We start from the raw sequence: 144,179 nt of genomic DNA on the forward strand, positions 1-144,179 counted from the left end.
ATTAAATCAAAAACATTTGATTTAATGTCCAGTAAGTATGACTTCAACATACACATTATTTCTAACCAGAGGTATAATGTGGAACTCTCCAATATGGTATAGCGAATTTCAAAAATGGGGGAAGAAATTCCATATCCTGTTGTCCTAAATGTTAACTTACAAGGTTTTTTTTTCTTTTACCAATTTTAACTATTGGGAAAATGAAAAAAAAAATATTGCAAGATTCTGCAGCTTGATACGATGGGGAAAATGTCAGATATTTTCCTCAACAATTCCCAAAACATTTATAGATGGAAAAAGTTACATTGACTGACAATGAGCTCAGTCTAACCTATCTTTCAAGAAATCTGCATAGAACATAATGGAGGAGAGCAATTATTTTACATTCAAATATCTTAATGCAACAAAGCCTCTGGCTGATTATATGTATTTAGAGTTTTGTAGAATACTATCAAATTTCCCGAGAGATTTGGTTTCCTCGGTTCATAAATGCATGGTATTCATCTTAAATCATTCCCTGAGGCAAGTAATATTTTCCTTTCTTTTTCCTAAAACATAAATTAGCTGCAAATTAATCAGGCTAACAAAAGAATATGAAAAGTTAGGCTAGCATGGGGATAATATATATGTAATCAAATCACAGTCCAATATCTGTATGCAAGTTTAGAAACGTTCCCTCATTGACCAAAACTACAGTGGGATAAAGGGAAAATGAAGAGTCTTTTTCAACTACCTGAAAGCGTTTCTCAGAGAAGCTCACTTTTACATTCTCTAAATCTAATATTTATTTAATGAGTTATTGATCGTGTTTGAGAGAAAATATAATCTAGCATGACACTGGACCCTCTCTCAAATTGTAAAATATTCTCCTGTGAAATTCATATAATTCTGAGCTAGATACATTTAAAATTAGATTCAAAAATACCGGAGCTCTATGCAGTAGTTTCTTTTACAACTTTCTGTCACTTTCCAGAGATCCAGTATCTAATTCCATCTGACTATTTAAAGGGTATATATGGCTGTCCAAACCAAACAACACAACTCTTGGCGGCTTATAAGAAAAAGAATATACTATATAATTTATAGAGCAATACTTTTAAAAGACATGTACTTGCATGAAGGCTTGAAAGAATGACATAAACAGACACTACCTTCCCTTGAAATAGCCTTATAGAGCAGGGGTCTCCAAACTTGAAGTCTGGGAGTTGAAGTTCACAAGTCTTGAAGTTGCCAACTTTGGAGAGCCCTGTGATAGTGCAACACGGGCTTTCCTATTCATAATTAAACTTTAGAATCTGCTTGTATAAGAACTGGGCCTGGCTACCAGCAGGGCTGGCTTCAAGAAAAGAGTTGGACAATTCATGGAAGACATGCGGATGAAGGGCCGTTAGTTTTGATAGCAGTGTGACAGCTTCTGAAGGCCATCTCCTGGGAGACTTGTGGGCTTCCTTGTGCAGTTTGGTTGGCCATTGTGAGAAGAGATTTCTGAACAAATTGATCAGGGGGCTCAATCCAGCAAGATACAGTTTATGTTCTTAATCACTAAATGTTTTCAGCTGGTTACTCTTGATTTGCAAAACAAAGAAAAGCAAGTTACAATAAGACATTCATAATTGTGACAACAGCTGATCTTTTGAGTTATTTGTCACTCTTGGTATTGTTTGCCTGAATGAATACATTCTTGCCTTCTTGTCAAAAGCGAAGTAGATTTCTCATTAAGATTTTGATTTAGTAATTCAGCACAAAATGGTGACTCACACTACTTCCTGTTCAAAATAACAATCTCAACAGTTTCAGGCGTAAAGTATAATTTTGAGCTTCATTTTTCCACAATGATAGCCCAACTGTGTTGCAACTAAAGTAAAGGTAGTTTTTGAGGAGAATAAAATATGGAAAGGTGTAAGTGTCTTTCAGTCAAGTTATCATGATCTAGACAGGGTAGATTTCGTCCCTGGTTTGCCATCTATAATATATGCCCTGAGACACTTGGAGTTGGTGGCATATGCATTTTAATATATAATTATTATTGATGATGGTTCAGACTAAATTATTATTAACTGTACTTTTAATATCAGTTTTCTTAATCTCCATAATATTTCTATGTATCATTTACTTGGGACTTCAAATAGCCCACAGAAAAGAATAGCAAAGTTAGCAAATAACTAACTTCATAAGTTTGTGCTTAAAAAATAAATATGGTAATACGTGAATTTAATTTGTATGTCTCTGCTGATATGGAACAGATCTAAGCACAAACTTTGTTGTTTCACTTTACACAGTATAATACTGTTTCTTCTTTTCTTAAAGATGTTGTGTTCTTCTAATCACATAAGGATATCAATGAGTACAAAAATTATTTGCAAACAAGCAGAACACTTTCAGTAACGCTAATAGAAAAAACCCTTGAAATGGAAAAAAATATTCAAAGCGAAGAAATAAGATAGCAAAATAACATGAAATATCTACAGAGCCTGGTCAATAATTGTTTTGCATCTATTCAGGCATAATAATTAATACCCCAGAAAAGGAATAATGTACCAGACAGAAAACCAAGTTTGGAAAAAAATTAATATTATTCAACATGTTTGACTTAAATATTTCCACATAACAAAAGTGTTATTTTCAAGTCACCAGCTATATATACTTATATACATATGTCCAGAGTTAACAAAAGAATTATGAGATGTCCTATCAAAAGCAGTGATTTTTCCTTTTTTTGGAAATAGAAAGTACTAGTCTTATAATACACAAAATATAAATTATATGTACAGATAGTTTTTTTTCTGGAACCGAGAAACAAATTAAAAGCAATAATATTTTCATAAAGATATAACATGTCTACATTACATTAAAATGAATCAATACTGGTTTTGAAATGTTTATCTAAAGTTGAAAACTTTATAAACACTTCTTGAAACTGGAATTATTATTTACAAAATATACTCATCAGCCACACAGAGGCTTAAATATCTGTATATATACACACATACATATATATAACATATAAAGAAATTTTAAAATCTCAACGTAAAATTAAGCAAGATCTTTCTGTCTTTGGAATGTCTAAAACAGAACATATGCTTTATTTCCAATGTGGGTGTTATATATAATTATACCTCTTTTCAATTAATGGGACCTTTCAGAGTAATACTGAAAAAGCCTAGGTAGTCTTTAAAAATTTCATAACTGCCAAGATAAATTGATGACAATAGTAACAAGGACTTCCAATCTGCAGCTATCTTTCAGAATGACTGTGCTGTAACTTAACCTGCAGCTAATTTGATCTTCAGGGAATATATATATAGTCTTGTAAGTCCTACCATCTTGAATATATGGCTTATATTTTTATGGTTATTCAGCAAAAGTTTCTCTGCTGAAAGATCCACATGAAAGTATATGTGTTTGTCATTTACTTCAGGGAATCGCAGTTGTTAAATGTGTTCCTTTGAATTATTGCTGAGTTTAAAGCTGAGAAATAATAGCACTCATCAAACGAAATGAATACGAGCTATCATCCTGATGTATCTGCCAACACCAATTAATGGTCTAAAACAGCCTTAGATCATGTATTATCTGCACTGGAGCAGGCATCATCTATGGCAGGGGTCTCCAACCTTGGTAACTTTAAGCCTGGTGAACTTCAACTCCCAGAATTCCTCAGCCAACTTTGTTGGCTGGGGAATTCTGGGAATTGAAGCCCCCAGGCTTAAAGTTGCCAAGGTTGGAGACCTCTGATCTACGGCACCCATACATTTTTGTTTTAAATACTCAAGACATTCCTCATGATTGACAGAACATCCAAGAAAGCCTATTTCAGATTCACTCTTCACTGATTTCAAGGTCTGGGTGTATTTCTGTTTTAGAAAATACACTTGTGGTGGAATGAAAAGATAAACAAGTTCCATCTACCTGAGATCACTGATTGTAGATAATGCAGCAAAGTTTGTCTGATGTTCCTCAAATATTCTATATGTTTACAAAAGACAGGTCATTCATTCGGTGTTTTATAATATTTAAAAAGCTATATCATCCTTATTATTTGCAATACGCTTTAATAGTAAAAATCCACAGATGACTATTTTTAGAAAAAGAAAAAAAAATTCTAGTCCTGAAAGCATTTGGAGCTTTCATCTTATAGTCATCAAAAAATATTGGTTATACTCTGCCATTCGTTTGAAGATTCTTGAACAACTTCTTCCAAATTCAGGGCACGATTAATGTCTTCGCCTTCCTGTCCTGGATGACTGGTTGATTCTTGCATTGCACCTATCATAATAAAAAGATAAAGAACAGTAAGAGATACAGCATAAAGTCTTCAGGCAAACAGCGGAAAATTAAATCCAAAAGATTATTTTATTGACTACACAGCAGTGATTTGCAAGGGGGAGGGTCCGAAAAAAGAGGAAATAAGAGCTTGGGAGTAGGGGAACTTACTGAGGCTTGTTTTGAGTAAATACCTATCACAACTTTAATTTAAAGAATATTCATTTTCCAAGGGGTACTCCTCACTTTTCTTTATTGCTATCATTTGGACACAGAGCCCTACATGCAATTCTAGTCTGTGGTATGTCCAATTCTTTTAACAGAGTAGCTTGTTCAAAAAAATCAATATTTAATTTATGTCTATTAAAATTTATGTGCCAGTTCTCAAAAGTAATGGAGCTCTATATGCATAAATACTCTTTATGATTAAGAAAGTAACATACAGAAGTAAATTCTACTTTCCAACCTAATCATTTAATGCAGTTTCCACAGCTGTATTTATTCAGGACATAGCCCTCAAAATTGCATGATGAAGAAAAATCAAAAGAAATTTTGCAAATATAAAGAAAAAGGACCAAATGTATTTTTTGTTTCTTATGTCTCTTGGAGGTACACCAGAAAAGATTGACTGCTTTTCTTCTAGCAAGAAAGATTTATTGCAAATCATAGGTCTTCTTACAATATAATCAAGTTTCTACAATATATCCACTGGGTTTTTACATTATGGTGACATCAATTAAATGTACAGTGTTTTATTTCATGTCAACATACTCTCTAGAAAAGAAAACAGCCTTTTTGTTCATTAAAGATAGTGCTCATTTATTGACAGAAATTGGAGTTGGATTTCCCATTGTTAATGAAATGGTCACAAAGTGCAATATCACACAACCATATCATTTAGCATTGGCAATCCCATAAATGCTTATAGATATTAAATGAGTATCATGTGTATTAGCAACAACCTCTTATAATTTTATCTTGCAACTTCCTGCAGACTTCCCACAGTCAATGGAAAGCCAGTGAGAAATCTCAAGTCCCCTATGGCTCACAAGCAGGCAGGCAGGCAGTAGGGCAAGTTCTATGGAAGATGGGTGGGGTTACTCCAATGAGTACTCCCCAATGGGGAGAGGGCGCAGTGGTGAGGCACGAGTCTGTGTGGGTTGGGGAGGGAGTGCTGAGATGAGACATAAGTACATGCAAGTTAGGAAGGAGATGCTGTGGTGAGGCTCAGATGTGGATAGCAGGCTGGCAGGGGAAGGGTGCTAACATGAAATCCCTGCAATCGGCAGGGTATAGATGTTCAGGAGAAAATTGGTGGGAGCAAGTAGCAACCTTCCCAGCTGGCTTTGCTTGAAAGCTGACAAGGAAGGTTCCAAATGGTAACCATATGACTACAGGATGCCATACCTATTAAAAGTATGAACCAATTTCCAAGGACCCAGATTCTGATCAATTGACAGCAGGGGTGCTGGGACAACTTGGAGGATCAGTTGTAAATACCACTCATTTAGTCCCATCATAATTTCAATAAACGGTTGTTAACCAAGGACACCAATAATAGGACTTGTAAAACAGGAAAAGCAGGCTTATTCCCCTTTGAAGATGAATATGCATGGATCATATTTATATAAACCTTATAGAAAGATGATGCATTCAGGTTGGGAGTTTGTGACTTCATTTTATTGACTCAGTGATGCTTTTCTGATAATTAACTGTTGACTTGCCTAGAGGTCCCTGTATAAACCGCCAAGCAAGCCTTTACTTGCTCCAGAATCTATCATACATAAGCAAAGCAAATAGATTGTCTCACATCTTCACCCGTAATAGCCAATACATATATTGATCAGAAAGCCACTATTGTCAATTCCATTTTAAACTCTTGTTGAAATCATTTTGTTTATTTTAATAAATACAATGTGGTCTGGTAAATCTGAGTTGGATTGGGTGGTGATTGCAAAGCTAAAGGCAGTTGTTATATATATAGCCTGAAGAGCAAAAGAGGATAAAAGCATTGAGCGATAATAACTAACTAGTCCAGAAGGCGAATAGGTTCCCACGAGATAATAGAAGATGAGAAGATCAAAGCCTTCCACGGCCATTTGCAGAGCATCTGAGAGTGACAGGGAGAAATTTTGTCATTAGTCTCTATAAATCCTTGCTTAACTCTTGAATGGAGACATAGGTAGGCTTGAAAATCGAATTACACATACAATATGGGTTTAAAGTTGTTGTATATTCTCTATTCTTTAGAATAAAATCTTGAGTTTAATGATGTACCTTCCTGCCTTGGTATATCTACTTGGTTTGGATTTGTTTCACCTATCTCCATGAGGATGCCATAACCTGGTATCCATTCCCATTTCTCCCAGTCTCTCTCAGAAGTTCTGCATGTGGCTTTTATCTAGATGGCTTTGATCTTCTCATCTTCTATTATCTCCTGGAGCCATATTCTGCCTTATGGGCTAGTCAGTTATAGTCCCTCAATGCTCTTCATCCTCCTCTGGTCTTCAGACTATGCCTAACAACTGTCTTTAGCATTGTTCAATACAACTCAGATTTACCAGACCGCACTTATTAAAATAAACAAAATGTCTACATTTATCTGCCTGTTTTCTGCAAAGCTATCAGAAATTATCACCTAAATATTTATTTGCATAACAACGCAGAAGTCTGAAGAGGTGATAAGGCGGCTGGGAGACTTGGCTATGCAGGTGCATCACATCCCATTTTCATGGCTCACATTTCTGCCATAAATTTTATTTTTCAGTCACAAAAATGGGAAAATTTAAGCAAGTTCCAAAATGCTTCTTCAAAGTCAAATACAGAACTGAAATAATTAATTTTTGTATTAGTTAGATGCATATTCAGAAGCTGAAAGTAGAATACATGGTGGTACCTCCTTCCAGTTTTCCCTTAAAAAACCACCCTGTGAGGTAAGATTTCTCCATACTTCTCAACAACTATGCCACCTATAAAATTAGACTGGAATATAACTGTACAGCACAACTGAAAACATTTCTGTTCAATAAGCAACTGAATTACATTAATACCCCTACTATTATCTTAAAGATTAAGAGCCAGCGCAAAAAGCCCAATTCTTATAGTGCTTGGTACAATCCAAAAAACTTAGAAATGTTGAGACTCTTCAGCATAATGCTATAAATAAAAAGGTATGCCAAACTTTCTCATAGTAAATATCACATTACCGGAATAGCCATGAGCCCGTTTCATATGAAGCTTCATGTTGCTTTTCTGGGTGAAGCCCATTGTACAGTAATCACATTTGTACGGCCTTTCCCCTGTATGTTTTTTCATATGAACTTGCAGTGCACTCTTCTGGTTAAAAGCTTTCTCACACAAGGTACACTGAAAGGGACGCTCACCTTTGGTAAAAAAGCAAAGAAACAAGAACAGATGAATTGACCCAATGGCAAATTTCCCATTTCTTCTAATGTGACCCGAAAAGTATATTTCTCATTTCAACCGAGCTAAGCAATCATCTAGCCCATTGCAAAACACATGGGCTGATAGAGCTATAGTCACAAATGTTCAGCAGCCATAAGGCAGAATGCTGGGAATTGCTATGGAAGAATAAAATGGGAAGCTGATTTTCTTAGCCTGTCTTCTTCCAAAATAACCATCATATTATCCAAACAAAAGTCATTTTATTACATTCCTTAAGGGTCACCTCTATTAACACGTTTTGGAGATGCGACAATTCTACTTGAACGTTTGATCCTCCCCAAAGATCACAAAGTGGTCATAGACTTATTTCTCTTCCACCATACGTATTCCCCAGGTAACCTGGCATTTCCTCCATTGGTTTTCAAATAATTGACCTGAGCATGCTGCAGCTAATTTCAGACAGACAAATATCCATACAGGCAATGAGAATGGGAGGCTATCAAAGCAGGATACATAGAATATGGAGGAAATCCAATTAATAAGAGAGGTTCTGCAGTTGTTCAGAATTGGTTCCACCCCTCTGGATCCTTCTGTCCTGAAGTGCAGCACCTACAGATGAGAACTGTCTTGCATGAAGAGGACAGCAGACCAAGTAGATACCTTAGACACTTTCTCTAATATGCCATGTCTATAATCCATGAATTGTAATAAGGGTGAGCTTTCTCAATATTAATAGCCTAAAAAATGCATGGTGGTTAAAAACAAACGAGGCTTCTTTGCCCTTGGTGATTCAGACATAATTAGCAAAATGATTAAAATCTAACCTCAAATACTGCAATGGGTATCACTCAGTACTATTTAGTTACCTGTATGGATGCGACTATGTCTTTCCAATTGACTTGGTTTAGCAAAGGCTTTTTCACAGGTGTCACATTTAAATACTCTTGGCTTTTGGGAACTCGGTGATGGTCCAGCCTGATGCGTTTGCATATGCTCCTTAATCAAAGACAAAATACATTTTATTTGTCACATTTTTTTTTATAATAGAAATATATTTGGAGGCTTGTTAATTTAGTTCCAGTTTCTGCAACCCTATATTCATTTTGCAGATCTGGCCCAGGGGTGTTACATAACTCAGAGCAAAAGGACAAGAAATGTGCAATGGAATGTGAAATGCAACACTTCAAAGACAGACACTATTGCTACGTATGTCTAGTTTAATGAAAGGAAGGACTGGGGATGACATAATGACAGTGTTCCAATATCTAAGGGGCTGCCACAAAGAAGAAGGGGTCAACCTACTCTCTAAAGCACCTGAAGGCAGAACAAGAAGCAAAGGATGGAGAGAATAAGGAGAAATTTCCTTCCAGAACAATTAATCAGTAGAATGACTTGCCTTCAGAAGTTGTGGGGATTCTAAGACTGGAGGTTTTTAAGAAGAGATTTGACCAGCTATCTGAAATGGTATAACTTCTCCTGCTTGAGCAACTTCCAACTCTGTTATTCTGCTATTTATAATTTCTACATATAATATTAGAAAGGTAAGCCTTACATGTGTCTAGATTCCAGATGTGTAAAGAACCGCTTGTTCATTAATATTCAAACATAACAATTTCTAATTTTTAGAAATTAGAGCAAACTATGATTCAGAATGAAATATTTCTTTTTCTCTTCAAACTAAGATTTAGTCGTCTGGATAACAAGTGGAATTCCTACTGCTACCTACTTGAAACAATGTTCAAGGTGACATAATAAAATATAATGGTATTTATGATTGCAACATTAAATAAAGCAGCAAAGCAAGAAAACACAAGCAACTGGGCTAATACTTTCGAACACTTTGTCTTCGTAAATTCTTTTTCCAGGTTTTAATGAAATACTGAAACACAGAGGTGGAAGTAGTAAGCTCAGGTTTCCTTAGGGACAGTCAATAAAGTGCCACGGAATTACATTGCCTATCCTGCTAAGGAGAAGCAAAATTGTTTCTGTAAAAAATGTGTACCTGGAAAGAAGTTTGCTCATTTGCTAGAAAAAGTGCTTTGTTTCAATTCAGTGTTACCATGGAAGAACAGAGCTGAAAGAATGATAGTACAGCCCTGCCTTTGAATAAACACGAAAAATGGAAGCATGGGTATTCCAGCAATAAAATCAAACAACCTGGAATCCTGAAGGCAGTGCAAAATCCAATTGAATATAAGGGTTGTGCAAAATTTTTGAAATGGGGTGGTGGGGTGATATGCAAAGAACTTATTTTTAAATTGTTAAAACAGACACAGGGGTGTTGCAAAATCATATAGCTACTTTGGAAGCTGCTCCCTGATATTGTTGAATTATTTTGCTCTGCTGGGCAGAAAATGTTGCAAAACCTCTCCTTAAAACGTTTTGCACAGGATTTGGTAATAGTAAAGTGTTGTGGCTCAGCAGGAGCCGTTGGAGCTGCCACCAGACTCCGACAGCGAGGGGCCCTATCAGTCAGCCCTGGAAGATGTGGAGGACCCTGGAGTCTGCGCCCTGACTCCGAGCAGGGCGCAGAGAGACTGGTTGGACACCAGGTAGCGCCTAAGCCTTGGAGGAGTGGGGAGGAGACAAGGGAGAGTGATCCAGAAACCAGCAGTGAGTTGTTCCTGGATGCACGCCATCGAAGAGCTACTCGGCTCAAGAACAATTACACAATTACAGGAGGTAATTGCGCTCAGGTAGAGGTCATTAGGCCCCTCTCCAGACTATAAAAAAGACTGCTTGTGACCCACCCCTCTCACAGAAGTCAACGCATTGACTAAAGAGAAACTAACTGGGCAGGCTGGATTGCTGCCAAGGTTTGTCTGAATTGCTGCCAAGGTCCTTATCTGTTTGTTTGCTTGGCTTTCAGCCACCGAGATTCTGGTCTTGTTATTAAAGGACATTCTAATTAAGCTTGTCTCGGCTTTCGTTACGGGACGGAGGAGGGGGTCAGACCAGTAAAGTCTCCAAGTTCTCTACAAATCCCGTTGACAAGCCCATGTTGTTTTCTTGACAGCAAATAAGGTCGCCCTTTATTCTTTCCTTCTTCTGAGGGATGTTTTCAAGTCCTTAAAGTCTGTAGAGATTCTTGTCATCCAGGTCATGGTTGTCCCAAATGTGCTTTTTCAGGAGGCAAAGTTACCAGTTTGCCTCCTGAAAAAGCACCTTTGGGACTTCAAGTCCTTAATTTATCTAAATACCCTGATGAAACCTGGAAATCTCCTATCCAACTAATAACCAGGCTCAACTGTTAAACCTTAGAGGCAAGGCAAGATTGATCATAGGTCCCTATTCTCTCCTCCCCCCCACTTCTTCCTAGCATCTTCCTACAAGTGCAGGGTCCATTTCCCCACCTCCTCTCCTGGATCAATCCAGCATTCGCCTATTGGTTGCAACAGGAACTGACCAACCAGCTCTTCACCAAAGCCTGGTATTGTGGGCTGAGACAGTGATTGTCCCAAAGTCCACCCACCTGGCTTTTAAAATTTTCATTAAAACAGATTAATTTCATCTCGTACCTTCAGATGTGTGGCTCGTTTGAAAGCTTTATTGCAAATATGACAGATGTGGATTCTTTCTTTTCCATGAACTTCCTTACTGTGCTGCATTAGCACGGTGACTGAAGAAAATGTTTGACTACACTCAAAACAATGGTGCACGCGGGCCTCTTTTTCAACTTGAATACTTTTTGACAGAGGTGGGGAAACCTCACTCACCTGTAACAGGGACACAAAATACACAGACAAATAATTATGGCAAACACAACCCTCAAAATGTTTGTGAAAATATTGAATTGCCTTTTCAGATGGGATACAATTACATCTCAAGAGCATAGTTTTATTATACAGCTTTGACACACATATTACCCCAATTCTTCCATGTAAGTGATTAATAATCTTGTTAGCAACTTCCTGCAAGATGCGTGGATACATATGTGGATACAGACCACACATCACACACACAGGTGATCTGGTAAAAGAATAAGGGGGTGTTCATCAACATTACTTCAACCCAACTTAGGGATACCAATTTCCCCATGAATTTGTTTCATTATGTAACAAGAGATTATTTTGCTGTCAAATTACCCCTCTCACATGGACTAGGAAAGTGGGATCAGTTTGTCAACCATAACAGGCAACTGCCTCTTCATCTGTATACACTTTTTCTAGGGTGCTTTTTCTAGTTTCCCAATCAAGCCTACACACCTGATATTATTATTATAAAGTTATATTATTATTATATTATATGGAGTGGAGCTTTGTGCGCGAACACAAGTGGCCTCCATTCACGCGAGTGGAGCTTTACCCATACATGCCTGCCCATCACTCGCACAGCCCGGTTTTGAAGAGACCTGGGTCCGGGGGTTGGAGACCCCTGCTCTCAGCAGTTTTCAATGTCAGAATTATTTGCATAACGCCCCCAACAATCTGGATCCTCATTTTATTGACTTTAGAAGGATGGAAGGCTGAGTCAACCGTGAGCCTCATCAGGATCAAATTCCAGGCTGTGGACAGAATTAGCCTGCAATACTACACTTTAACCACTGTGCCACCAAGGCTCCTCATAGTCCAGCATTCATGTATATGTCATTTAATTTCCTCTTTTCCTTTTGAGGAAAGGAGATGTCAGCCTTACAGGATAGACCAGACAGGAAACACAGCTGGATAAGCTAATTCTACTTTATGGTAAAGCTATATTAATCAAATCTTCTAAGTCTGAAAGTAAAATCTCCTGCCATCTCCTTTACAGCCCAAGAAACTAGGGACGATTCCTTCTGAGTCTTTTACTCCACTTACTATCTAGCTGTGGACTATGCCCTCTCTTATCTGACCATTCCCTAGGCGGCCTCTTTTCACTCATCTCCCAAAATCTTTCCCACATATCATTACAGGAGCTTAGAAACTTCTATTCCTGATACGCAATAAGTCTTATGATAATGTCTATTTAAATCCCGCAGACTTGGTTTTGTTTCAAACTATGCTTGCTGACTTGTGGTACAATAGTAAACCAAGGATGCAAGATTTCTACCTCAGCCAACTTATTGGATGGATCAAAAAGAATACGTAGACCCAAAGTTAAAATCATAGTTGTGCTTACAACTATAAAGAGGCACACAGGAACAATTCTACTTACATTAAGCTATTATTTCCAGGCAATGTGTTTCTATATGCAGAATTCTATTATCTGTTATATGGACTTGGATAGTTTGATTTGCTGCAGATGACTTAGCTGTGACCTAAGTTACCAAATAAATCCCATAGTCAGCACTGTAGTGATTATGACCACAATTTGGGTAAGTATCATGAAGATTGAAACCTGTAGTCCTTTTCTAATTCCTCAAAATAAGATTTCCTATAATTGACAACTTCAGGTGCCATTCTGTTAAATGGCTGGGGTGAGGGCAGGGAAAAGGGAAAACATGCCAGAGGTAAACTTGATGAGATTACTATGAAAATACATGATACAAAGCCATAGCTTAGTATCAATTTGCCTACATGTTCTGAAGGCATTGGGGATCTGAAAGCTAGGAGAAACTACCTACTCAAATAATTTAGAACTGAACCTGCCCTACTAGTCATTTGAGGAAACAAACAATATCCACCTGCTACTAGTCAGGAATCAGCCTGTCACCCTGTCCACAATTGATTAGAAAGACTAAAAGTTAAAAAGACAAATGCTTTCCAGATGTAAGTAAACCTTTGAATGCAGAAATATTCTTACCTGATTAATTTTCCTAAGATTTATGTCTCCATCAATCCATCTTTCTGAGTACTCCCACTCTGTGAGCAAAACCAGAGGCAATTCAAGCACTGTGGCTGAAAGCTCTAGGCTTAAGCCCTATCAGCAACAGATGTTTACTAGAGTAGCATTTCCATAGCCTTTGACATAGTTTACATAACATACATGTACTCTCTCTTTCTCTCGCTCGGTGTATGTGCCTGTCTGTATGTCTTAATACTACATAAATGTTTTACTGTGGTATTCTTCAAGTAGCACATAAAAAAAAACACATCTAGACATCAGTTGCTTGAGTTAAGATTGAAAGAGACATTACCCATGAACAAAAATAAATAAATCATCAGGTAAGACTTTCCATTCTTTGTCATAATTAGTTACTGTTGAAGCAGTAAAAAGCAATTCTATGGAAGGCAGCAAAGAGGAAGCTTTGTGGTGGACAATGAAAATGAAGAGGGAAAGCAGACAGGTGAGGCAATTTATCTGCAACTTAAGTTTACAGAAAGACATGTAAGGACATAAAAACTAGAGTGGTCAGAGAAATTAATCACAAACCAAATAGGATTAGTTGAGAATAAGAATGAAAGAAGGGGAGAAAAAATAAGAATGGTGTTTTCAGGAAAGAGAATAGATAGTTCAAGAGTATCTCCTTCAGAAACAGATTTCATGAATAGTAAGAAACAATCAACAAATATGTAGAGCATAGAGATACCAAAATTCTACATTCAAGCATATTAGCTGTAAGAAATCAGCTATAGTGGCAAAGGGGCTGATAGTGATATTGAAAGAAAAGCAGAACTTGCTGAAAAGTTACATGAATTGATAGTACCACTCTTTACTGCAGAGTTAGTCATATTTAAGCCATTTTTCCTGCACAGTACATCTGGAAAACGATGTCAAATAGCAATAATAAATTACATATTTAAATATAATATCAAAAGGATGTGAAGGCAATCAACAGAGATATGGGAATTTTTAGTACAGCAAAGTCATAAATATTAAATTGCAAAAATAAGAACTGACTTTTAATACTTTATTCTCTCCTTTAAAGCCTCAATGCAAAGATCATCCAAAGAAAGTACTGGTATTGTATTATGTTCAAAACATCAAAAGTAGTTATATCTCAAATCATGTACTACTGTGCGTCTTGTACACATTGCAAAATCTTACTTGCCAGGATTTTAGGTTAACTAGGTGGGCAAGCAGGCGTTCCTAAAGAATACTGCACTCATCAGACAGCCCATTTTAAAGGGATAATTTTAATTATTTCAAATGCAATGTTAGCACACTAATAGGGCATCTGTCAAGGGTAGCAATGCATATGCCAAAAGGGAAAAAACAGGGAGGTTGTACACTCTCTTGCTTTATAGACATCACATTTAAATTCACTTAATGAAAAAAAGCAAAATGTATGTAGGATCTATCAATCCAACAACTAAACAGATCCTCCTTGCTCAAAGATTCTTCAGAAGCTGGACACAAACAACATGGAAATGGTTATCATCACCATTGCTCATTCGGGGAATCTTACAGAATGCTGTTAGATCTATCTAATTCACAGCCAACAATCATTAACACTAATGATCATAATTAATTTGAAAAACTATCCTAAAAAAATCCAAAAGAGCAGAATAATAATAGTAGGTTTCAGATAAGTGATGTAAGAGAAAATCAGAAGAATTAAACAATGATGAGATGCTGATGAGATGCAACCAGAGCGTAGAAGAACAAGATAAAATAAATATTAAGAATAAAACAATCACATGAGAGAATCAAATTTCAACTTTAAAATTAAAAAAAGTTGCATCTGACACCAATAAAGTATATCTGTGCAAAAATATGCTGTATTAAATTCACTAGGATAGCTGTGAACAAAAATATCATCAGCCTAAGGCAATAGTTCCATATACGAGTTTCTTCAAACAAATTACTTAGATATACTGGACTTCCAAGTTTCAGAATCCATTAATTAGAGGCCACACTGACAGGGGGATTATGGCAATTGGCAATATCTAATATATTGGGAGAGAACCAGGCTAGAGAACATTGCAATAGACACTATCTGGAGTAATTCCTATGAATAGCAGGCTCCCGATATAAAGGCCTGCACTTCAGGTCTCATTTAGAAAAGTGACAAATACTACATTTAATATAGTGCCATCTCAAATTCTCCTTGGAAGAGCAAACTTGTCAAATTAAAGTTTTCATAGATACTATCCCTAATGAAATAAATGAGTAAGATAAATGACAACCTCAGATACAGGACACAAAACGACTGCATTAGCATTCAAGAAAGGTTAATGAAGACTACTTACCTGATAAGTTAATTCATCATGGTTTGCAGGTACTGAATGTGGAGCATGGCTGACTAGGATGACCTGCTGTGAGCTTGAATTGGTCTGGCCAGAAAGGGTAGAATCTGTGAGTAAAGCAGGGAACTGCTGACCCTGGCAAAGAAATTTCCAAATGTTTAAAAAATGTGCAACTAAGTCACATATCAAAATCTGAACCAATTAACATATTTATTACTTAAACTTTTCACGCATAGGTAACTAAAGTAGATAAGTTTATATGTTATATAATCTTATATCTTAGGCTAAATGAAAAGTTTAAGCTATTATTCTATTAATAACCCCAAAATATTTAATTTGTCTAATGTTAAGAGTTACCCTAAAAGCAGTAATATGTAATGTGAAATTAATTGACTGATAGCCTATATATCCTGTGATCACATTAATGAAAGTTTTGTGTAAAATCTGAAATCTGTCCAACAAATCACACTTATGACACCATCAATTTGTTAGCATGTAGTACTAACAAAATTCAAGATGATTTGTCACTCATTAATTGTTAAAAAATACTAAACATAGGGGAGAAAACTAAAGTTGAGAAGGCTATATAAAAGACTAACAAACATTTATTTCAGTATGACATACTTCAATTTGGGTACTAAGAGGAAAGCAATGAAGATGCAGCATTATATAACACATTCTGATAAAAGATAATATCTTTTATTCATAGTTCACAAGGCCATTGTATGAAAACCCCAAGGTTTACTCTATAATTAACCCCTTAATCCTTCAGGGATTAACTGTGACTTTTGCAGTTAATTGATTTGGGGTGAGATGTATATCCTTGGTGCATGTTTCTGTATTACTCACTTCATTTCTTTCTCTGATCTGTCTGTCACTTAAAAAGTATGCTCATCGCACAGTCAGCCAGATGTTCAGACTGGATTGGGCATTTTTATCAATTTATCAGGACCCTAAAGACTTGGGATAGGTAAATGTAGATGTGTTAAAGGCATTGTCCCAGATGTAAGCCGTTCAGACTAAAGCTGCCTTTTGCAACTAACTGATGGTGATTTTGTCAATGCCAGTGGTGTTCAAGTGATGCTCCAGTTGTTTTGGGACTGTACCCAAAGTTTCTATTAGTATTGGTACTACCTTTGCTTGCTTTTATTTCTATTTGCAGGTCTTTGTATATTGTTAACTTCTCTGGTTTTTTCTCTTCTATTCTGCTGTTTCCATGTACTACCATGTCCACTATCCAGATTTTTTTGTCATTTTTTTTAATAATTGCTCAGTCTGAGGTTTTACATGGCAGGTACCTGTCAATTTTAATTCTAAAGTCCCAGAGCACTTTAGATTCTTCTTATAATAATTATTAGACGTTTACTGCCCATCATCCCTATATACTACACTTTGTTTTAAAACCAAACAACCAAAAGAAGCACCAATTTGTATTATCCATATTCATTTTTAAATGTAGAGGTTAAATGTTAAGTTATACTCTATATCCGTCCTTAACAAACTTCTACATTTAAAATATCTCCCACAGATGTAACTTTCTTATGTATTTTCTTCTTACTGCAAGGGATGGTTTATATTTAATCTATGGATAGGTTCCACGTAGGTAAATTAATGGGAAAATTAAGAGAAAAGTCCTTTGTAATTGATGAGAGCTAACGGTCAGCTGGATTCAAACTATTGTTCTGCAAACAAGTCACAAAAGAATTTCTAGTCCCACTGATTCAATGCTTCCTAGGGAGAAAAGAAGGGAGCTATATTTGTTAATCTGTGCTTCCCCCTGCAGTTCTCATGTCATATTTAGAATTCCATATTATATGGAGCAAATTTTAGGAAGCAGAGGGAATAGCGAGAAGGGTGGGGGGCACTTTGCATTTAAGCTTTGCATCCAAACAACAGAAGTTTGGATGCAAAGCCTGAATATCCCATCTTACCTTTAGGAAATATAAGTGAAAATTCAATTACATAGTGACCCTGAAAAATGCAGCACCAGATATATCATAAAGTTGAAACCACACAAAGAGTGAAGTATACTGCACAATTTTGAAAATATGTTCAATATTCATTGCTATACAAGCAGGATGAACCTACGATTATCTTAATATTTTTTTTCCAAGTTTAATGAATTTAGCAAATGTTAAGAACAGGGGAGAGCAGATCAGAGAAATGACACAAACCTGTGAAGTGATATTAAGTGTCACTGCATCAAGACCAGCAGATAACATACTCTGAGTATCAGCCAGGGTCAATGTGACACTACCATCTCCTCCCACACCTGGGGATGACATTACTAGGTTCTGAGCTGGCTGAGACAAAGGTGGTGTCGTTGGAAGGTTTCCGCTTGAAGTGTTAAGTTCTACAAAAAGTATACCACAATAATTCAAAATCAGAATCACAATTCATAATTGGGGATGTACTGTACAACATTCCAAGAGTCTTCATTATTTAGCCATTTTGTAACCCATGCAAAATTTAAATTCCAGCTACAACTGTCAGTATCTTACTCCAAAATAGTTCTGTGCTATTCACCTCTTGGGGAGAAAAGTGCATTCCTAACCATTAAAATAAACACTCTTTAACGTCTACTTGCCCTTATGATTCTGCATGAACAAATTCAACAGAATAGGCCAGAATCACAGAGACATTAACAAGAGCTTAAATGGCATTAACTTCTAGATTGTATAATATCTTGGTACTACTTCTCCTGATCTAATATGCTTAACATGTGTTCAATTTAGAATGTCAGAATTAGAAAGTTTGCCCTAGTGTAATTTGCAATGAGAAAGTCAGCAAGTTTCGTGGAAGACCAAACTGAGCGACCTTAGGTAATTCATTCCCTCAGCAGAGGGTTTGAAAATGACCTTGAAGAAAATATATCGCAGCCATTACCAAAATATCAATTTTGTCTGAAAAGACAGGAGAGAGTGAGGAAAATATCAAGTCTGGTTCACCACGATTATCTTGGGTATAAGAGAGAGGGAAAAATAAACTGTCAGGTTTCCAAGATTCAGTTATTATAGCTTATACAGGTAGATCTTGACTTACAACAGTTCATTTAGTGACTGTTCAAAGTTACAACGGCACTGAAAAGTGACACAATCGTTTTCACACTTATAACCATTGCATCATCCCCAAGGTCACATAATCAAAATTTGGATGCTTGGCAATTGATTCATATTTATGACGATTGCAGTGTCTGGAGGTCATGTGATTAGCCTTTGTGACCTTCTGACAAGCAAAGCCAATGGGGAAGCCAGATTCACTTAACAACATTACTAACTTAACAACTGCAATGGGTCACTTAAACAACAAGATCGTAAAATGGGGAAAAACTCACTTAACAAATGTTTTGCTTATCAACATAAAAACTCTGTCCTCAACTGTGATCGTAAGCTGAGGACTACCTGTACCAAAACCTATTTTCTTGGATATTTGTCTCCTAAACTGGTCTACCTCAAAAAGGGACCATATTTTCAGGTCAACCTATCTCAAGAAGATTGCTGTGAGGAAAAACAAGTGTATTGCCTTGAATGCCTGAATTAAAGCTAGTAAGTAAACAAGCACAAAGTGCCCTGAAATTTAGGTTAAGGTGAACAGGAATTAAGATTACAAGGATGTTCAAATATTCAAATGTTTACTTTGGTGTGATGAGAATCTGTGCAAACTATCATTCTAAAGACACAATGCAAAACAACATACCCTCCCCACCATAGTGAAATGAGATGCTTTTCATGACTGCAAGCTTTTCCTTGGCAGTTCTAACATTGGAAATGACTTCTGCGGTTGCATATTTTTGGACTGAACTTAAGCCCCATGGGAAGGTAAATTGTGCCATCTTTGTACCTTGACAAGGTAAAGCACATTCTCTCCATGACCCTATTCCCCAAAGAAAACGTGGATATCCCAAGTGGCTCACGATCTTCAACCACTCCATTTCTCGATAACCGATGCCCAACAAGCCGCCCTAAATCGGAATCAATGGCGTGCTGTAATCCGTGACGTCCTGCCCCTGGCCTTCACAATGCAACGGTCACTGCCTTATGGACATTGACATTTACGAAGATTAAGTCCAAGTAAGTCCAAGTCCATGACCCTATTCCTCCAAACCATGGCTATCTCACATACCTTCTATTAAAGATAACCATGCTGTCAATGTGGAAAAAAATCAATGTGTTTTTTTTAAAAAAAACTGATTTTTTTAAAAATTTACATCAGATTTTTTAAAATTTACATCAGATTTTTTTATTTAAATCAGATTTTTTTTAATTTTTATCAAATTTATTTTAATAAAATGCTTTTGGAGTAAAAATCTATCTAAATATAGTTTTCTATTTAAGATACATAAATAATCAGCATGAATAATTTAAATTGTTTAAAATTTGGGTAACAGTAAGAAGCTGAGTTCAATGTAGAGATATTTTAGACTGTGATTGTTCAAAAATTATACCACGTATGGTCTTTGGGAAGTCGGGGGGAGGGAAGGGAGGGGGGGATTCAGGGGGAGGGGGGAGGGGGGAAATACAATATGTGTTAAATTCCATGATTGTATTTGTATACTGTGGCTTTTCAATGTTAGTGCGAAAATAGAACAAACCGAATATACTGGAAGGTAATAGATACCGAAGGAAAGAGTCGAGTGAAAGAAGAAGGAGGGTGGAGAGGGTGAGAGAGAGGAGGAGGAGAAGGGAGGGAGGGAATGGAGAGGGAGTGATAGGGTTAAGGTTAGAAAGAAGGGGAGGGGAAGTAGGCGTAGAGGGGTGTGTGAGAAGGAAGAATGAAAGTTGGAGGGGGTTGAAAGAGGGTGTATGGTAGGCCAAGGTGGTATACTGGGTTTGTATTGTAGAGGGCATTTTCTATATAAGTGAGGGCCGTGTTTATTATTCAATGTTATATGCCCTGATTAAGCACAGTGAATATGTGATTGTATAGAATGAAAACATAATAAAATATATATTAAAAAAATAATAATAATAATCAGCATGAAATGGAGATTAGTTAAGTAGCATGAGGCTATATATTCTGCAACATTGGGACCATCAGTGAGTCAACAGCGGGTCAGAGAAGTAGCAGAAATGACAGTTGTTCTTTAAAAATTGAGTTGATTTAAATTAAGTCTTTTTACCAGTGATTTAAATCATGATTTAAATTGACTTAATTTAAATCAAATCCACCCTGCATGTGGTTCAAATAATTTATAACATGTTTTCAAATGTAAATTCCATCGAGATCACTGTAAAATAGTTCTAAGTAACTATGTGCAAACTAGCAAATTTGAGGAAAATAAATGAAAATTTACCTGAAGAACTATTCAGTGTTGGGTTCTGTGACAATAACTGATCATTATTTATAGTTAGTGTTGTAGCAGGTGATTGATTAGTGATATTAGGTGTTGCCAATCGTAGGTTCCCATTCAGCTCATTGCTGCCAGAGGAAATGTGTTGAATAAGGTCTTGGCCTAAATGGAAAATGGAATTGTTTAGCCACTTCAGATCTAAGTTCCCCTTTCCTTTTTCAGTAACAAAGCCCTCAGCAATTAGTGCCATCATGAAACTTTATACATTTTAATATTCTTTAAAATGAACAATTTTTCATTTCTGAAATAGAACAGTTTATGGAAAAACTTCAGAATGAAAGTTCAGTATGGCTAAGCTCTACCTTTAAAGGGAACACTGCATCCTACAGTATTTTAATTCACACTGATAGGATCAGTATATACAGAGAATATACCTCTAATGAAAGAAAGCACAGAATTATTGTCACTTGTATAACAAATTGAGGAACAAGTATGGTAAATCTTGTCAAGTTCAAAGTATATAGTTATGAATTATTTCACAATATAAACTGAATATTACCAAATATATGGAATAAATATGTGAAGCAGAAGCTGCAGTAAAAACATTCTATAAGGTATACTCAATCGGTACTAATCAGTTAAAGATCAAGAACATTTGTACAAAACTTACTATAACATTAAATTTGTAACCCCACCAAATATAACCCCATCAAAAATACCCTAAATATTCCACCTAAGGTAAAATTGCAAATGAGTATGTTTCATTAAAAAGTTTCAATGGAGAAGAATCAGAATAATTTCACAATAATACTTGCCAGATATAGTAAGGGTGATCTCTTGAGGGGTGCCTGATGAGTTTGTAGTGGTTGAACTAGAAGCATGAGTTAAAACATGGCTCAGACCAGAACTATTTATTGTCAGTGTAATCTCATGTTGACCATTGGCAGTTGATACCATTCCCTGTGAAGTCATAACTTGAGAGAGATCCTGTGAACCTGAACATGAGTAAAATAAACTAAATAAAAGTACTCAGGTTTTATATTATTCATATTTAATGTTATAATGGTGTCGGACACATAACTGAAAAACATAAGGGAGCTGGCTTTGATACATATTACATAATAATGGTTCCGTATAGATAATCCTAATCACAATAGTAGAAAAACAGGTGCTCTATCTGTCTTAGATCTGAAGGAGTAAGAAGGTTATTTGTGACTCTTGGGATTAATCTGGAGAATTTTCTTCCAGACTTCTCCAGGTGACCATTTGTAGAACCATCCTCAATGCAGAATCAAATCTTTGGTTTTTCAAATGAACTAAGCAATCATATTTTAAATTATTTAAGCAAATAAAAGATAGAAAAATATCCCTCAGTTCAGAACTCAGAGATAGGCCAGCTTTTTATCAGGAGGATCACAAGTGATTTCAGGGTGATATCCCTGAGAGAAGTGAGTTGAATTTCTGGCTGTGAGCGTAAGATGGCCCTATCTCGATCTATTTTAGAAATTTTTATTCATAGAAATATATCTTTTACCAGATTATAGTGGTGTGATTATAAGATAGGAAAATAAAAGGAATTTAGATAATTTTAATCAAAGAGCTTTCAGATGAATCTGCTTTTCTATTATATTTACCTGAAGTAGTTGTAGTCAATACGGATTCTTGCTCAGCCATAGGCCCCATTGTCATATTTGCTGAAGAAGTAACATTGGGCTGTAAGGACAAGCTTGACAAAGGCTGTATTACCACATTTGCTGCTGACACTGTACTTTCTACTGTCTGTAGGGAGGAGTTCTGAGGCGCCAAACTGGGATCTCCTGTTAGCTGCTGGGTCAGTACATTACCCTGTTGAAGAGTCTGTTGCAAAAGACTGGGATCAATCTGAAAAGAAACAAGTCCGATAGAAATATATTCCATTTTTATTTTCCAAATCCGAGTATAGTAAAACTATAATACCCAAGCAACAAAAGTTGGCACATCTCACAGATAAATAACTTGTTCAATCTTACAAAAGTTGGATAGTTTTAATGCTTTATGGCAATGTTACATTGGTTTATTTCAAACATTAGCCAACAATTGGCAGGTAAATAAAATACAAATTCTGCCAGAAGTTGTATTTTGTGAATCTGAGTCACTTCATTTTCCTTTTTAGCATTAAAAGATCTAAAGATATGCACTCAGCAGACTTTTTATTCCACCTGAAGACCTTTTAGAATTATTTTTTTAAAGTTGTGTCAAAGTTTCAAGGGTTATTTATAAGAAAGCTTCTGAACTCTACATGAACGTGATTAACTTTCTTTGAAAATCAAAATGTTGGACAGCTGCAGGTCAAGGGATTTCTTTTCACAGTGCCTCATCACGTGATAAAAACTTTCAAATACAAAACAGGAGAGATACTAGGTCAGAAAGATAACAAGAAACATTCTCAGCAAAATGACATGATAAATATGATTGATTTTTCACATTTATCAATTCAGCTTTCTAAATCCTCTTTTAGATGGATGCCTATAACATTCTCCTAGCATTCAAAACTTTTGAGTAATTAGGTAGAATTAGGAATCCATATTCTAAATAAGTGAGCAATAGAATAAAGAAAATTACGCAAAGAAAATTATTTGTAGGAAGGAGAGAAAAACGGCACTTAAACACTATTGAAACATTATATATTATATGAAAGATCTGGAGATTAAAAGCAAGGGATTATAACCATATGCATAACTTATTTAACAGCTTATGAAGGATAATATAGAATAAACCCACCTGTAAAGTAATGTTGTTAATACTACTAGGATCTATTCCAGAAATTTGAACATTTTGTCCAACCAAGTTGGCAGCAAGTTGCAACTGTATTCCTTCAAGGGTGGCCAAACTACCATCTGTCAAGGATAGAGTTAAATCACCTCCAGCTACCAAAGAAAACAGCCATATTTTTAAGATTAAACATGAATTAATCCTTATTCTACATCAGTGAATTAAGCAAGCTATACTACAATAATTAAAATTGAAAACCTAAAGACGCTTACTGAGGAATGCCCCTTACTGAATAATGAAATCTTCCTTTTAAATAAATATGCAATCGCGCATAGTGGTAATACCAATAAAACCAAAAAATTGATACTGTGTATTTTAAAAAGTGCCAAATTGATTAATCCTGATTGACTGATAGCAATGAAATCAGAGTGTGCATTCTATATATACAAATGAATTTAAGTAAATGAATGTACATAGAGTGGGAATGACACAAACTAAATGCATACATACTAAATGGCTAAAACTATTTGTACCAAACTATTTGTATATAATACATCTATCAGAATTTATGGTTTTCAATAATTTTGCTACTGGTATTTTAGCACTGTGATTTGCTGCTAATTTTATGAAGCAACTGATTGGATTTTTAAAGTATTTTATCATTCTCTTCAATTTAGTAGTTATTATATTTTATTTCCAAGATATCAATAATCATATCTTAATGTAAGGAAAGATAGAAATCCTATAATCATAAAAATAAAATTGCATTTTTTTTCTTATATAACCCAAGCGTTTCCCTGCAAAAAACCACAATGTCCTCTATGAATGACTTTGAAACACACCTGTAAATCATAAATTATAAACTACACAAAGATGAAGAGACTCAATTAAAACATCTGTGGAAGCCTCTGTTCAGAGACCCCAAGCAGATGTGACTGTACCATCATCTGTCGTGAAAGTTTCTCCGTCAACATTAACAGGAGATGCAGAAGAGTTTGATTTCACCTTTCTCAAAACTGACACGCACACACACACACCGGAAAATAGAATGAAACACTTCCATGTTTACCTGACATAGAAGCAGGAAGGATAGCCTGACCAACGATACTTTGCTGGAGCAAATTTTGGTCAAACTGGCCTGTCAGCACAGAGTTATTCATGATGAAAACGTTAGAATCATTTGTGGTTGAATTCAGAAGATTGACTGGCTGTAGACTTTTGGCTGGAGCACGAGAGCCAGCTTTCCTGGCTTTCTTGGCCTCCGATTTAAAATGGCACTGTATATGAGTCTTCCTGCGTCCAGAAGTCCGAAACCTCAATTCACAATGAGGACACTTAAAAGGCTTTGCTCCAGTATGTAGACGCATATGAACTTTCAAACTCCCTTTTGTAGAAAATGAATTACTACATACATGGCAGCTGAAAAGTTTCTGACCTGGAGAATAATGAAATAGTGTACAGCGAAATATACATTATTTCTGATCATATATAAACTTATGCTAGATTTTGTTTGGACATTAAACAACCTGTATTAAGGTTTTATAGTATTTGATAAAAAAAAATGTTTAAAGACTTCCTCCTAAATCGTAATCTACTCCTAAATTTTCGAGCTTTGAAAAAAAAAAAAACCTTTTAGGTCATAACTAGACAAAGTCTGCTATATTGGCTTAACTACTTTCCAAACAAATAAGTGGAGGAAGAAGTGAATGTGGGGAAGGAAACCAAACAGTATACTTAAATATTAAAAGCTAAATTGTTAATTCATTAGAAAGTCAAGTATCTTTCCCAGATTAACAGCCTAATATACAAGGTATAATATATCTGATGTTCACTCATTATTATCTAATATTATTATCTAATTAAGTTGGGAGTGCTCATGATTTTACATACCTGTGTGTGTTTTTACATGACAGTCCAAAGTCGACTTTACAGTAAAACTTTTTCCACATTCATCACATTTGTAAGGTTTTTCTCCTGTATGGATACGTACATGCCTGCCAAAGATATTTATTCTAATCATTATAAGGTATTTTACGTTTATTAAAATAGCTAAGAAGTTTCAGTTAGGCTTCATCTTGAGTTAGGCCTCATATTCCTACAGAATTACTTTACATTCAATGTAGCTTAAGCACACAGTAAAAACCATTTTTTTCTTTAATTCGCCTACAATATAATGTACTTTCCAAACTTGATTCTGAATACAGATTAGGAGATACATATTACAAATAAATTCACAAGGGAGAAGAAATTGCTATATACAATCCACTTGTCTTTAATTCTGAGTCAATTGTTATATTACACCATGTTCTCCTATACAGCATTAAATGACTTTCACTTCCTCTATTGGGCTGGGGGGGGGGGGGATTTTCAGTGTTTTTATAAAATGCATATAATCCTGTATGGTATTATCAGTTGTACTGACCACCTGGATGTAATATATGTCTAGTTTCACCCTTATTAGGACTCATCAGACATACACCTGATGAGTCTCAATATGCATGAAGCCAATCACATACTGCCTCCCAGTGGTTAATATAACTTTTTAAAGTAAATAATTATTTGAGGAAAAATTATAATAGAAGAGGATGATAAAAATAGCATTTAGCCAAGAAGTCCATAGACTAGTTGTCATTGAAGTAGTCAAAACTAGTGTTTTGCTACAGATGATCACAACTTTTATGAGAAAACCATTAAAATGTCAACTATCTGTGTGCATTTAATTGTATCATTGAATATAAACTCTTCAAAAGTAACAAAATCTATGGCTTTTTACTATCACTGCTTAAATCCAAAGAACCTGAGATAATAAAGGTATATCTACACTTTACTGCAAAATGCTTTCAAAACTCGGTTTCAGTATGACCAGCTTCTAACTGGAAAATAATGTCATCAAAATATTGAGCATGCAGTTGGTACTGCACTGATAGACGAGTCCCTGCCAACATTGAGAAGTTAGACTGTCTTGTAAAGAGTTATTCAGAGATAGTACAAACTAGTTGGTGTGGCAGGTGGTACCCATTTGCTCATGCTTATACACAGATGATGACTGGAAGGTTGCCTGCCTCTTCCTTTAAATTAAGGATGAAAGAAAGTAAACTGCTAAGTAATATAATTCATATATCAAAACTAAAAAAAAATATCTACATATTCACTTACCTAACTAAGTCACTAGGTTTTTTAAAGCTTTTTGGGCAGTAAGTACAACAATTGGCATATTTTGGTTCAGCCTCCATTTCCGCTTGTTTGTCTTTGATTTCACTAATCCTGTCCTTTTCTGCTGCAGACTGGACGAGAACTTTTTCAGAGACAGTGGCACTTTCCTGAGGTCTAATTTTTGCAAGTTCAGCTGTTTCCTCCTCTGTGAATGTGATAACACCCGGCCTAGCTTTTCGAGAGCTTGCCTTTTCAGATGATGCCTCTTCCTCTTCTGCATAATTAAACAGAGAAGCAACACTTTTAAAGACCTAGTAATATCAAACAAACTTCTTGGATGTTAATGCAAACGCCAATTATTCATAGCAATTATACAAAAGTGCAGATACTCCAAGGTTAAAGGGCATCAGAGATGTGTCTGCAAGGTCACTACATGATCTACATCAATACTACAATACTGTGATGCATGTTCTCTTTCAGTTTACAAAATTTATACAATTCCCGGCAAAAAAAATCCTATAATTTTTATGCTAAAGAACATTTACAGCTAATTCTCAATTTACAACAATTGAGATCAGAATATTTTGAGCAAAGTTTCTGAGCAAAGTGGTTGCTAAGTGAGATGCCCACCACTGATTTGTTCAATGACTGCAATCCTGACACTCCCAATTGTGATTGTTAAGTGATCTCCCAGGTTGTTAAAAGAGACAGAACAAAAGATCTGCCTACTGAAAACCTCCTGATAGCCCACCAAGGGCTTTCCTTCCCCTCTGTGCACAAAGGATTTCAGTTCCGCTCTCCCCCCACCCCCTTGCAACCTTCTCTGCTGGCTTCCCCACTGACTTTCTGGGGAAGCCAGGAGAGAAAATTGCAAATGATGATCACATGATCACAGGGAGCTTGATAACTGATTATAAAGGTGAACCAACTACCAAGTACTGAAAATACAGTCATGTGACAGGGAGGAGGAGATCCAATATTTTACAACGGCCAAAAGTGCTTTAGGAGTTTTAGACCACTCTTTCCAAGGCTGTCATAACTTTGAACAACCAGTCATAAGTGGAGGCTAACTGTAATATGCTTTTCTGACACACAGAGACTGTTGCTTACCTCCTCCTGCTACCTCTCCACCAGTTGCTGCTGTTGAAGACACTGTTTGATGCTTTTTCATGTGTTTTTTGCAGTGAACTGTGGTTCTGAAACTTTCATCACAAAATGGGCACTTGTAGGGCTTCATACTCATATGAGTTGTCATATGTCTAGTAAGGCTTCCATTGGTGGTGAAGGAAGTATTACAAATACTGCAACTGAATGCTTTAACTCCTAGGCGGGAAAGGGAGGAAAGTTAATAGAGATAGTAAGTGGTGGATATATAATTTGTCTACACATCAAAAATGATACAAAACAAAGGCAAATGTGAAAACATATTCTGACTTTCACTTTGTTCCACAAATGTACTGTATTTTTCAGAGTATAAGATGCACCTTTTTTCCTCTAAAAAGAGGCTGAAAATCTGGGTGCATCTTATACACCGAATACAGCATTTTTTTTGCCTCCTGAAGCCCCGCCCCTTCACCAAAATGGGGTACATTGCCTTATGGAGGCTTTCAGAGAGCTCCTGGGGGTGGGGAGGGCAGAAATGAGCAAAAAATGGGCCGTTTTTTTGCTCCCCTCCCCCAGGAGCACTCTATAAGCCTCCATAAGGCTATGCATGCATTTTTTTTTACAAAAAGGCAAGTTTTTCAGTTTTTCTACCTACCTACCTATCTACACTCTCTCCCCCTACCTACTTATCTACTGTATCTCTCTCTCTCTCTCTCCCTCTCTCCTCTCTCTCTCTCCCTTTAGCTACCTATCTACCTACCTACCTACTCTCTCTCCCTACCTACCTACTGTATTTCTCTGTCTTTCTCTCCCTTTCCATCCCTCTATCTACCTACCTACTTTTTTAAAAAAAATGCCTCTTCAAAACCTGGGTGTGTCTTATACTCCGGTGTGTCTTATACTCCGAAAAATACAGTATTTATTTTTTATTTACTCACATAATTTGCACTCAGCTGCAATATAAGGTTATTCCTCTACAAAAGTATTCAAAACAATCCTATAAAATTAGGGTAATAAAGACTGACTCATTCTGTCACCAAATGAGCTTCAGGCCGAGTGAGGATTTTAAATGTATTCTCTCATTATTACTTCAGTGTTTTCAACAGGTCACTATGCTGATACTGCTTTTTGTGAATTTATACAAGATTTTGGAACTGGTAACTATTCCATCCGTTAATTAAATGGTAAAAGCGATATACATTCCACTTTCTGGATATGGTCACAATCACCTACATATATCTTTTATTTGGATTTCACAGCAGCTTTCAATAGGTTATTATTGAAATGGTGAATGATAGATGAATTAAATACAGATAATCCTCGATTGCAACAGTTCGTTTAATGACTATTCAAATTTACGACAGTGAAAAAAAGTGACCATTTTTCACACAACCGTTACAGCATCTCCATGGTTATGGATTAAAATTCAGATGCTTAGTAACTGACTCGTTTATGACTGTCACAGTGTCCTGGTGTCATGTGATCACCGCTTGTATCCTTCTGCTTTGCTTTTAGCAGTCAATGGAGAAGCCAGATTCACTTAACAATCATGTTACTAACTTAACAGCTGCAGTAATTCACTTATGCCAAAAAAGGTCATAAAATGGCCCAAAACTCACTTTAAACAACTGTCTCCCTTAGCAACAGAAATTTTAGGCTCAATTATTGTCCTAAGTTGAGGACTATCTATATCTCCATGCTTGATCCCATTGTGCTGTCCATTTTAAGCAAGCTAAAAGGATTTGCAAGGGAACCAAATATTACCAAAATTTCATCACCTGTATGTGTTTTCTCATGAGATTTAAGAACTCCGGAAGAGACAAATCCCCGGCCACACAGTTGGCATTTATAAGGCTTCTCCCCAGTGTGTGAACGTACGTGCTGCTTCAAGTGGCTAGATTTCTTGAAGCCCTTATTGCAATACTCACACCTATTAAAATGAAAGTTTGTTGAATAAAATGAAACAAAGGCATTGATGAATCCTAGGAATATGTGAAAACTTTAATTACAGTTTCTGACTTAATGTTAGCAACACTTACATATTATATATAACTACCATTTGAAATATGACATACCTGTAAGATCTTTTGCTTTGATCATCATTATCTTCCAGAAACTGTGAACGCTGGCCATGCATCTCAAGGTCTGATGACTGATCTTGAACTAACCGGGTAGCCTGGTATCAATACATTGAAATAAATCTTTTAAATATATAATGGATAATAACCTCCGATTTAGGCCATAAGGCAGAGGTATCAAACTGGCAGACTGTGGGCCGGATGTGTCACGCGCAGGACAAGCCCACCCCAGCGAAGGGAAAAAGTGTCACAATACGTGATGTGATGGCAACGTGACACGGCAAGTTTGACACCCGTGCCATAAGGGTACAAGGTTTAAACCCAAGTGATTCCAAAATGCCATAATCCTCTTCTCAGCACAAATTATTTCTCTAATTTAAATAAATGTTAATTTTGGAGAGAGGAAAATAATCACATATAGGTTTCTTTTCTATCAAAATGCATTTTCAAGATAGCTAACTATACAATACAGAACATATGATTAAAACAAAAACAAAAGCATATAAAAGGGATCCATAAAAAAGGTATCCAACAATTACCGTATTTTTTGGACTATAAGACGCACCGGTGTATAAGGCACACCAAGATTTCAAAGAGGTAAGTAAGAAAAAAAAGTTTTTCTCTTCCCCCACCCCCAGGAGCACTCTGCAGATTTCAGCAGGGCTGGGGTAAGGCAAAAACGCCCCCATTTTTCACCAAAACGGGGGCATTTTTGCCTTCCTCCAGCCCTGCTGAAACCTGCAGAATGCTTTTAGGGGTTGGGGGGAAGGCAAAAACACCCCTATTTTGGTGGAAAACGGCCTGATTTTTGCCCATTTTTCACATGAGATGCGGGGACAGGACTTCAGGAGGCCAAAAAATGGCTGTATTCGGTGTATAAGACGCATCAACATTTCCATGAAAAAAGGTGCATGTTATACTCTGAAAAATACGGTCATTTTTCCTTTAACTGGTAAGTCAATCTAAAAGTAAAGGTTTATCTGAAAAAAAGTATGAAGATGTAACAGAAAGAGAATTCTAACATCTGTTCCAAATGTGGATTTCCAGCATTTGGCAGAAGCAACTGAAAAGGCTTTCTCTAGCATTCTTTATAGCGGAAGTGTTTTTTTTAAAAATATCCTGCGTACAGGTTTTCATTTATAGTCATAACAGGGCCTAGGCACAGATTTGTAACCAATAAATAATAAGGAGTCATAACCTTAATTATAACTGGCTCTGATGAAGAATTTCACTGCAGTATAATATAGGCAGTCATCCAAATGAGATGAATTTAGCAGAGATTTGATACAAAACCAGTAATGTATATAACTAGTACATTTAGTTATATAAAATAATAGACACTGTTGAAATATGATGCATCACTGTTTGGTTTTGTAACAGCAGTGCCTCAGACAAAAAGTCCATATAGAGAGTGGTAAGGATAGCCAAAAAAATTATAGAAAGCTCGCTTTCCATTATTGATAATACTGCTTATAAGCGTTATGTGCTTAGAGCTCATAGCATTGTTAGAGACCCCACACAACCACTTTACGGTCTGTTTCTGTTGCTCCCCTCTGGGAAGAGGCTTCAAAGTATTTCTAGCAGGACTACCAGATCCTGTAACAGCTTTCTTCCCTATGCCATCTGTCTGGTAAACTTGCAAGATTCATTTTTCTTGCTATGTACATGTATACATCCAAATTAGACTGTTCTGTTTCTCTGTATCACATATTATATGTGGATATATGCATAATTTTGTATTTATTTATTTATTTTGTCATGTTCATGTAGTGTATATTGGAGGTAGTGACCCTTTGAAAGCTGCATGCAATGAAATTACATTTTAATGTATGCTGATCAGTGTACATTGAAAGTGACAATAATACCTATTCTATTCTATTCTAGTTTTCTATTCTATTCTAATCATGAAAAGGCAGTTTTTGACATAAGAAACCTAATTCTTCAAAAGCACAATAAATCCTCCCAAATAATTCCTAAGTTATATCTGTCTTTTGACTGCAATCTTATCCACATTAAGTTTCTATTAGTTCTCCATTACCAAGCCAATCCATCTAAATCAGCTATTACATTCAGCACAATCTTCTGAAATTGGATCCAAGGATCTAATTGGATTTCTAAGACTTGGCAAAAGGATGCCCCTGAGGCCTTTCCCAACTAGACATACTATGGCTCTGTTTTTAAATACCAGGGTTCAAGAGACTGACGAGAGACAGGCATACAATTATTTCAGTTCCTGATGCTGATCATCCATCAGAACTACTGCAGTTCATTATTAGCCTTTAAGTCACATAAAACCAGATCTAAATCTCATCTAAAATCTCATCCAGAGCACCGAATCAGAAACAGCACAAATAATTTCTTCAATCTTTTAATTAATACTTACTACGTTGATAGTATCGGGGGCAGGAACCTGAAGCAGACTTGGTTGATGGTAGCTTGTTGAAAGAGCCTGAGATTCAAGAGTGCTTGAATCCTGAAGCTGTTGTACTGCTGGAAACTGACTTGGTTGACTGTAGCCATCATTAACTGTAAAACCTGGTACAAATACAAATGAACAAAACAACCCCCTATTTTTTTGTAACACAAACACACCTAAAAAAATAATCCTTCACAATTCAGGTTTTACTAACTGAGCTCTTTAGCATGATTCAAGTAAAATGGCATCTTGAAGTCAGCAAACAGGATTGCAAGGAAAATCCCTCTCCAGATCTCTGACAAATGACAAAATATTTACTGCTGACAAGAAAAGTACATAAACATTGTTCCAATATGCTCGTGTGGCAGATGATGACACATTTTCCTCAGTACAGACTATCCTTCTCTTTAAATATAGAGATGCAAATCAAAACTGAAAGAAGATTGGTTACATATAGCATCGATCCTGAAAAACAAACTCCTTATTTTTTTTCCCCCTTCCATTCAATCATGTTCAATTCTCAGAGACTGACTGGTCAATTCTCTGCAGTTTCTTCGGCAATTTTCTTTTTTAGATGTGATTTTTGCCATTGTCTCCTTTCTAGGGCTGAGAGAAAGTGACTAACCCAATGTCACTCAGCTGGCTTTGTGCCAAAAGCAAGACTAGAACTCACAGTCTCTTGGTTTCTAGCCTGATGCCTCAATTGGTACACCAAACTGGCTTTCATAGTAAATATCATGAAAGAGGAATTCCTTATTCAGAAGGACACATATAACTGGAATATAGAATGCGAGATGCATGAAATAAGAGAAACCTGGAATTATGAAATAGGAAATCAGTATTTCTAAATTCAAAGCTTTGGAAAAAAGTTAACATAGATAGGGATAGGGATCTTTAAACCACATTATACTTATATTATCCAAAGCATGAGACTACATGAAAATATGAAGTGACAATGATATTAAAAAGGCCACTGTCAAATGTATGATTTGATATAATCCAATACATATCAGAATCGAATCAGAAATTAACATGTAGTAGGTGAAAATCAATTTTATGTAAATGTAACCAATTTTGTTGTATTTATTTTGTACAATGACAATAAAGACCATACTATACTATAAATGGCCATCTATTAGTGGCTACCTAGTGGTGAAAGACAATGAGGAATATATTTGGACTGGGTAAAAATGTTTAACCTTGGTGATGTTGCTCTGTGGATGGAAATCAAGAGATCACTGGAATGTCTTTGGAATAGCTACGGATTATCGCTAGAGATAGTGTGACATAGGGAACATGTGTGGTCATGCCAACTTAATGTCATCTAATCAATCCTACATATATGCTATAGAAAAACAGGGATCCATAAAATCGGCAATATCAAACGAATAACAATGTAATAATAGTTCATTATTATAATAATGGCTATGGAAAAATAGAAACTATATTTGCCAAACCTAGAAGAAAAGAACAAATCTGGAAACATTCTAAGAATTTACTAAATAGCCAAAGTTAAGGTCACTTACCTTTCATTTTCCTTCTTTTTTACAGTAATCTCCACAGAACATAAATTGAAGTTTCCTTTAACTCAGAGCCATTCAAATTTTGAATTTATGTACACATGCATGTGTCTAAGAGGTTGACCCGGTACCCTTTATCTTCCTTGTTACCCACCAAATAAAGCAGGAATAAATATGGACATAAGTATGTGCACTAATCCAAGGAAAAAATAATCAGGCAAAAATTCTTCTCATATTGAATCTTCAATCTAGAGCCGTGATGGCGAAGCTATGGCATATGTCCCAGAGGTGGCACGCAGAGCCCTCTATGTGTGCATGTGTGCCATCACCAGGTACTCTTCTGGATCCCAGCACGCCGGCCAGCTGGTCTTTGTGGGCAGCTGAAAATGGCCTGAAAATAGGCTGAAAACGGCCTGAAAACGGCCCAAAAAATAGACTGTTTTCCAGGCCATTTTGGGGCTGTTTTTCAAGCCAAAAACAGCCCGAAAACAGCCCCCCAAATGGTCTGAAAAATGCCCAAAAGACAGTCATGCACACACCGGCCAGCTGGTCTTTGAGTTTCCGGTGCTCCACCGCACGCACATGCCTGTGCATACATGCGCATTCTGGTTTTGGCACTCGGTGCCGAAAAGGTTCACCATCACTGACCTAGAGCATTGTTTCCTCCTTTTAAATGATGCAATTTACAAGTGTGACACTGCACACTGAGAAGCACTTTCTCTTTGAAATCACTGTTTCTCTGCTACTGCTTCCTTTTCTTAGAAAGAACAGAGTTCCATTAAAAGGAAAGAACTGTTAAAAATGCCGTGAATGGAGGATGCAAAAACCTTCCATATTTACTTGTTACAAAATCCATGGCTACCATTGACCTGGAAGTCTTTAAAGCAGATTGGAAATTTTTTTGCTAAGTGTTATTATATGGCAGCTGAATCTGAGGGCTTTTTATTCTTCACAATAGGCAAATTTGAATAATGAAGTCTTGGCTGCATAAACCAAGATATGCACAAGGTTTATATGAACCACTTTTTAATCCCTTTCTGCTCCTCAGATATATTGAAAAACCAATCAGGAAGCCTTCCATTGGTTCAAACTGGGAAAATTGTGGTTAATAAATTCTTATATCAGGATATGAAATCCATCTTTAAAGCGGATTTAAAAATCATTACATTTAGAAATAATGAATGGCCAATTTAGATGAAGAATCACAATGAGTGGTTTCCAGACTGTTAATTGTTAGTATTACTACCAAAGTAGTATTATGACCATGTCAGACAAAATAAAAAAGGAGAAATACAAGGTCTTTTTTGAAAATAAAATAGGTAGGAGAAAATAATAAAATACATACCTATTAAATAAAAAATGAAATTTTGGATAAATACTTCGCCTTTACATAAAACCCAAATCTGTTCAATATAATGGATTTTAACTGCACTGCCTACTGTTAGCTGTTCTGCTCAGAATTTATATATTACAGTCAAATAGAACAAGCTACAATCCAGGTCTCAATGGGATATTGTTTCAAATAGGGATTTAAAATATCTAAGCCTAAAGGGGGTATAGAGTTGATAGTTGAAGAAAGCCCGAGCAGTATCTTTGATGGCTGGGATACCACATATAGAAATCCTTTCATGATGAAACAAGTGATGAAGCACCCATATTTAGCCATGGAATTCAGCAACTCAACTCTTGCTGTAGACCTTGTTAGGAATTGCATGAAACTCATTATTTTTCAATTTGGAAATTGGTTTTGTTTTTAGCCAGCCAATGTAAATAGCATTTTTTTTTTTTTTGGCCAATGTCTGGATATTGATATCGAACACTGTGTTAATTTTTTTTCCTTTGCCCAGAAGGTGATTTGAGAGTAAATATTTGATGGAAAGCCCATGCTGTAAAATTAACTTTGGCAGGTCAACTTACCCAGGAAGTAGGCTAAGCTATCTGTTCAGCTAATACTTGCATATGACATTAAATCAGAATTTTTAAATTAAAATTTTAAAAAAGTCATAGTGTTCAAGTTGATACTAAGCTATAATGGTTGGGTTTGCTAAATTGAATTTACTGACAAACCACAATCTAGATTAATGTCCTATCTGAATCAAATGGCAAAGAAAAAAAATAAAATTGAGCGCATGAAATTTATATTTATATCCTGGTTTATTAAGCCATGGTTCAATAGACCAAATTTATTAATTACAGTGTGGTTAATAATAGGGTCAACAGTTAGGGTGAGTCATTTAATTATTGTTCTATGCAGAGAACAATAGTGGAAATAATGAGAAGTTGATTTTGTTCACGTCTAAAAATCAATTGTTTAAAAGAGAAAAAAAGATCGGCATTTTAATTCTTAGTATTCATGGAAGAGACAAAAGTATTCAAATCCTGTATGCTCTGACAATGATTTTATTTTAAAATAACATGTATGTTTCAGCACTTGTATTCATAGAAAAAAAGTTCCCAGAACTAATGAATCTCCTGTTTATAAAACAGAAAATACAATAATTCTCCAAATAAAACTATGTAATGAAAAATATTAATGAAAGAGCCTTTATAATATTTAAAGAAACTGAAACTGATACTAATACATATGTGTGTGTGTGTGTGTGTGTGTGTGTGTGTGTGTATGTATATGTATATATATGTATATATATGTATATATATGTATGTATATATATTTAGTGTCACAACCCCTGGTATGCCCAAATATGGGAGGAAGCCTACTGCTTCCTTTCTCTGTCTTAGTGGCTAACACATCTGCCTAATATGTAATATAGCCCAGGTTCGAATCCCAGTAAGGGTATGGCTAGGCTCTTGCAGTGAGAAAATATCATATATTCTATACTCTGAAGAGTGCAAAAATAATCTACCAAAAGGCTGTAATGTAACAATCATAGTTATAACAGAAGTCATTTTAATGATTCTGCTCCCCTTTTCTTCCAGGAATAGTTCCTCACATCACATATGTACTATTTCTGAGTGTTATCCTTTTGGATCTTAAAGCTGTCCATCAGGAAGACCAACTATGACATGTAAAGAAGAACTGAGGAAACAGCAGGAGAAAAGTGCCAACTTGAAGTGTCATCTAATAACAAAGCAGGTAATGTTTTTCCTATGGATCAACAATACCTAAAAACAATGTTGTCTATCAGAACAAAGAAGTAAAGAAACAATGACCTGAACTGAATTTTCCTCTCTGACTAGTAGAAAGGAAAATGGGAAAGAAACACATATCCAGACAAAGGGATAGGGGCCACCATTTTAAATGCATGTGTCCATACATACCTACCTGAAATTCAAAATTTCTGAAGGGCTCCAGGAACTTCAAGGAAACTCCAAAGTATGGAAAATCTGTAGAGGGTATTCCAAGTTGAATAGAAATTGTGTACAACATGCACTTTAATTATTCCTTCTCTAGCATTTTTTAGGTATTTTCATTTTAAGGTCCTTGGTCAAAGATAATTATTTTTTTAAAGCAAAAACCGCACCAATGATTCAGTAGGCATTCTAATTATAAATGCAAAAGGATGGATGCAGTTTTGTATTTTATGCAAATTTGTTACTGCTGAAGTTCAATCTAGTTCAAGACCCCAGCACAACCAGTGTACATAAAAACTAAAAACCTTTAGAACACTACTTGGGGCGGGGTGTGTGTGTGTAGGAAATTGCCATGCTTTCTCTTGTTGGAAGCTTCTATTATGATCCTACCTCTGTCTAAGGAGAATTTTCATCTACAAAGTATTATCATCTTTGGATGGAAGACGGAAGATAAACTTTAAGGTTCCCAGATTAGCAATTAAAAATAAATAAATAACTGGCCTTTAGCCTCTAGCGATGCAACTATGTAAGTTCTTATTGCCTTCTATATATGACATTTTGGAATTGAAATAAATTGCTCATGAAGCTTGCAAGTGCAACAAAAGTACTGTCTGAAACTGTTAAAAAGGCTGTACCTTTACCAACCTTGTGATAATCCTTGCTGATCAAACGATTGCTGTACGATAGTTTGCTGCTCAAACTGGTTTATATTTTCTTGCAGTGCATGCTGGGATGTCACAAATCTATCTGAAATTAAATATATATATTTGAAAAGGAAATGACATTAAGTAGTTCAGTAGGTGCTTAACAAAAAAGAAATCCTTGATTTAACAGACTAATGGAGAAAAGCAAAATACCTGTTAAATTTCCAAGTGATTTTACCCATGCATAAAAAAGTGACATACATGGATAGATTGGCAGACAATATTTCATAGAGATATACACTGTATAGACAAATGTTATGAGTATTTTTACATCGCTCTAAAGATATCTACATAGGACAAATTCTGTTTTTTGCTTCCAAAGTTCACAAATAAAATACATTAAATTGAGGGTTACTTTAACTGAAAAAAGATGGTGAGTAAACAGGAAATTATAAAAGTCTATAATTATTTTCTACTTTGATATTAAGTGAGTCTGCCACTTAACTATTATTTACATTTCATTTATCTTCAAAGTATCTTTGAAATGCTGTAAAAGTGCTGCTAAGAAAAGAAATTCCAAATCTGGAATTTGGAAATTTAATATACGCTTATCCTCTTTTCTTAGGAAAAACCTTGATCCAGGCACTACAATACTTAATTAACATCTTAGCTCAGGGGTGTCAAACTGGCAGTCCACGGGCCAGATGCATCACACACAGGCCGCACCCATCCCAGCTCCATGAAGGGGAAAAATATTACAAAATGTCACATGACAGCAATGTGATGCCGTGAGTTTGACACCCATGCCTTAGCTCATTGTTATCACCAGTGATACAACCCTGTGGATTTTAATCCTATAATCAGTATACTCAATAGTTTACCTTCCTCTTGACCTAATGACTGATCAGTCAACTGAGGCCTGAGTCCAGCTTCTTCAGTGTCAACAACCTGCTGCTGTTCTAAATCTAAAATAGCTTCTTGATCTGTTGCAACAGCTTCAGTTTGCTGCAACTCTTCACTTTCAATTTCCACTTGCATTTGAGTCGAAACATGTATATTCTGCTGATCTACAGCTGTGTCATCAATGGAAGCAGCTTGCTGATGTTGCTGAAGCTGCTGGGCGAGCTCATACCTAGAAGAAAAGGAAGAAACATTTTTGCAATGTCAACACATTAGAACTTCGGATGCATTATGCAAAGCTATGTCTCTAAAGAAGGCTCTTCTTTAATGTTGGAAAAGGTGGAACAAAAGGACAACCAAAGTAAGGTGGATGGACTCAGTAAAAGCAGCAATAGGTAAATAATTGAAAGACCTGAAGGATTAGGTTAGGGACAGATCATAGAGAAAATCTATTTATGTGGTTCCCAAGAATTGAAACAAACTTGATATAATATAATCAAATCACTCAATATATCTAATTTGAGACACTTCCTGAATTTCCCCACTCTGCCCACATTTCTACTTCTGCTATACTATAGACTTGAAAGTACTAATGAAGCTAAGAGAACTAACAAGGAATTAATTAATAAGAAGTTAGCAGAAAGAAATATATTTAGCAATATTATACCCACAATAAATATATTTAAAAATCAGGTGATAATTAGACTTTTTGCTTTTTCTCATCCTGTTATTTTCACTTTTAAACTGATCTACTCATTAAAAATAGTTGTTTGTAATTCAACCTAGGTTCCCAGTCTCTGAAAAAAAATGCCCTAAAAGTTATTTCAAAAACTTGAATCCACTGGCAGGCCCCATAGAATTTCAAAAGAGCACCTTATAGCAACTGGAATTAATTATAGTTCAGGATTGAATTTCAAGATATACAAACCTGTGCGTTTTCATATGTTTTTTGCAGTTTAATGAGGTTTTGAATGTTTTTTGACAATATGGGCACATATAGGGTCGAAGGTCATTATGGATACCCATGTGCCTCCGCAGACTCCCGCCAGTGGTGAACGCTCCATTGCATATAAGACATTTGAATGCTTTTAATCCAGTGTGGGTTCGAATATGTGCTTTTAGCACTCCTGCTGATACAAAGCCTCTTCCACACTGAGAACATTTGAATGGTTTTTCACCCGTGTGTGACCTTTGAAACACATCAAAGAAAATCAAAGTCAGAGGAACAGATAAGGGAAATAAATACTAAATAAATAGCAATTAAAAGAGAAAAGGAGACACATAAATAAATTATGAGAAATGGCACCTGCAACAATCTCCTATTCAAATTCCTACTCTATTCCCTTTTCTCTTATTTTCTTCTCCTCTTAACCCCAAATCGGGACTTATCGCTAATTATGCTCAGCAAATTTTAAGTGTTCATCCATGGTTTATCTTTTGCCTTGACTATTCTTTTTTTTTGTTTGTTTGTATTTCAATGAAATTCAGTTAACTAAGAACTCCCCTTCTTTGCACTGACATGTCTTCGAATATAATGAAGCATTCAGCAAAATTTGTAACGTTATCTTTGGCAGAGATAACACATTTTCTATAGTGAGATAAGAAGTTTTCTGCTTTGAAATATTTTCCATTCTTAAACTCCTCTAGTTCAGAAATATGCCTAGATTTCCTTGCATGCACTGCCTGTTTTAGATCTCTTCCAGAGTTCTAACAACATTTAAGTCTGGTAACTATAAACTCCATTGCAAACATATTTTTTTCAGTAGAATTTACCGGATATGTTGTTTAAGATGACAAGACTTCTTATAAGCTCTGTGACAGTAATAACATTTGTATGGCCGGTCTGCTTCATTCACAAAATTATTATTGAAATAATTTTGGAAAAATTGGCTATTCCTTGGTATTGGCTGAATAAGACCTGCAGAAAGAATGGCAGATTAATGCTATTTTAAAGAAAAAAAATCCTTCCAATTTTTACTATATTCTGGTTCCTAAACAGAAATCAAAATTATGTTTTTTCATAATTACTTTTTTCCCCCTTAATGTATATAAAATTCTCAGGAGAGCAATACATTGTACTAGGGCTAGGCCAATTATCATTTTCAAAATTAAATACTTTAGCAGTAACATTATTCAATGTATCAGATTCAGACACATATTGGAACTTTCAAACACCTGTGATTATGAATGCAGCAACTTCTTAAAGCAGCCATGCCTTTTCTAGGAGCACATGGCTGTCCTCTGCCTCTTCCATGCAGGTCTAGGAACCAGACACATTTAAGAAAATGAAGGCTGGTTTTACTTTTGTAAGCACACCCACTCTGAAGCCACATTTTGTCTCCAAAGGTGCAGCATAGCACTAGCCTTTAATTTATGTGAATAAAATATTTATAAATTGGGTCATTTGAAATATTCCTATGTATCAATTTTAAGAACCCTTTAAAAAAAGAATGTACATTTCCAATCAAAAATATTAATTTCTCCAAGACTAATTATTAAAACTTACTAGGCTGCTTAAATATCAGGAGATATTTGCAAATGTGAATACTTATTTTCTTATATCTTCCTACATTAAACTTTTGAAAAACAGGTAGTTTGCCTTTTAATAAAATTGTGTATTTGTAAAGCTCCTGAAATATAAAGGAATTTAGCTTATTCACAGCACAACATACTGAATATATACCTTCAATGAAACCCTGCAGATTAGATCTGTCCAAACTGTTTAAAATAAGGCACTTATTTTCAAAAGAGTTAAAGAAGCTATGCTAATTGTGACTGCCTAGAAAATTTCCTCCATACAGATTATTTTCAAATGCTTTGCAAAGCCTTATTAAATATAAATACACTATATCAGAATAGGTACTGTATTTTATCTGCACTTTATTTCTTTCTTGGCTAAGTAGTCCTGGCACACTAGAGTGAAACTGCTTTTCTAATTATATTTCTTACATAATCATAGCTAAACCATGGAAGAATATTTTCTCAAACTATCTGAATCTAGTTTGATCAAATATGCACATTTCTTTCACTTCTACTCTCTTCTAAATAAATATTGAAATTTCTTCCAGCAAAATCATGTTATACACTTTACCTAAATCTGTGATGAGGATTGGTTCTTGTAAAGGAATATCAGGTACTGGCACATTGCTCTTGCCTATTCGAATTTTTGCAGGTTTCCGCTGATGCCGCATTTTTCTCAATTCAGTATGTTTAAAGTGGGAAGCAATGTGTGTCTTTCTGTGACCTGAAGTTCGAAACTTTTTGTCACAGTGTGGACAAGCAAAAGGTCTAATACCTACAAAAGACAAAGAGATTACATCTTTATTCCAACTTCTAAAAATAGATAAAAAGTTGATAAGGTAAATAATCAAATATGCTTAACTCATTCAAAAGCTTTACCATAAAAAAATTGACTATTTATAACTAAACTTATAATATTACCAAGACAAAGCCTGCTTTCCCCAGCATAGATGAACTTGTAGGATTGCTTTCCACAAAAATACAAGCTTCACTTATCCACTCCTTGCCCCAATGTGCAACATGCAGAGCAAACAAAGGACAGCTGTATATGTAAGTTAAAGACGTGCAAGGTAACTGCTTAAAATCTTCCCTCTGAGCATAGAAGGTACTCCAAAAATCCTGAATGGCCCAGGCCTTCACCAAGGCTAAAAATAGAGTTTTCCCAGCACCTTAACTAAGATGCCTGCCTGTATGAGATAAGGATAAGGCTTCAGATAAGGCTCCAAAGGTGTTTTTCCAAAAGGCAACCAGGCTTTCTTCCAAAAAGTCCAGGTGCCTTTTGGAAAAACACCTTTGGGACAATCATGACGATTGAGAATCTCCATAGACACTTTAAATAAGGTGTTGCTTAAGGCTCCACAGTAGCCAAATTAGATCCAAAGTCTCCACCACTTGTCTACACAAACACTGTAATATGAACCCAGAGAAAGTCAATAGTACACAATTTATAGTTATATTGGTCCTTTCTTTCTGGATTGATGCATATTAAATTTAACATACGTAAGCAACAGTTACATTTTACAATGAAAACATGACACTGATGGTCCTGCTGTGCTATGTTTGATCTGAACACAGCTGACAAGCAAATAGGGTTATGACACAGAAAATGTTCATATTTTTTTTTTGCTAAGATTAAAAATAAGCAGGGCTTCAAAACATTAGAAGTCCAGTTGCAAGACTTTTTACCTGTATGCAAGCGAATATGTACTTTCAAACTTCCTGAGGTAGAAAAGCACTTCATACAGTACTGACACTTAAAAGCCTTAATTCCCGTGTGCGTTTTTATATGCGCTGTGAGAGTACTCTTCACAGCAAAGGCCCGGAAACACTGTGGACATTTGAATGGCTTTTCATGAGTGTGAATGCGTATATGCCGTACGAGATCACTGGGCTTTTTAAATTCCTTAGAGCAGTATGGGCAAATATGCCATCGTATTCCATTCTCCTCACGTATGGAACCTGAAATATAATTTTAGAGTAAACAATTTGAAAAGGTTGACATGCTAATTGTGAAAGGAAAAAAGAGAGTGGAATTTGAAATGCACTGAAGGTTACATTTTGGCAAATGTCATCTAGCAACTGTGACATTAATTGGTAGACTGAATTGCTCACTATTAGATAAATAATGCTTCCATGAAACAGTCTGTTATAGCTACACTATGAATTAATAAAAGTAAAGGGTTCTGTAAGTTGACTTGAGATCTGACAGCAGATCCTGTAAAAGTATTTCTGCATTTCTTCCTGGATTATATTTTTCCAGATCTCTCTAGACTTTCACAATGCATTCTGGAGAGACACCCTTTGACAACATTCTCCAAATGATTATGCAGATTTTAAGGGCACTCTTTGTATCTAGAGGAGATTGCCCTTTCCCTCAGCATGCATAAGTCTGGAACAGGGGTGGATTCCGGCAGGCACTTCTGCCAGTTCACTCGTGGGCGCGCTGCATGGACGTGCGTGCTTGATGTGCAGAACTGAAAAAAAAAAGATGGCAGCACCTACGGTGCCACCCGGAGAACCAGTTCAGGGGCGTGGCAGGCCTGGGTCGCTGCCAGTTCCAGCAACCCAGGCCACCAAACCACTACCGGTTCAGCCAAACCACTCCAAACCGGTAGGAACCCACCACTGGTCTGGAATAGAACCTGGGGCAGAACGGAGGGCTTTCTCCTTATTTTTTTCATCTTTTCCTACCCGTTTAGAGGTCAGCTTGACTAGGAATGACCCTTTATAGTATAGTACAGTATGCCTGGATCCTACAATTTACTAGATATCCTAGCTCTAAATAGAAAATAGTTACACAATGCAATGTCTATAGAGACTTTTTTTTACTTGAGAAACCTGTCAAATAGTGAACAGAAAGGATATATTCAGCTTGTAGTATTATACAGAAAGGCAACCAGCAGTGATAATGCTATGCTATATATTGCTAAATAATGCTTACACAGTGTATGTTGCCATTAATGTGTGAAATGTGGCATTTTATAAAACACTAGGAAATTTATAGAATGCCAACAAATGGGACATCAAAGTATGAAATGTTTAATATTTCACACATTTCCTATGCTTTCCATGCAATGCCAAATGGCAAACCGGCAAAGTATGAACTACTCCCGTTAAAATGCCATTCTAGCCTCCCTTGTTGCAACAAGTAGATCAATAACCCTAACCCAACTCTGACCCTAACTCTTTTCATGACTCTTTTTTCATACTTTGCCTAAATAGTTCTTGTCATTTTGTATTATACATATATTAAAATAACACAGTCATTCCATACTGTGCCTAAAAATGTCATGCATTCTATACAGATTTCCTAGGCATTCTGTACAATGCCAACTTTTCATACATTGATGGTAACATAAATACTAATAAATATTGCTTATGTATACTGTAGTGGACAGAATTAACCTTTCACCCTTACCAGGTAAAAATGGGGATTTTTTCTTCAGAATCCTTTTCTCTTTTTTATCTACTTTCTCTGGGTTCTCTTGCTCTTTAACTTGTTCCGTATTGTTGGAGTTGACTTGATGGCCAGAGAGATTCTGAGAATCTGCAGTTTCTTCTGGACTTGGAGGAGTCTTCGTTTCACCGCAGTCTGTGTTTGCTGAAACTGGTATTGAGGATAGCCCACTATTTTCCAAGGCTTGCTAAGACAAACATAATGAATTAAACTGAGAGCAAGATTCACGTGGAACTTTCAAATAGACAATAATATTTTAAACTGGTTTGTTTTTCAGAGATGTCTGATTCATTTCACCCTTTCCGATTCTAGCTCAATTTGAACATTTCACAGCTTTCTGTTTGCTCTATTCCCTAGAGTAAGAAAAGCACAGTAAAAATGTAAAGCTCTATTTAGATTCCAACAAAAGTAACAACCCAGTTGGCCAAAAAGGGAAAGTACAACTTCTAATACTTTCAACCCAGAAACAACTAGAAATTTACCGAAAAGTTTCCTTCTTCAACAACGTAGAATAATGAACACCTCATTCATGTTCTCCTGCTCATTTTAAACAGCATTTTGTCACATATCATCATTTCTAAGATGATGAGCCAGGGTGGCGCAGTGGTTGGAATGCAGTACTGCAGGCTACTTCTGCTGCCTGCTGCCTGCCAGCTGCCTACAATTTGCAAGTTTGAATCTCACCAGGCTCAAGGTTGACTCTGCTTCCATCCTTTCAATGTAGGTCAAATGAGAACCCAGATTGTTGGGGGTAATATGCTGACTCTGTAAACCGCTTAGAGAGGGCTGTAAAGTATTGTGTATCAGTATCTATGTCTAAGTTATATTGCTATCATTTCTAAGATACATTTTTCCTATGTTTTATAGTCCTATTAACACTGGAGTTTCACAGATATTTTGAAAGCCCTGAACCCACAGCGGGAAGAACAACTGCCAATGGCATTCCGTAAGAAGACAGCACTCAAGTAGCAATATTTGGGTGAGGGTAATGCTCTCATGGGCATTCAGCACTTTTCCTTCTTAAAACAATTACAATCAAAACATAGTCCTTTTTTTCAGTCACCAGGAGCAGTCTGAATTTCAAGCACCTCTGCCAAAGTCCCAAAGGTGCTTTTCCAAAGAGCAACTCAACTTTCTTGTTGTTTTTTTCCTTGACAACATTTCACTTCTCATCCAAGAAGTTTCTTCAGAACTGGGAAAAAAAAAACAAGAAAGTCCAGTTGCCTTTGGAACAGCACCTTCAGAACAACCATGACGTGGATGATTGAGAATTTCTATAGACAAAGCATTTCCTGAATCCACACGAGAGAGAAATTAGTCTGGGGTGATTTGATTATCCCTTTCTTCCAAGTAAGGAGACTTCAATATGCTAAAAGACAAGGTGAGGATTCTAAACAGGTTATCCTACCTGCAAAATATCTCTGTTGATTCCCACAGCCATACTGAGTTGCTGACTAGATGGCTGGGAAGGATTATTTTCCACTGGCTCTGACAATTCAAGGAGTTGTTGAATGACATCAGTTACTGATTGCTGACCTTGATGTCCTGCAGTTGGAGTTATTGGATTTTCTGCCTGTGGATAAGTCATTTGTGAGTACACAAATGTGATTTGCAAACATGTTAGGTATTACAAAGAACATTTGGAATTAAACTGGTATTTTTAAATGAAATTGAACCATACTGTTTAATAATCCAATGAAAAGCAAGGACCAATATTTCAAAGTTGGACAAAAAATTAATTTTACCTTACTGAGGCACTGCTTCTGCGATGTTGAATTCAAATGTGTTTCACAAAAACGAAAATTTTCAGAGACTTATTATTTTTTTAAAAGCATATAGGCCTGAATTAATTAGCAAAAAAAGGCCAATTCATTAACTTGAGGAGCTTTATTGCATAACAAAATCAAGAAAGGTACGTGTACTGTTTTATAAACCATATAATCTAATAATTTTAAAATGATGGAAGGAGGCTTGATAATAGCATGAGTGCTCTGATGTGAGAAAATATTCTATAAAATGTAACAATTCTAGTGCCTTGTAACTTTGGGCTCACTCCATTATAAATGTTTGTGGGAATACTGTTGAAGCTGAACAATTACTAGCAATAAAAAAAATCTCATCCATGTCTAAAAAGATAATAAAATCAGTGATGACCTACATGCATATCCCAAATTTTAAAAAGTGATAGAGATGAGGTTTATTGTTTTCTTGGGTTTTTCTTTTTGTATTCTTTTAAACCCTTATTATACATTCTCCTTAATGTAATGAGGAGTGTAAGCCACTGAATCTTTTGAGCTGAGTGGTATAGAAACCTGGTAAAATCTATAAATAAATAGCAAGCAACCACAAGCATAATTCTCTGCCAACAGAACAACTAGTCCTTATTGTTCTGGTACTGTAATAAAAATACCTGTTCTAACTATTAAGTGCTATCAGCTGGAATGAAATTGTGAGCATACAAATTGACTAATAAGTGAACTAACTTAATTCCCTTGGAACAGCAGATTCTTATTTTTTAAGATTTCCTGTCCTCGGCATACTTTCTGGTTTTATAAGTAACTCAGAAATTTCTGGTTCTACAGAATGCTGCCATAAGTGTTCTTTTGCTGAAGTACCTTTGAGTGCTTTGTTGCTGATTTGTTAATATTCCGCAACAGCTAATTATTTGCAAGAAACTTCCTATTACTTTAGAAGTATATTCTAAGTGTGCTGATAAGAAGTTCCCCAATGTGTTAGTTTAACAGCTACCCTGTAATTTATTCAGCTTCACATTTTAGCTGTTTTAACTGCGTAGGACATTTTGTGAAAAAGTAAAAGCAGAAAAGCAAACAGTAAAAAAAAAATCTCAGATATATAATACATTTAATCTTCTTGTAAGCTATGAATACTACTGCTTTCATGTCTAATTTTAAGTTATTTCCAGGATCATTTTATTCCTTTGCTGATTCCAATGGTGTCTGCTGGATAATCTGTTTCTGGCCTTTCTGGAATTTTTGGTATTCATATTGCCTATTACATCTGAAGTCTATATACTTTTTTGGGCATGATTTTGGCAGTGTATGTCTTCCATTGGGTTACATTTGACTTTTGTTTTAAATAGGCATCCAGTAATGTCAGGAATAGCCATCTTCTCTTTGCTGCTAAATTACAATGCAAAAATGCTCAATATATACTCCAGTTATGAGGGTTGGTAAATAACTCAGTATTCCTGCAAGTGGCACAAGATTATCCTTATTTGATAACAGCAAATTCACAAATAATATGAAATCCTTTAAAATCTCTCAAGGATAACTGTATCTCCATGAGACAATTATGTGGAATACATGTAATATATAAAAAGTTCTGCAATGAGTCCCTTATGAGATTTTACAATAGTAATAAAACCTCATTAAGGTTAGAAGCTGAATACTTACATTTTTCCATTTATTGTCCACAGTCTGTAGTAAATTAACTGTTGTTAACGTCAATGGCTGAGCTACCGAATCCTATTTTAAGAAATATAAATATAAATATAAGTATAAATATATAAATATAAATATATATGATTTTTACAACCCCTGGTAAGCCCCAATTATGGGAAGCTAACTGCTTCCATCATCTGTCAATCGGCTCGTCACAAGAGTCCATCACGACAGAAACTCAATATTTTTACTGTTGCACAAATAAAAACACACACACACACACACACACACACACACACACAAACATAAATCTACTTTTCAAAACAAAACATGGTAGAGTAATAAATTGCAGAATTAGTTTCATTTAGGACTTTGTTAGGATAAACCTGTTAATGTCCTGATATAAAATATATAATTCTAGAGAATTTATTGACTGAAATTATTGAATATTTATTTATTAAAGGATGAAAAAAACATTAACATGCTTTTCCTTAAGACATGACTAATAAGTGCCTTTTTAAAAAAAAATTCAAATGATTTTTTCATGTGTCTGTATTTTTGGTCAAAGAATGTCAAGAAAATTTCTGTTTGGTTTTTTTTATGTTCTAATCAAAATCACTAGCGACACATGAAAAAATTATCAGAGTGCTAGAAAAATGGAGTGAGGCTTTCAGTTGAGATAAAAAAAAACCCTCGAAGGAAAAGTTAGAACATCTTACATATTCTGCAAATATTTCCTGGGTCATGAAGATGGTTTTAAGTAAAAGAAAATGCTATAAACCACTCTGTTTTGTAAAAACATTTATGAGTAATACCAAGACAAGCAAATAATTTCCATATTGTGAAAATAGTCTATTGTAGACATGAAGGATAACTATTTTTCTAGCATTCTCATTTTTGTTACATTTAAAAGACCATTTTGAAACTGCATTAAAATTCTACAAAAGTTCACAGAAATATTTTCTGACTCCCCCTCCTCCCAGCACTTTGAAGGGTCACTTTGCATACGTCACTTCAATGATCAGTGGAAAGTTTTTTTTTAAGTAAAGTAATAATAAAATTTCTGTACATTTATAAATGATGCAACAGTATATAGTGTATCATACCATCTAAGCAAAATTAAAGCACACAATATAATGCAAGTGGGCAAAGATATTAGAATATAAAGTTACCGTTGTAATATGAGCTGTTTCTGTAGTAGAGTTTGTTGTGTTTTGTGTGGAGCTCACATGCATCTTGCTGATATGAGTATTTAAGCTGCCTAAACTTTTGAAAATACAACTACACTCTGTACAATTATACATAGGGCCATTCTTTACCTTTAGAAAGAAAAGAAAGAATATATGTTAGTACATATACACTTACGTACAAAAAGTATTACATGTCTACTTAATATACACTATTTTATTGTAATTGGTTTTATTCTGAAGATAATTTAAATAAAATCAATCCTATGTAATAAAACATCTCTTTCATTCTTGAGTTGCCAGGATTGTCAAACAGGCTGTGATCACAGACAAGAGGGGTTTGAAAAAGCATGCTGCATGAAAAAGGCGGCTAGCTTCAGTATTGCAGTATCTACTTCACATTTATCTGAGAGGGTCTATGACAATTCGCCACGGCTAACCTCCCATGGCCAACTGGCCATGGCCATCTTGCCACAGGACAACTCACTGCTGGACAAGAGTTATACTAATATCAAATAAATGGTGGAATAGAATCATTAAAGAAAGGATGGAAAAGGAGTGGCAGAATGAAATGTGAATGGCAAAAATTAAAGTAATTTTTGTTTATTTTAAATAATTAAATAGAATTGTGAAATTGTCCAACGAGTTGTCTCCTGGTGAGTTAGCCATGGTGAGTTGTCCTACGCCAAGTTGCCCGTGGTAAGATTGGCCATGGCAAGTTGGCCACAGTGAGTTGGCTGCGGCAATTTGTCTCATTCCCATCTGAGATATGGCAGTCATCATCCAGCAACAAAAAAGACTTATCATGAGAATGGAAACATTCAAGGTCCAAAAATTTCCCAGGCACTTTATTGCAAGCTCTTGTGGATACATGTTACATACTACCATAAATGGAAAAAGATGTGGTAGGTTTGCCATCAAGCAAACTCTTTATTTACCTGACCATATGTAGGAGCACCCAAGGAAAATACATTGCAAGAGAGGACAAGAAATATACAGAGAAATTCCAGGAGTAAAAATAATATACAGGTAACCCTCATTTGATGATGATTGGGGTCCACAGCAGTAGTGGGTTATGACTGGCACGCCCCGATACGGGCATACCGGTGCCTGCCAGGAGCACCAGGTACCATTCCAGTACGGTGGTCTGGAGGGCACACCTGCCCACCCATGCTCCTTGCCAATATTTGAGCTGTTCGGGGCTTACATGCACGGCGCCTGCGCGACACTCTGCCGAGCAGCTGGAGCGTTGCGGGTGGTAAGTACGCATGCGCGTATTGCGCGCATTCATGTGGTGGACGCCCTGCCCTGTTGCACTGTACCGGTTGCACCAGGATCCGGAACCCACCACTGGTCCACAGCTTGGTCATTTAAGTGAAGCAGTTGCTAAATGAAAATCATAATTGTGCTTATGATCTTACTTCAGCTTTCAGGTCAGCTTTACAGACCTGATGTCGTAAATGTGAGGACTGGTTGCACAGTTCCTTTTTTATCACTATCATAACTGCAAATGGTCACAGAACAAGGCAATCGCTAAACAAAGACTATTTATACAGTGCCACCTTGACTTGATAGACTCTCATTAAGTAGAATTTGGATATAACACTTGTGTTCAGATTTCATTTTCAAAATAATGTCCAAGTACATATTGCATAGTGCAAATTATACAAATTGACATAAAACCTATAAAACATCAATTATGTAATGATACAAAGATTGTGCAAACAAGAGCATTTGGATTTTGGATTTAATGGACAGCAATCGACCCCGAACAAGGAAAGTTTTATTGTAACGAAGAACATGTCTTCCTATTTGCACCTTAATTTAACTATGGCCTATTTATTTGTTTTCCCCAGGAACATCCTTTTATGCATGGAAAATAAGAGAACGCAGTGTAAATACAAATTAGTGGCAAACCATATTGCAGTTGCTTGAAAAATCCTGGAAACCCAGAATGTTAAGAAAAAAATTAAAACAAAAAAAGTAATACATTTCCACATCACTGAAATCGACGGTGTGATTTACCTCTGAGTGTACTCTTTGAACGTGTGATTGAAGGTTGCCTTTCTGAGAAAAGGCTGCAGGACAAAAGGCACAAGGATGCGGTTTTTCACCAGTGTGTTTGATCATATGGGTTTGCAATGCACCTTTCTGATTAAAAGCCTTTCCACATTCACTACACTTAAATGGCCTTTCACCTAAAATAATGCACACATCAAACAAAGAATTCTCATCAATAAAGGCAGCATTAGGGAAATGGAAAAATGAAATCTCTAAAAAGCCTGCGTAGTTAAAATAATATACAATGATTTAAGCTACAGACTCAACAGGATATTTTCATCCTATGTCATTATAGTGACTATTGATAGATGCAAAACTGTCCAGATTTATGTCAACAAATTAACTTTAGATTTGCCTGACATTTTTTTTTCTTTAATGGGAACATATGAGTTGGAGACACATATCAGGCACCCATTCATCCTTCTGGTGCGTGGAGTTTTATTCCCCAAAATCCTTTGAATGCAATGCCTATGCAAACAGATAGATACGATTTGCACAGAGCTGTTTAGGAAGGACATGGAAAAACTCAACAATCTGAGAAGCTAATTAAATTATTTTCTGATATTTTTTCCAAGGATTTTTTTTTGTGATGAAACATTTTTCTTTTTTTTTTCTTACCCTTTCATTCATCTAAAAAGTCTTACTATACTGTTACCAAATTTAATTAATATATTTTGAGGAAAGGGGAAAAAATTTATTGCCAAAGATTTGTAGGAGTGAACCGTTTTAGAATATCTTTACTGATAAATTTGAAAAGTAAATTCGCCACAAACCCTAACAATGATTGCACAATTTATGTTATAGTTGTCACACTATACAATATATTTACAACTTTGAAAATTGAAATGCTGATTTCTTACAGATTTCTTGTCTGAAGCAAGCAAAAACAAATATTGCTGTAGACAAAATTTCAATTGCCTCATTCTCTCAATAATGAAAATTAACACCTGCAGTGGAAGTCTCTTTTATATTCATGTGCGTTCTCCATATAAGATAATCTTGAGCACAGAAGATTTCCACAAACAGATGAGGCTCATTACATCAGAGATGATGTTAAGGGGGAAATGAATATTGGCATGCATTGTCAATGTACCACACTAATATAATCCTCATCTGTTCTAAGGATTACTCAGTGGTAAGATGTGGATATTTATGTTTTTTAAATAAAATTTATGCCGGATCATTTTTAAGCTTTCTTTTTTATGAAGAATTAGCAAGGCATTACATGATTTTTTTTAAAAATCGGATTACCTACACATACACAGAAAGAAAAAGAAAAACAAAAATGGATTTCATAGGGCGACCAATAAATTTAAATATATGCTTGATGCATTTGTTCATCTTACCTGTGTGTATTCGAACATGTCGTGTTAACTGGCTTGGTTTCTGGAAAGTCTTTCCACAATGTGGACATGAATATGTAAACCCACTTCGGTCAATATTTCTATTATATGACCTGGTATTTGATACTCTTTGAACATAAAAACAATGAAACATCAAACATTATTTTAACCATACAATCATCAACAGATCTTAAGGTAAACTAGTTTTCTTATTGTTTCCACTATTAACATAGACAGAATTATAATAAAGTAGTTTGTTCAGATATACAGTAAAATAGGTATCTTGTTATTAACATATAATCATGATTATGCACCAAGTATTTTTTTCTAATAAGCATTATATGTGACACCGATAACAAAGAGCAATAAATACCACACTATTAGTGCCAAAATAGTGATCATCTTAATTCTTATATTTTTTTTCTTTCAATGTCCAGGCAGCTTGGACTATTTAGGACTGCAATTACATTTCTATTTGATCAAAAATATATTCTAATTAAATTAAAAGAAAGCATAGATAACAAACGTCATATTAAAATAGGAATTCTTACATGGAGCATCTTTTACTAAGGTTATGCATCTGACGCTTGTGCATTAGCAAATAAAAACCCCAAATGCATAATTAACCAATCAATTAATCAAACTTTGATTAATCAAAGTTTACATGACTAATACATTAAAATGTCTCCAAACCAAGCTGTTGAAATACATGCAATGGGACTGGATTGAGAGACACTGCCAGTCCTTCACAGAAAGAAGAAATGTTGTCTACAGCAGGTGTGTCAAACTCACGTCGTCATGGCAGCATCACATGACGTATCAAGACTTTTTTCCCCTTCGCTAAACCGGAACGTGGGCATGGCCAGCACGTGACACATCCAGCCTACAGGCCGGGAGTTTGACAGCCCTGGTCTACAGTATCTGAGATAAAGAGTAGGGGATTTGCTACATCAGAGTAGTTCTCAGCCAATTTCTCACACACAAAAAAGGGGGGAAATATAAGTAGTGGAGACCACACATAATAAACCACTGAGCATCTGGGCTCCACATGGACACTGCTGGATTGCATGTCCCAGTGAATGCATGAATCAGGCCTAACAGTATAAGTAAGGTATCTAAATTGCAACTGACCTTTACAGGAAACTTTCGCAGTTACATAAATTCATTTTTTAAACTGAAAAATGTATTCCTGTCAGCTCCTCACTCCAATAAATGCTAGGTTATTTCACTTCCAAATTCTTTATCATTTGTTAAGGAAAGGTTTTTACTGATTGAGGAAAATCTTTCCATAACAAAGGACAAATTGCTGCATTCTTTACATAAAATGAATTGCTGCATTCTTTACATATCCTCCATTTTCTGTTTTGATTATAAGCAGGACAAAATATATACTCAGAAATCTGGGGATAACAAGCTCTCAATTCCATTCCCTGCCATTATAAGATATAATCTGTTTTCCCTGCCCCAGGATATTAAAAATCACAAGATATGAAATCTGGGATTTTTTTTTCTAGAACTATTAAAAATCATGCAGTCATGCATCTGAGAATGACACAGTATGGTAAGTCAACCAGAGCAGTATATTATCATTTAACCTACTTGTGAACATATGTAAAGAATCGATGATTTTCACCTTATTTTGTAGTGAGTTTTCATATGTTCCTTTAGTTGGGAAGCAGTTTCAACCTCTTTCTTACAGGTTTTACAGATGTGGGTTTTGCTTCCAGACAGCTCTTGGCGATGTTCTTCCATATGAAGGGCCAACTGGCTCTGCAAAGTGAACTCGTCTCCGCATTCTGAACAGATAAGGTTCTGTAAAGATAAAGTCAGCTTGATTACTTCCTGGAAATGCGTAAGTTTATTTTATGACATTTAGGAAGGTCAACAATTTTTTTAAAAATTAGAAAACCCAGCAGACTTATGGTTCTCATTTTACAACTAGTCACTTAATGACCATTCAAACTAATCACAGACTCTAAAAAAAGGTATTTACAACCTCTCCTCAAAGTTATGAGTGCTTCACTACTTCCGCAGTCACGTGATTGCCTTTTGGAATACTTTTTTGCCATTTTGTGGAAAAAGAAAAAAAAAATAACCATCTTGTGCAAAAAATGGGTTTGCACTTATAACCATAAGGTTTGCTTAACAACTGCAGTTATTTCCTTAACTATAATAAAAATGGCCATAAAACTGAGTTTAATCACATACCTCAAGTTATGACCAAAATTTCAGTGCCAATTGTGTTTGTAACTTGAGGACTATGTGTAAATGGATTTTACAAATCTTTTCTTACCCCTTCATCAATATCAAACTAAAGGCTGAGCAAATGCAGGAGTTCATTATCAGATGGTTATAAAGTTGTGATGGCGAACCTATGGCACGGGTGCCTCAGGTGGCACGCGAAGCCATTTGTCAGGGCACGGAAGGCTTGCCCTGTCAGCTGACTTCAGCCTTCTTCTGAGGCCATATTTTGCCCTCCGGAGGCTTCAGGAGCTTCCCTGAAGCCTCCGGAGCACGAAAAACCGGCCCTACGGGCAAACCGGAAATTCTGGAACGGACTTCCAGTTTGCTTGTAGGGCCGGTTTTAGCCCTCCGGAGCGTTCAGGAGCCCTCAGGAGGCTTCCCTGAAGGCTCCGGAGGGCAAAAAACCACGCTATGAGCAAACCAAAAGTCACTTCCAGTTTGCTCGTAGGGCCGATTTTAGCTCTCCGGAGTGTTCAGGAGCCCTTATGAGGCTTCCCTAAAGGCTCCGGAGGGCAAAAAAACAACACTAAGAGCAAACTGGAAGTCCGTTCCCGAATGTGCTTTTCAAACTAACTTAAAATATTAAGGTAAGTATGAAATTGATATCTAAATGAAAAATCAAATACTGATTTCGCACTTGGATTTCATGACATTTTGCAGTTTAGATATATATAAAAATATGCTTTTAGCTATGTAGCTTAGGAAATAAAAAATTTCAATATGAAATAAGATCGTCAACATGATCTTGCCATTATTTGTTCTTATTAAAGATAGAAAATATATTCTCTTTTTTTCTTATATAATAAGAACCAATTTAAGGACGATGTCAAAATAGACATGTTAACTTCACATGTACAATCATATTGTACACATATTTTAAAATAAATATAATTACCTCTTCCTTTTCATGAAGCATAATATGAGCTTTAAGACTGGCCACTCTTGAGAATTTTTTGTTGCAAACAGGACACATAGGATCTTCCCCATTGTGAGTACATTTGTGCAATGTAAGATTGAACTCAACATTAAATGACATTGGACACTGGTCACACTGATGAGGCTGTTTATAAAAAAAGAAAAATGAAAAGTAAATTGAAAAGGCCTATAAAAGAGGGAATACAAAGTAATTATTCTAAACTCTCTTGGAAATTATGTCATCCTTGACAGTATATACAAGCATGTTTTATAAACCATCTGCATGTAAATACCCTGAAGTCTACATGAAATAATTCCTATTATCAAACTATTTTTATAATGCTACTGAACTTTAAATATTTCTTTTAAAAATATTTTCTTTCTATAAATCTCGGATTTCTAATTTCCAGTATAAATTTTACAGCAAATATATTGTTTTATAATATTTATAAATTGTCTATAGTAGGGCTAGCAAATTCCTGGCCCATGGGCCAGATGCATCACATGCTAGCCACACCCATGCTCAGTTTAGCAAAGTGGGGGGAAGTCCCAATATGTCACATGACACTGCCTGAGTTTGACACCCCTGGTCTATAGGTAAGGAAAAAATTCTAAACAAGGTTTAGGCATTTGTGGCATTGTTTTTTAGCTCAGAAAAACACTCAAAGGATAGTACAATAGCTAAGAGCTTGTCATTGCTAAAATTGGAATTAAATATTCTTATTTTTTTCTGTTTTTCTTAAATACATATAAGGGAAAGGAAAAAGAAAATTCCATAAACCAAATCTTTTGCAAAATTAAGAATCTTGAAATTTGATTCATGAAAATAATGAACAAAATATGCACACTTTTTTCTACATCAATTTTCTCATTATTTTTCCCCAAATTAAATGAAATACATACCTTGTCATTTTGCTCATGATCCCTCATGTGGCGCCAAAACAGTGTGTCTTTTGAAAAAGACCAAAAGATTCACACGTACAGAAGTCTGAAATTTGCCAGAGATAATTATTATTCTGCATTCAGTGCTAGAACACCATCTACAGAGACAAAGACAAAGCATTTTAATGGAATTATACTTTTCATTAACTAATTGTGTCTAGCAAAAATTACTCATGTCCATTTAGATGGTTCTATTCCCATATTTTTAAAAAGATATATATGGCTGAAATGGTCTAAACTGATTCATCTTTATTTTATTTTTGTTAGATTTCTATCCTGCCTTCACTCTGTATTTTACCATAACAACCCTGTGATCTGAGAAGTAGAGGCTATCTCAAAGTCAATCAGTAAGCTTTTCAGCGTGAGTGTAGACTTGAACTTCAGTCTCCCAACACTGTTAAAAAGATCAATAAATTTTTAATGTATTCTATTTTAAATGCTAAGTTTAGAAAATCAGAGAAACTAATGATAAAATAATTACAATAACTTCTTATAGTCAATTCAATGTGTTGCAATGAAAAGATCTAAAGTTTTAAAGGCCAAGAACAAAAATTAAGAACATCTCCCAAATATTTTTTTGTTTTTTAGATGAAAATTAACAATACAGATTACACTGAAATGTTTTACCATACTGAATAAAATATACTTCAAACGACCATTTTTATTTACTCATTGAGTATGAGATTGGACGCTGCCTGAATATATCACTAGAATTATAATTTATGGATTTGAGAAATAATACATAATATAGTATTAAAAAGCTTATCTTTCTCTCTTACACCATACACATTTCTTTCTCTATGGGTATATATACATATATAAACCACATCAAATTATATAATTTGATCATATAATAAATTTATGTCTTTCCACTATTTTCATATTGCCAAATCTTATAATGTAACCACTGCACTAAAAAGCTAAAATTTTAAAACAATCTAAATGTTCATCATTCTGATCTGTTATTTAAATGAAATCCAATGCTACATTAGGCAAAGGCTTATTAAAATTATATTACATATGGTATCAAGATTCAGTAAACAGATAACATGACATAATTTTACTATCAATATTAATTATTCAAATGATGATAAATATTCACACAAAATAATCCCAAGTTTTGAATTCCAAATCCAACACTTGTGTAATAGGCATAGATATAGGCTCCTTCATTTCTACAATGATAGTGGGTTCATTTGCAAAGTAAAGAATAATTTGTTTAGCTACAATTTCCTGACTAAATCATAATACAGGTAGTCCTTTACTTATGACAATTGAGCCCAAAATTTTTGTTTCTAAGCAAAATATTTCTTGAGGGAATTTTGCTCCATTTTACGACCTATCTTGCCACAGTTGTTAAGTGAAACACTGAAGTTATTAAATTAGTAACATGTTAAGTGAATTTGATTTTCCCATTGACTTTCCTTCTTAGAAGGTTGCAAAACATGATCACAGAAATCTGAGACACTGCAGCTATCATAAATATAAACAAGTTGCCAAGCATCTTTACTTTGATCAGGTGACTATGGGGATGCTAAACATTTTTAAGTGTAAAAAACAGTCATAACTCATTTTTTTCAGTGCTGTTGTAACTTTGAACAGTCACTAAATGAACTGTTGTTAAGTCGAGGACTATCTGTAGACTAATTTAATACATTAAGTTTCCAAAATACAATTGTGAGACTACAAATTTTCGGGGCAGAGATTTTTAGTCTTTTCAAACTGAACCTGCTAAGTACTAATACAAAACAACAATTTGCCTACTTGTCACAATATTGACAATGAGATGTTGTAAGGAAGTTTTTTGAAACAATCTTTTACAAACCTTGATTTTAATCAGAGCTAAGTACAAAAATAAACCTTTTTGCCAATGGTATACCCCATTGGGTATACATTTTTTATCAATTCTGATAGAATAGCAAACTCTGAGAACCAGATTTAAGGAAATAATTTCATGAAAATACATGCAGAAATCAGGGTAAGTTAGAACTATTCTAGCATCTTAATATTGTCAGCTAGGGCTCTTCCTGTAATTTGAACTAGAACTAGCATCAGCTCTAATGTGGGTCTGTTAGACGTGTCATATACCTGATGTCTGAATGTGATCCTATATATAATGAGCATACAGCAGAAAATATATCCCACTATTATAATGCATCCAGCAAGTGGCTATCCAAAATTTACTTAATATGGACATATTTCAGATGATCAACACCACTCTGTATTATGAAAATTGTTACATCTAGGGAAAGGCCACTTATTACACATACTGTTTGCAGAAACCTTCAATTGAAAATGGAGGCAGATGGAAGGCAGACCAATATGCAAACAAGTAGAAAACAGAGTTAGAGATATCACTATGTGTCTCAGTGAGGCTCCACGCTCCTATATATCTACAGATCTGTTCCTTGAGATGTCAACTGCAACACGGAGAAGCAATGGGGCAGCACAATGGAGTGAAAGATGAAAGCTATTGCAGAGAGGGTAAAATCCATACCTAAGTTCTGACCGGATTACAACTATCCAATTTTACATTGCTCACCTTAGTTCTGTTTGGAAAGAGTTCAATGAACAGATGTTAGGGCTGAGTTTAGGGCAGAGAGAAATAGTTCCCCTAGCAAATGATTTCAAACTATTTAAAGAAAATCGGAGGGGGTGATAAGACTGGTGATGCTGAGGAAATAAAGAAGTCTTCCATACTTATTCAGAGGGGAGTGTAATGGGGGAGAGCAAAATGGGAGAATCTAGCAAAACAAATTGGTTTTTTAATGCATTTTTTATTTTATTTTTATATAAACAATCCATTTTCCATTAATCAGGGGGTCGTCTGGGTACAAATATTTTGTGCCAACGTTAAAATATTCATTATTTAATCTCAGCTTGACTTAATTTCCAATGCTGTAACTATCTTATATTATAACAATCCCATTGTAATTTATTTAACTCTATTAGTTATATTTACTATGAATCCATTTTCAAAACAAATTGTTAAACAGTTTCGGAGAATCCTTGAAGTTTACAAGCAAGGAGGAGGTTGTGGATTCTAACTTCTGATGGTCAGATCAAATGCGGGCCATGCTCCATAATCACGACGGATCAGGTGTCAGCTGGAAAGACGCCGGGTTTAGCAACTAGCAGAAGTGTCCTGCCTGAGATAAATTTTAGGGGATGGGAATTTGCTCCCCCTCCTTCCCCCCTTTCTCTTTCTGCTCCACAAACGGGCCAAAACCAGGCCCAACCAGGAAGCTTCTCAGCAAAGGGGGAGTAGGGAAGGTTGCTCCTCGTTCACTTTCTCCGCAGCCGAAGTAGGCTGTTTATTTCTTTGCCTCCTCACAGCAAAACAACTCTTCCCTCTACCCGGCCGCCGACCTAACGCAGTTCTGCAAAGGTCTCTCTCTCTCCCCCCTAACTGCACTGCCCCAGTTACTGGCCGCAGTCAACCAGGAGAAAGAAACGGGCAGCCTTCCCTCTCTCCCTCCCTCCGTCCCTCCTCTTCCCCCGCTCGAGCAAGGAAAGGCAGAAACCGCCACCCTCGCCCGTCACGTCGAGGAAGAAGCGGACGGCAACGACACCCCCACCATCACCCCTTGCCAGTTCGGAAAAGAGGAGTCAAATACATTTCTACCTACCGCCGGAAGCGCAGCTGGCGGCGGAGGGAGGAAGAGGGACGGACGGTACCTACCGCCGGAAGCGCGGCTGGGAGGGTAGAAGAGGGAACGGACCCAGAGGAGAGGAAGGGGAGGGAGAGGAGGAGCAGGAGGCGGGGATGTTGCTCAGGGCGGAGGGCCCACGTGACCCCGGCACGAGGCGCGCGCGACTCGCGAGCCGAGAAGGGAAGAGGCAGGGTAATGAGTTGAGGAGGAGGAGCGGGGCGGGGGGCGGGGAAAGCGCAAACTGACGAATCGGAAGGAAGGAAGGAGTCGCCTTGGGCCTGCTGTTCTCCCGAGAGAGGATGGCGGCTGCAGCCCCTCTCCCTCGGCCGTGGGGAATTTTGGGAGTTGTAGTTCCAAGTTTACCTGATAGGCTGGTTCCGCCCATCCTGACAGTCGAAGTTTTGGACTGACGAGGGGTGGTCGCTGGGTCTCTCACCATGTGGCCCAACTGACGAATCTTCCATATTCTTATTTTCAATTTGCACACGAAGACTAAAAAGATTCTGCCTTATAAGGATACTGCTAAAACACTATGCAGGGCAGTGAATAAGCTGCTTCAACAGATTCAGTAGAAAGTGTGGGATGTAAAGATTCAACCGTTAGTTGTGCTGTGACTTACTGAGATGCATGATGATTCCCCCCCCCCCACACACACACACACATCCTTAGCTCTTTGGGATAAAATTCTTTCATAGTTTCTTTCAGTTGTGGATGTAATCATAGGTCTGCAAGGGACCTTGGAGGTCTTGCAGTCTCCCCAAAGTAGGAGTCCTCATATCATCCAGGACAAATGATTGTTCAGTCTTTTCTTGAAAACCTCCAGTGATGGAGCACCCAACTCCGCTTATTTTTTTCGTTGGTACAGCAGTGTGTAAATAAGTACTTCCAAGTTGGTAGGTAGGATCGATCAACAGAAAATAGACTTTCAAGGTGGTTTTAGAGTGGCCATTCAGGTTTTCAGAATAGGGTGAGGATGGGTGCAGAATACCAACTAAAATGTGCCAATGTTGACCTTTATAGTACAGGTAATCCTCGATTTACAACAGTTCATTTAGTGACAGTTCAAAGGTACAACTACACTGAAAGAAGTGACCTACTAGGGGCGTGCATAAGCGCACCATCGTGCCTTCCATCCCGGTCCTACTGTCCCCATTTATTCATACCCATTTCATTCATACTCATGTTTTTCTTATACCTATTATCTTGTAAATGATTGACAAATCAAATAAATAACAAATAAATAAATAAATAAAATGAGCAGTTTTCACAATTATGACCGTAGTAGCATCCCCATGGTCTTGTGTTCAAAATTCAGACACTTGGCAATTGTCTCAGGTTTATGAGCAAAGTCAGTGGGGAAGCCAGATTCACTTAACAACAGCTTGACCAATTTAACAACTGCAGTGATTCATTTAACAACTTTGGCAAGAATGGGGAACCTTCACTTAACAAATGTTTCACTTAGCAACAGAAATTTTGGGCTCAATTGTGGTCGTAAATCGAGGACTACCTGTATTTCTCTTAGAATTGCAGAGAAAGTGGCATGAGTGTGGCTAAGCCTGGTAAACTGCTCTGCATTTTATTTTTCAAAGCCCAAACGTGGAAAAACTTGATTAATCAAAGGCTTGAAGGAGAGGAGGAAGATTGTGATAGAATGTTATAGTTGTTGGTAAAGAGCATAATCTAATAAATTACATGAAAGAAAAATAGATACATTGCCTGTCTGAAACTGAGAAAAGGGGGAAGGGTTTAATTGAGCTGAGTGATCTGGGGTTGTTGAAAATATATAGGGAAGTTTAGGTGTATTATTTTATTTATTTATAAAATTTATGCCGCCCAATCCCGAAGGACTCCGGGCGGCTTACAAAAAAGAGAAAAAAAAGACACATAACGAACACATAATGAAAAAAAAACGGTTTAAAATAGCAACACCTCATACATTCATTCTAATCGGGGCTGGACCTCAACAGTGAGGTCAACAGCCCCAGGCCTGCCGGAACAGCCAAGTTTTTACAGTTTTCCTGAAGGCCATGAGCGTGGGTATGGTCCGGATCTCTGGGGGTAGCTGAGCTGATTCCAAAGGGTCAGAGCAGCCACAGAGAAGGCTCTCCTCGGGGGGCCCGCCAGCCGACACTGTCTGGCTGACGGCATCTGAAGGAGGCCCAATCTGTGGGATTTTACTGGCCACTGGGAGGTGTGTGGCAGTAGGCGGTCTCGAAGGTATGCTGGTCCTAAGTCATGTAGGGCTTTAAAGGTAATAACCAACATCTTGAATTGAGTCCGGAGACCAATTGGTAGCCAGTGCAGCTCGCGGAGGACAGGTGTAACGTGGGTGTACCTCGGTGCACCCAATATCGCTCGCGCGGCTGCATTCTGGACTAACTGCAGTCTCCCAACGCTTTTCAAGGGTAGCCCCATTTGGAGCGTGTTGCAATAATCCAGCCTTGAGGTGACAAGGGCGTGAGTAACCGTTTGAAGTGCCTCCCGATCCAAATAGGGCCGCAATTGGTGCAGCAGACGAACCTGGGCAAAGGCCCCCCTGGTCACAGCCAATAGATGATGTTCCAGTTTCAGCTGCGAATCCAGGAGGATCCCCCAAATTGCGGACCCGCTCTGAGGGGCGTAAATTTTCACCCCCCAGGGTTAAGGATGGACTGTCTAAGCTGTCCTTCAGGGGCAGCATCCAAAGCCAAAGTAGGTTTACTTGTAAATAAAAAGGACTAAAATATATGGCAGAAAGTATTGATATAATCTAGATTAGGGGTGTCAAACTCGTAGCCCATGGGCCGGTGCATCAATGCTGGCCACATCCACACCCATTTTAGCAAGGGGGGAAAAGGTAATGATACATCATGTGATGACAATGTGACGCCATGAATGTGACACCCCTGATCTAGATTATTGTGGGTGTATATAAAAGTACCATACATTGTGTTATTGCATATTAAGTTGCAGTAAATAGTGATAATAGAAGAACCACATAGAGGTTTTGAGGGAAACTACAATATTCTATTATTGCTCTAATCAATGTGTATAAAATATTCTATTAGGTGGAACAGAACCCTAGATTAAGACTTGGAAGAACATTAGAAATAGCTAATCCAGCCCTTTGTTCAGAGCATAAATTCACTATTATAATATCCACAATAGATGGCCAAATGTTTAAACACCTCAACAAAGATAAGTCTTCCCTTTTCCAATGCAGTGTATTCTATTGTTGCATAGCTTGTAATGCTAGGGGTTTTTTCCCCTTATGTTCAGCCAATATCAACTTCCTTGTAATTTATTCTACAGTACTGTTTCCAGGATGGATAAGAGGGAGCAAGTTGAGATAATATAGAAAAAGTGATTTGGGCCAACTGGAGACCTAAAAACTAATTATACTTGTGGCTATAGTGTAGCAGCTTTGAAAGAGAGCTCTCTCCCTCTCTCTCTTTTTAATAGATGATTTAAGCATCAGATAGTTATACAAATAATATCCAAAAGCACAATTGTTTTCATTATGAAAGAAAGGACATAGAAGGAAAAAAGAGAGTAATAGTAAAATGACTGTAAAGAAGGAAAAGCAAGAGCTTCGTATGAAAAAAGAAGTATCAGATAATCTCCCAACAATGAAAAAATGAGACTTGAAGAATCGTGTGGATGTTGTTGAGATCATAGTGAAAATCATTATTTTGAACAGTGACATAAAAATGAATAGAGATATGCTAACTGGTGAGAAAATGCTTATAAGAATGATTAGTGAGTACAGGTAATCCTCGATTTACAACCATTTGTTTAGTGACTGAAGTTATAACGGCACTGAAAAAAGTGATTTATGATTATTTTTCAGATGACAGTTGCAACATCCCCATGATTATGTGATCAGAATTCGGACCCTTGGCAATTGGCTTGTATTTCTGACAGTTGCATTGTACCAGGATCATATTTTGTGACCTTCTGACAAGCAAAATCAATGGGGAAGCCGGATTCATTTAACAATTGTATTAACAATTGCAGTGATTCACTTAACAACTATGGCAAGAAAGATCTGACTGGACAGAATTCACTTAACAACTATATTGTTTAACAATGGAAATATTGGGCTCAATTGTGGTGGTAAATCAAGGATTGCCTGTATTATTATTATTTCTTCCTCCACAATCTCATGCCTTTAATTTTTTTGACTTTGAACTTTTTCCTCCATTTATGTGCTTTGTACAATATTCCTTATCAAATAGACTAATGTGTGTACTGTATGTGTACTTTCATTCTCACTGTGTATTAGCAATGTGCAAATTAATTCCTAACAGATGTTCTAATTTGGGTTTTGCTGAGCATGTACATTATTCTTTTTTAGCTGTGTTTGCATTACACATTCATGGATAACCTTGATTTGTACCATTAATCCAATCATTTGGGTTTGTATGACATAGAACCATAAATTAAATACTTGACTTAATTTAAAAGTTTATGGGGCTTTTTTATTTATTCAGAAACTCAAGGTGACATATAAAGCAATCTCATCGTATTTTTCCTCACCCAGCTAGTTTCTTGTTACTTATATTATTTGGCAGCTGCTTGGTATTTTCTTTGGATCTATGAAGGTAGCCATTTCTTTTCTTATTTTTTTTTCTTGCATGGTGATGTTTGTACAATTTCATTAATTGTTGAGAAACAGAAGAATGAGTATACCACTGGGATGGAATGAATTGAAAGGAAAGCCTGTATAGAAATAACATATCAACATTACAAAAATAAAAGAACATGCAATGGGCTCTAAAGCTATAAATTGCCCGAAAATAACAAAAAGCAGGAAGAATATTGGCAGATGTGAAAACTAATAATGAAAATATAAGAGAGAAGTGAGTAAGCACGTGCTGTTTCCCTGTTTTAAATAAAATGACCTTGAAATGGCAGTGGCATGAGCTTTTACGGTATATATACTTATCTCGCTCATTTTGTTACTTATATATTCAAAATGTAGTTTTAATGACCAAGCAGTCACAAAAATATTTAATATAGAAAATCCATTATAGCAAATGTAAACCCAGCACATCAAATACCAGGTTCTGAACTATACCATAAACTATTTACACAAATCATTTAGCATTTTAAAGTTTAATATAAGCACTTTAAATTAGGTTGGAAATTCAATGAAACTTGTGCAAAAACCTGTGATGAAAACTTGGCATGTTTTGTATCAAGTAAAGATCTCAAGTTGTCTTTTAAAAAATACCGTATTTAAGGCTTAAACTTTGAGTTAACTAATGCATGATAATGAACAAGTCAAACTGCTCCAGTTGGATCTGCAGCTAGAGTAACAAGTTTCCTCTTACCACTTGTGCCTTTGTAACAAATGTTAGATGCTCCATATACTATGCACCTGGGTGTTAAGAAAATGGAATCCAACAAGGACCGCATCACTATCCATATTTCATAACTCAGAATGTTTCTGTCATCCAGAGATGTATGAACAACAGTATGAACTTTCTGTCATGCATAAATTCAAATGCCTTGTCTATTAACTGTAGGACTGAAGCAGTGGTGGGTTCTGGATCCCATTGCCACCAGTATGGTGCAACGGTGGCCGGCGTCTCCCATATGCAGCACATGCATGAGTCCTTACCTTCGTGACACCTCCGTGACGCTTCACCTACTCAGTGGAGCGTTGCACAGGCACCATATGCTCCTTGCACGTGTGCAGAAGTGCCGAAGAGCTCAAATACAGGTAAGGAGCTCGGGCAGGCAGGTGGGCCCTCTGGAGCACCGTACCGGAACGGTACCCAGTGCTCCCGGCAGGCACCAGTATGCCCGTACCGGGGCGTATCACCTGCAACCCACTGGACTCAAGAGATATAGTGTTCCCCTAAAAAAGTCTCTGAAAGAAGAAAAACAATTTTCATTAAATCTGTCTAAAAATATTTGCTGCAACTCATTATAACATTTATTTGCCTGGATTGGAATACAAATACCTTAAACTACAATCTGTAATTAGCGTTAAAAGTTCGCTAAATTATAAAAGGGGTCATTCAGGAATGAGTACAACCCCCCGTCCAATACTGGAATATAAGGGCAAGGGTTCCAGACAAATGACAGTCTAACATATGCTTGAACCACTCAAAGTAATCAGTTGCTTCTCTGGTAGGTAGTTGGTTCCACTGTCAAACTGGTCTTACGCTTGGGATGTTGTTTTTTTTAAAAGATCTGGAATCTGATTTTCTACTATTTCAATCTTTTGCTTTCCATACATTTTTTAAAAAGATGTGTTTAAACGTAGGTTAGACTGCCAATAGCATCTGACTGATCTATCTTGGAATGGAATTTGGGCAATTTGCAAATATTTAAATTGTACACTTCTAGATAGCCAATGGGGAGCAGTCAAAATGGTTGTTATCTGGAGCTCTCCCTTTTTCTTCCCTCAGAACAATACTTCAGAGTGTCTAAAAAGGTAGCAAAATGGCAATCAATTACAGAGGAAAGAAAAGAAAAGCTACTGCTCAGAGTGGGCTGGAAGAGATGATAAAATTGTGGTAAGGCATCATCGTACTGATTGCAGGAAGTACAGCAGGGCAAAATCTCTGGGAAGCTGAATGAAGTGGGCATTTCCATCGGTGACAAATTAACACACACACCCCTCCAAAGCTTAGAGGAAATGTTGAAAAGGTATCTTGTCATTGTTCTTCAGTAGTCTAGCCAAAGTTTGAAGCTAAACATCTTTGAGCCCCTTGTACTGTGACATTGTAGGGATGTGGTCAATATAATCTCCACATGCTGAAGGAGCCTGAATCTGAAAAAGTATGAATCCTTCTCCAAACAAGGACTAATGGTTGTCTTTTTCTTGCAAACACATACAAACATCCAACTAACTTGTGTAGAGCCACAGTGGCGCAGTGGTTAGAATTCAGTACTGCAGGCTACTTCTGCTGTCTGCTGTCTGCCTGCAATTTGGCAGTTCGATTCTCACCGCCTCACGGTTGACAGCCTTCCATCCTTTCGAGGTAGGTAAAATGAGGACCCAGATTGTTGGGGGCAATATGCTGACTCTGTAAACTGCTTAGAGAGAGCTGTAAATTTACTGTGAAGAGGTGTATAAGTCTAGGTGCTATTGCTATATGATATAATTTGATCTGCAAGCCTCCAGCCAGCAAGACATGTTCAAAGTATATGCAAAGTTATACTTACGTACATAAGACTCAGATCTAAATTCCTATTGATTGACTATGCGACAGCATTGCATGGTCATTTAGACCAATAAATCCCATTTTTTAATTTTAAAAAAGAAAAAGCTAAGTTTCATTGGATTTGTAAATATGAGGCATGAAAGATCAGATCCACAAATCCAATTAAACTGATGTATTGCTACTCATGCCTATGCACAGGAATATTCTCAACTAATGGTTAGTTTCTGCTAGGAGTTAGATAAGAATCAATGGAATTCATGGGTGCGGGGGTTGGAATTAGTCCACGTAGCTATGTAGATTTTAGGTTGATCCGCTTTTTAACTTCACTCCCAGGTTCTGCCACTTCTTTTCCTACAGTAAATGAGACAAATGATAGAGAATATAAATTAATATAGCTCTCATTATAGCATAGTAGGATTTATTAAGAACACCTATGATGTCACAAGATAATGTTTATTATATACTTGTCAGGGTTTTTTGCATTTGAAGCACAGAAATGTGAAAAAAGCTAGAAGTTAAACCACACCAAAAGCAATAAAATCACTTTGCCTACGAACTGAGGGAGTATAGGGCAACTAGTAATTTTCTATTTTAGTCTGTTTAATGAAAGAAATTCAGGAATGGGGATGGCTCTGGAGAGAATACAAGGCTGTAATTCACTTAATGGGAGTGGGCTGATGTCATCAACCACAAATATATTGTGTATCTGAGGAACAGAAAACATATTCAAAGCTCACTAGAGCAAAAGGATCTCAGTGGAAATACAACCAAGTGTTGTGTATGGATTTTTAGGAAAACAAATATGCTTGGAGCTGTAACTTTCAAATATGTTAAAATAAGTATCAACATCTTTATATCTAGCTCCCTGCTTTCTTCATTGTAGTTAAACACAAAATAGATAATAAACGAGAGTAAAGGAGGAAACAGCTATTCTTAGCCAACTTCTGTTCTGCCACACAGTAAACAGGTTTTTCCCCCCAAATAATAATAATGTGATGAAAGAAATGTCCTTCTGGGTTCAGCTCCAAGTGGGGAAGAAGACACTGGAGACATGGAGGCTGCTTGGAAAGATGGTTTATTGTTGGACAGGGCCACATGGCTTGAGCCCTGAGCAGAAAAGATGATCACATGCTTCAATGTTGGTGGAGAAGAAGAGAAGAGCTGAAGGAGGGGCTTGCTAGGCTTTTTATAGCCTGTTTCGGCTGGCGACCCCCCGGGGGAGAGCCTTCTCTGTTGCAGCTCCGGCCCTCTGGAATGATCTCCCTGTCGAGATCCGGACCCTTACTACCCTCCCGGCCTTCCGCAAAGCCACCAAGTCCTGGCTGCTCCAGCAGGCTGGGGGGGGGGGGGGCTGTGAAATATCCAGCCCCGCGGAAATTGTGAATGTTGTGGTTTTGTTTTAAAGTGTTGTCTTTGTCTAGTTTTTCCCCTTCCCTTGTCTATTGTGAGCCGCCCGGAGTCCTTCGGGAGTGGGCGGCATACAAGACAAATAAATACAAATACAAATACAAATTTAGTCCCACCTCTCTGTTTCCTGTTCCTGTGTAAGAAATGTATTCTGATTGGTTGTCAGACTCCCATGGGGCCATGCAGGGGCTACTCTCTAGGCTGTGTTTTGAATCCAGGTATGGATGCCATGTGGTCAGTTGAGTAAAGTTCCAATGTTATCATGCCCTCCTGTAGCTGCTGGTGAAGTCTTTATTATGTAAAGTGGACTAGCCTGGCCGTCTTAATGGCCCATTAACAGTGGGGATGGGCAGGAAGCTACAGGCAACTATTCTGTCTTTTAAAACATTTTTCTTTCTTTTCATATCCAGAGAAATATTCTGCCTTTTCAATATTTCCTAGGATATTTCATTTTTCTGGGAGAGGGCTGGATGATAACTTCCCACAAATGTAAGGCAAGTCCTGCAGCTATTATGGAAGTTAATCATTTTTAAATGTTGGCATTTCTGTGCTCTTTGTGTGCTTACTTCACATTCTTGGTTTGTAAACAGAAATACTGTTTTTATTAGCATTAATACCACAAGAATGTACAATTGAATTACAGCATAGGGAAATGGCAGTCCCATGAAGCGTTTGACTTTGTAGGTTGAGAGAGAGTGACTGACCCAAAGTCACCAGCTGGCTTTCATGCCTAAGGTGGGGCTAGAACTCTCAGTCTCCTGGGTTGGGTTTTGTTTTGTTTTTTTGTCTGGTGCCTTAACCACTTGACCAAATTGGCTTTCTTTTAGAGTAAAACAAATATGCAATTGGAATTCCTCCAAAGGAAAGTGTCGGGAGAAGAAATATAGTGTACATTCTAGAATAGCACAATCTCAGGCAGGGTACATGTCCACTACCTTTGGGAAAAAGAATACACTGTAGATGGAACCTTTAAGGCATGTTGACCCTTAATGACTGTCTGGACTAGTCCCTGCAGTCTCCAACATTGGACGTTTTTAAGAAGAGATTGGACAGCCATTTGTCTGAAATGGTATAGGGTTTCCCGTGACCCGTCAAAACCGCGGTCCACAAAAGCGCGATCGACGAAAGCGCGCATTTGACGTCATCACAGCGCGACGAAAAAAATTAAAAATTGAAATAAAAATAAAATTAAAGCAAGCCGATTCACATAAAGGTAAGGGTTAGGTTTAGGTTTAGGGTTAGGGTTAGGTTAAGGGTTAGGGTTAGGGTTAGAGCGTTAGGGTTACGTTTAGCGTTACGTTAAAGGTTAGCGTTAGATTTAGCGTTAGGTTAAGGGTTAGGGTTAGGATTAGATTTAGGCTTAGGTTAAGGGTTAGGTTTAGGGTTAGGGTTAGGTTTGGGGGGGTTAGGGTAAGGTTTTCGCTTTATTTTTACATTTTTCGATCACAGCGCGATGTTTTCGTCGCGCTGTGATGACGTCAAATGCGCGCTTTCGTCGACCGCGATTTTGTCATCTGCGGTTTTGTGGTGGAACCGGGTTTCCTGCCTGAGCAGTGGGTTGAAGACCTCCAAGGACTCTTCCAACTCTTTTATTCTGTTCCATTCTGTTCTCTTGGCAAGATTTTCAGAAGTCATTTGCCAGTGCTTCCATCTCAGAGCTGATAGCAAATGATTGTGGCCCAAGGTCATCCAACTGTTTTGGTGCCTGAGGTGGGTTTAGAACTCAATTTTATTTATTTGCTTATTTTATTTATTTAGTTTGTCAAACATGTAAAAAAAAAACAGGTATAAGTATAAGCATAAATATGAACACAGTAAATGGGTACAAATAAATGGAAACAGTAGGACAGGGACGACTGGTGGACTTACAGACCTCTTAGGAATGGGGTGAGGTCAACAGTAGACAGTCTTAGGTTAAAATTATGGGGGTTGAGGGATGTAACAACAGAGTCAGGTAGTGCATTCCAGGCATTGAGTGCAATCGAGTTTGGAGGGTTTACTTTGAGTTTGTATCTATTGTTTGCTTATATATTATTGTGGTTGAAACTGAAGTAGTCATTGACAGGTAGGATGTTGTAGCAGATAATTCTGTGTACTACACTTAGGGCAGACCGTAGGGAATGTAGTTCTAGGTTCTCTAAGCCCAAAATTTCAAGCTTGGTAGTTTAGGGTACTCTGTTTCCAGGGGTGGGTTTCTCGCCCCGTTCCAACCGGTTCGGTTGGAATGGGGCCGGCGGCGTCCTTGCGCACGCGCACAGTGCACGCATGCGTACTAGCATCTGTGCGATGCTCCAGCTGCTCCTGGAGGATCGCGCAGGCACTGTATGCGTCCTGCGCATGGGTGGAAGCACAGAACTCGTCAAAACCGGGTAAGAAACGCGGGCGGGTGGGTGGACCCTTCAGCGTTCCCGGAAGTTACTTACTTCCAGGTTCGCTGACCAACCAGTTCGCGGGGACTGCCGCGAACCGCCTGAAACCCACCCCTGTCTGTTTGCCAGTTTCTAGTCATTAGTCTTTGTTTTACTCACGACATCAAATTGGTTCTCTGTAATAATTATTTTTCTTTTTATGAGGTGGCGCAGTGGTTAAATGCAGCACTGCAGGCTACTGCTAGATCAGCAGTTCAGCGGTTCAAATCCCACCGGCTCAGGGTTGACTCAGCCTTCCATCCTTCCGAGGTGGGTAAAATGAGGACCCAGATTGTTGGGGGCAATATGCTGACTCTCTGTAAACCGCTTAGAGAGGGCTGAAAGCCCTATGAAGCGGTATATAAGTCTACTGCTATTGCTATTGTTGTGATAAGCAACTATTGAACATGGATGAAAAATGCACTTGGATTCCTTTGTTTAACATAGAACATAACTGGAACTGCTTTACCGTCACTGTTGATAATATTTCTACATTCCACATAATATTTCCTAAATAACTTTTAAGAACAACAGAGTTTTGTGGTTCATGAATACTATTTATTACAGTCTAATGTGGGCTAGAATATCTGGAATTATATGCTGTAATACATATTTTAAGATTACAACAAGATTGTTTGTTGTAGTAAACTTGTTCTTGATTAAACCATAATGCCTACTATTTCAATTTAGGTTGGTATAAAGTTAAGATGTTACATAACATTTGCAAGATATTGAAATAGCTCCTTTAATAGATACAAGGTCAGTTGAACTAGTATTTATAGTTACTTTGCGAATCTAGTGTCTTAAGTTAAATAGATCACATTAATTTGCTATAGCAACTTTATTTATTTCTCTATGAAATGTACTATAATTAAATCCATTAAGATGGTAAAGCAGATTGCAGTAGTGGGAGCTGCCCTATTATATATTTACTAAGTCATGAAAATAAAATATACAAATCCAAATATCTAAATGACATAAAAATAAAAAAATCCCATTCAACCCCCAACAGCCCTAGAAACATTGCTAGTTGTCAAATCCTATAGGCCTATATTGGATGTAGCTTAAGTAAGGACACAAAAGAACTGTTACAGATTTATTTTGCCTTACCGTGTCATGATCTGCCAAAATGAATTTGGCCACAACATGGATGGGAGCAATAAATGGAATTTGCTGGCGTCCATTGTTCTCAGCAAAGAAAGGTTATAGCATGAGAAAGTGATATAGAAAATCAGCATAACACTCTATACAAAAATCAATATTTATATTTGCCAAAAGTAATTTTAAAAATGCCCGCTGTGGAAAATTTCATAGAAAATAAAACTAATCACTTATTAAACGTTCTATCTATCATCTATCTATCTATCTATCTATCTATCTATCTATCTATCTATCTATCTATCTATCTATCTATCATCTTTCAAACAGAAAAATATGTACCTTATAAAAAGAGAAGAAGAAAAATTCCATACAACAGCTGAGAATTTCCTGGACATTTAAACATGTATTATTTCTGAGAAATTGATTGGGGGGAAAATTGTGTCAATAACATACAGCTGTAATAGATTTACATTCTAATACATTCCTAATTCCAAGTTTACTGTGGGCTTTTTACCATATTCAGTGCTTAATACAGATCATATATTTACTGGGGAAAAGTTTTTTTTCTGATTTTCTATACTATTGTTTACTATAAGTGCAGCAAAAGTTAACATTTGGCTTATTGTAGAGAGTAAGAGGAATGATCCTGCTAGACATATGCAGGAACCATTATAGATAGTCCTCGACTTACGACCACAATTGAGCCCACAATTTCTATTGCTAAGCGAGACATTTGTTAAGTGAATATTGCCCCATTTTATGACCTATCTTGCTACAGTTGTTAAGCGAAGCACTACAGTTATTAAATTAGTAACACTGTTGTTAAGTGGATCTGACTTTCCTTCTTAGAAGGTTGCAAAAGTTGATCACATGACCCAGGACACTGCAACAGTCATAAAGATGAGTCAGTTGCCCAACATCTGAGTTTTGATCACATGACTATGGGGATGATGCAATGGTGGTAAGTTTGAAAAACGGTCAAAAGTCACTTTTTTCGTGCTGATGTAACTTTGAACGGTCACTAAATGAATTGTTATAAGCCAAGGACTACTTGTACTTTAGACAAAAAGGAATGGGATATTTTTTGAAGCCAGAATAATGGAAGCAGCTCGGGAAGAAACCTCCCTAATTTCTTGAAGTATAAGAAGGGGGAAGAAAATACTGGCAGAATTCTATTATTACAGCCAATCTCAATAAAAGTAGTTTTAGTCTTCCTGTGGAGTTGATTTCCAGATCTAGCCTCCTTAGTGGGCCTGCCACGCATCTGAACTAGTTAGACTTTTTTTCTCTTTCCTGAAATCTAGTATTTAATAATCTGAATGAATAATTCTACAGTTAACTACTGTAAAGAAAGAATATTTCTAATAAGATTTTGGCTTTCCTCTGTTTAGCTGCAAATTAAAGGCAATCACTAATGTTAATACCTATAATAAAATAGGTATTAACATTAGTGATTGCCTTTAATTTTCAGCTAAACAGAGGAAAGCCCAAAATCTTGCCGCTGAGGATTATTTATTGATTATTTTGAGATAACCTAAAAATCTTCCTAAAAATAACAACATTTCCCACCAATATTTTCCATCAGTCCCCTCATCTCCTGTGCCCCATACACACAGATTAATAATTAAACACAAATTTTAGTGAACATTTCCACAAACTTTGATTTGTATACTTTCATAATCTCCAATGGAAGAGATTTTCAGAGAAGATAGCCAATAGGCAAATATATCAGCTGTGATGTCAGTTTGTCTTATTTCAATAACAGTCACCATGGAAACCAACTAACTGACCTATTTCTTTTTGTACCTCTGAATAAACAATGCAGCTACCCATTTTCATATATCCCATTTTAGATACTAGCTGTTTACCTTCTTTCTTCATGTTAATTAAGTGCTATTGTGTCCTTTATATATTCCCTGAAGGGTTCTTTTCACAATGTCTATTTCTGGAGCTTTTATAGTTTATTTTCTTGTGCAATGACAATCAAAAGCCCAAGGCTATTATTAGAGAAACTTCTATTCTTCCATGCGCATCTAATATTCTGTTCTGAAACCTTCCTCAACATTCCAACATTTAATCCCTATGTATATATGGGGGTAGGACATATTTTTGTGCAGTATGTTCTCTGACTCCATTGCTTCAGTTTCATTTGTTGATTCAAAATTCAAAATCATTCAATTGCAAACTCAATATTTTAAAAACAATAAGATCCCCACACAAACTGAGATGGACTAACAAACACAATAAAATAGTGGGTGAAAGCAGCCAGAACCCCTCATGAAGATAAGACTTCAAGGATTCTGGGGAAGGCCAGGCTTGTGCTGCTTTTGGACCCCCTCTTAACACAGCCTCCACCACAGTGTATACCAACAATATTACTACACCACAGTAGTAATAATATAACATCATAATATAATGTTATATAATATTAACATTATATAATATAACACCGTCCAAAACTAAGTTAAATAAAATAAGTTATTTATATGAAAGGTGAATTTGATTTGATTTAGTTTGGTCTGTGGATATAACTTATAGTATACACTCAACAACTCTGCTAGTTTGCGATAAACAGTTTACAATAAAAGAATAAAAAGCAATGTCCCAGAGAAAAGAATTCATGAGTAGCCTAGAGAAAGACGTATCATAAAAGCCTCATACAGCAGGGACTCAACCATTATCTCGCTCTCAATACAGCTTTATCATTGATCCTTGAACATGCGGCCATCATAGCATCCCTTCAGTCACATGATCACTGATTAGGGTGCTTTACAACTGGTAGGCGGTTATTTTGGTTGCCACATCCCATGGTTAAGACTACCATTTGTGACTTTCAGTACCAGCTTCCAACAAGCAAAGTCAAGGAGGAAGCCAGCAGTAAGCTGTTTAATGTCCTTAGTGATTCCCTTAACAACTCAGTTGCAAAGCAAAATCGTTAGGCTGAGTTGCAGGATATTTCACTCAGTGTCCATGCTTAGTGATGGAGTTTGTAGTCCCCATTGTGGTCAGTGAGGACTACCTGTAGTCTTTATCACTAAGCCAACTTCTATCGTGGCAAAAAAAATCAGGAATCTAGTAGCATATTGACTAATAAATCTTATTAAAAGGCATAAGTTTTCATGACCTGTAATTCATCAGATGCTACTCAAGTGAACTGCAGCTCACAAAAGTTTAGGTCTTTTAGTAAGATTTATTAGTCAGAAAAGGTGCAACCAGACTACTCATCTTTTATCACTTGTTTTCTCACCATTTCAAAATTGTGTTTAATTCTTTATGTTTCTTGATTATTTTGAAAGGCAGATCATGGCAGATGGATATACTGTAACTGCCTACAGTTTTCTTATTTGCAGTTATTGCTGCCTGTAACCCCACTTAGGGACTTTTTGTGTAAAACAGAATAAAAGTGAACTTATGTTTCATTCTTATTGGACAGATTATGGGAAGAAGAGAGTCATGGTGTAACTTTAGAGAAATAAATAAATTTATAATTGTACTTACAACTTCTGTAAAGAAGTTCAGAAACCACTTCTATGTTTTTTCTTTCTTTTCTATTATTTTTCACTTTTTTCTTTCTTGCACTTTTAGTTTTTTTTATTCCTTTTTTGTTGTTACTTTGTACTAGTTTTTATCTTTGTTTTCAAAACTTTTAATAAAATTGTATTTTAAAAAGGTTGTTTTGGAAGGCAGATCTGGAAGATCATTAATTTCTTTCCGACATCTTGTAGAGGACAGCTGGAAGAAATTACTTTATCTAAATCTCTACCACAGCTGGATTTGGCTCACAATAACATTAGAAGTTTGATACATCTTCATATAACTGTACAAATTTTGAATAAATACTCTAAGAGAACACAGCTCTGAAAATCCCTTCTTCGTTATGGCCACTAGGTGCTGTTCATCAACTCCTGGAAGAATTACTGTAACATACTAAATCTTTTTTTTTCCCACTTTAAACCTGGTTCACTTTTTTGGATTTAACGCCAGCTCCTTGTTCTTTGTTTTGCCTTTTGTTTGAATAACTTTGACATTCCTCCCCCCCCACACACACACATCATTTTCCAGACTCTTTTTAATATCCTTTTGTCTGAAATCAGATTTTATTTCAGGCATCTGATCTTGAAGTATTTACTTCATGAATTCTCTATTTAGTGATTGCATTATGACAAATAGCTCAAAGTTAGTCGTTTTTCTTAGCTTTAATCTGGATGACACTCACCAAATTAACACCTATGTCAGAATTGATCCTAAAAACAGCCAAACTAATAGGTTCTTCCGAATAGGTTCTTCAACAGTCTCAGAAATTAACTGGATCTTTACAGAAACTGCTAAGGATATCATTCTCATTTTCTCCATTGGGATAATGTCATACCATCAGGCGATACTAAGAAGAGTGGACAATCTGTTTCTTATGCTTACGAGATATAATCACCTTCCCAAAATTCCAAATATAGAATTAAAATTTCTACTTAACCAAATTTTTAAAAAACCAAGCAGTTCAAACTATAGTTTTCAGCAGATCGTAGAGGGAGAAAAAAGCAAGCTGCACCTCAGGGCTTCATCTTGACCAGAAATCAAAAATCAGATGAGGTTCTGCTGTGTCTGAAGGCTGCATTGTCCTAGCAGTGGCATCCACCTGAAATAAAAAAGTCTAATCCTGACTCCTGTCTGCAGCCACTACCTTGCAGTCCCCTTGCCCAATAAATACAGTTATTTACTTCAGTACATTGCTAATCTATTACAGTAAAGAAGAAACAAGTGTCCATTAAAGAGAAATATCCATTAACTGGTGAATGGGTCTTTTCAAATCCCAAAACACACTCAGTACCAGAAGTGGGTTGCTGCTGGTTCAGCCTGGATTGGCCAAACCGGTAATAGTGGTGGCAGAAGGCTCCGCCCACCCATCCAGATGCTTCTGCACATGCGCAGAAGCGTTGTGCGCGTGTGCAGGTGCACACGGGAGCACACCCAGTAGTAAAAAAAATGGCAACCCACCTCTGATCAGTACTATTTGCTAACAGTAAATACCAGTTCTGAGGTGAGGTAGCAAACATTGTTCAGGCTGATTTATCAAAGAATAGACTTAATTGTTGAGGTAAAGTCCGTTGATGGCAAAATCAGAAGAAAACTTGAATTTAACAGGTTTTGACAAAGCCACGTAAATAAGGATTCATTAATATTTTATTTAGCACCAGGTAGAAAATGATCTTCTAACAGCAAAAACCATTGTGCAATAATTTCGTTTTCAATTGTTGGAAGAAATAGCCTTCTGGTTCCAAGTTCCAAGTGAGAAAAAGGACACAGGAAACATGGAGACTGTTTGGAAAGATGGTTTTATGATGGACAGGATCACATGCCTTGAAGATGTTGGGTGAAGAAAAAAAGGGCCGAGAGGCTGAGAGTGCCTGAGTTTTATACCTTCTCTGGGCCTTTGAATTTGAGCTTGTATTCTGATTGGTTGTTAGACTCCGATGGGGTCATGCAGGGGCACCTCTGTAGGCTGTCCTGAGTCCCAGGCTTGGTTGAGCCTTGCTGGGTAATATTGTAATGAAAAGGCTTTGGGATTCCTATTATGGCTCTGCCTGAAGGAGATAGATCTTCGTTATGTAGAATAGATTGGCTCAGGCCTTAATGGCCCGTTGCCAAAGGTGGGGGCTGAGTTTCTGCCTCCCTTTTAGGGGACATATTCTGTCCTTTTAGTATTTCCTAAAATATCTTATTTTTCTAGGAGAGGGGTGGCTGCTAATGTCCTATACTTTGATGTGGGATTCATCTTACTAGTTCATCTTCCACAGACAACTGTCAACCAAGGTGGTAGAAAGCAGAAAGTTACTTTTCTTCTCATGTTCATGAGCATCATACACACCTTTGATTTAGCTAAGGCTAATGCAGAACATAATAACCCCTTATTTTGAGTTTGGCAACTTAAGAAAAAAATTCTATGTAAAACTGTTAGTCATGCATAAGCGAGGAGACATGTTTAAGATCACAGTGCATAGCGAGTCAATGCAGATGCTTAGTATTCAGGATACATATTGTTGCATATACAGCATATATACCTGAGAATCTCCTAGCAGCTATCAAAGTCGCAACCTCCACCATAAGATAATTGATTGCTACAAACCAATTAAAGGGATCGTATTAATATTGCATGGAAAAACACAGTATGTAGAGTGTTCAATAACACAGCTGCGTGCTTTCAGACCCTTAAGGAAAGTGGATTGTTTTCCCACATTTTTGTATACCTCTCTTTATTATCATTTTCCAATCTGTTACTCTCTGTATATAATTGATTACAAATTCCATAACTGAGACTATTACTAACTAGTTATTATCAGAAATTGCAGTGTGACACATGGATAGTACAAGAGTGAGGCAATTGAATTACATCTTTGCATTTTATATAACTCACACACCTTCTTTCTAAGGAACCCTGCATTTTAGAGAACATTGTTCATATTTTTAATCTCAATACTGATACAACACTAAACTGATTTCTGATTTCTATTTCCTCTTTATAGCATATTGAAAGCACCTTATAAACAGGAGGCTCTAGCTTGTCATTTTGGGCTTGCTAAATTTTCTCTGAACAGGAAGCCATCGGCAATCCATAATAAACTGACTTCTTATAGACCACGTTTGATTTACTCATCTGTCATGCTGTTATATTCTTGGGGAAATGTATCTTCTTTGTAGCTCAAAGCAGATATAAAATCTAAAACTTATCAAAAGCTGTAATAAGCAGCAAATAATCTTTGTTCTGTATCTGACTAAGCCCCGTAGCACCAGACAGTCACATTATAGCTCCTTTGCAATGATTTTCTCCAATATTTATAGCTAAAACGTATATGATTTAACAACGTAGAAGACAGCTGCTATAGTTTACATACAGCCATCTGATGCTTTAAAATGGCCTTTTCCCCCTTTCACTTTGTATTTTATTCAGGGAAACATAACATTTGTACCTTAATATCAGGAATGTAGGTCTACACAGTTTGTGAAGAGAGGTATAACAACCAGAAAATAGGATGAGGTATAACCAAAAATATAGCAGGACTAATAAAATCAGAGGAAAATATATTTAGAGAATAATAAATAATAACTGACATTTTTGGAAACTAAGGGTATACCCATAAAATATTATGGAACAGGCTCATATCATTAAATATTGTTCCATCTTCTCAGTTTTAGTGCAATATGTTGTTTGATACAGTAATATTTATATAATATGCTTCAATTAAGAGCCATAGTAACACAGTGGTTAGAATGCAGTATTGCAGGCTAATTCTGCTGACTGCTGACTGCCAGCTGGCAGTTCGATTCTTACCAGTTCAAGGTTGACTCAGCCTTCCATCCTTTCAAGGTCAGTAAAATGAGAACCCAGATTGTTGGGGGCAATATGTTAACTCCGCAAGCCACTTAAGAAAGGGCCGTAAAGAACTGTGAAGTGGTATATAAGTCTAAATGTTATTGCTATTGTTATAAGCAGAGGGCCAACTGTGTGTATGAGTATGTGTGTGTGTATATGTATATGATGTATGAGTATGTGTATGTGTATGTATATGCTGATTCTGCAAGACACTTAAGACAGGGCTGTAAAGCACTGTGAAGTGATGTATAAGTCTAAATGCTATCACTATCGCTGTTGGATTCATAATGTTCTGTTGTGCATGCGCATATACATCTACATACATCATGCAATAACACAACGGAGATTTTAATTACAAGTAATTTATTTGTTATTGTAAAAAGTTGTATATTAAAACTATGAATATAAAACAAATATATCAATGTATATTCTTTCTTCATTTTTCAATGTATTCATGTATTCATTACATTTAATTTTGAAGAAAAGTGAAGTAATTATGATGCTTGCAACACTAATATTTGAAACGATCATTAATATTGATAGAATATCCACATTTTAGTACCTTGAATCTTTTTTTTTTTAGCAATAGCAGTAGACTTATATACCGCTTCATAGGGCTTTCAGCCCTCTCTAAGCGGTTTACAGAGAGTCAGCATATTGCCCCCAACAATCTGGGTCCTCATTTTACCCACCTCGGAAGGATGGAAGGCTGAGTCAACCCTGAGCCGGTGAGATTTGAACCGCTGAACTGCTGATCTAGCAGTAGCCTGCAGTGCTGCATTTAACCACTGCGCCACCTCGGCTCGTTTATCTTGTTTATATTCATACTCTAAGGCCAGTTTTCATTCTTCCTGGGAAAGGAATTACCCTTCCTTTGCTGTGTGAAAATGCTTATCTTTCATATATTAAATGGCTCATAAGAATAATTTCTCTAAACATGAGAGATAAAATAGTATTTTTAAAATGTAAAAAATCATGTTAATAAAGTGTTCCATGGAGTTAAATGAAGATAGATCAATATAGGTAGTCCTCGACTTACAACAGCTCATTTTGTAACCGTACAAAGATACAACAACACAGAAAAAACTGACTTATGACTGTTTTTCACACTTATGACTCTTGCTTCATTCCCCCACTTTTTTGGAAAGAGCACTTAAGCCCATGCTTCCTGGCTTTGTTTACATAGATTTGCTGAGCATGGCTTTTGTTAACGTTTAAATGCTTAAAATGCAGCAAGCCATGGGCATTGGAGGGAAAATGAAAGGGCGATAAATGGGACAATGTCCATTGGATGCAAACTTTTCCCCTTTTAACTTGCATTGTGATGTCACAATACACATTTTCTTCACTTAGATGAAGACTTCAGTTGTTGGGAATACCTACGAGGCTAACTAAAAGCATCGTTAATTATAACATATAAAATTACATCACGGGCTAATATTTTGATGAGATGGCATTCCAAAACAAAAAGAACCTTTTCTTCAAAATTTGTGTTAATTCCATTATGTCCAGAGAAAAATAGCCCAGTGTTTCCAGGATGGTATTAGAGCATAAATAAAAAAGAGTAGGCTTTCATATTCATATTCTTATCATCCTACTTCATACAGTCAGTGATCATTACACTGAACATTACATATATTGAAAATGATATCTGTATTGTGCATGACATAAATGGCTGATTGCATGATACTTTCTGTAGTATTGGGATCCTAGCAAGATAGAACTCCCAAATACCTGGAAACCTATACGCGAGAAGCTACTGATGAAAATGTTACTTCAGTACAGTTGTGGTTTATTTTATTTTAAATGATCATCACACTTTTAATATGTTGATAACTAACTCAAGGCTGTCATTATACCTAATATTCCTTCCTCTTCCTATTTTTTTTCAGAGCAACCCTGAAAATACACACACACACACACACACATACAATGTGTGTGTGTGTGTGTGTGTGTGTGTGTGTGTCATAACAGTTTCTGTTCCTGAGCTAATCTGGTATTTTCCAGGGAAAAGAATGATAACATATGCAATGATGTCATCACTCCATTGCCACAAAGTCATGAGGTTTTTTAAAATTTATTTTATTTTATTTTTATCATATCATTATTGTTTTGATAAATAACTTAAGGCAGTCAACATATCTAATGTTCCTTTCTCCTCCTTTTTTTCTCACAACAATCCTGTAGGTGAGTTGGGCTGACAGTGTTAGAACTCAATATGTCCTGATGTCTAGTCTGATATCTTAACCACTAGAACAAACTGATTTGATGATAACCACTGTACCAAACAGTACTGATTTGATGATATCAGTAGACCCATGTTTATGATTGATGCCACTGAAAGCTAGACTAGGTTTCCTAGGAGTGATGCTGGCTTTTTCTTATTCTGGGAATTTCCAATAACCATGAATCATGAAATGCTGAGGATGTTAGTTACCCTATTAATACTTAGGTACATGACTGTATTCTGTTAAGATAGTGTTAATGATCTGAGGACACAGGAATGTATTCTAGCTCCATAGTCATAAACAGTTCACCCTTTGGACAACCTTGTTAGGAAAGCCCCTGCTGTTTGAGATTTGTTAATTAGGACTCAGTATGAGACATGGGTTTCACCAACTTCATTCACACACAATGGAAAACATCCTCATAGGAACTGTGTGCCCCATTTCCCGTTTTAAGGAAAGAAATTAGGATTTTAAAATTATTTTAGGGTTTACTTTATCTACGTTAAGCTATTTTTCTTTTGCATTTTTTGTGAGCTGTCCTGATCATTGTGTGAGATGGAAAGACAAAGAAACACAATAAACAATCAATCATTAAAATATATTATTTTTTGATAAAGTCATTGTTGCACATTTGAAAAACCCTCATAAAAGTGAACTCAGAAGAAGCATCTTGTGTACAAAATCTGCAATTTTCTTGATTCCCAGGAGATGGCATCTGACTTCTAGAAAATTACTTGCCAAAAAATCTTATGACTTACACAAGGAGAGAAATTTGAGAAACATAGAATTATACTCTAAAAACTGGATCTTTGGGTTAAAAATCATGAGAAAATAAAATAATTATACATTTAAAATATTTAAAAGTTTTGCATTGAATTTAGTTTGGAACTAGTTTTGTGTTATGTATATATCTATGTATGCATGCATGTATATATGTATTCTACAGATTCTTTGATTAAATATAATAAAAAGTCTAAATCCTGTGTATATTTGTATTTATTTAAAAGGGCCAATAATTCTATCAAAGTCCAATTGAAAATCTGGAAAACTGAAAGTTCTGTTTTCATGTGAACGATATAAATTAGGCAGAGAAAACCTAGGAATTTGATCATCCCATAAAAAAATTTCTAGGTCTATTTAAAAATATTTAACAGGAATTAATATAAGCTGTTATGCACACTCTATCTATCTATCTACCTCACTAGCTAGCTAGCTAGCTATCATCAGTTATTCTTCCCCATGAAATCATAGATATTTTTAATCATGTATGTATATTATTATCAATCTTCCCCATGAAATCATAGATATTTTTAATCATGTATGTATATTATTATCAATCTTCTTCCCCATGAAATCATAGAGGTTTTTAATCATGTATGCATATTATTATCAATCAAATGTAGTAAATTGGAAAAAAATCTCTCAGACAATGAAAATACCTTAATATTTATTCCACAATATTAGGGGATCCAAACAACATGTGAGGCCTAGTTTTTAAATATAAACTTCCATGGGCATTTTAGATCCCACAAAAAATATATTAGACATTCAAATTAATTGAATAACCTGACAAAGCGTATTATGTCCATAAATGTTGATAAATAACATTGACCATTATCAGTAAGGCATATAACAATAATTTGTGTTCCATTCTACCTGGGTTAGTAACCAATTTTGTTAGAACTCCAGATCAGCAAGGAAAATTGAAAATGAACAACTAAGAAAGCCACATTCTGAGCTCTGATGATTTAGCTTTATTAAGAAAAGATTATGATCACAATATAAAAATTCTAATAAGTACCTTTACTTTCAAATGACATATACATATGACATTCAAAGCATTTAATATCCAATTCTCCATTACGCTTTCAGTGAATATAAGGAGCAGGCTCTCGCTCCAGGAAATGTTAGCCAGCTTGTATCTGAGCAATATTTACACAATAGTTGCAATATTTCTTATCAGTGTGTGAGTTCAGACTCACACAAAATGTCTTTAAATTATCCAATAAAACAGCCAATGGTTCCAAAGTCAAATTAAATAAAGAGGAGAAAGGGTGTGTCCTTCACAAGTTCAATGTAATATACTAATAATTGAAGAAATAATTCCATTTGTCATTCCCCTAGCTAACTGACAGATTAGATATACACATCATTTAAACACTAAATAAACAAGGAATGAAAATTATATTTAGCTGACGGATTCTAAAGATTTAAATTACACTATATCAAAGGTCTTAGCATCCAACAAAATAACCCAACACCAAATCCAACTATTTATAGAACTGTGAAACTGTGAAAGCATTACAGTATATAATTCCAATGAAGTTTTTATTTAATGTAGTTTATATTTATTATTTTTAAAAACAACTTAAAGCAGTGAACATATCTAATGTTTTTTTTCCTCTTCCTATTTTCCTCACGCCAACAACAACCTCCTGAGGTGAATTGTTTCACATCACTATTCTTCTTTTTAAATGAAGCATAAATAATAATCTAATCTTCATTATATTCCTTAAAATCGCCTATAGATAAAGATCTTGGAGTTCCTATTTAATTTAAAAAACATATTAATTTTTCATTTCACCTATTATATAATATATGAATCATTTAATAACAATTTATTTACTTACCATATTGAAATATATTTGTTCCCTTACAAGAATTGATAAGATTTCTGGATCTTGATTAGAATTTGCAAGAGAATCAAATACAATCCAACAAACATTTTTATTGTCCAATAAAAATGATTTTATAAAGAATAGAATAAAAATACTCATAGATCAAATCAGAAGATGCCATATATCTATCAAATTAAAGTCCAATAAGTAAAATTGTACCACTTTTAATCAACGAGAGCTCAATTAGAACTGTGCTATGATCAACTAAAAATGAAAACTTCATTGAAATCCCCAGGCCGTAATTATCTGATCAACAGCCAGACTAAAATGATGAACAAAACATCTATGCAAAACATCTGAGTGATCTTTAGTTGAACCATAGTAGTTAATAAGTGCTAGCCTATCATTATAGTTTCCAATTACTAATATTGAGAAGCAACTTTCTGAATCATATCTCTCTTCTTCCACAGTAGATTTAGTTAATCAGTGGAATCCCTCTAGGCCCCCATCAGATTGTGAATTATTATTAATATATGTTTGAGCTATCCATTTTTGAATTAATTGGTAAGGAGATTGTGGTTTACCCCATAAATTGTATGAATTTCTTGTATTTAAAAAACAGATTTTTAAACCACACACTATATTAAAATCTTTTTCCCTATAGAAGGACACTATTTGTGTAGCTATTGATGATAAAATCCTATTGGGAAATCTGGAAATATAAATCTCAATGCAGACTGACAAATGAGCGGACGATTAGACGTCACATAGCTCACATGTGAAGAGACCCTTATTTGACTCAAAGTAACAATATCAACATAAGAATAGCAATAGCACTTAGACTTATATACCACTTCACAGTGCTTTGCACCTCTCTCTAAGCAGTTTACAGAGTTAGCATCTTGCCCCCAACAATCTGGGTCTCCATTTTACCCACCTCGGAAGGATGAAAGGCTGAGTCAACTTTGAACCTGGTGAGATTCCATCTGCCAAATTGTAGGTATCCAGCAGTCAGCAGAAGTAGCCTGCAGTACTGCATTCTAACCACTATGCCACTAATCTTACATATTCCGCTACTAGATTTCACCCATTCCTACACTACATTTGCCTGCTGGCACATAATCTAAACCTTGATCTTCCCACATTTTGCTAATGCAACACATTAAACGTCTATGGAGACATTATGCAGTACAAGCCCCAATCCTGTTGAGAATGGTTGGAGTGAATATGTGATGGCTTATCTTCGTGTTTGGCCTTAGTGTGGCTCAAAGATGTCTTGAAAGACAACTACATCATGTTGATGTAGTCTACAGTCAACTTTAATTGTTCTGGTGGCTAGTGGTATGTTTCTTATTCATGTAACACAAAATTTGCTATATACTATAGGCAGAGTGTGATAATGGTCAGATGTGGTCAGGAACTGGGATCTGCCCAATTCCATTTGGCCAATTGAGGCAGCTGCATAATCCTTCCGATCTGTTTGCTGGGCTCTGCCTGTACGGCCATTATGGCTTGGGTATTATTTATATATTTAAGAGATGTATAAAGGCTTGTTTTATGAACTATAAATCTGGGTATGGCAATAGTTAGAAACAATAAAAACCAAAAGGGGGGGAGGGGGAAAAAAGAACAACTCCTAGCATCCTGACTCAACACTCCTCAGTATATAGAAAAAAACACAATCATTGGGTTCCAGACTTATCCTATCCCAACATCTGGGAGAATGCCAGCTTTTTAAGAGTTGTAAGAATGTATTTTTCCTTCTCTCTTTTTTAGATTAGGATATCAATCTCCGAGGAAATTGACAGACTTGTCACACAGGACTTGAGTTTTTTTTTGTTTTTTTTAATAGGAGAGCAAGAATAATCCAGAGGAGTTTCAAGATATTGTTGTTGTTGTTGTTGTTGTTGTTGTTTTATTTCATTTTATATTATTATTATTATTATTATTATTATTGTTGTTGTTGTTGTTGTACAATTGTATCACAGCGGCCAGTTGTTTCGCCGGATTTGGCATTGGTTACTAGTCGGGCCCCACCCAGGGGCCTAGGACGTCGTAACGTATTTTCGTAATATGCGTGCAGATCCAAGCAGTGCGGCTTTTTGCATTTGACTGATGGTGATTTTGTCAATTTTTAACTGTTTTAAATGTAATTCCAGTGCTTTTGGAATAGCACCCAGTGTGCCAATTACCACTGGAATTACCACTGCTGGTTTGTGCCATAGTCGTTGAATTTCGATTTTTAAGTCCTGGTATCTTGCGATTTTTTCATGTTCCTTCTCGGCGACCCTGCTATCACCTGGTATTGCGATGTCTATGATTGTGACCTTATTTTTCTCAACCAGTGTGATGTCTGGTGTATTATGCGCCAGTATTTTGTCGGTTTGTATACGGAAATCCCACAAGATCTTGACCATCTGATTTTCGGTGACTTTTTCAGGCTGATGTTCCCACCAGTTTGTTGCTGTTTTAATATTATAATTTTTGCACAAATTCCAATGGATCATTTGTGCTACTGAATTGTGCCGCAATTTATAATCAGTCTGCGCGATTTTTTTACAGCAGCTGAGTATGTGATCAACAGTTTCATCAGCTTCTTTGCAAAGTCTGCAATTGGCATCATCAGAGGATTTTTCGATTTTGGCCTTAATGGCATTTGTGCGGATAGCTTGTTCTTGCGCAGCCAGGATTAGTGACTCTGTTTCTTTCTTTAATGTACCTGTTTTTAACCATAACCAAGTTTGTTCACTGTCCACTTTATCTTTTATTTTTTCCAGAAATTGACCATGCAGTGCTTTGTTCTGCCAACTCTCCATTCTTGATTTTATCACATCTTTTCTGTATTCTTGTTTTGTCTGTTGGGCCTTCAGTAGATTTTTGTTCTTTACTTCGATTCATAGATGTTCTTGGGTGTCTTTTAAATAATCAGCCAGTGCATGTTTTTCTTCTTCAACTGTTTGCTTCACTTGTAATAATCCTCTGCCACCTGATTTTCGGGGCAGATATAGTCTATCAGTATCACCACGTGGATGTAAACTGTAGTGCATTGTCATTAGTTTCCTGGTTTTTCGGTCCAAAAGGTCCAAATCAGCTTGTGTCCAGTTAACTATGCCAGCTGTGTATCTTATAACTGGTATTGCCCAGGTATTTATGGCCTTGATTGTATTTCCACCATTCAATTTAGATTTCAAAATTTTCCTAACTCTGTTGGTGTACTCTCGCCTGACAATAGTTTTTACTTCTCCATGCTTGATGTTATCCAACTGCAGAATGCCTAAGTATTTGTAGGCTTCATTTTCTTTGCATTTAATTAGTTGGCCATTGGGCATTTCAATTCCCTCAGATGCAGTGATTTTGCCCCTTTTTATGGTTACAGTGGCGCATTTTTCCATGCCAAACTGCATTGAAATATCGGTGCTGAATACTCGGACTGTATTTGTCAATGATTGGATTTCTATTTCTGACTTGCCATAGAGTTTCAAATCATCCATATATAGTAAATGCGAAATTTTTTCAGCTTTTTTGGCTGTTTGGTAGCCTAATTTCATTTTTTTTTAAGATTACTGATAGTGGGATCATTGCGATGATGAAGAGAAGAGGTGAAAGTGAATCACCCTGGAAAATTCCTCGCTTGATATTAACCATTCCGTAGCTCTCATTCCCTACTGCCAACTCAGTTCTCCATTGTTTCATTGCCTTTTCAGTAAAGGATGTAATATTTTTGCTAATGCCAGTTGTTTCTAAGCATTTTATGATCCAACTATGTGGCAGTGAGTCAAATGCCTTTTTGTAATCAATCCAGACCATATTCAAGTTCGTTTTTCTGTTCTTACAATTTTCTAATATCATTTTATCAATTAGAAGCTGATCTTTTGTGCCCCTGCTCCTTCTTTTGTTGCCTTTTTGCTCTACTGGCAAGATGTTGTTTGTTTCCAAATAATCCATCATGTTATCTGCAATAATGCCTGTGAGTAATTTGAAGGTTGTTGGTAAGCATGTTATTGGTCTATAGTTTTCAGGTGTTGTTCCTTTAGTTGGATCTTTCTGAATCAAGTATGTTTTTCCAGTTGTCAACCATTCATCAATTTGGCCCTTTTGTAAAATTTCATTCAGTTGCCTGGCCAATATTGCATGTAAACTGGTCAGATATTTGAGCCAGAAACCATGTAATTGGTCCTTTCCAGGTGATGTCCAATTCTTTACCTTTTTAACTCGATTTTTGATCATCTCAGTTGTTATTTCTAATACTTGCATTTGTTTGTTGCCAATGCTTTTCTCAAAGTCATGTATCCACTTTGCTTCCTTGTTGTAGTCCTTTGCATTTTCCCACAATTCTTTCCAGAATTCAACTGTGGCCTGCTTTTCTGGTTTTTCACTTTTGGTGTCACCATTCACATTAAGACTTTGATAAAAACGCCTTTGGTCTGATCGAAATTGCTGATTTTGTTTATATTGGATGATTCGTGCCTCATATCTTTCAACTTTTCTAGCTGTTGCTGTTATCTGCTGTTTTACAATCTCTACAGCTTCATTGATGTTTCTTGTATCCAATCTATATCTTCTGATTAGCCGATCTATGATTTTGTTGTTTTTAAGCCGTTGCTCATGCATGTTCTTTAAGTTACTAGCATCTGCCCTTAATTTTTTGATTTTTTGTTCTAGACGGATTTTCCACTTTGGCTTTGATGCTTTTTCTGTTGTGTGACTAGGTATTTTAATTTTAATGCCTAGTTCATTAGTGACTATTACAGCTGCGCTGTACATTAACTGGTTTGTTTCCAAGATGGATCCCGGTTCAATTGTTGAAAACACTGCATTAACCATTTTCATGATAGGGGCCAAAATTTTCTTAGGCACAGTTTTTAGTGATGGTAAACGTTGCCTTTCCTCATTAAGCAGAAAATGCTCCATGATCTTATCTTTCAATTCAATTATTATTATTATTATTATTATTATTATTATTATTATTATTATTATTATTATTATTATATGAGTTATTATATGAGTTTGGGTGGCAGTGATGTTATTTGGCTGTATGTACCCTGGAGAGATTACAAAGTAGGGAAAGCATGCAAGATATAACAAAAGATATAGTAACTATGCAACGGGAGGTGGGAGAGAAGAGGCTGTTTTGCCAGACCCAAAATGTTAGCTTTATCATTAGTTCTCCAAACCTGACATGAGAAAGCCTTTTTCACAAAAGAGCATTACTATCTAATTCAAATAATTGCAATAACAGCTCTATCTGCTGACATCATTTTTATAGAACATTCACAAAAGTCAACCTTTTCTTCCATTTCACAGATGTTGCACAGAGCAGATGAAATTTCCATTTCCATTACATTGTTTGAGGATTACACTAGCTTGTTTTGCCCTGTTTGCCAAGGTACAAAACCCATTTTTTAAGAGCCTGGTACAACTCAGTAAGTCTTTTTAAGTGTTGACTAAACATCATAATCAGCAAAACAACATAATCAAAAAACACCACACAGTCACTTCGTCACCTTTTAATGTCAGCCAAATCCCACCCACATGCAAACCAGTTTGTACTATGGACTCGGGCGTGAGATTGAAGATAGAATCAGACTGTTGGACTGAACAGCTTTATTCAAATTGGTATCTTGTGTAAATCATCCACGTTTCTCATACCAGATTTCCAAATGGACTTTATTTTAATTTTTATCTCCCAAAACTGCCCAAATATCTTGCCATACTAATTCTTTTGCTGGTCTTTTCCGCAAGCCACATATCAAGGGACATTCATGTATCAATTATTCAAGTGTCTTTCTTCATGAGCCTCTGCTAAGATAACATCTGATAAAATTTGGAGCATAATCAATTGTAAAGTGCTAACCAACATTTTATATCTTTTAAATAAGGGATCTGAAATATTGCCATCATTTTCTCCTGTCACGAAAATGGTATTTTTCTTTTCTATCTGTATTCAGGGTATTTCAGATGCAACAGTAAATTTTCCTGTTTATTTATTTTTTCCTGTTGTGAATTATAAATAGTAAGTGATAATAAAGTAACAATATAGATATTCTTTCTTACTGAACCCTCCTTATTCCAGATCCAACTTGCATGGAGTTTTTATTTCTTAGTAATTCTTTGGATAACAACTGGAAAAAATCTGAGATACTTTAATTAATTATTTAAATCATAATAAAATATTCATCCCGTCATGCTATTATTTATTTATAAAAAAATCTATTCCACATGTTCATTGTTGTTGTTTTTTTGACAGTTACAGGGTTTTTTTCAAATAAAAAATCTGTCAAACCTCATCCATACTGTTATTCAAACTTGATTGAGAAAGATAACAGGCAGAAATTCAGGAGCACAGTATTTTGATAAGCTAATTTTATTATAGATACTAGAAAAATTGTAATAAGAGCACTCCTGCTAACTCTAAGCATCTAGCAATCTTTAAGATTTACCCGTCCCTAGATACAAATGTTACATGTCTCCTTTTTTTCCTCACTGGTACACTAATGGATAGATGTTTACATAAACCAATCTTTCATATATCAGTAGTTACGAGTTTTTCAACACACTGATATCTGTTTTAGAGTTTGCAATAACACGTTCCAATTTTGCACTTGAAGAGAAAATGAAGAAGTTTCATTATTTCTGATAGATCCTTCTTTTTAAAATCTGATCTAAACTAATTGAATACATCAGTAAAACTAATTAGTATATGGGTTGCTGAAAATGTATATAATAGACATTTGTTATACAAAAATTTAAAAACATGAAAATTACCAGAAAAAAGAATGCTTGTAAAGAATACCCCAGTTTTAAAATTCATCATTAAACCATGATCAAACAGTAATATTAATCAGTCTCTAAGTTGATACAGGTAGTGACTTAATAAACAGACAGTGAACACATATCAATTCAAGACAGTAAGTCTGAGGTAGCATTGTCTTTCCATCAAACAAAAATATTTTTATTGCATTTCTTGCTTGCTAAATCCATATTTCTTCATATAAAATTGACATTCATATTGGGGTACCTAATACAAAATCCAGTATCATCACTTTAAAACAAACTATTTTAGACAAATTTTGCAGGAAATATGAATAAGAAAATTTAGTTTTATATTAAAACAAATTTAATATTATTTAACATGCTTATCAGAAAAGAAACTGAAAACCTTTTCTTAATATTAGTATTAGCTCCAAAATGCTGTCTAAAAATTTCACAGGCTTTTAGAGAGATCAATGTCTTCTTGGTTATTCATCAAAAGAAATAATAATTAATTGATCTGTATTGGGATATATATCTTATGTGATCTAGCTGATTTTCTAAAAACTTATCAAATATCCACGGGGTCTTTTATTCCAGTGTTCAAGAGAAGACTAACTAACTTGAATAAATCCAGGAATGGACTTAAAGGAAAAGTTTGACTTTATTGGGAAGGATTATGAAAGCAAGTGGTTTAATATGCGTACACCCTTAATAAGAAGATAAGAAATCCTTTAAAACTAAGTGTGTGATTTTTTTAAAAAAAAACCCTAGAGTATCACAGGTTTTTAATTGTTAGAGCTATTAATCGATTCAGCTATTTGTTTTCTTGTTTGGCTAAGTGAAGACAAATGCAAAAGATTAAAAGAATTCAACAAATGAACAAACTTGGATGACTGCAGAACAGCCCTGTCTCAGTTACTGCCCTTTTATACATTAATGCCCTTTTATACATTTATATATTAATACATTTTCTTTACTTTCCTATTTTTTTCCTGGAAAATGAAAGAAGATTGTATTGAAATGGAAAAAGGCAACATTAGCAGCTTCCATTTGGGAGCAACTTTAAGGTGTAAAACTGCATGTAATTGAAATGTTGGTTTTAAAACATGGAGTGACCCAAGAACAAATGTAGTTGATGTTTTCATACTTTTTGAGTTTCTCTTTGGTAGAAAGACAAATAGGAATAGTAAAACATTGACTATAATGATAGATTATGCTAGGCAGTGATGAATTTCATCTGGATTTGATATAATAGGATATGAAAACCCAGCCATTATGATTTGGACTAGCATTATGTTTGAACCAGCCAGTGTTTCAAACTTGTTATCTTCCTGATTTCAAAACTATAGTTCCTAGAAATATATAAATCACAGTTTCTCAAAGGTACAAAGATGAGAAGGTTGCTCTAGATGTTCCATATTCACCATAAATGTGTGTTCTTAAAAAGTAAATTGGAAATGTTTTCTGAATCAGGGGATTTCAAACAATAATTTCCACTTCCTGACTCTACGTACATATTGATGTACAATCTTTGATCTCAGGGCTGTTTTTAGGATGCCCCCCCCCACCAATTGCATCCAAAAATTATTGTCAGATTACACTCCTTAATGTATCTTATTTCACATTAGATTATTTATATGTAACTTAACTCAAATGTTTTTGTTCACGTTTGAGGAAGTTTTGGGGTATATTCTCCAAGGTGGAATAAGGCCCTGGCACAAACAGGACTCCACATATGTGGTATAAAAGTCTGAATTGGGAAAGAATCAATCGTGGGATTCAATTTTTTTTTACTACTGGTTCTGTGGGCATGGCTTGGTGGGCATGGCTTGGTGGGCATGGCAGGGGAAGGATATAGAGCCGAGGTGGCGCAGTGGTTAGAGTGCAGTACTGCAGGCCACTTCAGCTGACTGTTATCTGCAGTTCAGCGGTTCAAATCTCACCGGCTCAAGGTTGACTCAGCCTTCCATCCTTCCGAGGTGGGTGGAATGAGGACCCAGACTGTGGGGGCAATATGCTGACTCTGTAAACCGCTTAGAGAGGGCTGAAAGCCCTATGAAGCGGTATATAAGTCTAACTGCTATTGCTATTGCTATTTGCTATACTGTAAAATCTCCATTCCCACTCCACTCCAGGGAAAGGTTACTGCAAAATCCCCATTCCCTGCTGATCAGCTGGGACTCAGGAGACAGGGAATAGATGGGGGCAGGGGCAGTCAGAGGTGGTATTTCAAACTGCTCAAAATTTCCGCTACCAGTTCTTCAGAACTGGTCAGATCCTGCTGAATACCACCTCTGGAAAAAATATACAAAGTCTCTTAAATTGCATAGTAGATATTGACAGATTGATGTTATGGCATTAAAGAGATGGGCTTAGAATGGAACCTGATGAGTTCCTTCACGGAGCTTGATGAATTCTTTTAGGTCTATAAGGAATAACAGATCCATATTTGAACATATTTTGAAAAAAAACATGGACCACACAATCCCAAATGAAATACTATGGACAGAGAATGAAGCTTGTAATGACTGTCATGTAAGTAATGGGAAATTCAAATATAATGCTTTTGATAGCTTGTGTTCGATGGGTGAGTGACCAAGTTATTGATTGCCAAACCTCTTTTACAGTTTTCAAAAATAAAGGTTTTGACACTCATCTCTCAAGCAAAAAAATAAATAAATTAAAAAGTGTGGTTTATGAATGTTACATGACAGAACAAGTGTTTATGTTGAATAGCATCGACAGCCTTATTAAGTATGAATATCATTAGTCAGAGAATAATCAATACTTGTCTTTACTTCCAGGATCCCTATAGCTAAGACTATTTTTAGACAGTTTGAAGACAAATATCCTGGCCAAACTTTACAGTATATTTATCCTCTTGACAGATTAACAGCAGTAGAATTCCGCCCCCCATTTTTTTTAGCATTTTTCATTAAAGAAAACTTTCTTCTCTTACTGCCTATTCATACTTTATTAATTATTTCAATGTATACTCCCCCTTTATAACCTTGGGACATTCAGAGTTACCTCAACAAAATGCAAGGAGAATATGGAATAATTAAAATTTAGCTTGAACAACTGAGACTGCCTCAAGTTTGCTATCTGTTGCATACCCTCTTCATGTGTGCTCCTCAACTTATTACCATAATTGTGACTGGAATTTCAGTCATCGAATAAAACAGTCATTAGGCAAGATATCCACATGACTACTTCACTCAATGATCACAATCCCAGCTATCTCGGTTGCAGTTGTTAAACAATCATGCAGGTTGTTAAGCAGACAGAGCGGAAGAGCTGCCTGCTGAAAGAGAAGGGAACTCCACCGGCAAGCTGGAAAAAGGAAGCTTGTTTTTTTGGGATCGGCACTTCATTTCTCCAGTCTCTGCAGGAATTGCTTTCTCTTCCATGTGAAGAAGAGAAATCCACTGCTGGGCTGGAGTAAAGAAGCATGGATCTTCATGCACCGAGCTTTCTAGCTCCAATTTGCCACAGGAGTCCCACTCACCCCAGGCACAGAGGGGAGGGAAAATCCTTCAGCAGGCAACAATAGCTACCAATCTGTCCTGCAGGCTTCTCCATGAATTTTTGGGGGGAAGCCAGCAGAGAAGATTGCAAATGGTGACTACATGATCGTGGTGCACTTAGCAACCAATCGTAAGTGAGAACAGGTTGCCAAGCACCTGAAATGTGATCATGTGACCATGGGGGCAGGACGACAATTAAATCTTCATGAAAAAATTGTAAGTAGCTTCTTAAAAGTCCATCCTAATTTTGATTGACCATTAAACCACCAGTCAGAAGTTGAGGACTGCCTTATAGATTGATCCTGTCTTGTCTTTATCTGAAAAATTTCTTTATTCTTTGTTGTGTTGCTTTATTCTTTATTTGGATGGATATTTCTAAGTTGGGTGCTGGGTGTTTTTTCTGTGTTTGTTGCACTATTTAATTTTTGTGTTTTTATTATTTTTGTTAGCTGCCGAGAATCGTGTCTCACAAGATGGGCAGTCATGTAAATCATATAAAATGAAAGTATGTCCTCCTGGTTTGTAGTGCTCCTTATCCTTCAGAACACATATTAAAAATGTGCTTTATTGTCACAATATACTGTACCAGTGGTGGATTCCTACCGGTTCGGACCGGTTTGGCCGAACCGGTAGTGTTTTGGTGGCCTGGCTTGCTGAAACCAGCAGCGACCCAGGCCTTCCAATCCCCCGAATCGGCACCATCGGCGCCACCATCTTGCTTTCAATTCTGCACATGTGCAAAACATTTTTAATTGCACTGCACATGCATGCATGAAGCACGAAGCATGCACATGAGCGAACTGACAGTAATGCCGGCCAGAACCTACCCCTGTACTGTACCTATAGCACCCCCTTGCTTTTCCCCTGTAACTATCTTTCGAAAACATCCCTTAACTAATTTTTAATTACATGGACCAGATAGGCACCAGTATCTTATGTTTTATAACGTTCAATTCAGCTATTGTTGAAAGGAATCAAACAATTGAACTGGTAGATTTTACTGAGGCCATTAACATTTCTCTATCATCATTATAATCAAAAACTTTTCTTGAATGCAAAAGTCAAGTAAGCTACTGCAAAATTCCTAGCTAAAAGATGGAACACCAATTAGCACTACCCCAACATTTCTTCATAAATTCTGGTTTATAAACTGCAATGCCAGATTCACACAAGACGCTCAGCCAAATTCAAGGAAACTCAGTTTCAGTTTTAGTGTACTGTGTGAGCATGGATAATGTCCAGCAATATGAATCAGATTTTCTTCAAAACTGAGCATCAAAACATTGGAAACACATTTGAATTAAGAAACAAACAGTATATGGTTGACTAAAAGTTAAGACAGAAATACATTATGTATTTTTTCTCTCTCTCTCAGATAGTGGGCACTACTAAACAGAAGACAGGCTCTAATAAGCGTGATGAAAAGTGGACATTTGTGGATGAGTTTTTGCCCAGAGTTTTACAAAATGCAGTTGTCAGCAATTGTTGTATAGTACAGACGGAAGAAGTGGACTATATGGTTTAGAATTTACACTGAAAAATATTTGGCTTGTATTTTACTAAATACATATACAAAACGGCCATAGCAGGCCAAGTCCTATGGATATTAAACCAACAGATTTTTGAAATGGCAACATTGGACCATAGCCATACTTGTTAAATCTGATGAGCCTGGTTAAGTGGATTTTATAGTGGCTTGTATAAACATAGGTCTTAACTTATTCAGATAAATGAAGGTCACATTAGAACTATGAATCCATCCTAAAGCTCTCAGCTGTCATTTGCAAAATCTTTCACTCAAGTAGGAGCAACAATAAACATTTACCTTAACTGTAATAGCTTCGCTGTGTGTCCTTTTCTTAGAAGAGCACAAGATTTGCATTGCAAGTGGAAATGATTATTTTCCAACCATTGAAACAGATCCAAAAGATATAAGAAGGGACTGAATTCATCCTTTCTAAACACAATTTGCTTCAAGGTTCTTTGTATATATAATTTGACTTTATAGGCAGCTTCCCAGCCTATCTTTCACAAGTTCATCTATTTTCCCACAGAGAGGAAATGATTAAGAGATCTCTAAGAAAAGGACACAATTAGCAAGGCTCGCTTAACTAACAAGGAAACATGTGGTATGCTTCAGTGGTTTAAGGCTATTTGTCAATCACTTCCTTAATGAAAACTTACTTTTGGAAAGAACAGTTGTATCAATATGAATGTCCAAGATCTTGATAGTAAATATCATTAAACATGTAAGAAATTGAGGGGGCAGGTTTCATTTATTAATGGCACCATGATGAAAACCAACACTGATGGGTTGATTTTCCATTCTTGTGATACTTAAACATCTCAGCCATGTTTTGTATCGTCTCAACAAGGAGAAATGGATATATCCACTAAATAGGAAGCTTATGTGCATCTTTTTTGGAAAACTAACAATAACTGTGAAGCCATATGCTAATTTCATCATCCAAATCAGTGGTGGGTTCCGGATCCCATTCCAACCGGTATGATTGGAATGGGCCCAGCAGCATCCACATGGACGTGTGCAGCACGTGCATGCGTCTTAGCGCCTCCGCGAACCTCCAGCTGCTCCACGGAGCGTTGTGCAGGTGCTGTACGCACCATGCATGTGTGCAGAAGCGCGGAAGCCTTAAAAGACAGGTAAGGAGCTTGGGCGGACAGGTGGGCCCTCCGGAGCACCCTATCGGAACGGTATCCGGTGCTCCGGGCAGGCTCCAGTACGTGCGTACTGGGACATACCGCTTGCAACCCACCACTGATCCAGATATAAAAAGAAAATTCAAGGGAAATGTAATTTTTAAACAAATAGATGTTGTTCATCCTGACTGATCAAAGCTCATGTGGTCATGTATGCATGCCTATGGAAATATTTAATGAATACATTTTACACTTTCTTGACTTACTGTTTTAGTTTGCTAAAGTCCCTGTTATTTGTTCTGAGTGTGCATATACAGCCAGATTTAGAATCCAAAATACCAAAATTCCTAGAGTTCCCCTTTTGCTTATTATTTATATAGTCCCTTCATAAGATTGAATAAAACTTCTATTAAGATCCCAAGATGTATCCCATCACAGTAGAGGACAAAACAAAATTAATGTTGCAATGCCAATTTGACTATGAAAAGTGTCCTCTTGACATGCCTTTCATCCTTTTTTTTTTCAGATGGAGTATTCTGCTTTCTTCATCTAAGCATTTTAATATAGTTTTTGTAATTTACTGATAGCCTTCAAGTGTCATGTAAGATGAGTGTGCATATTTTTTTTTGTAAATAAACTTGTCCATTATGTAGATCCAGTTTTATTCCAAAAAGACATCTAACAAATTCTGCTGCTTATATTTCAAGAATATTTTTTAAAGAAAAAAATCAAGAAGTATCTAAATCAGTGTTTTGCAACTTTACCGTATGGACTTCAGCCCCCAGAATTCCCTTGACAACATGCCAGCTGAGAAATCTGAGGGTTGAAGTCCACATTTCTTAAAGTGACCAGTGTTGAAAAACACTGGTCTAAATAATTAACAATATTTTAAACTGGAGGCAAAAACTTACTTTTTCCTTTTAACTCCTTTTAACAAGACACAACTGTTCGCTTTTTCTTTTTTCATAACAAATGTGGCCCTTTGTTTGTATATTCCCCTATATTAGCTTTGTTGCTTTTAATTTCAAGGGGTGAGTTGGAGTGTTCAGATTCAGAAACTGAAGACCTTAATCACACTGAGCTCAACCTGCATCACAAGAATCAGCAGGAGACAGCATACCCGAGGAAATCCAGGTGCAAACTGAGTCAGCTAATCGGAGGGCCTGATCTAGGCAGCAACACAAAATCAGGAACACATTGCAAATTAAGAAGAGAAGAGCAAAGGAAGTTACCGGCAAGTCTTCAACTCAAAAAAAAAGTGGGGGGGGGGGTGACTCGGCAAAGTAGTCAAACTCCTAGGAAGAAATCTATAAAGAAGAAACTTATAAAGAAAAGTCCAGTTTGACCTCTGTTTGTAAGTCATTCGTGCTCTACTTCAAACTGATCTGTGTACAATTTCAGAATTCTTAGATGACTCAGTTTAGTTTTGGATTACAACCCAACCACATTCAGATCATATCTGAACTGGTGTATTATTTTGTGTTTTCTCTATAGAAAGATTGCAGAAGTCAACATGTTTATGTTGCTTCAGCTAAAGATTTTCAAGTGCAAAAAAATCCCTGGAGTTTGAATCAGTAGCCGGCTCTGAGTGTCTAATTGGTAGCAGAGAACAATGCTTGCTATATAAATTCACATGTTTATTGTCCCATTATTTTCTCAAAAACACTATTTCAGAACTTGTTTAGACCTCAGAAGTACAGGATGATTCCATTATTAGTGTGAATAGATCCAAGACCCCCAAACGTTGCTGATAGCCCATCTGAGACAATCGCCCAAGAGAATGCGCTTCAAGGAGGTCACAGCATTGGATCAATGGAAGCAAGCCTGACTGCTTCATACCCATAAGGATCACTGCCATAACCATAGGAACCAACGTAGCAGATGGCAATAAAACATATGTTTTTGACAGCTCCTCATTAAATGCTCTGAACTAGGGCTATAATGACCAGCTAAGAAGAAATGGAACTCCTATAAAGTTTGTTCATTTGGAGTCTCGACCCTATCAATGCAATATTTTCTTGCTCTGATCCATTCTAACTGGTGCTCCCTGGTACCATAGTCTCGATTTACAAGATTACCTCTGGTAACAGTTTCGGAAAACTGACCCGTATAGAATATAAATGCTATCCAGGAACTTTTAAAAAAATCCTCAGCATTTAATTAAACAAAAGCCGTCACCTAGATAATTGTAAGAAACCAGAACTAAAAAGTACTCTAAACTGGAATATATGAAAAGGAAACAATAATATTTCAGAAAGATTGTTTCCCATGAGGTCTTCCAGGAAACAGCCTACAAGGGGTGGGGGGTGGGGGAGACAACTTGTATGTTCCTGTAAAACTTCTTTCTAAATGAATGGTTTGTGTGTGTGATTGCATGTAGTTGGCCTAAGAATAGAAGGCAGTGTTGTGCAAGTTTTTACCATTCCCATTTTCATCGTTGTGGCATGTTCAATATCATCATTCCACTCGAGCAAGTCTGGTGGGTGCAAGTTGTTCCTCAGATTATTTCACCCGCTATTACAGAATGTACATCTTTAGCGGGCTAGCTGCTCCTTGTTCTTTCATTTCTGACTGCAGTAGTTCTTATATATGTATTTTTTCCCCTGCTAGCATACTGTAATAACCCAGTGTTAAAAAATCCATTTCAAGCTTCATTTCCTGCTGCTTTGCAAATCTTTGTTAACACGCTTGTTCAAAGCTATTTTCTTTCTAAATATTCCATAAATGTGGCATCCCCAGTTCTTTTTTCACAGAACACCCCACTTCTTACACTATTATGAGGGATGTATGTGTTACACGTATACATTTTAACTGTAAATAATATTATATTTATTGTTTTTGTGGGCTTTACAGACTACATTCTAACATTTATTCCAGTCCATCCCCAACAGCAGAGAATGAGATATGTTGCATTGTATTCAGGATATATAGAAATGGCATTGCTTGGGCTGATGTATATTAGATCCTATCAATTTACCAATTGCTCACAAAACACACCATACATGTCTTCCAGCATGGCTGGCTGAGTAATTCTGGAAGTTGAAGTCCACAAGTCTTAAAGTGGCCGGTTTGGAGACCCCTGGTCATGGAGATATAGCACTTTCCATTCTCCGCTCCTGTTCATGCAGCATTATGTGAAGTATTAGAAGTCATATGATTATTCTTTGCAAGAAAATGCAGGAAAATAGAAGCCTTTTCATTTGTTGTTAATAAGCAATATGGGGGCTTTTTTGACAAAAAGGGGGGAAATTGATTGAATAATTGATTGATTGATATTTAATTCAGTGTATATGGTCATCCCTTGACATATGACTCTGGGAGCTCAACAATTGAAACAAAAACATCCACAAAAAGCCAAAAACATACCATGCTTGCTGTAGCATTCATCCATAAGCTCCTGAAAAACAGGGTTACTTAATTTCCTGGCCCCTGTGTGTGTGTGTGTGTGTCTGTCTGTCTGTCCGGGTGTTCCAAAAGATAAAGCAATGTCACCTCAGCTTTTTTTTGTTTTTTAACCCCAATCAAGCTTCACAAACAGATGAAATTAAACAGGAGTAAACACTACTATCGAAAAAGCAAACCTGAAGCATATCTGCCATTTTGTTGTTCATCCATCAATTTGGACAGATCCTTTGAGAACCCTGCACTAATGAATTTAAAGTGGTTTTTTTTTTTAACTCTTTCCTCATTTTGTCCATATGTATATGTGGGAAGTCGATTTCTACCAAAAAATCAAAGAATGGAGATAGCAGCGCTTTGATTTTTCTTGGTTTCCTTTTTGCATTTTGTAGCTGCCCTTGCAGCTAATGGAAGTTCTATTTGTCCCTATTCCAAAGCCAATTTTTGTGGGGTGTTTGAATGTCAAAGGAGAAGAGATAGAAATTCTGCTGATGGTGGCACTGGTAGCAACAGGGCTGTTTGAAGAAAATCATTTGGCCTGATGTTCACAAAAGGTTCTCAAATGTGAATGTATAACAGTTTTTTAAAATACCCTTTCTTCAAGTTGCTTTATATATTTATGTGTTATAATTAAAAAAAATCTTTTAATGATGATTTGGGACTTTGGAAGCTATAAATAATGTGGGTTTGTGGGTTTGTGTTTTTTTTAACAAAGTAAAAGAATTAAAAAAGCTTCTGCTAAGATCCTGTTAGTTTTCCAAATTTGAAATCTTTGGAATTATTTATCTACAGAGTCAGCAGCCTCACTTTCACCTCGATCTAAAATATTTATGAATAAGAAAGTACATTTGGGACTGTTATTTTCAATTAATTCTCTCCGAACAGTTGGTATTTTCAGCAAGAAACCCTGTACACTGTGATTGCTAAAGACATTTTAACATTACTATATTGATTAATACATTGATTAAATGTGCTTTGCTACCAGCCCTTAAGAGAGATTTTTAAAATGTCATAAATCAGCAACTATCGAATGACTAGGCATCTGGTTTTCTGACTGCAGAAAGTTAGGAAGTATACATACAATGTAATTGCTCATGATACTTATCTAGGATAAGGAGGATAAACTGCACCCACGTGGGATGATTCCTTAACAAATGTTTTATAAGGACAGAAACTGCCCTGTGCCAGCTCTTAACAGGAGGTGTACATCTTCATTTGATACTTGTTCTACCCTTCTAGTGGAGGCAGGGAAAAAACTCTAGGCCATTTCTACAGAGGGACTGTGAGCATATGCAGTACAAATATTTTGACAGTGAATATAAACAGCTTTGCTGAAATTTAAACTACTAAATCAAGGGCATAAACTCCTGTACATTTGCAGATTACAATCTTCAGTGAAGATGGCCTAGCATCTGTTTTGCATTTATGATTTCATGGTGTACTGTCTGGGTAGTTTTATTTTTAAGGGAATATTTTTTGTGATTTATTTGGTTGCCATGGACACCACATTGTCCTTGAAAACATAGACAGTGGCAATTCCTTAAGGGACCATGGACCACACTTTTGGCCCCAAATATGATGCATTCAATGAAGCTCATGCCATCTTATAGATAATATTAACCTTTCCTTCCACCTTTGGATATTGAGGACTTAACATATCTGAAAGCAAAAAAAGTGCTGTCCAAAATAAAATAATATTTCTAAACAGCTGCAGTGTTTCAATAGCACACATAAAAATATGATTGTAAAGTTCTTAACAACTTTGGAGCACCCAAGCTTTGCAAAATATCGATAGCTGTTCAGCCTGCATAGTTGAGAAAGTATAAATTAAAGTATTGAATTGACTAAAGAAGCTTTTTATAATTCGCTGTCTTCTCATTTGCCTTTTTTTTTACCTTTGCCCAGAAACCAAACTGCATAATAAAGCTTTTTGTTTGCCTGGGCTCATGCTATGATGCCTTCAATAAATTATAATGAAGTTTTTGTTTTTTATATTGCTTCAAATATATAATCCTCATTTCCCATCAAACTGAATGCTGAATATTCTGAAAACCTGGAAAGAGACTGAGAGGCTAAATGATTTGTTCAAATCCCTAAAGAAAAAGGGACCAGGATTCAAATATATACACCTTGAAATTAAAGAAATTATTTCAAATTTGCTAGAAATACAGTATTTCACGTATTGACATTTCATGAAACGATATCTTTTTCACTCTCCAGAAATAGCCCTGCTTAAGACACACAATTAGATCAACTGAGCAGGGTGAATGAGAAGGAATTTCATGCTGGCTCTTCCTGGGTGTCAATTATAACTTGGACTATTCTCTGGATTGTCAGTTTGGCAGTGAATAGAGTCAACCTATCAATGCAATATAAAATAACCATCGTTTCATAATAAGTCATTATTTAAAAATGGGTATTATGTTTACCGAATCAATGAAATGCCAGACATTAAACTGAAAGTAAGAGTAATAGAAGGGAAGGGACCCGTGAGAGGAAATTGGTCAGCTTCAGACCCTCTGTTTAATCCTGTTTCCCTGGATTTTATCCTGCCCACCACTTGATGCTCTGCTGCAACGCTTTCTTTTTCAACCTGCCTCCACCCCCAGTCCTAGTCAGATGTATTAGCAATGCAGAACAAATGCACAATCTTTAAGTCGGAGGTAGAGCCGTAAATGCACCAGTAATCTGATAGCTAACCCCCCAGGAAAATGTTCCCCTCTAGTAGAGAGAGGGCAAAGCAAAACTTGCAGATCAATGTTTCGTGAAAGGAAGAGCAAAGAAGATTAGCTCTGGAAATTGGGCTTAACAACAGGAGGAAAAGCAGCTGACTCCACACTCACATTTTCCTCTTTGTGTCCTCTGGCTTCCTCTTAATATTTGCTCTTCCATGAAAGTTACCGTAAGTCTTTCTTTTTTAAGAAAATAAAAAACCGAGGAACACTGTAACAGTAAGTGTACTTAAAGTTGACTATTTTCATTGCCATTATATCTCATGATGTCCCTTTGGAATACTTTTCTCTTTAAAATGTTGCAGGCAGAGAAATGGCATACAGGCCATATTAAATAATGCACATATACATACTCATCACACTATTCCCTTTTGCAGGTAGCAGCATAATGCAGACTCAGAAAACAGGAATAAGAAATAGTAAGCAAAAGAAAAGGAAATTAGGTTAAACTAGGTTACAACAACAGCATTTACTATACTAGATGTTCCCAAACTCTCCAGCTCATTGACATTTATGACACGTTAAAAGAAGTCACAAGCAAACTACATCCATGTTTTAACTTTTACTCGGCTCCACCATCCATATCTCAGCTCATCATTTTTCAACTCTCTGTTTATGATTTCCTTTTCATCATTTTTTGGAAAGCATCATTTGTAGCATTCACTTCCATTGCACTGTTTGACATATCACTATTAATCTGTAAAACCCTAATGCATTTGTTCGTTTTCATCCTAAATCATTTGATTACTTTAATTTTTAATTCCATTTATGGCACATGGCTTGGGCATTTGAAGAACCAGCTTTCTCCAATTGTTTCAACCCATTCTATAAAATCCGATTAAGCCATCATGCTCTAGGTACAGTTGATTACTCAAGAACTGCTTTCTCCTGGAACCCAGGAGGTGTGTCTTACTCTTTGGAACAGGAACTCCAAAGAGTTATGTAGCTCTGAGTCTGCTGGCTTTTAGGATCCAACTTAAGACCCAACTTTTTCTGTAAATTCCCAGCAAGAATTGAATATGATTCTCCTAATCTTTGGGTATATTGGTATAGGTTTCTAATGTAATATTTGATTTTTATTGCTCTCAAATGTTTAAGCCAGCCAGAGTCATTTAGCAAGTGGATGCCTTAGAAATCTAGTAACTAAATAAAATTAATTCCTAGTTTAATCACTCACTTCCAGAACACACATTTAGCCCCATCAAAATTGATCTGCATTTTTAATGTAATCTGATTTCAACATTTGCATAAGCTATTGTGCTAGAGTGCCACACATTCTCCAATATCTTACATGACCTTGCAGTTTAACTTTGAGATATTGTAAGATTTTCCAATCTTGCAAGACTTCAGCCATTTTTATCTGCAAGGTGAAGACCCTTCTTGATGGATATACCATATTTTTCAGAGTATAAGGCACACTTTTTTCCCTCAAAAAAACAGGGTGAAAATCTGGGTGCATCTTATATACTGAATACAGCATTTTTGGACTCCCCAAACCCCATCCCCTTTACACAAATAGCTGTTCAGAGCCTTTAGAGGCTTCCAGAGTGCTCCTGGGGGCTGGGGAGGGCAAAAATGAGAGAGAAACTGGCTCAGGAGCACTCTATAAGCCTCCTAAAGACTATGCATGCCATTGTTTTGACAAAAAACGGGCCTGTTTTTGCAAAAAGCAGACCATTTTTTGGTCATTTTGGAGGGGCAGCCCCCAGGAGCCCTCTGGAAGCCTCCTAAAGGCTGTGCATGCCCTTTTTTGATTTAAAAAAATGGGCCCATTTTCAGAAAAAATCGACCATTTTGGGGAGGTTCTCAGAGTGCAAAAAATTTTTTTTTAATTTGCCTTGTCAAAATCTTGGTGCATCTTATACTCTGGTGCATCTTATACTCCGAAAAATACCTTAAATAAGTTTACAATTCCAGTGAAGTGTCTTTTAATCAGTAGTACTAGAAGCCTCTGCCTAGTAGTACCCAAAGACTTTGCTTGATCTCTACTCAATCTTTATTACTCTACATCAGTGTTTTTGCTTGTTTGTTCAATGATATAAATTAATGAAGACAACAGTAGCTAACTCAGTCCTAGCTGCAAAATGAGTGCCTTATGTAGCAAACATTGTATCATTCATACTTAAAATTGATGTATGTTTATTTAAAATACTTATAGGACAGTTTCAAGATAATTAATTTTTGTGTCATGTGAAATACATATTTTAAAGAAATAAAGCCGCGGTGGCGCAGTGGTTAGAGTGCAGTACTGCTGGCTACTTCTGCTGATCACTGGCTGCCAGCAGTTTGTTAGTTCGAATCTCACCAGTCTCAAGGTTGACTCAGCCTTCCATCCTTCCGAGGTTGGTAATATTGTTGGGGGCAATATGCTGACTCTGTAAACTGCTTAGAGAGGGCTGTAAAGCACTATGAAGCAGTATATAATCTAAGTGCTATTACTAAATAATATTGTACATCTCAAAACAATATCATAAGCATGTAAGCCATTATCCGGGCAGTATAAAAGTAAAAAGATATACTTTAGTGGCAGAAGATATAATTAATAAGTCCATGGTACAGGTAGTCCTAACTGACAACCACAGTTGAGCCGAAAATGTATGTTGTTAAGTGAGAAATTTGTTAAGTGAGCTTACTTCATTTTATGACTTTTCTCTCCACATTTGTTACGTGAACTACTGCAGTTCTTAAATTAGTAACATGGTTGTGAAGTGAACCTGGCTTCCGCATTGATTTTGGTTGCAAAGGGGACCCCACAACTGACTCCAGGACCCCACAACTGTCATAAATGTGAGTCAGTTGTCAAGCATCCAAATGTAAATCACGTGACCATGGGGATGTCGCAACATGTGAAAAGTGTTCATGTCACTTTTTTCAGTGCTGTGGTAACTTTGAACGGTTACTAAATAAACTCTTGTAAGTCAAGGATTACCTCAATCTCCAAAAAATATGTCTCTGAAACCCCAAGAGGCAGGGTTGGGCTGCTACAGGCTCACCTGGGTTCAGGAGAACCCGTAGCTAACGTTATGGCCAGTTCGGAGAACCTTCAAGTCCCACCCCTGGCTGGCCCCGCCCCGCCCACCCCTCCCCTCTCCTCCTCTTTCAGGAGTCTGCACACAGCCTGTTTTGGATGTGAGGTAATTGCAGGGCCCACGTGGCGGCTCAGAGAGGGGGGGAAATTGGCCTCCTGGGAGTTCCTGGAGCCTCTGGAGGGCCTACAGAGTCTGGGGGAAGCAGTTTTTGCCTCTGGAGGGCCTCCGGAGCCTGGGGAAGGTGAAAACTGCCCCCCCTGCCATGGTGCAGGAGGCTGACTAGGCCACAGCCACCATGGCCATGCCCACCCAGCAACTGTGCAAAGAACCTGTTGCTGAAATTTTTGAAGCCTCCCCTGCCTAGAGGTGCCTAATGTTTCCAAAACTGTGGCCTTGATTCCTAGGAGGAATTCAATCAACCAAACACAATGTCTTTCAAATCTGATAATACCTATACATATAATATTTTGATTTCTCTGAAGTAAATTTCCAGCCATGTTAAAAAAAATCCTCACCATTGATTCAAGAATTTTACAGTCTTCAGTGTTGATGATATTCTGCTAATTTTTTCTTTTTCATCTGATTCCATGGAAGCTGTAGAAATCCTGAACCAATCACTGCCTATAAGTGATGAGCTTAAAAATAATGTATTTTAATACACACCACAGTCAAGAGAAATACTAATGATAATGTCTTGCCTATAATGTTGCCTAATTTGTAAAACTCTCTTCAGGGAGACTGGATTGTTTTCATTGCTTCTTTGTTTTGTTATATCTGCCTCGCAAGTGTTTTAAATATTTTTCAAATATTTGTTCTTTTTTCCCCAATGTATTATTGTTCTTAAAACTACAGTAGACAGATTGGGTTCCCTGGGGGCTGATAGAGAGTTCAAAAAGATATTTCAATTAAAATTGAACACATTTTCTCTGTAGCTTCTGTGTGGTATTAAAAATACTTTTCAACAAATCATTTCCAGAGCATAGAACCCACACTGATTGTTTTTCAGGAAAAACTGGGCAGTAGCTTTTCAAGATAATCACAATTGTTCCCTTGCCTCAGATATAAGTAGTAAATAATTTGCTTAAATAAAACAGGGTATAAGGTTTTTCTTTAAAGAAGCTTTTCACAACAACAACAACAACAACAATAGTTGAACAGAAAAAAGTAGGGCTCATTGACATTGCAATACCTGGTGATGCACGAATTGAAGATAAACAGCAAGAAAAAATCACAAAGTACCGGGACTTGCAAATTGAAGTTGAGCAACTGTGGAAAAAGAAATTGTTTGTTGTCCCAATTGTAATTGGAGCACTTGGAGCAATACCTAAAGGGCTATCTCGCTATTTGGAAATTCTAAATTTACTTGACTTGAACATTCTGACTCTACAAAAAAACACCCTACTTGGAACAGCGTATATCCTCCGACGTTACCTTAACAGTAGCTTTCAAATAATGTATATCACAGTACAGATTGCAGTTCTTTTCAAGTTATTTTGGAAATGAATGGCTAGAGATGATTACGATAGAAGGGCTTTAATAAAGAATATCAAGAATTCCACTGTACACATGACATTCTGGTATGATCAGTATCAGAAGTACAGCATAATAGAAGAAGAGCTACTTCTTGAAAATAAATCAGGGTGGCTTTCCTGGATGTTTAGTGCTTAATTCTAAACATTTATGAGAAGCAAGGGGAATGAATGAAAATATGAGCTTTACATTTTGAGGGTCTTACTGTGTCTTCAAAACAGAATGTCTCTAGTGATTCCATTTATTGTTCTACTGCATGAAGGGTCCATGTTTTAGCTGATCAGAGTCTTGCATGAGGGATATGCATACATTTTAAAGAGTCTTTAGAGTAAAAGATTCTAGGGATAATATGTACACTGATGAATCAGATGAAAATCATGCTTCCATATTAACTATGTTTTAATTTCATTTCTCATTTTATTGAAAAAGTAGTTTGTTCCCCACTGGTCTTCCTCTCCGATTCCTCCTGCTATTGTCACTCAGGGTCAATTCAGCTTGCTGTGATTGTTTTTTTGTAAGGGTACTTTAAGCAGTACATATCAGAGGTGATATTCAGCCAGTTCTGATAGGTTCTTTAAAAACGGTAGCCGAAATTTGAGTAGTTTGAAGAACCAGCAAATAGGCTGGCCCCACCCTGGCTGCCTCCCAGCCGATCGTCTCTAGTTGCCCTGAACAGGAGAATGAAGCTAGAAAGCAGGTTAGTGGGGTGGGGAGGGAATGGGGATTTTGAAGTATCCTTCCCCTGCCATGTCCACAAAGCCAAGCCCACAAAGCCACACCACACCCACAAAGCCACTCCCACAGAACCGGTAGTAAAAAAAATTTGAATCCCACCACTAGTACGTATGCATGGGATTAGTGGGTATCTGTGGGGCACGTGATGGCTCAGCGGTTAAAGATGCTGAGCATGCCAACTGGAAAGCTAACAGCCTGGATTCAAGACCTGAGTGCTGCACAATGGGGTGAGCTCCTGTTACTTGTCCCTGTTTCTGCCAACCTAACAGTTCAAAAGCATACAAATGCGAGTAGATAAATAGGTACCATTTCGATGGGAAGGTACCAGCATTCTGTGTGCCTCGGCATACATTCATACTGGTCACATTAACATGGAAGTGACTGGCTCCCTTGGCTAGGAAATAGAGATGAGGTGAATTTTTTTCCTTTAGTGGCTATGTAATAGAGTTGATAGTGAATGCAGCTCACTTGTACATGGATACCACAGTATAAGCATGGAAGAAACAGATTGAGGATACGACTAGTAAATACACATCAATTAGCTAACCATGGCTCAGATAAATTGGAGTATGGATCACAAGCACTTTTGCCTTTTAGCAAATTGTCTGTAGGCAAACTGAATGGATGTGGCACAAATCTGGATCTGTTTCCAAATAAGTTCACAAAAACATGTTTTATTTCCTATGACTAGAGGGCCCAACCATGTCTCAATAATCTCAAGTAGTTTCTGTAGAGGAGGTTTTTTTCTTCTTTACAACCAGAAGAACTGATTACATAAATTCTATCCTCTTCCAAAAAGTGCAGAATTGTATACCTTTTCTTTGAGGACTATTTTGGCTACTTTCAGAACACAGGCCTAAAGAAACTCAACTGAATTTTCAAATCATTGCTTAGGATAATAAAACATTTTAGTCTAGTTGCCAAGTAGTTCAAACTCATAACTTGGCCGAGGATAGTTTAATAAAGCCTGAATTGTAACATCAAGATTCTTGCCCCACCCACTATCCAGTTGAAGGCTGTGGTGTCTCTTATCTGACCATTACATTGGCAATGTTTCTTTGCCTTGTCTCCCAAGGTCTTTCCCACATACCAGTAGATTATCCAGCCTGTGGTCCCAAAAAGAAATATGTTCATCTGCCCTCTGAGAGAGAGGAAGAGCGTGCTTGCTGTCTTCTCAGGTGGCCATTTTAGATGGTGTCAACTTCACTAGCTGGGTTGATATGGATGAGCAACAAACCCTCTGGGGAGTGCTGGAGAAAACAAGAGGAAGCTATGAGGTAGAGAAAAGAGAGAAAACATCAGCAATGGCCCTACACAAAAGAAGGTTAAAACAGGAAGTCCTCAATGTACGACTACCATGTTTCCCCCAAAATAAGACAGGGTCTTATTTTCTTTGACCCACAAAATATGGCCTCGGCCTTATTATCAGCGGAGGGGCTGATTGTTTTGGGGTTGCTGGGTGGCTGCTCTCTTGTGGGTGGACTCCCAAAGAGCCTGGCGCAGGAACGGGAGGATGTGGGCACAGCCTCAGGGGCAAACAGCTGTGTTGCACTGTCACAGTAGCGCAACTCAGCAGCCATGAGGTGACCATGCTCATTAGCCGCCCAGCAACCCCTCTCTCCAACCAGACAGAGCGCCACTCACTGACCCAGAACATCCTGAAGCCGCCAAGCTGCGGGAGCCGGGGGAAACAGGCGCTCATGCGGGTTGGTGCCTTTGGGATACTGCAGAGTCAGTGAGTGGTGATCTGCCTGGCCAGAGGGCGGGGTGATGTCCAACGGGCTTATTTTCAGGGGAGGGCTTATATTTTTGCCCACCCCAAAAATCAGGCATGGCCTTATTTTCAGGACATGTCATATTTTCAAGGAAACATGGTACACTTGAGCTCAACATTTATGTTGCTAAGTGAGGCCGTTGTTAAGTGAAATTGGCCCCATTTTATGACCTTTCTTGCCACAGTTGCTAAGTGAACCGCTGTACTTGTTCTGTTGGTAAGATGGTTGTTAAGTGAATCTGACTTCCCTATTGACTTTGCTTGTCAGAAGGTCACAAAAGATGATCACATGACCATGGGATGCAGCAACTGTCATAAAAGTGAATCAGTTGGCAAGCATCTGAATTTTGATCACATGACCATGGGGATGTTGGCCATAAATCACCTTTTTCATTGCCATTATAACTTTGAGGACCACCTGTATGATAAATTGTCTGACCACACTGTGAAAACACAAATCCCATAAATATGGAGACTTAGTTGTAACATTCCTACACGCCCACTCTCAGATGACTAGGGTCACCTCAACAAGATGGATGACATAGAAGTTTAATAAATAAAAGATTTTTTTTAAAAAAAGATGAAGTGAACCTTTGCAGTATTATGGGTAGGGGATCATGCTTCATTCAGCCTGGGCAGAAACCAAACGGGTACCCAGTGATGGGCTCCTACCAGTTCAGACCGGTTCGGTTGAACCAGTAGCAGCTTGGTGGCGTGGGTCACTGGAACTGACAGCAGCCTAGCCTGCCACGCCCCGAACTGGTTCTCCCGGCAGTGCCATAGGTGCTCCCATTTTGTTTTTGCCTTCTGCGCATGCACAGAGCAATTTTTGTTGTACTGTGCATGCACGCACAGCATACATCAAGCGCATGCAGCGCATCCCTGAGCGAACCAGCAGCAGCGGCTAGCAGAACCCACCACCCGCCGGTGTAAACTTTGAATGGCGCACTAGTTTCTGGGTTAAGAATAATGAACAGTACGTTTTTCAAAACTGCAGAGAGCATAGCAGCCCAGAAGGCAGGAAGAAATGGCCGACCGGGGCAGCAACTGGCAGCTAGCGGGAAGAGGCATACTAGGCTCCACAGCCAATCCAACCTGGAGCTGCTCCTAGAACAGCCTGATGCTGGAGAGACCATCTGTTCTGAAAGGCTTAAGAGGCTCAGGTTGGAAAACAGCAGCTTTGAATTGGAGCTGGAAAACAACATCCTCGGGTGTATTTGCAAGCAGCTGAGAGTGGGAGGAGAGCAGGCTCATCTGTTCCTGCACATAGGAAGTGGTGAGTGAACTATTCTGGCAATGGGCCAAGAAAAAAAAGTGGGGCTCTCTGCCCTCCTGGTGCTAGAACTGTGGTGGCCCAGTGAGTTGCATTAACGTTGCAATACTCAGGTTGCGCAATTTCATTTTCAATGTTTCAGCTTTTGCTTTTGTAAACATCAGCTTGAGCTGGGTGGCTCTAACAGTCAGGTTACCCCGTGGCTCTAGGATGCTGGCATTTTACAGTTGGAGGTCATTTCCTTGCCAGGAATTTCTAGCATCCGAGAGTATCATTCAACCGTCGCAGTGGCACTATATCAGTAATGAAGACAGACTTTATATCTCCATGACGATGGTTGATTGAAGCTGTAAATCACTAGCGAGGAAGTGACCTGAGTTTCAGCCTATCTAGCTTCTCCGTTAACCCTTTAAGTGCTGCTCACCTGTTGCAAACCGTGTGGAGCTTGCGGCAACTGTAGCATTTCCTGCTTATCGTTGATCACTGGCAGGTCTGACAACACGAGCAGCCACATATTATATATTACAGAGGTTGCGGAAAGATTGAGAATGCTGAGTCATCAAAGTGCTCAGATTCATCACTAAGCCAATCATGTGCCTGCATGAAAGTTAGATGAGCACAATAAGATCATTTCAAGAGAGGGGGGAGAGTTGTTGTTAACAAGCCCAGGCACATCTGATTATTTCACAATAATACCTCATGTCCTGGCATAATAAAGCAACTGTAATTCCTTGCTATTTTTAAACATCTTTTTGGTGGAATCATTTGTTTATCTCCTAGGTTGCTCTTCACATTTAATTTCCTTATAGCTCCCACACGGAAGAAGTGCCATTATACAAGCTTTCTTTCTCCTTTTTTGAGCATTTGTAATCCTAGCAATCCACTCCTTTAACCCAAGCTTTTTTTTCTTCTGATCCACTAAACTTAACAAGGAATCAGCTTCAATTTTGGGAAAGTTGTTGTTCCTAAACCAGCCATCCCAAGTTGATGCTTAGGAAATCCCAAGGGGAAAAGTTCTTGGCTTTCCTCCAAACTGTTCGCCATGTTCAAAAGGTAAAAGCTATCAAAGAATTTTCCTCGAATGTTACCAATGAATAAGGAGTCTCTTTTTTTCCACTTAAGGCATTGTAGGAGCAAATGGCAAGCCTTTTTTTTTTGAAGTGGATGATAGATTTCACAGCATTCTGTAGGCAGCATTTCCAACACATTTTCAACACTATCCCTATCACAACCTTCATGTCTTCATTTTTGCCTCCTGCCCTTCCAATGACCTCAGGCCAGCATTTCATTTACATTCGCTGCAACTCGGAAGACAAGGATAGAATGAAATATACATACTTATCCACACTGTAGGATTATGACCCAAAGTATACCCTTTTCTTTTTTTTTTAAATTCATTTTTTTTAATTTTTAGTCTCATACACACATATTACAAGTATACATTCTCATAGCTATTATTCTTATCACATTTTAACACTTTTAAACATTCATTTTTCCATATAAAAAAATAAAATACATGATCGGGATTGCTTTGCTTACCCTCCCATACACCTATTTCATTTTAGCGCCACCCTACTTTCTTTTTCTTTTCTCCCTCCTTCACTTCTCTACTTTCTTCTTTCCTCCTTTCCTTTCCCTTTCCTTCTTCCCCTTCCTCTTCCCTACTCCTCTCTACCTCTTCCCCTTCATACTCTTTCTCCTCCTCTTCCTATCCCTCCCAATCTTCCTCTCTTTTCCTCTTTCTCCTTTCTCTCTCCTCTCCTCTCCTCTGGGCTACTAGTATACCCTTTTTTATTAGGATCTGAGTTTCAGCCTCTTGAATCTCTAGTTAAGACAACACTATCTGTATGCCTCGTGGAGTGGTTACAAATTAAAGATTGACCCATGCCATGTTTCTGAGTAAGAGAGCTTCAGATGTCATTGTTATTTATGCTTCAGTGAAAATCTGAACTCGGGTTTCTATGGCCTTTGTTTTATTGATTGCTTATTGGGCTGATTAAATCTTTATGTTTCACCTAGAACTGCTGGATATAAGATGCAGATAGGAATCTGGAAAGTAGAAAAGAAAAATGAGCAGGAAGGATAAAAATTAGGCACCTTACCCACCTTCTTGGATTAATTTAGTAGAAACACCTGATTCTGCTACCTTTGAGGGGTCCTTGGTGCTCCCTAAGCTTGCTTGTTTTCTTGTTTCATCACCCAAACTAGATAACATCATTAGTGCTAGTCAACTAATTACCTAGTTTGGGTAATGAAATATCTACAAGAAAATAACCAAATCAGAGAGTACCAAGGGTCTCTCATTTCAACCCCGAGCTACAAATATTCTCCTTTATTTGCTATGTGGGAAAAGGTTAAGCAGGTTATTGAGGCTATAACAAGAGATTTAAAAATTCTGGATGCTTAATGATGTTTAACTATGTAATATTATTATGAGGATAGCTGGAAACTTTAACCAGGCTCATACTTCGCCCAAAAAATATTCCTTTGGGTGGAAGGGAGTAGAACAATAAGAGAATTGTTATATATGTATACTTTTAAAAGGAGGATGTATGTAGCATTATTAATATGAAAGATGTTCATTGTGGTTACTTCAGAGGTGGGTTCCTACCAGTTCGCACCTATTCGATAGAACCGGTTTGTCAAATCTACCGAACAGGTTAGAAGAGGTTCTACAGTGGACCCAGAAAGTAGGTCACACCTACAGAAGAGGTTCCAAATTTTTTTGAAACCCACCATTGGGTTACTTGTATGAAAAAAAAAACTTTTCAAAAAAAAAAAGAGGAGGTTATTGAGAACCAAAAAGTGCAAGCTGTATTTTGATGTACAGTATGGAAATCTTTAATTAATATCTGGATAAACTCTGAAGGTGATTATGTTGGTTGAGTTAAGGTAGCCATTTGGAATTTTAAGATCATGGAATTATATTATAGTGGTTTGCAACAGATGGGAGTGGAGGGCTTGCCTAGTAACAAAATGACTGCACTCCACCATCCTAGCTGGATAATTAAGATCCTCTTACCTTCCCAGTTTGTCTCCTTTTCTGGACAAGTAAAATCCTGGAAGTAGCAATGGCAAAACTCATCCATTTTGAAGCTATGAAACCTTCCTGGGCATAACTGTAAAATTACAGGAAGTCCAGCTTGACTCAATGCAGATTTTCCCATTTTATCTAGCACTGTAGTTGGGAATATGTCAGTTTTAATGCATTATTTAAAATGATCTTTTAAAAAATTGACTCAAGGAGGGAAGAGATTCGAGGGCCCTTTGTTTGCAAAGCCATCCCACTGCTCACCCATATCAGATAATAGCCAAGCCAGGCCAAAAAGGGGAGGGGGGAGATCTTGTCCATTTTGATACAGTAGCTTACCTAGACCAGCTGAGGCACTGAAATGGAGGGAAGTCATTAGATGGATGTGGTGTGAAATGGGAGGGAGAGGAGGGAGCTGCCTCTTTGACATGAATGAAAGTAGCAGCCAATTCTCCTGGAGGTCAATGGGTCAGCAGTTCAGAGCATCTCCAGATTGTTTTAAGCAATATATTCTAGCACAGAAGCCACTTAACCAGAAGGAAAGACAACTAGTGCAAACTGTGGGTGAGGCTGGCTTGTATGCATGGCAATCAGGGGTATAGATCATGATGTCTCCTTACCTAAAGAGCTGCCTTGAGCTAATGTCAAATTTTCATTTCCAGAAAAAAAGGGATTTCAATTTTGGTGATTCAAAAGCTATTCTTTGTTCTTTCTTTTGATCTTCGACCCAACTTTTATAGCATCTTCCCTTTGCCTCAAATGACTGTTACATTTATTTTTCTGGAAAGAAATCTTCTTCCATTCCATCATTTTTCTAATCTTTTTGCTCAGTACCTCTCCAAATTTCCCAGCAAGGTTGGTTATCTCTTTCCTTCACTTACTCCCGCTCTCTGTCCCTCCATACTTCCTTCTTTTATGTTCAAACATCTGTTTTCCTTTGCAATCTTAGCAAGAAGAATGAAATACAATTGCTGCGGCAAAATAACGAAAGTCGATAGACAGGCTTAAAAAGGGCTGTGAAACATTCTGCGATTTGATGCCAAGCCTGATTTCTAGACCAGAGAACATAAATTCTTGACTGCAATTGACAGCTGATGCTCTTCCCTGGAATTCCTTGTGGTTCCACACCCTCTTCCTACTGTTCAGTGTTTTATTTGGTTCTTTTAACTTTTCATAATTTGGGGAATAGATTCCAGACAACATCTGAAACCATTATAAGGAAGGAATTAACTTTATTGCCTCTAAGTAACTGCAATTATGCACTTTTGAAGCAGTATGTCACTGTGACAAACAAAATTACAAAATGATATTTCCTTCTTCCATCAAAGAAGAGGAGGACACTTAGGTAACTTTCTGGATGAAAGGATGTGCTGTTCTTAATCAAACTACACTCATCTCAATAATCAATATAATTATTTATTTTTTCTAACATTGATTTGGGGGATTATGTAAAATAAGCTTTTAGAACATGGGGGTCCCTACATCCCATTCTGAACCCACAGACAGGACAGGAATGTTTTAATTAATTAATTAATTAATTAATTGGTTTCAAAATACCCCAGCAAATTTTAAAATTAATTAAGAAATTTATCTTACAAATTCCTATTCCTCGTTTCATAGGAAAGACTGCATTTTATAAAATAATAAATGCTAAAACTAAGGGTTGCATTCCAAGTGCCTAACCAAATCTGACAGTGCTAATTCAATTAGTATGTGGTAATGTATAATGAAATAAAAGATCATTGATTAGCTGTAGAAATTATCTTTACATGCAGAAGACTCATTTCAATTGTGGCATCACAGATAAGGATGGGAAACAAGAGCTAATGGATCTAGACTGCAGAGACCCACACAACCAGTAGATGGAAGCAAATTGATACATATGGTTTTCATGAGCGCCACCTAATGGTTCTGTAGATTTTTCCAATCCATATAATGATGCCTTGTGGAGAGCTCTTATTCAACATTCTAGAGAATCAACCATTGTTGAGATGAATCTAATGGTAGTGCTCTGATTGGGTCTCAGGCTATTTTCTGTTTTCTTAATTACTTAATTAAAAAGTAATTTTAGAGAAGTCCTTATCTGGAAATCTTTCCTTCCATGATAACAGTCTGGACTGGTTTTCTTCCTGTTGTTTGCATTGAAACATAAGTCCTCCGCTGAAGTAAATGGAAAAGAATGCATTTGTTCAATGTGCAAGTGCAGAGGGCTATTATGCAATAGCACTGAGGACCAGGTAAGGAGGCTTAGGTTTAACTTTCCTACTTCCCACAACAAGCTCCCAATCCAGATCAAGTCCTCATGTTTGCAGTTCTCTTCACTTCATACTAGTATCAGTGATGGAACATTAGTTGAATTGCATCTTCTTTGATCATGGAATGAACACTATCATTTATCCTCCTCCATTACCACTTGCTCGTCTCTCCCTAACAAAAGAATTCCCATAGGGATGAGGAATGTTCTTTTTCTGAACAACGTGAGATGGGATTCAAAGGATTGGTAGGGGAAGAATAGAATTACTGCATCATCCCAATCTATTTTGAGATTATGCCTTCCTATGTAACTCCCAGCCCTTCAGAGAGGTTTATTTTTTCCAATATAGGCAGTCACCAAGAGGAGATGAATGCAGGAAACTTTTCCACTGTGGATATTTTGGGGGTGACTTTTTGCTATAAGTGCTTTGGCATGTTCCATAATAGCAATAGCATTTAGACTTATATACTGCTTTACAGTACTTTACAGCCCTTTCTAAGTGGTTTTAAAGAGTCAGCATACTGCCCCCAACAATTTGGGTCCTCATTTTACCCACCTTGGAAGGATGGAAAGATGAGTCAACCTTGAGTTTGGTGAGATTTGAACTGCCAAATTGCAGTCTGTTGGCAGTCAGCAGAAGTAGCCTGCAATACTGCACTCTAACCACTGAATTATCATGGCTCTTGATGTAGGAACAATTAGACAGAAGGCTTATCTTCTGGTTTATGCTCCTTCATCTTTCTCAGATGTCATACTTTAAGTGGGGCTTCTCTAGATGATCTCACAGGATGTCATATCCAAAGGTGGCATTCAGCAGGTTCTGACCAGTTCTGGAGAACTGGTAGCGGAAATTTTGAGTAGTTCGGTGAACTGATAAATACCACCTCTGACTGGTCCCGCTCCCATCTATTCTCTGCTTCCTGAGTCCCAGCTGATCGGGAGAGAATGCGGATTTTGCAGTAACCTTCCCCTGCCATGCTCACCAAGCCACTCCCACAGAATTGGTAGTAAAAAATGTTGAATCCCACCACTGGACATAACCCCTGATGTAACTTGATGCTTTATCAAATAAGGATTTAAAAAACTTTGAATTGGGCCCAGAAGCCTAAATGGCACCCTTTGCAGTGAGCACAAGAGAGGTGTTACTCTGTTTAGGCCAGTTTAGGCTGCTAGAAGTCAGGGCATTGCATCCTTCAACTGTGGTCCTTCCAGAATGTTTTCAAAGAAAGGCCCACACCAGTGATGTGCGGTGAGCTTTATGGCTGGTGAGGCAGCAACTTTTTTAGACATGTGGACTTCAACTCCCAGAAATCCACAGCCAGGCATGCTCAGTTCCGATTTAAAGTGACAGCATTTTTTCCCCTTGCAAAATAGGTTTTCCCATTCTTTTTCTTCTCCCTCCCCCTCCTTTCTCCCTCTTTCCCTCCCCTCTCTCAAACAGACACACACACAAAGAAGTTGGATCCCTCTCTCACTCACTCACTCTCAAACAAACATTAACATAGAAGTTGGATTGGATATATTTTCCAATGGCTTGAAAGCAGCTCCTCTGCCATACCCCCCCTTCCCCTGCTGCCTTCCGATCCGAGCCTTTGATTGCAGGTGGAGCCACGTTGCCTTTTCAAACTTGTAATCAGTAAAGCTGGGCTTATATACTTTTATCCAGCTCTGTGTGTGTGTGTGTGTTTGTGTGTGTGTGTGTGTGTGTGTGTGTGTGTGTTTGAAAAGGCAATGTGGCTCTGCATGCAATCAAACTTTTTAAATTCCTCCCCCTCCCCACACATGCACCTTTTCCAGCTGTTTCAGAGAGGATTTCAACTCTGCTTTTGCCTGCCCTCATGAAAAGAAAAAAAATGTGCAAAGAGAAAGGCAAGAGCTCTGAGGTCAGACTGAGCTAGTTGCTCCCAGAGAACTCTAAAAAGCCTCTAAAATGCCCTCTACAGGAGATGAGAGAACACGTGCCTCCTTTACATAAGGAATTTTTCGCCTTTTAACCCTTGCTTAACTTTGCTCAAGTGATCATAAAGCTAAAGGAGGCCCGTAGTTCTCTCGCCTCTCCCTGCAGTTAAGCACTAAGCAGAGTCATCCACTGTGACTCTGTCAGCAACTACCTTAGCTTTTTTCCTTTTACATTTGTTTTTCTTTTCATGATGACAGTGGTGAGGCCCTGCCTCCCCTGGCTGCACATCCCTGGACCACACAATCCAAATGCATGGTTATAATATTCTAAGACACACAGCACTGTTACCATAGCTTGATGGTCTGTATAGGGCTATAAATGGGACAGCAAGTGAACCTGGGGAAAGAATTCTATTTTTTAAAAAAAATAGTATTACATTTATAGGATTGCAGAGCTTTGATTAAATCTAGACAATGAATCACTATGTCTTAAATCACATTCTATTCAACATCTCACATCTTGGGAGCTGTCAGGTACTACAATATGTTTAAAGTTTTATGAGTGGAGAAAACATAAGGAATATGTTGAGCCCAGCAGAAGTCACCATGCAAGGCTAATATGTGGTATGTGTTAGAAATGGTACAAGGTACAGCCCACAGAGAGAATTTCCCCTAGGAGAAATAATTGGTGTGTAGAACAACTCTCGCAATTGTCTCAGGTTTGTCCTAGTTTTGCCTTTGGGGGAAAATATATCTTAAGTGCAACTTCTACAGCAGTATTTGGAACATATTAAATTAATCATTAACAAGTAATGTGTTAAATTATCTGTAATAATTTTAAAAGGCTCACTATATTTATCACTAAAAAGGGCACCGACATCCATCTCCATCTTCCTTTCTTGAAATCTGTTCCTTTAAAAATATATTTTATTGGTTTTACTTTAAAAAGTCAGATACATACAAAACGCTAGGGTGGTGTTGTGATGGCTAATGTGAACCAGAGGACAAAATTATTTTTAAAAAAATGAGAGAGGGAGGAAGAAAGAAAGAGAGAAGAAAGAGAGAGAAAGAAAGAAAAGGAAGAAAAGGGAGGGAGGGAGGGAGGGAGAGAGAGAGAGAGAGAGAGAGAGAGAGAGAGAGAGAGAGAGAGAGAGAGAGAGAGAGAGAGAGAGAGAGAATGAATCTATCAATCCAGGCTTGCCTTCTGAGAGAAGAATGGGAGCTGAATAATCCTTTCTTCTCCCATAGATTTCAGCAATTAAAAGCAACTAAATTTAAAATACCTAAAAACAGATTTTGAGATATTTCTTGAACTGTGGAAAGTACATTTAACAATGAAAATGATTATGCCTGCATTATACATAATTCTGGGATAAGAAATAAATTAAGAATTACCACATTAAAAGAGAGAAAGTTATTCCAATGAATCAGCCTCTATTCACCAATACATGTTTCCACAGAAAAGAAGGGGGAAAATGAAGAATAAAAGATTTTTTTTTTTTAAAAAAAAACAAGCTTCAGGCATATGGTAAAATACCAGGAAAAGCAAATCTTACATCTTCATTGGGGAACAACTTTTACCTTTTCTTATTTCTATAGCAATAGGAATTTGTGTGTGTGCATCTGTGTGTGTGTGTCTATTACTAAGAAAAAGCCCTTTCACAATTTTCATGGAGATAGACACAAGTCTAACAGTTTACTAGCATAATGAAATCCAAATGAACAGGAAGTGTGTGTGTGTGTGTCTGTGTGTGTGTGTCTGTATGTGTGTGTGTCAAAAATTATTAGGAACCTTTTCACGTATTTCATAAATCCTTACTGGTTTATTGTTGAATTGGTCCAATTTTCTTGAAAGCATTGATGAATCTGAAGGGAATCTCTTGGTTAATCTAGTCTGAACTTTAACCTTATAATCAAGCCTCAGCAAGGAATGTTTGGAAGTGATGACCTCTGTTTTACAAGGTCAAATACTGCCGAAGTCAATAAAGCCCAAGCACAGCGGGGAACACACATGCTCCAACTGTGACCTAGGAACACAGCAGCATGGAAGCTATTAATGTAGATCTCCTGAATGTAACAATCCCAGCCTTGTAGTGAGCCAAGCTGGCAAGTTACTGGTCCAAGCATCTCATCCTATTGGCAATTATCCCATATGCATTTCTGATTAGCCAAGGTATATTTTTGGGGCAGGCCAATACGGGTGATTGCCTCCCTTTATTCTGATACTGGAAATCTAACCCTTTCAATCTATTCCTTGCTTGCTCTTGAATTCAACTGTTCATTCCCCTCCCACTCCTCTGGTTACATTTGAGCTGTTCTTTCATAAATTTAGTATTTTAAGCATAGTGATGGAGAATATGCTACTTGGGTCAATTGTTTGACTCTAAGAAATACACAACCAAAAACTTTTCAGTGGTATCGGTACATATGTCCATGAAGAATTATAGATTTCTATATTGGTGCTACTCCTTTTAAAAAAAGGATCTCCTCCCCCTCCGCCCCCCTTATTAATTATTCTAAATTGCCATAGGTCAAGTTGTACCTCCTGACACACCTAATCAATTCAGCTGCAACTAATAACTCTCCCTCCATTCAGATAGCTCAGGGAGGCAGGGGAGGGGAAGGATGTTTTAGATTTCCTTGTCCAAAGCAAGAATTTACCAAAACCCTATGGAACATTCTAAGAGCATAGTGGTTAATGGATAGGTTACCAGCCATATCAACCACAATGAGGGATAGGTTTGCACAAGACATTTCTGTTTAAAAACAGCATACCCATGTGCATAAAAAGGAATTTGTTTTAGAAAATGAGGAGAATCCCAAATAAAATAAAGCCACTCTGATGTAGTTAGGTATCTGTATTGTAATTACTGAGCTTTTGAGCATTATATATAGTATTTTGTTTAGGGATGGTCTATGAGAGAACAACTTGGCCTCCTGATTAGACGTTACAAGAAAAACTCAGAATGAGATCAACATCACTTAATTAGGGGATACTGGGTGAGTGAAAACTCCTTGAAGAAAATAAACTTACATCAGAATTTAGGTGTATGTCACACAAAGCCCTTTAAATATGAATAGTGTAATATTGTGTTATAAACTGTACAATCTAAATTTCTGAGATCTTTCTCACTATTAAAAGATAAAGAGAGCCCCAAGACGAGTTTTTGGTTATGTCCATATGATTTTCTTGACAGCAGCATAATTAGATCCATTCAAGTGATCTCTTCCCTGCATGCGTCTAATCTATAGAGATCCTGCTTCTGAAACACAAATGCTGCCTTATTTTGTGTCTGCCTACTGACCATGCATTACAAAATGGATTGTATAATGTATAAAATTTTGGAAAGGTGGACCTGCTCACACAGAGGTTCTTCTTTCAAATATTACATCGTATGCAATGGCAACCTGTCCAGTTCTACTCCCATCCTATCTCATCCATCCCGTGAGCTGCATTTATGATTTGTGGGAAAAAGAACACAGAACATTTCAATTTTTTTAAAAAAGTTTTTCAACTTTCGAAAATAGAGATTTGGGGGCTGAGGTGGTTCATAAAGTGACAAAGAAGATTGATTAGATACTGACCTGTTTCCTGTATTACATTGCATATTTGCATTGTGTAACCATGGTATTACAACACGAATGAGATCTTGCACATACTACCATCTGAGAAATAGCAGACATAAAGAGCCATAAAGTATTGGTAGGGTGGAATGCATTGTCTGGGGAAAATCAAATAGAAAACAGATTTTATGTATCAGAATATAGACAAAAGATGAGTAAGAAATAGAGTCATAGAAAAACTTTATAGTTACTTGATACAGTGAAGATTAATTTGCATCCAATTTTTATTGTTTTTTAATGCCTTCATAAGATTGCATAAATATTCTTCTTTAAGAAAAAAAATCAGTAAAATGTATTACCTTCATGCTTTCAGGCTATGCAGATCAGCTATGTATGAAATCAATCATAACTAAATTCTTGACACTTTCTAATCTGTCTAAGGGATCCCTATACAATTTCTCCTATGCATTTAGTACCTCTCCTTCATTTTTTTTTATTTTTACTTTGCAGAACACATACAGGACAGGATTAATCACATAATGTTTTCCACAGCTAAATGATACACTGTAATGTTATTGCAGAATATAATCATTGCTTTGTTGCTTATTGAATTACAACCTACTTTAAGGTATCATTATGGTGGGATTGAAGAAAAGACAGTTTGCCTGCCGAATATAAAAGTTCTCAAAGCAAGTTTAGTATTAAAAGCCATTCCTGGCCAGAAATCACATGTTGTACTACAAAAAAGCTGTCAGACCTTTTTGATTTATATATAATATAAATATATATATAATATATGTGTGTGTATACATACATACATATACACGTACATATACCTATATGTGTGTGTGTGTGTGATGGATTTTGATCTGCTTCATTTTAAATGAATGCTAAATTGATGAACACAATAAATTTTCAGCCCAAATGCACTAAAAGTGCATCAAATACATTTTCAAAGTAGCAACAGTAATTGAAAAAGGGAGATTGTAAATTATGAGTATTTTTCTCTTAGTATTTATTACAGTAACAATGGTTTTCCACAATGAAGGGCTCTTCCAATCTTTTTTTATTGATTGACAAAATCACATCTTTTCACCAAAAAGTGTACAGACTGGTCTTCCTGGAAATTAGATAGCTGATATAGTTATCAAATTAGTGAAGTTAAATATGCTTCAGAAGTGCACTATTGCAGCTCTTGCCAATATAACTGACAGACAGGGTCTCCTACTGTATGTGAGATTAGGATTAGTGTTCTAGGGATTAGGAAGACAAACTATCAGGCACCCAAATTGATTCAAGTTTCATCCCTATTCACTGGCCAATATATACTTGGTATCAAATTTATTGTTTACTTAAATCCTGCAAAGCAGCACAGATGGCCAGGTAAACATGAAAGAACCTCAGGTATTAACATATTTCTTTTGTTATTTTGAATACTAATTTTTAAATTACTTGGATTTTTATTTACAGAATGAGCATAAGAAAGCAATACATAAAACAAACCTGTTAGCTGTAAATAGTGGCACTCTTTCTAAAATTTCTTTTTCAGTCTTATTAATAACCCTTGTTAACTATACTTTCTACAAACAAGCCATTGGAAGAATTTGCTTCATCTATCCTTAAGATGTCAGTTCTATTTCTATTTCATGCTAATCATATATTTCATTTGCCAAGAAGATGGCAGCTATGTATGCAGCGAAATGCAGCAATCACATGGAAAGTTAAGGGATTAGCAAAAGGTTGAAGAAAAGATTCACAAATTATTTTAGAGATATAATTCCGCAATATGGAACTGAATAGACCTGAGAACCAGGAAATAATTAGGTGGCCTAAATCTGAATAAGATTTAAGCTAACCTAATTAGTACAGGGTCACCACCTTTCCTTTCTCCCTTGCAAATTCAATAAAAGCTTACAAAAAATATTTAGTTCCTTGAAAATGTGAGGCATTTGATGCAATCATATACACTCTTACTTCAAAGAAAGTCCAAATGATTGTACTGGGTTTGAAACCCTAGTATGGCTCCTGTAATTCCCTCGCAGCTTCTAATGAAAACCATGGTGATTTACCACCTTAAGGACAATCACTCTGATGTTCCTCTAGCTGTCTTATTCTTAATGAAGAAATGGGACATCCAAAAATCAAAAGGTCAATGCAAGCAATGAATCAATGAATGGTTCTTTCCTTTTAGCCAGGAAATACTCTCCATATTGTTACATATGCAATTTCTACTACCTGACCCTTTGGCAATAGGGCAAGATGCCTCCACAGGAAGGAAATATTTTCTACAAAAAGAAAAAGGAGGGAGGGGAGAAGAAATGGAATATATTGGAATGAGCTGCCCCCGGAGCTTCGTATAATCCCCGACCGCCGATCCTTCCGAAGCGCCCTAAAAAGTTGGCTTTTCCAGTAAGCCAGCCTGGCCTGAACAAAACAAACATAAATTATTGATCATTGTTAATTTTAATTCAATTTTTTTTAAAAAAAATGTTATTGTCAATTCTTATTGGGTTTGTTTGGGATATTCTATTTAATTTTTTTAAACTTTTGTATTATGTGTTTCTTTTAATGTTGTACACCGTCCTGAGTCCTTGGGAGAAGGGCGGCATATAAATCTAATAAACATAACCTAACCTTCTCTTTCTAGAAATCAAAGCAGCCATTTGCTATAATATCATTTTTGCCCAGGTTCCTTGCATGAAATCAACGATCAAGTCCATCAATTCATTTTTTGCAATAAGCAAGATTTGATCAAGAATGATTATTTCGTATATGATGAGCACTTGACAAAGAGAACTAAACATATACACACAATCCATGCAATTTATATACAAAACTTCTATGGAGGTCTGACAATGACCTCATAACTGAATGTCCAGTTCAACTATCCAGGCGATTGCCTCTGGTGTTGCTTCATGCAGAAAGCTTTAAGATGAGGAATGTATGTGTATGTTTGAGTTTTCAGAAGAGTAAAGTTGCATCTATTCTGACTACAAGGTGGGCTGATTCTCTAAGAAATGAGGAGGAGGGGCAGTTCTAGTAAGGGAAAGTGAGATAAATATCTCAAATGGCAAATATGGGAAGAGGGGAGTTCCAGTGTGGCTCCTCAGAATTGCCCCTCCAAAATTGGACGACTTTTTCATCTGAGGTACTGAATTCAGATCCAGCAGTCAGTCAGGTCCACTTCTGAACATGGAATGATAATGAAAGTAATTCCTCATCCCAGGCATTAGATCAATGGTTCTTAATCTGGGAGTAATTACCCAAGGGGGTAATTTGGGCATATCTTGGGGGGATAGTGGAACAATTTGTAATTGCTTGTTTGTGAGTCGAGAATCCAATGTGGGACTGCTGCTGCCAAGATACTTGTGTGAAACAACACAGGTTTGAGGGTTATTTTAGTGTAGATAATATGATTATTTGGGCAGGGAGGAAGATACAGTAATTGGATCATATTACTGCTTTATAATAGCAAAACCTTTTCAACCAATCTGAGAGACTCTGGGAAGAATTAAGAACTTCCCAAATAATTCCATAAAGCCCACTTATAGAAAGCATAGAGTTTCTTCTAGAGCAGGAGTGTCAAACCTTGGCCACTATAAGACTTGTGGACTTCAACTTCCAGAATTCCCCAGCCAGCCACACAGGTCCACAAGTTTTAAAGGTCACGAGCCTTGAAGTTGCCAAAGTGGGACCCTTCTGCTCTAGAGTGTTATGATTTTTCTGATTCAAGCAATGATGAAGTACTATGGATTAAGGGCCACAATATTCATAATTTTATTTATTTTTATTAAAGGTCCTTTGCGGGACTTTAAAATCAAGCTTCTATTTGCATGTTTGTAAAGAACGTCTTTCTTTCGATACAGCAAAAGTCATTTGGCTTTTGATCTTATCTTGCTCTGATCGCATGATCGCTAGTTTTAAATATCACTGAAAGGTGAATTATGAAGTGGCTGCTGACCTAATTCCCATGACAGCCTCAAACGTGTTTAATTTTTGATGCAAGACATTTAGCAACATTATACCAGATACACTAATAACCTAACTTGCCACCTAAGTACATGCTGCTTTCAAGGTGATATCCAATTTTAAGAAATTAACTAATTCAAAGCACTACTGAGTTTATATATCAAAATACATTTTATATACTACCCTTATAGAATTATTAGTTTTGCCATTATTCATCGTCTTCATCTTTCTTTGCATTTAACCACTATTTCATCTTTTCATATTCTCAAATGTTCATATTCTTCCATGTTCCAGATAGCTTCAGAAAAGGGCCAGAAGGATGACAGAGGTGGGAAGGCTAGAAACCAAATTCATGAAGAGAGGTTAAAGCAGTTTGACATATTTAGCCTTAAGTAAACTGAAAATGGAGAGGAGGTGGTATAATGGCACTTGACAACTATGAAAAGTGTCATAGAGGGTCTTTCTTGGTTCAGAAGGCTGGGTTGAAATAATAGATTTCCATAACAGGAGGCAAATTCAAAGTGAGTATTAGAATAACTTTCTAAGAGTAAAATCTCAACCACAATTGAGCCCAACATTTCTCTTGTTAAGTGAGACATTTGTTAAATAAGTTTTGCTCCATTTTATGACCTTTCTTGCCACAGTTGCTAAATGAACTGCTGCATTTGCTCTGTTAGTAACTCGGTGGTTAAATAATTCTGACTCCACCATTGACTTTGTTTGTCAGATGACCTTGGGAGGTAGCACCAACTGTCATAAATATGAACCAATTGCCCAGCAACTGAATTTTGATCACATGATCATGGGGATGCCATAAAGATCATAACTTATAGATATTTGATATTGATGGATCTGGTTGCTTTCATTTGGATTTCTGGATTCAGAGTGGGATGATGATTTTCAATACTATGACTCTTTGAGTTAACCCCATAGGTCATCAGATGAAGCACAGAAAGATGTTTACTCATAAAAGTCTTTTGTGTCATTAAAAGTTTTTCATGTGCTTAATGAGCATCAAGATGGGCAGGCAAAGACTGGCATATTTATTTGGGCTGAGAACTACACTTGATCATTACATGAAGGGCTAAGAACTGCCTTCCTACAAGGGATGAGCCAGCGCCAGCATTAAAATTAATTCAATTTTTGATTTACACTTCAGTGGAAATTAAAATGGACTAAAACATACTCAACATTTTTTTTTCTTTCTGCCCTATTGTGAACTATCATTTGGCAGCAATGTTTGGAATGGCCTTGAGGCTGCACACCCAAAAGTTTTAGAGAACAATGAGTGATTTTGCTTGGGAGTCTAGGATAACTCGCTGTGGCCAACTCACCATAGTCAATCGGGGCAACTCGCTGAGAGGCAAGAGTTACACTAATAATGAAGAAACTGTGAATGACAATTAAAATATTTTTAAAATTATTTTAAAGAATTCAATTGAATTCTGGACTTGTCCTGCAGCAAGTTGGCACATTCTGTTTTGCTTGGGCATTTCTACTGGACAAGCGAGACTTTGAATTCAGCAGTTTCATAGTTCTCTCTTTCCATGGTCGTATATGTGATTCATGGAAGAACTAATCCCAATCTTCAAGCGCAATTATTTCTTATTCCACTAGAATGAATGGGGGTGGGGAGAAAAATAAGAGAAGAAGGCAATAATAGCAATAGCAATAGCAGTTAGACTTATATACCACTTCATAGGGCTTTCAGCCCTCTCTAAGCGGTTTACAGAGTCAGCATATTGCCCCCAACAACAATCATTTTACCCACCTCGGAAGGATGGAAGGCTGAGTCAACCCTGAGCCGGTGAGATTTGAACAGCCGAACTGCAGAACTGCAGTCAGCTGAAGTAGCCTGCAGTGCTGCATTTAACTACTGTGCCACCTCGGCTCTTTACTAGTATGGAATTACAATTAAAGCTCGCTTGAATGAATCAGATGTGAAAAAGCATGTAACTGACAAAGATGCCTACAAAACACACATTTGGGAAATGCAAATACAAAAATAAGTATGATTCTGGTTGACCCCTTTAATTTATAAACAGGTATAAAAATGGGATTGCGATAAACATGTGATTCTGGAAAGGAAAAAATTCAGCAGTGTCATGCTCCTCTCTTTCCATGGTCATATATGTAAAACATGGAAGAACTAATCCCAAACTACAAGAGCAATTAGTATTTCTTATTCCACTAGAATGAATGGAGGGGGAGAAGAAGGAAATCAGATCTTTACCAGTATGAAATTACAATTAAAGCTTGTTTGAATGAATCAGATGAGCAAAAATTTGATACAGTTGTTTATATAATTTACTCAATTTAATTTCCTAAATCTACATGTTAGCATGTTTTTGCCCTGAAATGCAAATTTTTCCAGGATCGTTTTATATGCATTGAGTGTGTCTGTGTGCCTGTGGGTACACAAGAATGCATGTAAAGACAAAGATGCATACAAAACACACATTTCAGAAATGCGAATGCAAAAATAAGTATGATTCTGGTTAACCCCTTTAATTTACAAACAGGTATAAAAATAGGACTGCAATAAACATATGATTCTGGAAAGGAAAAAATTCAGCAATGTCATGCTCCTCTATTTCCATGGTCATATAGGTGAGACATGGAAGAACTAATCCCAAGGTTCAAGTGCAATTATTTCTTATTCCACTAGAATGAATGGAAGGGTGAGAAGAATAAGAGAAGAAGGGAATAAGGCTGTAACTGCCAGGAAAAATGAGTTTGGCTAGTCACATTCTTTCTTTACCTATCTGTTGGAATATCCCATCACCCAGAATATCTATTATTTACATATCACTTTGCCCCAAGAGTTGCTCATCATTGTGAACTATAAAGCATTATATATTTACCATTGTTCAGAAGCATAAAATGTATCTTCCAATTATAAGCATATACAACCTTCCCTTAACAAATGGTCTCATTCTGTATACATAAGCAACTTTTTAATGGAATTCTACGGCAAATGAAAATTGCTATACAGTTTTTCAAGCCCACTGGCACAGGTCCTTTATTAAACTTTTAATAAAACGTTAAACGTTGAGCCATATATTATGACAGAAATTGTTCTGCCTTTGTATTAAATGTGAGCCCATGATCCTTTTGCTGTATTAGAAGGCAAACTCTTAAACAAGCATATGTTGGTGCTTATTCCTATATTTAAAGAAACATAAATATTTATTACTAAACACATTTTTAATAGTAAACTTGTATTGCTTATTTAAGTAAGAGCCTGCTTGGATGCCTTTACTAGTATGGAATTACAATTAAAGCTTGTTGACTGAATCAGATGTGGAAAAATTTGACACAATTTTTTATCCTAATTTACTCAGCTTGACTTCCTAAATCTACATGTTAGCATGTTTCTGTCCTGTAATTCACATTTTTTTCCAAGATCATTTTATATATGTACATTGTAAATACAAAAAAATATATAAGAATGCCAGTAACTGACAAAGATGCAGAGAAAACACTTATTTGGGAAAAGTGTAGACAAAAAATAAATATGATTCTGGTTGACCCCTTCACCTTTAATTTACAAACAGGAATAAAAATGGGACTGCAATAAGCATATGATTCTGGAAAGGAAAAAAAAATGGTCTAAAACTAATAGATTTTCCTGTCATTTCTAACAGAAGGGAATAGCTGTCTTGTTGGATCAAAGCCTATTACATTGTCCCATAAGGTAGAGCTTTGGATCAATAAAGTTTTGTAGTGTCTGTTTAGTAGATATCCAGAGATCTGAGAAACAGTATGAGCATAATTGAAAAAAATACATCTAGAAAGATTTATGAAACAGCAGCATATAGCTAAGCAATTCGAGGGAATGCTGTATACATGAAAATAATTCCTAAGTACCGTATATACTCGAGTATAGGCCGACCCGAATATAAGCCGAGGCACCTAATTTTACCACAAAAAAACTGGAAAAGTTATTGACTCGAGTATAAGCCTAGGGTGGGAAATGCAGCAGCTACCGGTAAATTTCAAAAATAAAAATAGATACCAATAATGTTTTTGAATATTTATTTCAAAGAAAAACAGTAAACTAGTGGTGTATTCAATGAAATACTTCACTCACCTCATGATGCTGATGTCCCGCTGTGATGATGATGTCCCGTGCAGCCGCGGGAGCGATGTCCCGCCTCCTATGACACACGGCACAGTGATTCCTATCATTGGATCACTGTACCAGAGGAGGTGGGACATCGCTATGTGGCTGCCTGCCATAACAAGGAGGAGGTGGGACATCGTTGCAGAGCGGCAGGAGGGGGAGGAAGGGGAATCGTAAGACAGCCCTGCATTACATTAGAACGTGAGGAGGGGGGATGGTGCGGTGCGCGCTGCGCGGCAAACTGACAGAGAGGGAGGGGAAACTCACAGGGGCACTGGGCCATTCACGAGTGTCACCCAGCGGCATGGCCCCGCCCCTTTTTCTCCTCCATTTTGGGCAAATTTTTCACTGACTCGAGTATAAGCCGAGGCGGCTTTTTTCAGCCCAAAAAGTGGGCTGAAAAACTAGGCTTATACTCGAGTATATACAGTATGTTTCAAAGGCATTGATACAGTAACAATTAATATAACATCAACCATAGTTAGTACCCTGGTGTCTAATTTAATGACAAGTCACATGCCATGAGATAGTTGGGAAATGGATTGGTTACTAGAAAGTCAGTTCATTTAAAAATTCATATTATTTTCAAAACATCATTGAAATCCATTTTTCCATGTGTAATATAGAATAGAATAGAATAACAGAGTTGGAAGGGACCTTGGAGGTCTTCTAGTCCAACCTCCTGCTTAGGCAAGAAACCCTATATCATTTCAGACAAATGGTTATCCAATTTCTTCTTTAAAACTTCCAGTATTGGAGCATTTACAACTTCTGGAGACAAATTGTTCAATTGATTAATTGTTCTAACTCTCAGGAAATTTCTCCTTAGTTCTAAGTTGCTTCTCTCCTTGATTAGTTTCTACCCATTGTTTCTTGTCCTACCCTCAGTTGCTTTGGAGAGTAGGTTGACTCCCTCTTCTTTGTGGCAGCCCCTGAGATATTGGAACACTGCTATCATGTCTCCCCAGTCCTTCTTTTCATTAAACTAGACATACCCAGTTCCTGCAACTGTTCTTCATATGTTTTAGCCTTCAGTCCCCTAATCATTTTTGTTGCTCTTCTCAGCACTCTTTCTAGAGTCTCAACATCTTTTTTACATCGTGGCAACCAAAACTGAATGCAGTGTTCAAAGTGTGGACTTACCAAGGCATTATAAAGTACAATTAACACTTCACGTGATCTTGATTCTACCCCTCTTTTTATGCAGCCTAGAACTGTGTTGACTTTTTTGGCAGTGGCTGCACACTGCTGGCTCATGTTTAAATGATTGTCCACTAGGACTCCAAGATCCCTCTCACAGTCACTACTATTGAGCAAGGTGCCACATATACTGTACCTGTGCATTTTGTTTTTCTTGCCTAAATCTTGCCTAATAGACATTCTGACAGCTGAAACAGACTCTTGTTCTCTTAAACCAGGGGTCTCCATTTCTTGGAGCAATTTTAAGAGTTGAGGACTTTTTTTAGCCAACTGGGAGTTGAAGTCCACATGTCTTAAATTTGTCAACTTTGGAGATCCCTGACTTAAACCAAGCTAACGAAAGCTGCAGAAAAGTTTGGTGTGGTTCTGCCCCAAACATCCAATTTTTTTTTCCAATAATTGACGTGACCCATCAAAACCGTGGTCCACAAAAGCGCGCTCGACGAAAGCGCACATTTGATGTCATCACAGTGCGACAAAAAAAATTTAAAATTGAAATAAAAATAAAATTAAAGCAAGCCGATTCACATAAAGGTAAGGGTTAGGTTTAGGGTTAGGGTTAGGGTTAGGTTAAGGGTTAGGGTTAGGTTTAGAGCGTTAGGGTTACGTTTAGCATTAGGTTAAGGGTTAGCGTTAGGTTTAGCGTTAGGTTAAGGGTTAGGTTTAGGGTTAGATTTAGGGTTAGGTTAAGGGTTAGGTTTAGGGTTAGGTTTAGGGTTAGGTTTGGGGGGGTTAGGGAAAGGTTTTCGCTTTATTTTTACATTTATCAATCACAGCGCGATGTTTTTGTCGCGCTGTGATGACATCAAATGCGCGCTTTCGGCGAGCGCGATTTTGTCGTCCGCGGTTTTGTGGTGGAACCATAATTGAAACAGTCAGAATGGAAGCATCATTAAAGAAGGCCTGGCCTAATTTACATTTTGAAGTGCAGGTACTCCTTGACTTACGACCGCAATTGAGCCCAAAATTTATGTTGATGAGACATTTGTTAAGTGAATTTGCCCCATTTTACAACTTTTATTGCCACAGTTGTTAAGTGAACCATTGCAGTTCTTGAGTTAGTAGCATGGTTGTTAAGCGAATCTGGCTTTCCCATTGACTTTGCTTGTCAGAGAGTCACAAAAGACGATCACATGACCCCGGGATACTGCAACCATCATAAATATGAGTCAGTTGACAAGCGGCTGAATTTTGATCACATGACCATGGGGATGCTGCAATGGTCATAAGTAAGAAAAATGGTCATGAGTCACTTCTTTTCAGTGCTGTTGTAATTTTGAATGGGCACTAAATGAACTGTTGTAAGTTGAGGACTACCTGTACCACCTCTATCAAACCACGCCCTACCCAAGGATGGGCCTCTGGATAGAAGACTGAAATCTACTGTACATTGAAATAACAACTGTAGTATCAAGAACAAGAGCAGAGATAGGAAAACAATGAACATTTTCATTTTACTGTTTTAAAAGCATCTGAAGAATGTTAGCAACCAAATCAGTATAAATTAAGCATATTTCAGTTAGCACATCATTCCTGCAAACTTGTTTGTTTGTGTGTGTGGTGTAAAGCTTGACATATTTTTTATATTTATCTAAGGCGTGTGATCTTATAGCTAAGCTAGTATGACCTTGTGGTTGAGTACTAGACTAGATAAAAGGGCTGAGTGGCTAAGACGCTGAGCTTGTCGATCAGAAAAGTCGGCAGTTCGACGGTTCGAATCCCTAGTGCTGCGAAACGGAGTGAGCTCCCATTACTTTCCCCAGCTTCTGCCAACCTAACAGTTCGAAAGCATGTAAAAATGCACGTAGAAAAATAGGGACCATCTTTGGTGGAAAGGTAACAGCAGTCCGTGTGCCTTCGGCATTTAGTCATGCCGGCCACATGACCATGGAGACATCTTCGGACAGCGCTGGCTCTTCAGTTTTGAAACGGAGATGAGCACCGTCCCCTAGAGTCGGGAACAACTAGCACATATGTGCGATGAGAACCTTTACCTTTAAGCCATGTGAACTTAAAGATAAGCTAATATGGCCTTGTGGTTCAGTGGTGGGATTCAATATTTTTTTACTACTGGTTCTGTGGATGTGGCTTGGTGGGCCTGGCATGGCTTGGTGGATGTGGCTTGATGGGCATGGCAGGGGAAAGATACTGTAAAATCTCCATTCCCTCCCCACTCCTTAAAGGTAAAGGTTCTTCTTGCACATATGGGCTAGGGGAAGGTTACTGCAAAATCCCCATTTCTTCCCAATCAACTGGGATTCAGAAGGCAGAGAATAGATGGGGGCAGGGCCAGTCACAGGTGGTATTTACCGGTTCTCTGAACTACTCAAAATTTCCACTACCGGTTCTCCAGAACTTGTCAGAACCTGCTGAATATCATCTCTGTTGGTACTAGACTAGAACAGAGAAGGCCATACTGAACTATGGCAGCATATTTGATGGATTTTGTCCTGTCACAGGGAGTATAATATAATTCAAGATATATCCTGCCCGGAGTTCTCAGAAAAAAGACAGGATATAACCCAACTTATAAAATAAAATAAAGGAATTTTAAAATGAATCTAGAAAAGCCGTATGAAAACATCGAATGATATATGAAATCAAATACAACTAAATGCAAGCAAAATCATAGTGCAGCTTAATGTTACTCAGGCAAAAGTCTGAAATTTGGAGGCAATTATATTAAAATAAATAGGACTTACAGTGGAAAAACTGCCATCCATCTGGCCTTGTAACCTCCTCCTACAACTCACTTCTAAAAGGGTTTTCTGCATTGTTGTTATGGAAAAAGACTCTAACTACATAAGCACGTAAAACGTATCTTGCAAAATAATCAGCAAAAGTAATTTATTCCTTGTCAGAGATGTAATGTGATATGTTATTTAGTTGGCTTTATCGTTTTTGTATTCCTATTGTGGTTTTACTGTTTTCTTTTATGTTTCTTACAGAGTGTAAGCTGCCATGGGAGATTTGATTTTTGCAGTATTCAAATGAATTAAAATAAAACCAATGCATTAATATTAATGTGTCATCCTAATAGCTTCTATTTTTGTGCACCTGGGTCTTTTATCTTCTCTTGTACCTGGTACCTAGGGCTAGATCTCCCTGCCCGGCTCCCTGAAGGTAAGAGTTCCTTGTCACTCAAGAAGACTGATAGCTCATTACTCTTGCTTATCCCAGTGGCAATGGTAATTGATGAACAAGGCAAAGTAGGAAATATTGTCCTCCATCAATCCAGATCTGGTACTGGAGTATTGAAGACACCCACAGTGCTCAATTCTGTCATACAGAATTCCCAGTGGCCGCTTTCCCATCCCTTGGCAATGCAAACACAGCAAGAACAAAAAAGAAAACAATAATTTGCTGCCATTTTATGGCACTCAGAATTGCATTTCCATGTTTGGCTGCTCATTTTGTATAATGGCAGGGTCAGGCTAACCCTGCTAATAAAAATGATACTGGTCTTGGCCCTTTTCCTACTCCTAAGCTGTTCTTCTTTAGGTAAGGAACGCTTTCCCGAAAATAATACTTACTCCAAAAATAAGCCCCAGCCTGTTTTTACATGTGTGCCTAATATAAGCACTACCCCCCAAATAAGCCATATTTAAGAGCCTGAGCATCTGACTGGCTGCCCATTCCATTGCTCATGGTGCTGCAGCAGAGGTGGGTTCCTACCAGTTCACACCAGTTCGGTAGAATCGGTTCATCAAACCTACCAAACAGATTAGAAGAGGTTCCACCAGTGGAACTGGAAAGCAGGCCACACCTACAGAAGAGGTTCCAAAAATTTTTGAAACCCACCACTGACACACACACACACACACACACACACACACACACACACACACACTCACACAGAGAGAGAAAGAGAAAGAAAGGAAGAAAGAAAAAAATAAAAAAAGAAAGAAAAAGTGAGAGATGAAAGAAATAAAGGAAAAAGGGACAGAGGGACAAAAGGAAGGAAAGAGAGAGAGAGAGAGAGAGAGAGAGAACACATGGCTGGCAAGCCACTCCCACCAGTTCACATGGCCAGCAAGCCACTCCCACAAAGGCCACACCCATAGAGTAGGTTCGAATTTTTTTTGAAACCCACCACTGTGCTGCAGCCATAAGGCGAGGCAGGGGGGGAGGTGGAGCTGCCCCATTGGCCCTGCACTGGCTTACCTCAGAGCTCCCACTGTCAGGCCATCCATGTCCCGACACCTGGTAGGGGCAGCACCAGCAGCCCTGTGCAGCAGGAACCGATATGGCTGCCGGTCGACTTCTGCTTGTTCACTGCCACAACGAAGCAGGAGGCCAAGAGGTATGCTGGTGCCACAGCCACAAGGCGAGGCAGGTGTTGGGGCATGGATGGCCCAGCTGCGGGGACCTTGAGGTAAGCCAGTGCAGGGGAGGGTGGCAGCTCCACCACCCCTGCCTTGCGACGGGAGCACTAGCATGCCACCTGGACTCCTGCCCCGCCATGAGCAAACAGAAGAAGTGGGCCTCCCTTACATGGGAGGAAAAAACAAGACACCACCTTGAAAATAAGCCCTAGTGCTTACTTTGGAGCCCATAATATAATAAGAACCAGCCTTATTTTCAGGGAAACACAGGTAGCAAATTAAAACTTAGAGCAAGTAATACGACATGCATATGTGTGTGGAATATCTCTCGTGCCTCTTTCCCTTGGCAACCACCATCTGGATGGCCTTTTCTATTGACATGTGGTCCCAGTGAAAACCAAGTAAGTTAATTTCAATGCCTCCCATAGGATATTTCATTTCTGCTTTGTTCAATTGTTATAATCTACCGACAGCTGTAGGAAAGAAGAAAATTCTAGCTATGCTGAAATCAGTGTCAAACCCTTTGCTTCTCTCAATGAGGCAAGGATTTGGGCACCGGGTGTTCAATCAACTGCTTTTCAGGGGACATTCACAGACAGAATTGGCTGGGTTTGGCTGAATACCGAGAGCAAGGTAATTTTACCCATAATCCTATTACGGGAAAACAGATTTGCAAATGACATTCTACCTTAGTTACCAGCAGGGAGGGAAAAAAAGGAACTTTTATCCACGTCCAGCCATAATTACTCCTGTAAAATGTGTTTAGATGCATTACAAACAACCACCACCTCTTTACTGGCACTGCCCCATGTTTTTTTAAAATGTTATTTGAAGTCCTAATGAGCTTGTAGCTGGGCGTATCAGCTTTTGTTTCATTGCTTCTCAAGGAAGGATATATTCTTAGCCTCTCTAGAGAGCTGTGTTGTAAGTGCTGTTAAAAGACATTGCAGAGCAGCAGTTACATCAGGAAAACCAAATAGGATGTGTCTGAAATTGAAGAACGTATTTGCCAATTTTGACTTTCTGAAGATTTGCATAAAAATAGCAAGACTGCATAGGTAAACAAAAAACCAAAAAACCAACCACATACACATAAACACAAAAACAAATTAGCATTAAAGTCCTTTCCTACTACCCGACCTGCTAGAGAGATATTTGAGTTTCTTGAAAAAAATAAAGCAGGAAGCTGAATAATTAAAATCTGGCATTATGAGAAGTGCAATTTCTAATCATCTGCAAAATATTTGGTAGATTACTGAAAGATATTTTTTTAGAAGCTTTTTCCTAACAGAAAAGATAATATTCTTTGTAGCATTTAGAAAACTACCTCTGGGAAGTAAAACCCATACAGAGCACATCTGCTTTCTTGAAATGTAATATTGTTATTGTAAGGTTTTGTATAACTCACTTCCTGTCCTTATACTGACACAACAGGATATTTAAATTACAAGGACAACAGAGGAATGAGACAAAAGATCCATCATACGCTCCTGATAACACATATACAGTGTCTGATTAAACCCTCTCTTTTATGAAGAAAGTCACTTTAGGAAATAATTAGTACCACAAGGTCACCAATTCATTAAACCAAGCCTTGTGATTAAATTCAGATTTATAGTTTATTAACTGTTTTACTATACTGTTGAGAAAACAAAACTTTTGTTACAACGACCAGCTCTAGTCATGTTATACGGCTAAGCCATATAACTTATTCCATTGTTGACTTAGTCTTTAGTTTAATGTCCTGGCTGGAGAACTCAAAATCCCACTTTTTCTTATATTACATAGAACCAGATGGGCCATTGAAGCTAAGGAAGGGAAGGGAAGTATCAATTTCTATGAATGATTGGATATTTTTCCACTTAAAAACTAATCATAAAAATATATATGCTTTGTATTATTACAAGGTCTGATCTGTTCACATAGCCTTACAGATTAAATCATTAATGTGTAGATTAAGAGAGGGTTCAGGATAGGTTGCGATGACTTATTTCATGAGTCGCCATTTCTCACCGTCCCCACCTCATGGTGGTAGATGCCCATGGACGGGAAAGAATGAAACAACCCCTTTTGATAGATATCAGGCATAGATTTGAATACAGAATACAGGTAGTCCTTGATTTATGACCACAATTGAGCCCAGAATCTCTGCTGTTAAATGAGACACTTGTTAAGTGAATTTTGCCCCACTTTTCGACCTTTCTTGCTCCAGTCGTTAAGTGAATCACTGCAATTGTTAAGTTAGTGACATGGCTGTCAAGTGAATCTGGCTTCCCCATTGACTTTGTTTGTTAGAAGATCACAAAAGGGGATCACATCATGCTGGGGACACTGCAACAGTCATAAATATTAATCAGTTGCCAAATTTGGTTCACGTAACCCTAGGGACACTACAACGGTCGTAAGTGTGAAAAATGACAAGTCACTTTTTTCAGTGGCGTTGTAACTTCGAATGGTCACTAAATGAACTGTTGTAAGTCGAGGATTACCTGTATTAGATTGTAGAGATTCTGATTCCTAGATGTGACTATGAAACAGGACCGGAAAAAGAAATAGCTAGTTAGTTTTAAAGGCATTAAAGGATGTTTCTACGATCTGTTCTTCAATAATGAAAATAAGGGTGTGGGAGTAATCTGGAAATAGTCTGAAATCTAAGTTTATTTGTAAAGGATAAATAGATTAATTAGTGAGAATTTTATCTGTTAACCAATTCCTCAGTCGGAGTTGCGTATGGGTAAATTTCAGAAGGAAACTTTGCTTTTACACTAAGCCTGTTTGTTATAGCAGGTACAATGTAGAATACAGATTCCTATGAAACAGAAAGAAGGAAATGTCTCTTTTAAGATAGTGCTTAGCACAGTTGTTAAGATCTGTACTGAAAATGTGTGTTTCTGTTTGTTTCTGTTTGTTTCTGTGTCATCTGGGTGAAAAGAAAGATTTGCTAGGACTTCTTGGAAAGAATATGTGACAAAACAACTTCAAATAAACAGGGGGAATGCCACATTATTGGCATGGATAAAACTGAGTAAGTATTGGGAAAACATTCAGGTCTTTGTGACAAGCCATGTATCAAGAAGTGGGGGGAAAAACTGATATGCAGTAGTATAGGCAGTCCTTGACTTACAACTATTTGTTTAGTGACCATTTGAAGTTAGGGTTATGACCATTGTATCATTCCTGCGATCACAGGATCAAAATTCAGATGCTTGACAACATATTTATGACTGTTGCAGTGTCCCGGGGTGATGTGATCTCTTTTCAACAAGGAAAGTCAATGGAGAAGCCACATTCATTTAACAATCGTGTTGCTAACTTAACAACTGCAGTGATTCACTTAAAAAATGTGGCACGAAAGGTCGTAAAATGGGGCCAAACTCACTTAACAACTTTCTTGCTTGGTAACAGAAATGTTGGCTCAATTAGGGTCATAAGTCGAGGACTGCGTATGGAGAGAAACCTAGGTCGCGCTGATCGATGATCTCTGGCGGGCCAGGGATAGGGGTTACCCCTCTATCCTTGTGCTTCTTGACCTCTCAGCGGCCTTCGATACCATCGACCATGGTATCCTGCAACGGTTGCGAGAGGTGGGGGTGGGAGGCACCGTTTTGCGGTGGTTCTCCTCCTACCTCTCGGACAGGTCGCAGTCGGTGTTGGTCGGAGGGCAGAGATTGACCCCAAGGCCCCTCAAGTATGGGGTGCCGCAGGGTTCGGTTCTGTCCCCCCTCCTATTTAACATCTACATGAAGCCGCTGGGTGAGATCATACGCCGGCACGGGATTAAGTATCACCAATATGCAGACGATACGCAGCTGTATCTGTCTGCCCCGTGCCAACTCAGCGAAGCAGTAGAAGTGATGTGCCAGTGCCTGGAAGCTGTTAGAGTCTGGATGGGAGCAAACAAGTTGGCACTCAATCCAGACAAGACTGAGTGGCTTCTGATGTTCCCTCCCAAAGATTGTCTAACTGTTCCATCTCTCAGGCTGGGGGGCGAAATTATACGCCCCTCAGAGAGGGTTCCCAATTTGGGAGTCCTCCTGGACCCACAGCTGACTCTAGAACACCATCTGTCGGCTGTGACCAGGGGAACCTTTGCCCAGGTCTGCCTGGTGCACCAATTGCGACCCTACCTGGATCGGGAGGCCCTTCAGACAGTCACTCACGCCCTTGTGACCTCTGGTTTATTGTACTGGATTATTGTAATGCGCTCTACATGGGGCTGCCCTTGAAGAGTGTTCGAAGATTCCAATTAGTCCAGAATGCAGCCACGTGAGTGATTGTGGGTGCACCAAGGTACACCCACATTACATCTATCCTCCGCGAGCTGCACTGGCTACCTATTAGTCTCCGAATCTGCTTCAAGGTGCTGGTCGCTACCTATAAAGCCCTACATGGCATCGGATCTGGGTACCTGAGAGACCGCCTTCTGCCAATTACCTCCCAAAGACTTATTAGATCCCACAGATTAGGCCTCCTCCGAATTCCATCCGCCGGCCAATGCCGATTGTCGACCACCCGGAGGAGGGCCTTCTCTGTTGCAGCTCCGGCCCTCTGGAACAAGCTCCCTGTTGAGATCCGGACCCTTACTACCCTCCCGGCCTTCCGCAAAGCCACCAAGTCCTGGCTGTGCCAACAGGCTGGGGGGAGCTGAGAAGCATCTACCTCCACGGAAATTGTGAATGTTGGTTTTGTTTTTAATATGTTGTCTTTGTCTCGTTCCCCTCTTTCCCTTGTCTTTTGTGAGCCGCCCGGAGTCCTCCGGGAGTGGGCGGCATACAAGACAAATAAATAAATAAATAAATAAATAAATAAATAAATAAATAAATAAATAAATAAATAAATAGACCTACAGAAAAAAAACAGGTCAATCAGGAATGATGGAACAAGAGGCAGAAAATACTTCCAAAACAGTCCTTCCCATATATATAAATGCATTATGCATCACTGTAATACAGGTAGTCCTCAACTTACAACAGTTCATTTAGTGACCGTTCAAAGTTACAACGGCACTGAAAAAAGTGACTTATGTCTGTTATTCACAGTTACAACCTTTGCAGTATCCCCATGCTCATGTGATCAAAATTCCGATGCTTGGCAACTGGCTCATATTTACGATCGTTGCAGTCTCCCAGGGTCACTTTTTGTGACCTTCCGACAAGCAAAGTCAATGGGGAAGCCCAGGGATGAGCTTCAAAAATTTTAGCAAAGGGTTCTCTGCCCGGTTGCTAGTGGGCATGGCCATGGTGGATGTGGCTAATCAGCCTCCTGCACTACGGGGGGAGGGGGTTCCCCTCCCCGGCTCCCGAGGCTTTCCTTGAGCCTCTGGGAAGGTGAAAACAGCCTTCCCAGGCTCTGGAGGACCTCTGGAGGCCAAAAATGGGCACATTTCAAGCCTTTCCAAACTTCCGGTAGGCCCATTTTTTGCCCTCCCTGAGCCTCCATACGCTCCCTGCACTTACCTGCATCCAAAACGGGCCGCATGGGGCAAGGCCAGCCAGTCGTGGAATTTGGAGATTCTCCAAACTGCACAGAATGTTAGCTAGAGGTTCTCCCAAGCCCCTGCGAACCCCCAGCAGCCCACCCCTGGGGAAGCCAGATTCAATTAACAAGCAAGTTACTAACTTATCAGTTGTAGTTTACCTCCAATTACCTCCCATAGACCGATTAGATCTCACAGGTTAGGTCTTCTCCGGATTCCATCTGGCAGCCAATGTCGGCTGGCGACTTCCCGGGGGAGAGCCTTCTCTGTCGCAGCTCCAGCCCTCTGGAACGACCTCCCCGTGGAGATCCGGACCCTTACTACCCTCCCAGCCTTCTGCAAAGCCGTTAAGTCCTGGCTGCTCCAGCAGGCCGGGGGGCTTTCGAAATATCCAGCCCCACAGAAACTGTGACTGTTGTGTATTTTAAAGTATTGTCTTGTTTATTTATCCCCTCCCTTGTTTATTGTAAGCCGCCCGGAGTCCTTCGGGAGTGGGCGGCATACAAGACAAATAAAACTAAAACTAAACTAGTGATTCACTGCAAGAAAGGTAATAAAATGGAGCAAAATTCACTGAACAAATGTCCCACTTAACAACAAACTTTTTGGACTCAATTGTGGGTCATACATTGAGGAGTACCTACATGCAAAAAAAGCAGACCAACTTTCTCACCTGAACTGCATGCTAGGTCAATTATTTGTCATCAACTTTTGATGCGTATCCAAGTTATCATTGTTATTTTTTAACCAGGGAATGGTAAAAAGAAAAGGCACACAAACACAGGGACGGGAAGAGGGGAAAAAACAAAAACCCACACCAATTCCATGCCCAGGGGAAGAATGACATCACACATTATGTAGCTCTGCACCAATGATAGCCTCACATTCACCCAAGTGGTTACACTGCTCGTGCTTCCCATGGTAACAAAAACATCTCACAGATTGATTTCTCATCAGAAAACAAAATAATAGAAAGAGTCCAAGGGTCTCAGATCACTTATCCACATCCCGAAAAGGAGTCACACAGAAAACAAAGGCCTGTGAATATACTGTATGTATAATACCACGAGAGAAGCAAAGTTTAGCAGCCTCGAGTGGTTGAAATTTCCAGGGAACAGATGTAAAAAGAACATTAAACTAAAAACGACTACATTTCGGTTTCAGAAAAGCAATATGTTGTATTACAGCTGTCTGACTTAACTCCTTTTGTGCAGAGCATTGTTGTAAGGCACGGGATAGGAAGTTGCAAATTGTGCCTTTTCCTGACTTTGCATACACCTACGACCATTTCGTTTTTCCTACAACAGCCACAACATGATAGCATAAGTTTGAGAATGGGTGGCATTGTACAATACAAAGGCCCTTATTTTGACATCTTACTTTGCAGAAAAAACCTGGACAGAAGGATGAAAATGAGACTGTAGTTTACTTAACTTGGATTCCAAGCCAAATAATATTTTATAGCAGTTTTATTTGTTGATGGCTTGTACCATGCACTTAAATATAAATAGCGAAAGCATTTGCTATCCCCGCTTAAACTTATCTTGCCACCTATATCTCAGTACAATAGTCCATTTTCAGTTTACTCTCCAGAATCACTTTTGTGGCCAGGGCCGCTGAGAGGATTATTAAGTACTGGAACAAGACTGATATGCCCCCCCAAATGAAATGCGCTCCACCCTGCGCATGCACTCCACCCTGCGCATGCGCCCCACCCCTGCACATGCGTGCATGACCCCCACTAACCGCTCCCACCCCCTGTGCATACACCCCTCCTGAATGCACCCCCTCGCATGTTCAGGTGGGGGGCAGGCGGGAGGGGGATCACTGCTTTGCCAAAAATCCATGAGGTCACTGTCTCAACCTCTGTGTCAATATCTGCAGTTATTAAGTGAATCACATGGTCGTTAAGTAAATCCTCCCTTTCCCCTTCATGGGCTCCCTTTGCGTTCCATGGGCCCTGGAACAATGTACCAGCTGCAACCCCCTCTCCTTAGGCCTGTTTGTGGCACCTAATGTAGCTCTAA

General features: G+C 37.4%; 1 protein-coding gene across 5 annotated transcripts; it reads right to left on the reverse strand.

The window, feature by feature from the left end:
- Positions 1 to 3,770: 3,770 nt before the first annotated feature.
- ZNF236 (zinc finger protein 236) lies at positions 3,771 to 60,708 on the reverse strand. 5 transcript variants are annotated; one of them, XM_032222755.1, is made up of 33 exons: positions 60,637 to 60,708; positions 56,916 to 57,052; positions 55,993 to 56,157; positions 54,487 to 54,665; positions 52,857 to 52,981; positions 51,475 to 51,647; positions 49,435 to 49,581; positions 48,275 to 48,346; positions 46,270 to 46,434; positions 44,823 to 45,048; positions 43,091 to 43,363; positions 41,976 to 42,179; positions 40,658 to 40,802; positions 39,813 to 40,073; positions 38,866 to 39,116; positions 37,986 to 38,087; positions 32,476 to 32,627; positions 30,090 to 30,190; positions 29,793 to 29,944; positions 28,021 to 28,233; positions 26,914 to 27,184; positions 25,648 to 25,751; positions 24,827 to 25,192; positions 23,767 to 23,912; positions 22,641 to 22,887; positions 21,822 to 22,001; positions 21,010 to 21,168; positions 17,891 to 18,069; positions 15,720 to 15,851; positions 11,187 to 11,384; positions 8,535 to 8,664; positions 7,470 to 7,646; positions 3,771 to 4,266 (listed from the first exon to the last, which is right to left on the reverse strand). In XM_032222755.1, exons 2-33 carry the CDS (start codon positions 56,940 to 56,942, stop codon positions 4,142 to 4,144), a joined length of 5,547 nt encoding a protein of 1,848 aa, XP_032078646.1. In that variant the 5' UTR covers positions 56,943 to 57,052; positions 60,637 to 60,708; the 3' UTR covers positions 3,771 to 4,141. The 5 variants fall into 5 exon arrangements, with proteins under 5 accessions (XP_032078646.1, XP_032078647.1, XP_032078645.1 ...); XM_032222756.1 differs by having other exon boundaries at positions 23,767 to 23,882; positions 60,584 to 60,691; XM_032222754.1 differs by having other exon boundaries at positions 60,584 to 60,691.
- Between the last annotated feature and the right edge of the window lie 83,471 nt (positions 60,709 to 144,179).

Source organism: Thamnophis elegans, chromosome 8 (assembly GCF_009769535.1).
Source record: "Thamnophis elegans isolate rThaEle1 chromosome 8, rThaEle1.pri, whole genome shotgun sequence".
Lineage (NCBI taxonomy): Eukaryota > Metazoa > Chordata > Lepidosauria > Squamata > Colubridae > Thamnophis > Thamnophis elegans.

What these genes read in the sequence shown, in the direction of transcription:
- ZNF236 (XM_032222755.1), bottom strand. Translation starts at nt 56,942, where the DNA reads ATGAGGGATCATGAGCAAAATGACAAG. An exon ending in AAAACTCACTACAAAATAAG is followed by an intron (nt 52,982 to 54,486) that starts GTGAAAATCATC and finishes TTATGTTCAAAG; the next exon opens with AGTATCAAATACCAGGTCAT. An exon ending in AAAATCCCCATTTTTACCTG is followed by an intron (nt 43,364 to 44,822) that starts GTAAGGGTGAAA and finishes ATTATATTTCAG; the next exon opens with GTTCCATACGTGAGGAGAAT.